General features: G+C 44.4%; 1 protein-coding gene across 1 annotated transcript; it reads right to left on the reverse strand.

Annotated features, from left to right (window-relative positions):
• Positions 1–17,129: 17,129 nt before the first annotated feature.
• On the reverse strand, positions 17,130–83,507 carry GASK1A (golgi associated kinase 1A). The gene is made up of 5 exons (XM_077268995.1): positions 83,001–83,507; positions 59,257–60,660; positions 24,079–24,201; positions 20,875–20,978; positions 17,130–17,986 (listed from the first exon to the last, which is right to left on the reverse strand). The coding sequence occupies exons 1-5, from the start codon at positions 83,001–83,003 to the stop codon at positions 17,782–17,784; spliced, it is 1,839 nt and encodes a 612-aa protein (XP_077125110.1). The 5' UTR covers positions 83,004–83,507; the 3' UTR covers positions 17,130–17,781.
• Between the last annotated feature and the right edge of the window lie 60,672 nt (positions 83,508–144,179).

Here is a 144,179-nt window from a genome sequence, read left to right on the forward strand (position 1 = left end):
TTTTGTGAGAGTTCGGAGCCCCTGCACTTCTATTGCTGCGATGCTGTGGCCTTTGGGAAAATGGCCTCTGGAGGTGGCGCATGCGCAGATTGAGATATCGACATCGAGATCTCGGGAGACTACAAAGAAAGACCTATTTACAATAGTGATTATGTATTGATGCATCTGTAGTTAAGCACTCTCCATAGACTTCAATGGGTATCTGTAAAACAGCCATACGAATAGTCCTATTGAGTTAAATTATCACTGTATATCAGTTCCTAAAAATACAGATAAAATAGCTTGCAATCACTCCTGTCTGAAAGAAGCCTCAAGCAAACAAAGCAAATCAGATTGATAACAAGACATGTGATATGTTGAGAGTAGTGATAGGTGAACACGAATGGTAAAGTTCTGGGTCAAAGCTTTTTGAAAGGCGTAACAAGCTTCTCCGGTGTGGGCACTTCCGGCCACATCACAGCCATGCCAGGTATTGGCATGGCTGTTATTAGCCGGCACAACATGTTTAAAAAAAATACAAAAAAAGATGTGGGGTCAACTCTATTTGTGATAACAAGCGCAAGGCATCTGAGAGACGCCTCTCCATTACTAACCCATGGGCTTGATGTCAGCGGACATTACACAACTGACATCAACCCCACAATCCTATTACCCCAATTGCCACTGTACCAGGGCAATCAGGAAGAGCCAAGTCTAAGCACCAGAATTGGCGCGTTTAATGGATGCGCCATTTCTGGGGCGGCTGAGGATCGGACTTATTAGGCTGGGAAGGGGCCAATATCCATGGCCCTTCCCAGCCTATTAATATCAGCCACCAGATGTCTGCTTTGTGTTAGCTGGTTATTAAAAATAGGGGGGACCCCCACATCATTTTTTTTAGGGTTCCCCCATTGTTAATAAGCAATGGCAAAGCACACAGCTGTGAGCTGATCACTCTCGCTACGATCAAGGTTACTGCAGCTCACAGCTGCTGGCTCACACACTGTCCTCTGTGTGGCAGCGTGGGAACTGTGATACCCTGCGGTTGTTACTGATGGTGACTTCAGAAAGGTTACCCCTGGTCAGAGCTGCTGTTTCCCATGCTGTCACACAGAGGACCACTTGTGATCCGCCGGCTGTTCCGGCCCCACATTCATTTGTATGGGGCTCGGGATTAAGTCCTGGGACTCGAACAGAACTTTTTTTCTAAAGTTCAGCCTAACCCGATGGACCCGAACATCCATGGTTCTCCCCATTCCTAGTTGAGAACATAGATGCCTTGTTAGCAACAAGTGAAGCCGTATGTAACAGTTCTGGGTCCACTTAGACTGAAATCTGAAAATAGTCCTTGTGTAGTCTGCTGGCCGAAACCACATGAACCAGGGATCATCCCACCGAATGCCAATTCTCCCTTTGACGTGGGCATAATGCTAATCAGACAACATAGGGTGAGGGTTTAACAGTGTGGCAATGCTTTCTTGAACCACAAAACAAGCAGATAACACATAGAACAGTCACAGCAAAATACCCCAATATGGTGCACATTAGAGTCTCACCCTTCCGCTCACTTACTGGGATAAGAGCAGCTGTTACTTCAGAGCTTCTAGGGTCAACTACACCACCTGTGGCATGCACACACAGAAGAGATAATGACAAGCTTAGGTAGATGACAGTCCATTCAGTTACAAGGGCAGTTGACCGAAGGGTTACAACCTGGCTTCATCTTCCAGGACCGACTACCCCACCTGTGGCACGCACTGAGAGAAGGTAACTACAAGCTTAGGAAGATGATAGTCCATTCAGGTACAAGGTTTAATATCTGGCTTCTCCAAACATTTCCATGGAGCCAGACGACCGGCGGGATCTAATTTTGGCTTTCTCCAAACGTATCCATGGATTTGCGATGGTCGATGGACAAACTGGCATCCTGTAGAATGATAAATCTGTGTCCCTCGTGATGGAGCCATGATGTATTGGCTGCTGTCCTGTAGAGACTCTCTGGATGTCTTGGTTCAATCTCTGGCTCTCTCTGCTCCCTCTCTTTTACTGAGAAATATAACCTCTTTTTATGGTTAACAAGTGTCCTTCATTCAGTATTTACAGGTAATGCTGATAACACCAACTCACATTGTTTGATTATGTAATGTATTTGCCTAGATTTTCCTCCTATGTCTTGAATTCCAAGAAACTGGCTGGCATGGACAATGTATTATTAACACATCAGCAAACATCACTAGTCATCCAGGATAAGAGCACTGTATGTTACATCAAATGTCTACTTACAAAACAATATTGCAAGCTTACACAAGCAAAAGTCTGTTTTCTTGCTCAACTAGGAATAAACGCATAAATTCAAAATTCAACATATAGATACCACTCTATTCTTCCTGGCTTGCTAGAAATATATGTCTGGTTAATTAAGATACAATGCTGTGTCCTTACAGTCCTTCATCTTGGAGCTGAGTAATATTCTTGAAGCTGAGTGTAAGGCACTCGAGTAACTTCTGTTATACTTCACTTTTAATGATAATCTTATTTACAACATCAATCTTCTCACTTATCATTTTCTCATAAATTTTCCATGCCTGTTTCAATAGAGGTGATGACCATTAACATCGGTGACAAGCCAGTTTTACACATCATTTTTTTTATCATATGTGTAGAACAGATCATGTTTTTTTTCAGGGTGCCGGATCTATTTTTGGTCCGTTTTTTTCCATATGGAAAAGGTTTCTAATTATCTGTTACTCATTACACAGTAAAGTACTGACATCCCAGGTCTGACATCTGTTTGATTCACAACATGGATCAAAGCAGGATGTGTGTCCACTTTTTTTTCATGTACAATCGGTGCACAAAAAAACGACATGTGAAAATGCACATTTATTGTTTACGTAGCACTAGCCGAAGACACAAGATGGCCGTCTCGTGCCCTCCAGCTCCTTTGTGCTTTCAGCAGCATCAGATCCTGTCTTTCCGTTTTCATGCTGAAAGTAACTACAAAGCCTCAGGACATGATTTATGTGCTAAGATCGGGTTGGTTCTTAAAGGGAACCTGTCACCCCCAAAATCAATGATGAGGTAAGCCCACCGTCATCAGGGGCTTATCTACAGCATTCTGTAATGCTGTAGATAAGCCGCCGATGTTACCTGAAAGAGGAGAAAAAGGTTAGATTATACTCAGCCAGGGGCGTTCCCGCTGCGGTCCGGGTCTGATGGGTGTCTCAGGTCTGCTCCGGGGCCTCCTATCTTCATTCCATGACTGTTATGATCTGGTGGCCTAAGAGCAGCATGAGACGTACTCTGGAGAAGGTGGTACCTGTACTGACCGCAGACCCTGAACTTAACACCGCAACTAGAAGTAGCCGTGGAATGTACCTATCACTCCCTAGACATCTCGACACAGCCGGAGGACTAATTACCCCTAGAGATAGAAAAGGGAACACTATCTTGCCTCAGAGAAAATCCCCAAAGGATAGACAGCCCCCCACAAATATTGACTGTGAGAGGAGGAGAGGGAAAAAACATACACAGACTGAAATCAGAATTTAGCAAAGGAGGCCACTTCTAGCTAAATAGAAAGGATAGGACAGAGTACTATGTGGTCAGTATTAAAACACTAGAAAATATCCACCACAGAAAATACAAAATCTCCACAGCTAACTAAAGATATGGAGGGTATATCTGCATCTCCATAGATATCAGCTTGGCTAAACAAATCCTTATACAGACCAAGCTGGACAAGAAAAAAACATGGAAAAGAACTGAACAATAAGGCCACAGCATGTGGACAGCAAAAAATCAAGGCCAGAACTTATCTTTGTTGAAATGAACAGCAAAGCAGGAGAGACCAGGCAGGGATGTGAAACCTCCAGGAACAATGGACAACTGGCACTGACTAAAGGGTCAGGCAAGGCTAAATAGCCCAGTCAGAATTGCAAAAAGTGAACACACCTGATAAATGCTGAGATTCAGAGACAGCAGCGCTACCACTTACAACCACCGGAGGGAGCCCAAGAGCAGAATTCACAACAGTACCCCCCCCCTTGAGGAGTGGTCACCGAACCCTCACCAGAGCCCCCAGGCCGATCCGGATGAGCCAAATGAAAGGCACGAACCAAATCCTCAGCATGAACATCGGAGGCAACAACCCAAGAATTATCCTCCTGGCCATAACCCTTCCATTTGACAAGATACTGAAGCTTCCGCCTCGAAAAACGAGAATCCAAAATCTTCTCAACCACATACTCCAACTCCCCATCAATCAACAGGAGGATCAACAGGGGCAGGAGTGTTGTGAATTCCGTTCTCGAACTCCCTCCTGTGGTCATGAATGGTACTTCGGTGAGTTCTGTCCGTGGACTCCCTCTGGTGGCTGTGAGTGGAACTACTGGTTCTGAGGTTCCTTCCTCAGCTGCCTTCGTTTGCGGCTAGGCTGGTTTCTCTATTTAACTCCACTCAGATCGTTACTTCATGCCAGCTGTCAATGTATCTGCACTGGTTCAGATCTCTCTCGGATCTTTCTGATGACCTGTCTACTCCAGCAGAAGCTAAGTCACTGCTAGTTCTTTTGTTGTTCATTGTGTACTGAATATATATTTCTTAGTACTTGCTAAGTTCTAGTCCAGCTTGCTAACATGATATTGCCTTGCTAGCTGGTAGCTCTGGGTTGCAGAGTGGCACCTCCGCACCGTGAGTCGGTGCGGGGGTCTTTTTGTACACTCTGCGTGGCTTTTTGTAGATTTTTGTGCTGACCGCATAGATCCCTTTCCTATCCTCAGTCTATTTAGTAAGTCTGGCCTCCTTTGCTGAAACCTGTTTCATCCCTGTGTTTGTGACTTTCCTCTTAACTCACAGTTAATATATGTGGGGGGGCTTCCTTTACCTTTGGGGAATTTTCTCTGAGGCAAGGAAAGGCTTATTTTCCTATCTTTAGGGGTAGTTAGCTCTTAGGCTGTGAAGAGGCGTCTAGGGAGAATTAGGTACGCTCCACAGCTATTTCTAGTGTGTGTGTTATAGGATTAGGATTGCGGTCAGCAGAGTTCCCACTTCCCAGAGCTTGTCCTGTTTTTTTAGTTTAACCATCAGGTCATTCCAGGTGCACCTAACCACCAGGTCCATAACACAGGAGGATCAACAGAGGGAACAACGGGCACCACATATTTCCGCAACAAAGATCTATAAAAAACATTATGGATGGAAAAAGAGGCTGGAAGGGCCAAACGAAAAGACACTGGATTGATAATCTCAGAAATCCTATAAGGGCCAATAAACCGAGGCTTAAACTTAGGGGAAGAAACCTTCATAGGAACATGACGGGAAGACAACCAGACCAAATCCCCAACCCGAAGCCGGGAACCAACACACCGACGACGGTTAGCAAAACGCTGAGCCCCCTCCTGAGACAACACCAAATTGTCAACAACATGAGCCCAAATTTGCTGCAACCTGTCAACCACAGAGTCCACCCCAGGACAATCAGAAGGCTCAACCTGCCCCGAAGAAAAACGATGAAAACCAGAGTTACAAAAGAAGGGTGAAACCAAGGTAGCAGAACTAGCCTGATTATTAAGGGCAAACTCAGCCAATGGCAAGAAAACCACCCAATCATCCTGATCAGCAGACACAAAGCATCTCAAATAAGTTTCCAAAGTCTGATTAGTTCGCTCGGTTTGGCCATTTGTCTGAGGATGAAATGCGGAAGAAAAAGACAAATCAATGCCCAGCCTAGCACAAAAGGCCCGCCAAAACCTAGAAACAAACTGGGAACCTCTATCGGACACCATATTCTCCGGAATGCCATGCAAACGAACCAAATGCTGAAAAAACAACGGAACCAAATCAGAAGAGGATGGCAACTTAGGCAAAGGTACCAAATGAACCATCTTAGAAAACCGGTCACAAACCACCCAGATAACTGACATCCTCTGGGAAATCGGAAGATACGAAATAAAATCCATAGAAATATGCGTCCAAGGCCTCTCAGGGACCGGCAAAGGCAAAAGCAACCCACTAGCACGGGAACAGCAAGGCTTGGCCCGCGCACAAGTCCCACAGGACTGCACAAAAGAATGCACATCCCGTGACAAAGAAGGCCACCAAAAGGACCTACCAACCAAATCTCTGGTACCAAAAATCCCAGGATGACCAGCCAACACAGAACAATGAACCTCCGAAATCACTTTACTAGTCCATCTGTCAGGAACAAACAGTTTCCCCACTGGACAGCGGTGAGGTTTATCAGCCTGAAATTCCCGAAGAACCCGTCGTAAATCAGCGGAGATGGCAGAAAGAATCACCCCTTCCTTCAGAATGCCGACCGGCTCAAGGACCCCAGGAGAATCAGGCAAAAAGCTCCTAGAGAGGGCATCAGCCTTAACATTCTTAGAACCCGGAAGATACGAGACCACAAAATCAAAACGGGAGAAAAACAGGGACCATCGGGCCTGTCTAGGATTCAGCCGTTTGGCAGACTCGAGGTAAATCAAATTCTTATGATCGGTCAAGACCACAATACGGTGCTTGGCCCCCTCAAGCCAATGTCACCACTCCTCAAATGCCCACTTCATAGCCAACAACTCACGATTGCCGACATCATAATTGCGTTCCGCAGGCGAAAACTTTCGAGAAAAGAAGGCACACGGTTTCATCAAGGAACCATCAGAATTCCTCTGAGACAAAACGGCCCCTGCCCCAATCTCAGAAGCGTCAACCTCAACCTGAAAAGGAAGAGAAACATCCGGCTGACGCAACACAGGGGCAGAAGTAAATCGGCGTTTAAGCTCCTGAAAGGCAGAAACAGCCGCAGAGGACCAATTCGTCACATCAGCGCCTTTCTTCGTCAAATCGGTCAGGGGTTTAACCACACTGGAGAAGTTGGCAATGAAACGGCGATAAAAATTAGCAAAGCCCAAAAATTTCTGAAGTCTCTTCACGGATGTGGGCTGGATCCAATCATGAATGGCCTGAACCTTAACCGGATCCATTTCTCTAGATGAGGGAGAAAAAATGAAGCCCAAAAAAGAAATCTTCTGTACTCCAAAGAGGAACTTAGACCCCTTCACAAACAAGGCATTATCACGAAGGATCTGAAATACCATCCTGACTTGTTTCACATGAGACTCCCAATCATCTGAAAAAATCAAAATATCATCCAAATATACAATCATGAATTTATCAAGATAATTCCGAAATAAATCATGCATGAAGGACTGAAACACAGTTGGAGCATTAGAGAGTCCGAATGGCATCACAAGGTATTCAAAATGGCCTTTGAGCGTATTAAACGCAGTTTTCCATTCGTCACCCTGCTTAATACGAACAAGATTATATGCCCCTCGAAGGTCAATCTTAGTAAACCAACTAGCCCCCTTAATCCTAGCAAACAGATCAGAAAGCAAAGGCAAAGGGTATTGGAATTTGACCGTGATCTTATTCAAGAGGCGATAATCAATACAGGGTCTCAAGGAGCCATCTTTTTTGGCAACAAAAAAAAAACCTGCTCCCAATGGTGAAGAAGATGGCCGAATATGCCCCTTTTCCAAGGACTCCTTAACATAGCTCCGCATGGCGGTATGTTCTGGCACAGACAGGTTGAAAAGTCGGCCCTTAGGGAACTTACAGCCTGGAATCAAGTCAATAGCACAATCACAGTCCCTATGCGGTGGAAGGGAACTGGACTTGGGCTCATTGAATACATCCTGGAAATCTGACAAAAACTCAGGAATTTCAGAAGAGGGGGAGGAGGCAATTGACATCAAAGGAACGTCCCCATGAACCCCCTGACAACCCCAACTAGTCAGACATAGATTTCCAATCTAATACCGGATTATGCACCTGTAACCATGGGAAACCCAGCACAATAGCATCATGCAAATTATGCAACACCAGAAAACGACAATCTTCCTGATGGGCTGGCGCCATGCACATGGTCAGCTGTGTCCAAAACTGAGGTTTATTTTTAGCCAACGGTGTAGCATCAATGCCCCTCAAAGGAATAGGACTCTGCAAAGGCTGCAAGGGGAAACCACAACGTCTGGCAAATTCTAAGTCCATTAAGTTTAGAGCGGCGCCTGAATCCACAAATGCCATGACAGAAAATGACGATAATGAGCAGATCAGGGTCACAGATAACAGAAATTTAGGTTGTACAGTACTGATGGTAACAGAACTAGCGATTCTCTTGGTACGCTTAGGGCAATCAGAAATAACATGAGCAGAATCGCCGCAGTAAAAGCACAACCTATTCTGACATCTGAATCCTTGTCGTTCAGCTCTAGACACAATCCTATCACACTGCATAGGCTCAGGACTCCGCTCGGAAGACAATGCCATAGTGTGCACAACTCTGCGCTCGCGCAAGCGCCGATCAATCTGAATGGCCAGTGACATAGAATCACTCAGACCAGCAGGCGTGGGGAACGCCACCATAACATCTTTAACGGATTCAGAAAGACCCTGAAAATTGCCGCTAAAGCATCCTCATTCCATTTAGTCAGTACAGACCATTTTCTAAATTTCTGGCAATATGATTCTGCCGCTTCTTGACCCTGACACAGGGCCAGCAAGGTCTTCTCAGCATGATCCACTGAATTAGGTTCATCATACAATAACCCAAGCGCCTGAAAAAAGGTGTCTACATTAAGCAACGCCGGATTCCCAGGTTCCTGGGCAAATGCCCAATCCTGGGGGTCACCACGCAGCAGAGATATAACAATTTTAACCTGCTGGATGGGATCACCAGAGGAACGGGGTTTCAGAGCAAAAAACAGTTTACAGTTATTTTTAAAGCTAAAAAATTTGGACCTGTCCCCAAAAAACAAATCAGGAGTTGGAATTCTAGGCTCTAAAACCGGAGTCTGAACGATATAATCGGAAATACCCTGTGCTCTAGCAGCAAGTTGATCCACACGAGAAGCCAATCCCTGAACATCCATACCAGCGCCGAACTCCAGAGGTAAAGAGGGAAGAAAAAAAAAAAACACAACAGACTACAGAAAAAAAAATGGCTCAGCACTTTCCTTCCCTTCTTCTGAGATGCGGTTAACTCATTGTTGGCCAGTTGTACTGGTATGATCTGGTGGCCTAAGAGCAGCATGAGACGTACTCTGGAGAAAGTGGTACCTGTACTGACCGCAGACCCTGAACTACACCGCAACTAGAAGTAGCCGTGGAATGTACCTATCACTCCCTAGACATCTCGACACAGCCGGAGGACTAATTACCCCTAGAGATAGAAAAGGGAAAACTATCTTGCCTCAGAGAAAATCCCCAAAGGATAGACAGCCCCCCACAAATATTGACTGTGAGAGGAGAGGGAAAAAACGTACACAGACTGAAATCAGAATTTAGCAAAGGAGGCCACTTCTAGCTAAATAGAAAGGATAGGACAGAGTACTATGCGGTCAGTATTAAAACACTAGAAAATATCCACCACAGAAAATACAAAATCTCCACAGCTAACTAAAGATATGGAGGGTATATCTGCATCTCCAGAGATATCAGCTTGGCTAAACAAATCCTTATACAGACCAAGCTGGACAAGACAAAAACATGGAAAAGAACTGAACAATAAGGCCACAGCATGTGGACAGCAAAAAATCAAGGCCAGAACTTATCTTTGTTTAAATGAACAGCAAAGCAGGAGAGACCAGGCAGGGATGTGAATCCTCCAGGAACAATGGACAACTGGCACTGACTAAAGGGTCAGGCAAGACTAAATAGCCCAGTCAGAATTGCAAAAAGTGAACACACCTGATAAATGCTGAGATTCAGAGACATCAGCGCTACCACTTACAACCACCAGAGGGAGCCCAAGAGCAGAATTCACAACACATGACGTCCTCTTCTGGTCTTCATGCTCCGGCGCAGGCGTACTTTGCCCTGTTGAGGGCAGAGCAAAGTACTGCAGTGCGCAAGTGCCGGGCCTCTCTGTCCTTTCCGGTGCCTGCGCACTGCAGTACTTTGCTCTGCCCTCAACAGGGAAGACAAAGTACACCTGTGCCGGAGCCACTGCAAGAAGACCAGAAGAGGACGTCATGGAATGAAGATGGGAGGCGCTGTACCGGACCTGAGACGCCCATCGGAGCGGGACCGCCCCTGGGTGAGTATAATCTAATGTCTTTTTCTCATCTTTCAGGATACATCGGGGGCTTATCTACAGCATTACAAAATGCTGTAGATAAGCCCCTGATGCTGGTGAGCTTACCTCACCATCGATTTTGGGGGTGACAGGTTCCCTTTGAAGTCACACATGCTAGAAATATTTGTCTAATGTGTAATGGCCAATGGTCGCACGTTCGGTATTTGGTCAGTATTTTACATCAGTACTTTTAAGCCAAAACCAGGAGTGGATGATAAATCCAGAAGTGGTGATGTGTTTGTACTATATTGTTCCTCTCCTGGTTTTGGCTTACAAATACTGATGTAATACAGACTACATACTGAACGTGTGAAGGTGGGATTAGGAATGACGATGACGATACGTCCTTGAAACTGCTCTGCCTGTCAGTCTTGTACAGTGTTCTATAGTACCTATAGCGACATAAAGGGAGTAAAAATTATCAAAATTATAAAATATCAATTTTTTTTTGAAAAATATACATTAATATTATACAAAAATATTAAATATATAAAACATAATAAAGTAAATTATATGAAATAAAAAACCTGAGTGAATGATGCATGAAACAGACTGGAAAGCACAACATACAAAAAGTAGCATTAAGCCCCAAATAGTATGAACACCATGTAGTCAAAATCTCTGCACATTCTTTAGATGAGCTATAAAATACAGTCTCTTGGAATTCTGTGATCCAAGCATGGACAACATAGATCACCGCAGGCGTCGAGGTGTTCTCCTGCCCCTCTTTACACTATGGGCATAGGTAGGTAGTTCTTATTAGATATATAGTTATTGTACTATTTCTATGCTGGTTTCATATATACCATAACTGTATTTCTATGAATGTGACTGCAGCATGTGCATCATCTACCAAATATACACATTAATTGTTTATATTTTATAAATGGACCATATATGTGTGGCTATTATCACACTATAGACGGTATCTTCCTTTTTGATCTATGCTGCCCGTGCATGGGTCACAGAATTCCAAGAAACTGTTTTTTATTCTAGTCTGTTTCATTAGGATTGTTACTTCCAATAGGTGGCACTAGAGTTTTACTCCTCTTCCTCTCTGAAGAGACTATTAGCATGCATCATTGATTCAGGTTTTTGTATACATATTAGTTTTTTCATTATTTTTTTCTATATTTAATTAATATTTTTTCTATAATGTATATTTTTCAATAAATGTTTGATATTTTATGATTGTGCTCCTTTTTGCTTCCTCTATGTTGCTGTAGGTACCATGTAATGTGTAGGAGGGGATCTGTTTAACTTTGTGAGAAGTCCTTTTCTTGTTCTGATCACGAGTTATAGGATCTGCAGGGGTGATAGCAGGATTGACGATTGTGAAGGGGTGATAATATTAAATAAAAAGGAATCCATTTAATTACAGCTTTATGTTTCCTATTTGTCTCTGGCTGAAATTTCTGTTGCATTAACATATTTGGACCACAAGATGGTGCAGAATAATCACTGCTCTGGATTTACCTATGAAATAATCTTTTCTTTAAAAGAGCAGAAGCAACGATGAAAGAAACTCGCATCTTTCTAGGCTAAGTAACGTTAGTTGATGTAAGGGGCTCCCAGATACATTATGTTGGCAAAAGTACTAGATGGACTAGGAGTGAGAAACAGCACACATAGGGCATTAACCTGATAGCATGGAGTGTAAGCGCGCTTAGGCTACGTTCACATTTGCGTTGTGCGCCGCAGCGTCGGCGCCGCAGCGCACAACGCAAACAAAAACGCGGCAAAACGCACGCTAAAACGCTGCGTTTTGCGCCGCATGCGTCGTTTTTGCCCGCAAGTTGGACGCAAAAAAAATGCAACTTGAAGCGTTTCTTGCGTCCAACGCTTGCGGCCATGCGGCGCAAAACGCAGCACAACGCATGTCCATGCGCCCCCATGTTAAGTATAGGGGCGCATGACGCATGCGGCGCCGCTGCGGCGCCCGACGCTGCGGCGCTGACCGCAAATGTGAACGTAGCCTTATTTACCTCATGATTCTGGGCGACCATGTCACATAAATGGCCTTAGATAACAATACCCCAGCTGCTGGTTGGATAAACCAACATTGATACACACTAGTGATGAGTGAACGTGCTCGGATAAGGTGTTATTAGAGCATGCTCGGTTGCTATCCGAGTGTCTTCAGTGTGCTCGAAAAATGTTTTCGAGTCCCCGCGCCTGCATGTCTCGCGGCTGTTAGACACGAACCATGCAGGGATTGCCTGTTTGTTATGCAATCTCTGTTTTTTGAGCACACCGAAGACACTCGGATGGCAACCAAGCATGCTTGGATAACTCGATATCTGAGCATGGTCGCTCATCACTAATATACCCAGGAAAAGGTGCGGGTGTGCTACACTGCTGGTGAAGATCTTTATTGTGGTTTCCCTGAGGAAGAGGTCCATTCGACCTAGAAACACATTGGCAATAATCAATAAGTAATTCACTCTTCCTCCATGGCCTGTATGCACGCTCACCACACAAGACTCCATTGCTGAGCAAAAAGCATGTTCAAATGCGTTTAACGTTTCCTCAGCAACATTTAGACAAGATTGTGAAATACTGGGAGAATATAGTCTGATTAAGCAACTGATGACTGCTAACAATATTGTAGGGACTGCATAAATGCAAATGGATTTAAAGGGAACTTGTCACCCCCCCCCAGGGCCTACTAAGGTAAAAGAGCCGCCTTCTGCAGCACTAAGGCTGCATTCTGTGAAGGTGGCTCTTATGTTTTTTATCCCTAATAACGCTGAAATATTCACTTTTATAAATTGCGTGACATACCTGTATTGAGTCCGGGGGGTACATTTTCTCCCCCTGACTCAGCCGCCCCGTACTCAATACAGGTATGGCGCGCAATTTATAAAAGTGAATATTTCAGCGTTATTAAGGAGCAAAAACATAAGAGCCACCTTCACAGAATGCAGCCTTAGTGCTGAAGAAGGTGGCTCTTTTACCTTAATAGGCCCTGGGGGGTGACAGGTTCCCGTGAAAATGAAGGATTCAGTAGAGAAGAGATCCATAGTATTAAAATATTGAATTTTTATTCACTCATAAATACAGAAATGATTAGATATAAAAATTTGAAAAGCAGAGATGCCAAGCATAGGGACGCTAAAAGTAGATGACAGAGTAAGATCAGGATAATACAATGTATTTCAGGAATACTGTGACTTTAAATGCTCCTGTATCATTGTTACAAAATGGATAATAAATGTACAACATGGCACACTGGGTAGTGTGGGGTAAAAAAATTCACTATATTGAACCTTCTATAGTCAAGAGAGGCTTATGCATAAATCATGGCACAGGAGCTTGATACAACAGATAGTGCAGAAACTCAGACGCCCCCCCAAGTGACTTCCGACGCCCTGAGAATAAGCTGGCGGCGAATCGCGCGTCGGGGTGAGGGGATGCTGAGGTGATCACTCCACAGGACTTACACCGCCACTGTCCCTTCAGGTAAAATGGCACTGAGCACTTTATTAATTTTCTATACCACTACTTGTCGTTTCTTGGCATGATCATAGGTCAACAGTTTGGTTTTTGGATATATTTAGAGAGGATGCACTGATTCAGATTCCTTATTTCATTTGCACATTATAGCATTACAAGTTATTATTCTGAAACTCTGCACTATTTCTTGTATCCAACCCCTGTGCCATGATATTACATATCATCTTGACTATAGAAAGTTCAATATATGAATAGAGAGAGAGAGAGACTTTTCCCCGGGTTGGAATATGCTTCCTGGCATGCTCAGAAGTAAAAACTGCATCCGTCACTTGATTCCTGCTTTTCACAGTGTGCACAGGATCCAGTGTCCATAGGCTCCCATTCTGTGGAACGACGTATGCCGCAGGAGGCGTCAGGGAAAGTTTTTCTACTGCAGACATAAAACGTTTCATGGAACGTTTTTTGGAAAAGACAGGCTGTCAAATTTCACAGGATCCAGTGCATGACGGACGAAACGTGTAGCCATCCGATGCGATACGTCCTAATACAAGTCTATGAGAAAATGCAGGATCCTGTTTTCTCAAAAAACGACGTATCTCGACAGGACTACAAAGACGGAAGTGTGAAAGAGGCCTTAGGCTTCCTTCATACTTCTGTCAGTAGTGTCCCATCCTAATGCGTCGAGAGAGAGATTTTTTTTTCTCTTTTCCCCCTGCCTTGAAAATCCTTCCGGGCATGCTCAGAGGGAAAAAAACGTGATACGTCGCTGGATTCCTGTGTGTGACGGTCAGTGACGGATCCTGCGTCCATAGGCTTCCATTTTAGCCAGTGACGGGCATCACTGACCGATTTTCCGACGTGCAGAAAAAATGTTCCTCTGAACATTTTCTCTGCCCGACGGACCGTTTTTTACACAGGATCCAGTGCATGACGGATGAAACAGATGGCCATCTGTCACAATCCGTCGCTAATACAAGTCTATGAGAAAATGCAGGATCCTGCATTCTCAAAAATCGACGTATCTCGACGGGAGCTGAAAGACGGAAGTGTGAAAGAGGCCTTATTGAAATACATTGTATTATCCCGATCTTACTCTGTCACCTACTTTTAGTGTCCTTGTTCTTTGCATCTCTGCTTTTCACATTTTTATAGCTAATCATTTTTATATTTATGATTGAATAAAAATTAAATATTTTAATGCTATGGATATCTTCTCTACTTGATCCTTCATTTTGATTGTTCGAACTTACCGAGAACACAATCTGGTCAGAGGAGACCAAAATTGAACTCTTTGGATGCCATAACATCTACTGCCATCTACAAAGATGATGAGGATGAAAGGAGGGTGGATATTTCAACAATACAGTGATCCCAAATACACAGCCAAGGAAACTCTCAATTGGCTTTTGTACGAAGTATTAATTAATTTTCAGTAAGCGTGTTCAATACTTTTTCCCTGTGTTATTTTTCGTTATTACACATAACTTAATTTATGGACATCTACTATTTGATTTCTTTGCCTGTATGGATTGGATGGGTTTTTACCGAAATCTGGGGAGAATTTCATGTCAGTAGCACCTTTAGAAATATATTTTCTTAGAAAATTGGTGACACGTTGAATACTTATTTCACCTACTGTATGTCTTTTTAGTCAGGTCTTTTTTCTCCCACCATTTATGAATGTATGTCATTGTGAGATACAGATATATATACATATATATATATATATATATATATATATATATAATTTCCATGACTATGAAAATTGTACATTCACACTGAAGGCATCGAAACTATGAATTAACACATGTGGAATTATATAAAAAAGTGTGAAACAACTGAAATTATGTCTTATATTCTAGGTTCTTCAAAGTAGCCACTTTTTGCTTTGATGACTGCTTTGCACACTCTTGGCATTCTCTTGAGGAGCTTCAAGAGGTAGTCACCGGGAATGGTCTTCACTTCACAGGTGTGCCCTGTCAGGTTTAATAAGTGGGATTTCTTGCCTTATAAATGGGGTTGGGACCATCAGTTATGTTGAGCAGAAGTCTGGTGGATACACAGCTGATAGTCCTACTGAATAGACTGTTAGAATTTGTATTATGGCAAGAAAAAAGCAGCTAAGTAAAAAAAAACGAGTGGCCATCATTACTTTAAGAAAAGAAGGTCAGTCAGTCTGAAAAATTGGGAAAACTTTGAAAGTGTCCCCAAGTGCTGTGGCAAAAACCATCAAGCACTACAAAGAGACTGGCTCACATGAGGACCGCCCCAGGAAAGGAAGACCAAGAGTCACCTCTGCTTCTGAGGATAAGTTTATCCGAGTCACCAGCCTCAGAAATCACAGGTTAACAGCAGCTCAAATTAGAGACCAGGTCAATGCCACACAGAGTCCTAGCAGCAGACACATCTCTACAACAACTGTTAAGAGGAGACTGTGCAACAGGCCTTCATGGTAAAATAGCTGCTAGGAAACCAATGCTAAGGACAGGCAACAAGCAGAAGACATGTTTGGGCTAAATAACACAAGGAATGGACATTAGACCAGTGGAAATCTGTGCTTTGGTCTGATGAGTCCAAATTTGAGATCTTTGGTTCCAACCACCGTGTCTTTGTGCGATGCAGAAAAGGTGAACGGATGAACTCTACATGCCTGGTTCCCAACGTGAAGCATGGAGGAGGAGGTGTGATGGTGTGGGGGTGCTTTGCTGGTGACACTGTTGGGGATTTATTCAAAATTGAAGGCATACTGAACCAACATGGCTACCACAGCATCTTGCAGCGGCATGCTGTTCCATCCGGTTTGCGTTTAGTTGGACCACCATTTATTTTTCAACAGGACAATGACTCCAAACACACCTCCAGGCTGTGTAAGGGCTATTTTACCAAGAAGGAGAGTGATGGGGTGCAACGCCAGATGACCTGGCCTCCACCGTCACCAGACCTGAACCCAATCGAGATGGTTTTTATTGTGAGCTGGGCCGCAGAGTGAAGGCAAAAGGGCCAACAGGTGCTAAGCATCTCTGGGAACTCCTTCAAGATTGTTGAAAGACCATTCCCGGTAACGACCTCTTGAAGCTCATCAAGAGAATGCCAAGAGTGTGCAAAGCAGTCATCAAAGCAAAAGGTGGCTACTTTGAAGAACCTAGACTATAAGACATAATTTCAGTTGTTTCACACTTTTTTGTTAAGTATATAATTCCACATGTGTTAATTCATAGTTTTGATGCCTTCAGTGTGAATGTACAATTTTCATAGTCATGGAAATACAGAAAAATCTTTAAATGAGAAGGTGTGTCCAAACCCTTGGTCTGTACTGTATGTGTGTGTGTATATATATATATATATATATATATATATATATATATATATATATATATATATAGAGCACATATTATCCTTACAATTTTGCCCTTTTTTGTGAAGTGTATTATCTATACACTTTGGGCCTTGTTCAGTTACAAGACCACATACAGTTTCTTATGTTAATCACGGCAATAGCAAATTGAATGTTATACGGTTAATCTGTTTAGGATCAGACTTTCTTTTTTTTCAAGCAGCCATTTGGTCCATGAAAAAAAATGCGGTGATCTGAACAGCCCTATTGAATAACATTGATCTGATTGCTGTCCATGTGATATCAGATTATTTTACAGGAGCGTGTTTAGTGCATTTCTGCATCGGCTACATAATGAAAATGCATTTTGTCCTCACATAAATCTATCAACAAAGTTTTATCAAAACGTGGTAGCTTAATAAACACAAATTCTCCAAAACAAAAGTTTATTTAAAACATGACAAACCAAAAAGACACAAACTGTACCAGAAAAAAAAAACATGGTGTAGTAGAACGTACTCAAATGAGATGAAAAAACACAAGTAACCTAATTTAGCTAATTGGTGTGGAAAATCTGCATCATCAAACAATGCACCAAGATAATCATGGTGGGAGCTTGGCGTATGCATTTTGGTTCAAAACAAATTTTTGTAAATTTACAATGACACTGGCCTCTTTTTCAGCAGAAGATAAAGCAGCGTATATGATATCCATCAGAAAATCGGAGACAATGTCGCTTGACTTTGAAGAGAAGAAATAAACTACAAATTCTGTGCACCATTCTCTTCTATTTCTGGCAGCCCATATTTTTATTTAATGTTGGTTCTCATGATGATTTCACATTTTCCAGTTGTTGGTGTTCAGAAGATAGTTATAAATGAGAGGTAAGTGGTATAGAGTGTTTTTCCATGTACTTCAATAGTATGTGTCCTCTATGCTCAATGGTTTCAACCAATTTCTTTACTCCCTGAAAGCCTCCGTGGCTGCTCCAGAAAATATGGTCCATTTCCAATGACCTTAATAGCATGGTCTGTAAACATCCCGACCTTAGCACCTGCACTGCTGACTCAGGGAACCTAAAAGGGTGGCAAAAAATTGTAATTTAGTACATAAGAGCGCACATAGTGTTTGACAGACCATATGATGTGCATGGTGCCATATTAGAGAGCTGCACAGTCTCCATGCAGTACCAGAAAGGCTCCATGGACATGACTCGGCTGTGCGGATGAGCCATAGCTATGTACTTCCATATTGTACTGCTTACCACTGAATGGTAATAAGATTAATACCACAGCACCTCTTAGATCACGGCAAGTAAAGAATGCATATGTTTGTGGATCTGACCACAAAAATGGTGCAGGTGTTGAAGATCATGTTTTTGAATAATTTTAGTCAATGGCAAGACAATGCAAATGGATATGCATCTTGTATCTGATTTTACACTCTTCACACCCTGTGGCTTACTATTAAGGTTTTCCCTTACAATGAAAAAAAAAGAAAAATTAATTGAAATTGCCTCATCCATAATGACCGGACCGTTAAAAATGCCAAAATTGCTGTTTTCATTCATGACACCTCCCATACAAAATAGAAGGTAACATAATAACAAAATCATTCAAGATCAAGACTCAAAATGGTAAACATGCCCTGTGAAAACAAGCCCTATACAGATATAAAAATAAAAAGGTTATTCGTGTTTAAAATCAATAACAGAAATAAATGTGTTTTTATTGTGCAAAATCAGAAAATAAAAATTGATAGTGCCGTAATCATAATGATCAGAAACTATGTATTATGTCATTTATACTGCACTGGTGGACACTATAAAAAAATAAAAATCCTTTTGTTTTCTAAGCCCAGATTCAAAAATAAACCAAAGTTGAAGAAGATCGTTCACCAAATTTTTCATATTAGCACGTAATGAGTTTTGTTTTTTTTTTTAAGTCCAAGTAGGTGTTATCGGAGTGTTCATTGGGTGTGTACTTTTTCTCCCTGTATGATGCTAACCAATCATAAGCAAGCAGCAACACTCAAAAGAAAGAAGAACTCGCCTCCACAGTAGCATGAGCAGATTTCTCAGTATGTGAGATGTAATGATACAGCCTGATCTTCTGGACTGACCTCCTGAACGAGTCTGTGTTGGGGGAGGTGCATTACAGCTGAGTTTGGCTGTGTACCGATAATTATGAAAGATAAGAAGGTGGTAACTACCATCTGGTAAGCCTGACATCAGTAGTGTGCAAAGTTTTTGAGGGCATATTTTTGAGAAATACATTGTAGATAATATAATAACTTACAACCAGCACGGATTCATGAAGAAAAAGTATCTTATTCAACAATTTTAACTCCGACCTCCGCTCACCACTACACCCCATACCCCCCCCCCCCCCGACTTCCCTAATCTCTGCCGAGGACTTTGCCATGCACTTCAAAAATAAAATAGACCAAACAAGGCAAGTCTTTATTGTTCGACAACCACAACCCCTTTGTAGACCAGTCCAATGTCCTAACCCCATAACTTTCCTCTCCAAACTCACTGAAGGGGAGCTTACTCATCTCCTCTCCAAATAACACCTTACCACTTGTGCACTTGACCCCATCCCACCTCCTCCCTAACCTCACCACCACACTTATCCCATCCCTAACCCATATCTCCAGCCTGTCACTAACTTCTGGTACCTTCTCTGCTTTCAAACATGCCACAATCACATCTATCCTCAAAAAGCCATCCCTTGACTCGAGTGCTATGTCCAGCTATCACTCCATATCTTTGCTCTCATTTCCTTCCAAACTCCTTGAGCAGCACATCCATGCGGAACTTTGCTCTCACTTTGCATCTAACTCAATCTTTGACAACCTACAATCTGGCTTCTGTCCCCATCATTCCTCTGAAACTGCCTTGACCAAAATTACTAACGACTTATTTACAGCCAAAGCTAACAGACAATTCTCTATACTCCTCCTAGACCTGTCCACTGCTTTCGACACAGTTGACCACTGCCTCCTACTACAGATCCTCCCTTCCTTTGGCGTCAAAGGCCTTTCCCTATCCTGGATCTCCCCTTACCTTACCAACTGTACATTTAGCGTTTCCTACTCCCACACTACCTTCTCATCTTGCCCTCTCTGTTGGTGCCCCTCAAGGTTCTGTCCTAGGACCCTTACTCTTCTCCATCTATACCTGGGCCTGGGAAAACTCATAAAGTCCTATGGCTTCCAGTACCATCTACATGCTGATGAAACTCAGATCTACCTCTCTGGCCCAGATGTCACCTCTCTACTGTCCAGAATCCCAGAGAGCCTATTAGCCATATCCCCCTTCTTCTCTCGTTTCCTCAAGCTCAATGTGGAGCAATCTGAACTAATACACTTTTCTCCATCTCGCATATCTTCCCTACCTGATCTATCTATCACAATAAATGACATCCCACGTTCCCCAGTACAGGAAATTCGCTGTCTCGGCATAATCCAGACTTCCTACACGGAAGATGTATGATCCCACCAGTCTCGATATCCCATTCAGTCTGAGCTCCAGCGCCAAACAGAAGTGTTCAAGTCCGGGCATAGTTCACACTGAACAGGCTGCAGCTATTAAATGGTTCTCTGCAGCTCTCACAAACAGACTCCTAGCTCAGTCTTCATTCAGATAGAGACCCCGGCATGTATTTCTCAACTACAGCTCACATTTTGACCGGCCACTCACCAGTAGCACACTCAACTCTGCTTCATCAAGGAGACTGACACTCTCTCATGAGAATGCCACTCCATAAAGCTACTTCCTACTTTTTAACAAAAACAGGTGTAGCTAATCAAGAACCTGCAGAGCTGGGATTTAACCCTGTTTTTCCCTGCTGTGCTACACCATGCTGACATGAGTTGCTTGTAAAATACAGGACTGAAAAAAATGTATCTCAAAAGATATAAAATGACAAAATTAATAAAAAAAAACAAACTGGTATCTTACCCATCAATTCCTTGTAAAAGCCTAAAATTCAGATTGTCATCAGGATGATTGGGCCTCCCAGCATTGTCAATGTAAACTAAATGAGAAGGGTTACTATGACGCACCTGAAAAGAAAGCCAAAGTAAGATATGAGTGTTAATGAAATAGCATATTTAGATATATTTCAGAATTCTGCATGACAAAGTCTCCGGCACACCAAACATATGGGTGTGTGGCCGCTTGTGTTTAAAGGAGCATCCCAAACACCGGAGGCTTGTGACCACCAGGAAGCTAAAACGGTTAAAGTCAGCAGTGATCATCCAATGGAAACCTGAGAATGGGGATATCAAAAGTTGTGAAAAAAGTTTAATATAATCTCTATAGCAGTACTTGCTAGATACTGTAGAGCAATGTTAGTGGACTAGTGAACAGAGCCTTAATTTGTCATGGAATGTTGGTTTTATATGAACACTAGAAGTGCCGCTTATAGAGCAACAGTGTATGGTAGTGATGGCAGTATATAGCTTTTACTGTGCGACCACTGTATGGAAGGATTACTTGTCCAACGTACAGCACTGATATTTGGCTACATACAGTGGCAGGTAAAAGTTTTGGCCACCCCTGGTCAAAATTACTGTTATTGTGAACTGTTAAGCACGTTAAAGATGAAATGATCTCTAAAAGGCCTAAAGTTATAGATGACACATTTCCTTTGTATTTTAGGAAAAAAATATTGTCACCTTTTACATTTAAGCCTTTTAGAGAGAATTGCATCTTTAATTTGTTTAACTTCTCACAATAACAGTAATTTTGACCAAACGTTTACATGCCACTGTAAATGAAATATTTTTTGTGTGTTTTTTTACATTTTATTATAATAAATGATATGGATGGGAGATGCCAGCAGGGGGTACTTCACACAGCACCTGTAATGAAGCAGTATCAGTGGAAGGCTGGCAGCTCTTAAAAGGGCTTCCAGAGACAGACTCTGCATAAGCCACTCTATCTAGAAGGTCCAGAGGAAACCCTGACCTTCACCCTGTAACCCCTATTCAAGGATCTGAACTTATGCATGGCACACCGGGTTGCGTTCATGGAGTGGCTGCTAGCCAGTGAAGCAGGCTGGCAGATGATAGAACGCTGGATCGGAATCAAGAGGTCAAGGTCAGGCACAAGATCAAGAGGTAGTCAAAACACAAGTCAAAGACAGGAACCCTGAGCAGGATCAAAGTAGCAGGGTAAGTAGAACTAATATTTGGCAGCTGTATGTAGATGCTCGTGATTTAAATAGAAAGTGACTCTTCTCAGAACTCACAGCAGGGAGATGATTTCAACAGATAACCAACACCCTTCAGTAGGGACGCGTGGACCAGTGGATGTTTTGGTGCGCTGGGTTCAGCTGACCTTTATGAAAAAGTTTGGCACATTTGGTACCTAAATCTAATCCCGAGCCTGAACCCCATTCAAGTGAATGGGAGGGCCTGAACTGTGACAGCGTGGGAAACATCGGTTCTGACCGGCGATAACCTTACTGAAGTCACTGCTGGTAACAGCTGTTGGGTATCGCGGACCGCTGCAGGTTCCCACGCTGTCACACAGAGGACAGCGTGTGAACCACTGACTGTGACCGGCAGTAACATAGTTACCTCCAGTCAGGCGCTAGCTAATAACTACTACTGTCATCAGTGTCGCAGCCTTTTGAGAGTATTCATCAGACGATGCCTGTGCATAGCGGTAGCTTTACTGCTATTCATAGGCGATGGAGACCAAGAATATAAACATGGATTACTTCATGGGATCATTTTATTAATAAATTGGTGATCACGGGGTCTTTATTCAAATAAAGTTTTTTTTTCTGTGCGTGTGTTTATTTTTATTACTGGGTTAGTAATGGGGGTGTCTGACTGACACCTCTCCATTTCTAACCCCCAAAACAATTACCCAAATTGCCACCGCACCAGGGCAAATGGGAAGAGCTGAGGCTAAGCGCCAGAATTGGTGCATCAAATATGATGCACCACTTCTGAGATGGCTGGGCTGCAGGCTTATAATTGTAGATTGGGCATGGCCCATCAACCATGGGCATTTCCAGCCTATTAATATCAGCCTGCAGCTGTCTGCTTTCGCTTAGCTTTTTTTTTTTTTTTTTTCAATTAATGTATTTATTTATTACTAATAAATACATGAAAAATACTAAGAAATAAATGAAAACAAAATGTTTGGGCCCCCTATTTTTATTAACTAGCCAAGGGAAAGCAGACAGCTGTGAGCTGGTGTTATTATTCTGAGAAGGGGCCAATATCCATGGAGCTTCCGATCCTATTAATATCAGCCTCCAGCTGTCTGCACAGCTTTTCCTGGTTAGGCTACTCTCACACTAGCGTCGTGCACTGCACGTCGCTATGCGTAGTTTTGTAGAAAAAACGCATCCTGCAAAAGTGCTTGCAGGATGCGTTTTTTCTACATAGACTTGCATTAGCGACGCATTGCAACCGTCGTGCGACAGTTGCGTCGGACCCTCGCCACCAAAAAACGTTGCATGTAACGTTTTTTGGTGCATCGTGCCCGTCTTTTCCGACCGTGCATGCGCGGCCGGAACTCCGCCCCCGCCTCCCCGCACCTCACAATGGGACAGCGGATGCGTTGAAAAACAGCATCCGCTGCCCCCGTTGTGCGGCGCTTTCACTGCTTGGGTCGGTACGTCGCAATGACGCAATTCGTCGTGCGTCGTATGACGCTAGTGTGAAAGTAGCCTTATTAAACTTTTTTTAATAAATGGGGGAAAGTAGGAAATTGTTGGGAGTCTTTTTTTTTTCCAGATAAATAATTTTTCCTGTTATTTTTTTTTTTTTTAAATAAAGATTTTGTTTCAGTGTTTTCTTTTTTTACTTATTACTGGGTTAGTAATGGGGATGTCTGATAGATGCCTCTCTATTACTAACCATGGGCTTGATGTCAGCGGACACTACACTAGGTGTCTGGTACGGACCCCAAACTTTAGCCGATCACTACTCTGCAACACACCCTGTTTAGGCGGTATCCCTATCCCAGCAAGACTAATGTAACAGAGGACGACGCTTACATCGCCCAATGCCACTGTCAGTGCAAACATAGTACTGCCTAGTGCCAAAGGTCATAGATAAGTGTCAGACACGCCATAACAAATGCAGTGTATTGATAGAGATCATCAGAGCAGCTATAGTCTTACATAATGTGAACACCTACCAAGATATGTACTAAAACTAGTTCATTCTGGTTGCGACATTTGTCATGCAGCAACTCCTCCACACAGGACTCTGTTGGCTCAGGGTTAAATCCGCAGCAGTATCTGTCTAGTCGATCCTGAACCTGATAAATTAAGACATTGAAATTAACTGGTTAGTAGAGATTCTCATTTAAGTAATTCTTCACATTATCTTGATATGGTATGTTAGCCAGAATGTCATAGTAAAGGTACCTTCACACGAAACGACGCTGCAGCGATAGCGACAACGATGCCGATCACTGCAGTGTCGCTGTTTGATCGCTGGAGAGCTGTCACACAGACCGCTCTCCAGCGACCAACGATGCCGAGGTCCCCGGGTAACCAGGGTAAACATCGGGTTACTAAGCGCAGGGCCGCGCTTAGTAACCCGATGTTTACCCTGGTTACCATCGTAAAAGTAAAAAAAAACAAACAGTACATACTCACCATCTGATGTCCGTCAGGTCCCTTGCCGTCTGCTTCCTGCTCTGACTGAGTGCCGCCGTACAGTGAGAGCAGAGCACAGCGGTGATGTCACCACTGTGCTGTACTTTCACTTTCACTTTGCGGCGCTCAGTCAGTGTGGGAAGCAGACGGCAAGGGACCTGACGGACATCAGATGGTGAGTATGTACTGTTTGGTTTTTTTTACGTTTACGCTGGTAACCAGGGTAAACATTGGGTTACTAAGCGCGGCCCTGCGCTTAGTAACCCGATGTTTACCCTGGTTACCAGTGTAAAATATCGCTGGTATCGTTGCTTTTGCTGTCAAACACAACGATACACGGCGATCGGACGACCAAATAAAGTTCTGAACTTTATTCAGCGACCAGCGACATCACAGCAGGATCCTGATCGCTGCTGCGTGTCAAACTAAACGATATCGCTAGCGAGGACGCTGCAACGTCACGGATCGCTAGCGATATCGTTACAAAGTCGTTTCCTGTGAAGGTACCTTAATTGGATGAAGTATTTAGTACATCTGATTAGCAGATTCACCATGAACAAATGCAAACAAATACTTATGTACCCAACACCTCAAGAAAGTCATACAACAATCCTATCTACTCCAGCCCTAAAGCAATTGTGCATCTTCTGGTATGGTTACACTGTACATAGAATTTTATACATATCTTAACATAGAGTGCTTTGACATTGGGTGCAGGCCAACATCATAATAGGAGCAGGGAAGGGGATCAGCGGTGCCTCACCGGAATCCAGATGAACACAGGTGCCAGGAACAAGTGGCTGGATACCACTCATTAGCAATAGCAAAGAAAGGAAAAAAGTTCCAGCACCAGGCGTCTCTTCATAAAAATCTTCAATATTTTATTTTCATGTGAAGAATAAAAAATCATGCGGGGACACAGCCCCTAAACACCTGACGCGTTTCGAACAAATTTCTTAATCATAGACATATGAACGATACATATAAAACATCCTTATATACCTATTCCATTAAGTGAAGCCATGAACACCTGTTATTTGACATGCTTAATTTACATTCATTACAAATTCAAATGCGAGCCAGCCTACCAGAAATCATGACGTATACGTAGATTGTCGCCTCTTTGTCCACACAAAATAAGTTTGTAAAAGACATTTCTACTTTCAACTTTATGTATTTTTTCTAAATGGTAAAAGTATAAGATAATATAAAGCAAAAAGGGAATAAAATTATTTTGCAACTTAGTTCTCTGCTAGTCTCTATATTAATTTATATTATCTAAATGTTTGCAATGCAAAACTTTCAACCATTTGAAACCGCGGGAAAACATATATGCGGTTTTCATGGTGAAAAAAACAAAACAAATCACTAATACACATGTAAACTTAAACCGCCATCTGCTATTAATAAAAATAGCTAATGTCGCTGCGATAATTTAGCCCTATAGGGAATCTAGCTCCCAACTCTAATATCCAGTAAGCCTCGCGACACCTCAAAGTACGCAAAGGGAACTTACATCTCCATTATGATTCTCCCGAAAATGTTTGGAAAGTCCCAACAATCCCCGTCGATTAACAGTGCTGTCAGGCTTGGGCAGCCGTAATATGCTTCCCAATTCTTTTCTCAAGGGGTCTCACAGTGCGCCCTATATAGTACTTATTGCACACCACACACGTCGCCATATAAATAACATGTCTGGTGTCACAATTGACACATGCTTTAATCAAATATTTCTTGTTGGTCATACCATTACAAAATTAATTTGTTCTCTCCATGTGCCTACACAGGGTGCACTTCTTTCCCCCCACACTTGTAACACCCTTTTTATGTCAACCATGTAGGTCTCCTTTTCGCACTGACAAAAAGACTTGGGCATAAAATGTTTCCTAGTGTTCTGCAGCCATCATGTACCTTTTTTATATTTTTTAATTTTCTTCTGTAGTTTTGATTTTCCTACAATTCATTATTTGGCAGGCTCAGGCACAGCAGCTGTTGCAGAATTACAAATTCTATCAATTTCTTAATAACACAGTGAAGCTGTGACTAACCCTCATCTTCATATTGCATGTTCCAAATATGAAGCAGACCTTTGTAAATTCTAATGTGACCGCTATTATAATGCATGCCTTAAAGGGTATCTGTCAGCAGGTTTTTGCTACGAAACCTCAGGATAGCATGATGTAGGGATTAAAACACAGATTTCAGCGATGTGTCACTTATCAGGCTGTGTGCTCCTGGTTCCATACAATGAATGTTTTATCATCAAGAGATTATCACTGTCTGGACCACATTGCACGTGAGTCCTGGTCCGACCAAGTCCCCTCCTCTGATCAGCAGCTCACTGTCAATAGACAATTTATACAGAAAGCTGTTGTGTGGGCAGGGTTAGCTTTCTCAGCTCTGCTACATCTAAAAACTTTGATTAAAGAACACAGCGAGCACCTCTAAAAACCACAATTCAGACCAAAAATAGGAATAAAAAATCGTAATATATCCCAAGGGGTTAGGGTGCACTGTGAAAAACTTCAGTGAATAGACTGAGAGAAAGGACCAAACCACCCAGCCACCACAGAAATAGGAAATCACTAGGAAGTATCACACCATTAGGATCAATAATAAGCCTTTATTAAATCTATTGGCAATTCATACATAAAAAGTTTTATAAAAATTATACATGTGAATAAAAAATAACTGATATAATAACCAAAATGCAGGAGATTTTATCTGGTACCCCAGAACCCCTAAATAATGAAGGTAGCAGCCCACCAAGGATAAAATTATCTTTACTCGCTGTGTATATAAAAAACTAGTATAACAGTAAAATAAGCTGGTCAAACCAGATAGAGTGAGGCTAAATATCCACTAAAATATTTAAATTAATATATGAAAATCAGTGCAAAACCTCATAAAAATTTACATGTATTATTGTCCATGAACAGCAAAAGTGCTAAAGAATAAAAATACACAAAAATTGTATAAAAATTCATATAGTGACCAAGTGTAAAAATTTATATCAGCATATTTCAAACAAACAACTAAAGTGCATAAAATAATTTAAGTGCAACAAAATGAAATGGGAATATTGCAGTGGTATAAGTAAAGGTTATATTCACTTGTTACATATAAAGTGACTAAGTGCAAGAAAGTGATTATATCACAGCGAGGTGGATGGGAATGATGTTAGTTTCACCGCATACATATGTGTCCAAGTGCACTGGAAATCCGTGGGTTAATACCCCTACAATCTATTGAATCACTATATAAGTAGATATCCACATGTAGTGGTTAATAGCTAGTGGGTAATTCGGCGGTCATGGTATTGCCGCATGCAAGCTTTCCGTATATATGTAGGCTAGTAATCAAATGGACAAATCATTACCGCAGATGATCTACCTTCAGGGGGGCCGAGTCCAGAACCTGCGTGCGCCCGACGCGCGTTTCGAATATGTTTCTTCGTCAGGGAAATAAAAAGGCCCATATCTCTGGAAACGCATGGGGATTTTCAAAAAAACAACTGGCAGGTTCAAGGGAGAAGAGTGAGTAAAATAAGAGCAATATCTGGCCTTGTTTGACCTGGTGACAGCTCCTCGTTAAGCTGAAAGGGAACCTGTCAGGTCCGCCATGCCCCCCAACCAAGCTGCCTTCACCTATGCATGACTGAACTCCCAGTGCAGTATAACGTTAAATAAATGCTTTAAAAAAGCATTTAGAATGTCCCCGTTTCCTATGCTAATGAGGGCTTTGACTGGTCGATGGGGCAGTAGTTTCCCCAGACTAGTCAGCCCTCTTTCTAAACTCAGCTGTGCTTCCCCACTCACAACAATGACGAATGGAAGAGTTTAGACCAGGAGATCAGGGCTGTCTCTCATACATCTGAAAAACCTCCTAGAAACTATGAAGGGGCGTGTTCTTCTTGTCTCTGAGTTTTCCTGCCTGCTTATGATTGGTCAACATCATACAGAGAGAAGAAGTACACACCCCCTGTGTAAACTCTCATAACACCCACTTGGACTTTAAAAAGTTAACTTATTAGGTGCCTAATACTTTGATTGCTAATATCTCTGCAATAGAGAGGCAAAATAAAAAAAAAGTTTATTCCACTCTGTAGTACCTATTCCATCACAAGTCCAGTTCAACATGAAAAAAATAGTGAAAGTTCTTCTTTAAGGATATGTGCACTAGATGTCTTTTTCAGGTTTGTATATGTGAAATTTAATAACATGAGAATACCCTTTTAAAAAGAGCTAAAACAAAGTAATACATGCAGTGCAATCTCAAAATGTCTTTCCCTGCACATGTTTAGTCAATTTAAGCTTCTAACCATTCTTCAGGCATTTTGTGATTGGAAGCTGATGACAAGTTTATATACAGGTCCTTCTCAAAAAATTAGCATATAGTGTTAAATTTCATTATTTACCATAATGTAATGATTACAATTAAACTTTCATATATTATAGATTCATTATCCACCAACTGAAATTTGTCAGGTCTTTTATTGTTTTAATACTGATGATTTTGGCATACAACTCCAGATAACCCAAAAAACCTGGTTAAGGGCTCATACTCACCTGCAAGAAACTCGGATGAGTCTTGCACGGCAATACCCGGCACTGCTGCCGACACTCAGATCGGAGCGTGCGGCCGCATAGGAATACATGGAGCCGCCTGCTCCGCTCCTGAGTGCCGGGTGCAGTGCCGGGTATTAACATGCGAGACTCATCCTAGTTTCTCGCAGGTGAGTATGAGCCCTTAAAAGAACATTGCTGACACAAAAAGTGATCCAAGTGATCAGCTGCAGCGCTGTTGGCGTGATGTCACCACCGTCACCTGATAAGAGGAGGAAGAAGGCCCTTTTAATTTTAATCCATAATTGTAGTAAGGCCAATGGATGGCGCTGTTCAAATGTACTGTAAAAATATGCTAATTTTAGGAATGTGTTGCAGATTTTTTTTTAGTAAATCTTGTCACTAGATCCACTTATTTGTTGCAGATTAGATATATTTCTTTGTGGCTGTTAATTCTCATCACTGCCTTCTAAAATATTCTTCTTACAGCTGTAATGTTTGGAAGTCTACAGAATGAACATGCCGATAGAAATACATCACACTTTCCTGAATCATGACCAAGGCTCACAATGACAGAACGGAGGATTGAGGGGAAAATGGAAATGATGAGAATTCATTCCCAGCTATAATGATAAAAACTAGGGAAACTGGAACTCTTTCATCTGTACAAGTAATTATCCGAGTGCCTGATTGGCATATTTGGGGTTTCCTAACCATTAACATTTAGCAGACCTGGGCAAAGTGCGGCCCGTGGGACACATTGACCCTCTGGCTGTCCCAGTCTGGCACGTGGGCCGAGAAAGCCAATAGTGGAACGTATGGGCCACATCGTACCCTCCCCCGTCCACAGTCCATCCATTGCCCGGAGTCACCGCTATCTGCATCCTCAGGTGAATTCATTGGTGGAGTATGAGGCAGGGGGCCCCTTCTTCCACCAATCAGCTTGTGAATCAACTGACACAATGATGTAATTTCATCGTGTGAGCTGTGCACTGCGGAGAGTCGCTGCACTGGAGACAGGAGCAGAGGCACAGCGCTGGGGGAACAGCAGAGGGGTGAGTATGTGTAGTGGTTTTTTCATGTGTATGGGATATTTGGGTGTATATTGGGTGTCTATGGGGGTCTCATGCTGGACATGAGGAGGCTATAGGGGTCTCATGCTGGACATGTGGAGGCTATAGGGGTCTCATGCTGGACATGAGGAGGCTATAGGGGCCTCATGCTGGACATGAGGAGGCTATAGGGGCCTCATGCTTTGTATGGGGAGGCTATAGGGGTCTCATGCTGGACATGGGGATACCCCTATAGCCTCCCCATTTCCAGCATGAAACTCCCATAGTCTTCCCATGTCCAGCATGAGACCCCTATAGCCTCCCCATGTAAAGCATTAGGCTCCTATAGGGGGACTTGGGGAACCTATTGGGGTCTCATCCTGACATGGGGAGGCTATTGGGGTCTCATGCTGGTAATGGAAAGGCTATTGTGCTCTAATGTTAGACATGGGGAGGCTATAGCGATATTGTGCTGACATGGGGAGGCTATACGGATCTCATGCTAGACTTGGGGAGGCTATGGAGATCTCATGCTAGACATGGGGAATCTACGAGGGTCTCATACTGGACATGGGGAGGCTATGGGGCTATCACGCTGATCATGGGAAGGTTATAGGGGTCTCTATATGGGAGGCTGTGTGAGGCTCATGCTGTATATAGGAGGCTGTGTGGGGGCTCTTACAGTATATAGGAGCTGTGTATCTGCTCATACGATATCTAGAAGGGGCTGCATGCGAACTCAAATGGTATATAGGTTTATGTCAGCATACTTAATTCTAAGTGATACGATTAATATTAATCTTAAATAATTACAATTAATATGTTAATATTTAGCAGAATTAATTTCAGCCTATTGGTTCGGTCCTCCACAACAGTCACAGTCTCTCAGGTGGCCCCTCCGAAAAATTAATTCCCCACCCGATTTTAGAGAATAATGATATGCAAGGTGTTTGTTTAGAAAGGGGTCAAATGCTGCAACCAAAAAGCTGAATTTGAAATCTGTGCTTTATGTCTCTGTCTTAGACCATCTCACATGTCAGTATTTGTAAGCCAAAACCAGGAGTGAAACCTACAGAGAGAAAGTCTAGTGGAAAAATGTGCAGCTCTTGTGTGTTTTGGACCGATTCCTGGCAATAGTTCAGAAATACTCATGCTAAATAGCGGCCATAATACTGCTGCATGGAAGTACACTCGCTATACAGTTAGAATTGGCTATAAAGCATAGAGCCTGCAAGCAGCAGTCTGAACTGCAGGGTGGCCAGTAACATATGAAACACACTGTACACTATAAAATTAAAAATACCTCCATCCTTGTGACTGGAGAGGATTTTTAATACAAGGTAGATTGCAAAGCTGCTTGTTTTTGCAAGTACTTTGTCAATTGTACCTATTTAAAGGGAATCTGTCACCTCAAATTGGAGGGATATATAAATGACTTTTTTCCTGTCCGATGGGCAGTGTTTCGTCTTCATTTCTCCACCCCGTCCGTCCCTGTTGTCCGCAATATGTTCGAGAATTAGACTACTTGTCCTCCATAGTTCGCGCGTGCGCAATGTAATCTTCGCTCGCGCACTATGCAAACTGCGGGCAAAGCCAAAAAGCATTACTGCGCATGCGCCCGCGCACTATGCCCCGGAAGTATTTTGCTGTGTTCTGGGACATAGTGCTGATGTATTTCTGTCACGGGGGCAGGGGCTGACTGGCATTTTTCAGCCTGGGGGGCAATCACAAAGCAGTGGCCCTTCAGTTGCGGTGGCCCTACTTTTCCCTAATAATCTCTGGCCACTGCATAAAAGTAGCAGAGATAACAGGCTTTAAAAACAGACTGGTTCATAGATATGGGAACAGAACGGAGCTTGCTGCATAGATATGGTAGCAGAACCAAGCTTGCTCCAGAGATATGGGAGCAGAACCGAGCTTACTCCAGAGATATGGGAGCAGAACCGAGCTTACTCCAGAGATATAGGAGCAGAACCGAGCTTACTACAGAGATATGGGAGCAGAACCGAGCTTATTCCGGAGATATAGGAGCAGAACCGAGCTTACTACAGAGATATGGGTGCAAAACAGAGCTTACTACAGAAATATGGGAGCAGAACGGAGCTTACTACAGCAGTATGGGAGCAGAACCGAGCTTACTACAGAGATATGGGAGCAGAACGGAGCTTTCTACAGAGATATGGGAGCAGAGCAGAGCTTACTGCAGAGATATGGGAGCAGAGCAGAGCTTACTACAGAGATATGGGAGCAGAGTGGAGCTTACTGCAGAGATATGGGAGCAGAACTGAGCTTACTACAGAGATAATGGAGCAGAACCGAGCTTACTGCAGAGATATGGGAGCAGAACGGAGCTTTCTACAGAGATATGGGAGCAGAGCAGAGCTTACTGCAGAGATATGGGAGCAGAGCAGAGCTTACTACAGAGATATGGGAGCAGAGTGGAGCTTACTGCAGAGATATGGGAGCAGAACTGAGCTTACTACAGAGATAATGGAGCAGAACCGAGCTTACTGCAGAGATATGGGAGCAGAACGGAGCTTACTACAGAGATATGGGAGCAGAACTGAGCTTACTACAGAAATAAGGGAGCAGAACCGAGTTTAATAAGTCTACTACATGGAACCAAGCCTGCTACATAGAAACTGGAGCAGAACCGAGATTATGGCATACATACGGTACCATAATCTAGATTACTACATTGATACAGTTCTAGAACCAAGCTTACTGCTTAGATATGGTGCCATAACGGAGCTTACTTACAAACATACATACAATAATACGGCTACACAGTGCCTACTACTATCACCACTACACAGCGAATACATAATATTATAATATCACCATTACCTCTATATGAAACTACATTCTATACAAAGACCAATGACACCACCATACACTCTTTACTATGACTGAATCACATTTAGCTGCTACTAAATAAAAAAAAAAAGGTACCTAAAAAGAGCAATATTACAACCTAACAGTAACCGTATATTGGTAGATACCAGTTCCGCAGAACAAGTGATTACAGTACAGTTATATATAGTAACTTACACACGACGTTCTTTCTGATTCAGATCGTTCACTTTTCTATCTGGCCCAGACCGACATGACAACTTCTCCAGCCAGGACTCATCTGCACAGATTACAACAAAGGCACATTTGACTTCTCACATTTCTACCGCCGTCCCCATCTATTCCCAACCTACAAAAACTCCCCACTCTGTGTGCACCTGCAGTGTGGACCACTGACCCCAATATTTAATCAATTGTGTCATTGCTAGGATTACTCCCACCCCCCAAAATTAAAATATCTCACAGAAAGTAGTAATGCCCCTACTGTGCAACGACATGTATGGGCCTTTGAAGGATATAAATATATAAATACAATTGTAAATGCATTAATTAAAAAAAAACCCACAATACTAAGTGCTATTAACATGAACTCTGTATTTACTGTCAGTGTACAGGTAATACAGGGATCACCAGTGACATTATACACAGGAGCTCTGTAAAAAGTGCCAGTGTACAGGTAATACAGTGATCACCACTGCCAGTGACATTATATACAGGAGCTCTGTATACAGTGTATGGTGTCAGTGCACAGGTAATACACTGACTCACCAGTGACGTCTCTAGCTGAAGTCCTTCATCTTTGCTTTTCTCATTCATGCAGCACAGACCGCCATCGCTTCTTCCAGCCAGGACTCGCCTCTGCATAAAAAAAACACAGTTATCTAGAGCACATTCCCCACTTTTTCCCTTTCTTCTACACTACACATCTGAATACAGAGGTCCACCCACAATCAATATATAATTGGTTATTATGCAACCTCATAGATTGCAAGCTTACGAGTCCCCCATCATGTGCAGTCCCCCTTACCTCCCACTTCATGTGCAGCCTCCTTTAACCCCCAAAATTCCATCATGTGCAGCCTCCTTTAATCCCCCCAAATTCCACCATGTGCATCCTCCTTTAACCCCCAAAATTCCATCATGTGCAGCCTCCTTTAACCCCCCAAATTCCGTCATGTGCAGCCTCCTTTAACCCCCCAAATTCCAACATGTGCAGCCTCCTTGAACCCCCCAAATTCCATCATGTGCAGCCTCCTTTACCCCCCAAATTCCATCATGTGCAGCCTCCTTTAACCCCCAAATTCCATAATGTGCAGCCTCCTTTAACCCCCCCAAATTCCATCATGTGCAGCCTCCTTTATCCCCCCAAATTCCATCATGTGCAGCCTCCTTTAACTCCCCGAATTCCATCATGTGCAGCCTCCTTTAACCCCCCCAAATTCCATCATGTGAAGCCTCCTTTAACCCCCCAAATTCCGTCATGTGAAGCCTCCTTTAACCCCCCCAAGTTCCATCATGTGCTGCCTCCTTTAATCCCCCCAAACTCCATCATGTGCAGCCTCCTTTATCCCCCCAAATTCCATCATGTGCAGCCTTCTTTAACCCCCCAAATTCCGTCATGTACAGCCTCCTTTAACCCCCCAAATTCCATCATGTGCAGCCTTCTTTAACCCCCCAAATTCCGTCATGTACAGCCTCCTTTAACCCCCCAAATTCCATCATGTGCAGCCTCCTTAACCCCCCCAAATTCCATCATGTGCAGCCTCCTTTAACCCCCCAAATTCCGTCATGTACAGCCTCCTTTAACCCCCCAAATTCCATCATGTGCAGCCTCCTTAACCCCCCCAAATTCCATCATGTGCAGCCTCCTTAACCCCCCCAAATTCCATCATGTGCAGCCTCCTTTAATCCCCCCAAATTCCACCATGTGCATCCTCCTTTAACCCCCAAAATTCCATCATGTGCAGCCTCCTTTAATCCCCCCAAATTCCACCATGTGCATCCTCCTTTAATCCCCAAAATTCCATCATGTGCAGCCTCCTTTAACCCCCCAAATTCCGTCATGTGCAGCCTCCTTTAACCCCCCAAATTCCAACATGTGCAGCCTCCTTGAACCCCCCAAATTCCATCATGTGCAGCCTCCTTTACCCCCCAAATTCCATCATGTGCAGCCTCCTTTAACCCCCAAATTCCATCATGTGCAGCCTCCTTTAACCCCCCCAAATTCCATCATGTGCAGCCTCCTTTATCCCCCCAAATTCCATCATGTGCAGCCTCCTTTAACTCCCCAAATTCCATCATGTGCAGCCTCCTTTAACCCCCCCAAATTCCATCATGTGCAGCCTCCTTTAACCCCCCAAATTCCGTCAGGTGCAGCCTCCTTTAACCCCCCAAATTCCATCATGTGCAGCCTCCTTTATCCCCCCAAATTCCATCATGTGCAGCCTCCTTTAACCCCCCAAATTCCGTCATGTGCAGCCTCCTTTAACCCCCCCAAATTCCATCATGTGCAGCCTCCTTTAACCCCCCCAAATTCCATCATGTGCAGCCTCCTTTATACCCCCAAATTCCATCATGTGCAGCCTCCTTTAACTCCCCAAATTCCATCATGTGCAGCCTCCTTTAACCCCCCCAAATTCCATCATGTGCAGCCTCCTTTAACCCCCCAAATTCCATCATGTGCAGCCTCCTTTATCCCCCCAAATTCCATCATGTGCAGCCTCCTTTAACCCCCCAAATTCCGTCATGTGCAGCCTCCTTTAACCCCCCCAAATTCCATCATGTGCAGCCTCCTTTAACCCCCCCAAATTCCATCATGTGCAGCCTCCTTTATACCCCCAAATTCCATCATGTGCAGCCTCCTTTAACTCCCCAAATTCCGTCATGTGCAGCCTCCTTTAACCCCCCAAATTCCATCATGTGCAGCCTCCTTTAACCCCCCAAATTCCATCATGTGCAGCCCCTTTTAACCCCCCCAAATTCCATCATGTGAAGCCTCCTTTAACCCCCCAAAATTCCGTCATGTGCAGCCTCCTTTAACCCCCCAAATTCCATCATGTACAGCCTCCTTTAACCCCTCCAAATTCCATCATGTGAAGCCTCCTTTAACCCCCCAAATTCCGTCATGTGCAGCCTCCTTTAACACCCCAAATTCCATCATGTGAAGCCTCCTTTAACCCCCCAAATTCCGTCATGTGCAGCCTCCTTTAATCCCCCCAAATTCCACCATGTGCATCCTCCTTTAACCCCCAAAATTCCATCATGTGCAGCCTCCTTTCACCCCTCCCCACTTCTTCATTTGCAGTTACCCACCATTTAATTTACAAAAAAAAAAAAAAAAAAAAGGTTTTTTTATACTTACATCACCACTCGCTCCCTTGCAGCGCCTCTCTGCTAGCGTCCTGGCCGGGACATGTCGGCACGTGCGCGATGACGTCATCGCGCACGCCCGACACCTGACCCGGAACGCATAGAGAGATATCATGGAGGGAGCAGGAGCTGTGCAGCCGTCAAGCTGACAGCCGCGCACAAAGCTCCCGGACCCGGCGCGGACGTGTGCGCCGACTGTGACTGCTGCCGGCCGCTTCACAGTGCAGCGGCCGCGTCACAGTGCAGCGCACACGGCCGCGCACAATTTGATGCAGCTTTGCACACAATTTGCAGCTTTACAGCCACCACCAGGCGGCCGGCCCTGATCAGCTGCAGGGGGAGCGGCCCGGGGGGCATTTGCATCTTTGCAACCCGGCCCAGTCCGCCCCTGCACGGGGGAACTGGGTAGACTAAGGTGGGAACTTTTCCAAGGCTGCAGTTCATGAGGACATCCAGCAGAGGGCGCATCACCACGAATGAAGGCAACTACAGGTCATTGACCTATATTACCTTCATTCCTGGGGTTTTACAGGCACGAGCACAGCTGCATTATAGCAGAGCTCCTGCCTGTAAAATATTTTAACTCCTTCAGATGGATTTACATCGTGGGACGTTACAGATCTACGGATGGTATGTATATTGTTGGTTTATTATTTTTCCTTTGTTACAGAACGATGGTCTTCAGGTGGATTACCAGTATAATAAAATATTACAACAACCTGTGTCTTTATTTCATTAAAATACTTTGCAATATTGTGTGTGTTTTTTTAACAATTTCATACAATTGGTTTAATAATGGATAGGTGTCATAATTGACGCCTCTCCATTATTAATCTGGCTTAATGTCACCTTACAATAGCAAGGTGACATTAACCCTTCATTACCCCATATCCCACCGCTACAGGGAGTGGGAAGAGAGTGGCCAAGTGCCAGAATAGGCGCATCTTCCAGATGTGCCTTTTCTGGGGTGGCTGGGGGCAGATGTTTGTAGCCAGGGGGGGCCAATAACCATGGACCCCCTCTAGGCTATTAATATCTGCCCTCAGTCACTGGCTTTACCACTCTGGCGGAGAAAATTGCTCGGGAGCCCACGCCAATTTTTTCCGCGATTTAACCATTTAATTTAATAGCTACAGCGCCGAAATTTTGCACATACACACTACTAACATTAGTAGTGTGGAATATGCAAAAAAAAAAGGGGGATATGACATGGTTTACTGTATGTAAACCATGTCTCATATCATGTCGGGTTTAGGCAGGAGAAATGAAAAGCCGGCAATTGAATTACCGGCTTTTCACATATATCGCGCTGAAGTAAATATAAATATATATATATATATATATATATATATATATATATATATATATATATATATATGTGTGTGTGTCTCAATGATATATATATATATATATATATATATATATATATATATATATATAAAACGAAACCCGACTTTGGAGCGAAGATCCAAAAGTCCAGCGCGACTAGTTAAAGGCCGTGGGCGTGACCCAGCCTCCAACCTGATTACCAGCTAGATTAACCCCGAGCAAGCTGGATAAAATCTAGCCGACGTCACTGAGCGTGTAGTGGACGTAAGTGGCATTACTGCTGTCTATCGGACGCCCTAGTGTGAACAGCATCCGACATGACAATTTCTGGGGCAGCTGATGTTGTTTGCCTGGGAGGAGGGGGGGCAATATCCGTAGCTCCTTCCCAGGCTATTATTATCAGTCCACAGATGTTTAGCCTTTGCTGGTTAGAATTTATAGGGGGACACAATGTCATTTTTTTTACTGGGGTCCCCCGTAAACTAACCAGTAAAGACGAAGCAAACAGTTGTGAGCTGTTATTAATAGCCTGGAAACCTTTTGGGATATTGTCCCCTTTCCCATATTAGTAATATCAGCCCCCAGCTGTGGGCTTTCCTGAAGCTGGATATTAAAATAATGCGGGAGCCCATGTTATTTTTTTTTATATTATTTATTTTACAAATGATGTACACAGCAGGTGCTGAATACAACTCTCATCATTGACGCCTTGCCACGGTGAGCTCAGGGAGGCCAGGTGACAATGATTTCAGCTGTTTTCAGCATTTGGCGCCTAGGAGCAGCGCTAACTGTACCACTTTTTCCCACACTGATGCGGCACACGGATGGCACATTGATGCCACACGTATGTAACATGCTGACATGGATAGCTCTGGTACTGGTTTTTCCAGTATCGGAAATATCAGGAAGTGTGAAAGAGCCCTTTGAGGCCAATTTTGTCTCACAAATGATTTTGGCACAGCAAAGTGATCCGGTTTAATGAATGTGAACACTGGTTTTGCAAGGCTGAAGACAACAATTTTCCAATGTGTATGTAACACTTGGTATTCATTTTCACTGTAGTTTATTTTAGTTTGGCCACTTGATGGCGCTGTTCTATAGCAATTTTAAAGAAAAGCAACTGTAATTAATTGCACACAGAATTTACAGTAAAATATTTACATTTTATAGATGTTCTTCAGATTTTTTTCTGTAGGTTTGTGAATAAATTTATTACAATATACTGTTCTTTGTGGCATTTCTATTTGTAGATCTGATTGCCTGACGCAGTACAATTACTAGTACATTCCTTTGTATGCAGCAGATCTGCTATTAGACCTTTTTCTTGCAGCTACATAGCTGAATCTATGTATATTTCCATTAAGTGCAGGCAGCATTTGTATTAGTATAGCCAACATCAACAAATGGCTGAGTGTGGCTAATTAGTTATCAAGGCTGTGATCAAAATGATCTTCTAAAATATTATGCTTGCAGCTGTGATTTCTGGAAGACTACAGAACAAATGTGCTGACATCAATATATCACACTGTCCTGAAACATAACCAAGGCTCACACTGACAGAATGGAGGATTGAGGAAAGAAGGAAAGAAGAATGGATTTCAAGTTTTAAAGGGCTGTTCCCAAAATCACAATGTGGTCTTATAATTATGTTTATATTATATATATATATATATATATATATATATATATATATATATATATATATATATATTTATTAATCTATATATAAATATATATATATATATATATATATATATTAAATTAATAAATAAATATATATATATATAATATATATATATATATAAATATATTTATATTTATTAATTTGTGTCAATATAAATCATTTTTTAAATCTGTCCAGTTTTGCACATATCACCCCTAAGGATAACTCTCTAGGCTCTAATTGCCTTTTAGTTGCCATTGGAACTGCCTTTTATTACTTTCAGGTCATACATAATCATGTGCAGCTGGCAGACTGTCAGCATAGATGTGCTGTGTCTAGAATTGAGCTTCTACTGTGAGTAATGAGGTCATGGAAAGCTGTGGAGCATTCTTCATTACACTGTGGGAGCTCAAACTGGGAAGCAGTGGTGCCTGTGTGCTAGTGACTAAAATGAGTGATATACTGCAGGATAGGGCTGTGTACAGGGGGCTGAAAGGAATTATTCTACAGGAGAAGGCTCTGTGTACAGGGGATGAGAAGAGAGATGTACTGCAGAAAGGGGGCTGAAATAGCGATATATTGCAGGAAAGGGCACTATGTCCATAGGCTGAGATTAGCTGAGCTGTGTTCGTTACCTGTTGTTGAGAGACTAATGATGTGAAACTGCAAATGTTACTTTAAATAATCATGGAGAAAATCAAGTCTACACAGCCAATAAAATTATAATAATAATTATTTTATTGGCTATGTAGACTCGATTTTCTCCGTGATTATTTATAGTATAGCGAGTGGCCTTGTATATGGGTGTACGGCATTATACTACTGGTATTTCATTTGTGGATGCAAATGTTACTTTGTTGATACATATGACAGATGATTTTCTTCTGCTATATACATCAATATAGCAGCACTTACAATTTAGCAAAACTGATCTGTCTGCAGAAGGCAACAAACACAGCTCTGCATTGTCGTTGCGGAGCAGTACAAATGAGTTGAATTATGCTATAACCAGCTAAGGATGTAAAACAACACAGGCAGCTATTCTGATGTAAATGGAAGAAGATAAAAGTGATAGGGCAGGGTACTGTACAGCAACAGAGAGCGCACAGTCAGGAGGTGACCTCTACACTCAGATCGGTTTAATGACAACTTGGAGAGGTAGGGATAATTAGGAGCCTTCAGAAGGTGGAAGGGTCTATAGCACTAAGGAGAAGCATGTACTGCTGGGAAATATAGTTTTAGCAGATAAGGGCTAAGGGTACTGTCACACAGTGGCACTTTTGTCGCTACGACGGTACGATCCGTGACGTTCCAGCGATATCCATACGATATCGCTGTGTCTGACACGCAGCAGCGATCAGGGATCCTGCTGAGAATCGTACGTCGTAGCAGATCGTTTGGAACTTTCTTTCGTCGCTGGATCTCCCGCTGTCATCGTTGGATCGGTGTGTGTGACACCGATCCAACGATGCGTTCGCTTGTAACCAGGGTAAACATCGGGTTACTAAGCGCAGGGCCACGCTTAGTAACCCGATGTTTACCGTGGTTACCAGCGTAAAAGTAAAAAAAAACAAACCGTACATACTCACATTCCGGTGTCCGTCAGGTCCCTTGCAGTCTGCTTCCCGCTCTGACTGACTGCCGGCCGGAATGTAAGAGCAGAGCGCAGCGGTGATGTCACCGCTGTGCTGTGCTTTCACTTTACGGCGGCAAGTGTGAAAGCTCTCCAGCGACCACACAACGACTTTCCAACGATCACGGCCAGGTCGTATCGCTGGTCGTGATCGTTGGAAAGTTGCAGAGTGTGACAGTGAAGACAGATGCACAGAAGGGCAGATAAAGATGAAAAAAGACACAGAGCGTAATCTATATGCTAACAATACAGTGACGTGTAAACGTTTGGGCAGCCCTGGTCAAAATTACTGTTATTGTGAGCAAGGTGAAGATGAAATGACCTCTAATAGGCATAAAGTTAAAGATGACACACTTCCTGTGTATTTCAGGCAAAACAAATATATTTTCATCTTTTACATTTTAAAAGTTCCAAAAAGGAGAAAGGGCCAATGCAAAAGTTTGGGCACCCTTGGAGATTTGTGTGGTCAGATAACTTTGACCAAGGTTTCAGACCTTAATTAGCCTGTTAAGGTTATGGCTTGTTCACTATCATCGTTAGGACAGGCCAAGTCAGACACACCTGTACAAATATGGCCTTCATGGAAGAGTTCTCAGAAAAAAACCTTTCCTGAGTTCTCACCATAAAATTCAGCGTTAGAAGTATGCAAAATAACATCTATACAAGCCCGAAGCATTTGGCCACAATCAGCAAAGGTATATGTAGAGGAAAAGGGCACAGGACTTCAGGAAAAGAACATCTCGCCAGCCATTAAAGGGAACCTGTCACCCCCAAAATCGAAGGTGAGCTAAGCCCACCAGCATCAGGGGCTTATCTACAGCATTCTGGAATGCTGTAGATAAGCCCCCGATGTATCCTGAAAGATGAGAAAAAGACGTTAGATTATACTCACCCAGGGGCGGTCGATCTGATGGGCCCCGCGGTCCGGGGCCTCCCATCTACTTACGATGACGTCCTCTTCTTGTCTTCACGTTGCCGCTCCGGCGCAGGCGTACTTTGTCTGTCCTGTTGAGGGCAGAGCAAAGTACTGCAGTGCGCAGGTGCTGGGCCTCTCTGACCTTTCCCGGCACCTGCACACTGCAGTACTTTGCTCTGCCCTCAACAGGACAGACAAAGTACCAGAGCCGCAGCATGAAGACAAGAAGAGGACGTCATCGTAAGAAGATAGGATGCCCCGCACCAGCCCGCGAACCCATCGGATCGGACCGCCCCTGGGTGAATATAATCTAACCTTTATTTCTCATCTTTCAGGATACATTGGGGGCTTATCTACAGCATTACAGAATGCTGTAGATAAGCCCCTGATGCTAGTGGGCTTAGCTCATCTTCGATTTTGGGGGTGACAGGTTCCCTTTAAGCATGAGGGTGGATCAATCATGCTTTGGGGTTGTGTTCCAGCCAATAGCACAGGGAATATTTCATAGATAGAGGGAAGAATGGATTCAATGAAATTTCAACAAATTCTTGATGCAAACATAACACCATCTGTAAAAAGCTGAAGTTGAAAAGAGGATGGCTTCTACAAATGGATAATGATCCAAAAACAAATGTCAGAATCCACAATAGATTAGCTATGTGGTACTTTCAAAAGGGGGTGCTAACCACGCAGGGTGCCCAAACTTTTGTATCGGTCCATTTTCCTTTTTGTAATTTTTAAAATGTAAAAGATGAACATAAATATATTTTCCTAAAACACAAAGGAAACGTGTCATCTTTAACTTTAGCCATTTCAGAGATCATTTCATCTTTAACTTGCGCTTAACTGTTCACAATAACAGTAATTTTGACAAGGGGTGCACAAACTTTTACACGTCACTGTATGCACGCACGTACTGTGCTTCGTGAACAATAATGCAATTCTGGGAATAGCTGTTTATTGATACTGCCCCCCCCAAAAAAAAAACCCAACAAACAAACAAACAAAAAAAAAACCCTGATGTCTTTATGTTGTTAAGGTGGAGATACACTTTTATTAACAAGAGTTATTAATCCTGATACTTTTTCGAGATGCATGCTTCTTTTGGCCAGGCCTGTCTGTCTTCTGAATGGGAAGAGGGCAATACAAATCTGTCAGATAGCCCTGGGAGCAGCTTATCTCTTAAGAACAAAGATATGGGTAAGTTGAAACTAAACATGCCCACTCTTTTTCCCCATGGCAATGCTCAAACAAATGATAAAAAATATACACATTTTAAAATACCAACATTTTCAAAGGTGACCCCCAACCCCATAATAAGGACACTGAAGTTTACCTCCTTTTATGTATCACCCCTTTTACCCCTTCTCTAGGTCTAACATGTTTGTCTGGCATATTTCTGTAAAGTGACTATACATAAATCCCTAATACTGATCTCTTTTTCCACTTTCACTGGCCATGTAATTATTTCCATGCCGATCTTGGCACGACCTTGACTCTCGCGGTGACCGATACAGCCGGTCAGAGCAGTCACAGGAGATGAAACAACACCACAGAGATTGGGATGTGCAGAAACTTGCATGGAAAGAGTCTTATGAGTGACAGAATCGAGTATACCTTTTCAAAGTACCAAGATTAAGGTCCGGTTCACAAGAGCATCTTCACGTTTTTTCTACAAATGCAATATCCTATATTGACCACCGGACTTCTGACCTGAACTTGCAGACCCATAGACACATATTAGGCTGTTAGTTCGGGTCAGGAGACCTGCCACTAGATTTGGCATTGCAGTCTATATACGGACTGTATACGCTAGTGGTCTGAGTGCGATCTTTTTTTTTTTTACGGATAAATCTCAGATTGAAAATACAGTTGTGTGAACTTGGAGCTTACAGCAAGCAATACTTGTACAGTACAATTCAAGTGAATGGGGCTTTGTAATTTGCAGCACGTTACATATTTCTTCCATGGATTTTAGCAGAAACTTTATTTTATTGTGGTATACAATCAGCAGAAGGTCGGAAAGACCCAATCATACTCAAGGCAAGCAAAGATCTTAAAAAAGAAGAAATGAAAATTAAAATATGTTATAAAGTTGTAAGACTTTTTGTAATATTATGAATAAACTGTAGCTCCCTCACCTAGATGACACTTAATGTAAAAGTGAATGAATGGTGCGCTTGTGTTAATTATATTTACTATCGGATCTCATATTCATATACTTTTCTGTTACAGGGTACATAGTAATTGCCCTTGGTAACACATGGTAATTGCCCTTAATTGAATGCAGAAAATTAGCCTCTGTGCCTTTCTAGGAAGTCTGACCTGCGATTATCTTCGGTGTTGGCTGCGGAGCTGTAAGAATGGATCTTTGACAGCGTTGGCTGCAATATACACACCAGGAAATAAATGTGGCTTAGTGGGACAGGTCCAGACAAAAAGATACTTGCTTCTCTGCGCGGTTTCTTGTTTAAAGAGTGGTTGAGAAGCAAATACAGTGTGCTGGTTTAGGATGGCTGCCACGGTTTAGACCAGCAGGCACACATAGACTGTGTGTTCAGCAACAGAATCTCCGATAGCATTTACATTGCTAAATTTTACAGCTTCGTGGTAAAGGATCATGTAGACACTCCGTGGGGGGAAGGATTTGGGGTTGAAAATGACTGATGCAGACTGGAGGTAAATGTGACTTTGTGATAATGTGTGCTTATAATAAGGTAATCCTTTACTAAAAAAAATAAAAAAATGTTGTATTTTAAGTAGACTTATCTATTTTACTGTGTATGTAAAAAGATGGCTGAATAACACTGGTACGGTAACGCTCAGTCAAATGTTTAAAGGGACACTGTCAATAGGTTCTGGCTGTGCGATTACACTGTGGCATTTCAGGGAAAACAAAGTTTGAAACGCCGAGGACTATAGTGAGAGAGCCGACTAGTCCAGCTTCTCTCCGCCCCATTCTAGGTGATTGCATAAAATGTGTGCAATATTTATTCCAAAAATGCCAGGTCAGATCCTATACATTCTTATAGGGTGTCACGACTCTGTTATTGGGTGTCCTGGGGCCAGGGGCTCCTTGCCTGTCCTTGCCTCAGGAGCTCTCAATTGAGCACTGCTAAAATAACCTGCACTGTTTAATATGAAGGTGACGTGCTTCTGAACAGTGCAGCAGTAGGAGAAATCAGACACTGCGGTCTTCTGGCTCCTCTCTGTCACAGTAAACACGTGACATAGTGTTTTCCTAAATAGTTAAAGAGATAATCCAGGACCTTCATTATTTTTGTTGGTGCGGTACAGTGGGGGAAATAAGTATTTGATCCCTTGCTGATTTTGTAAGTTTGCCCACTGACAGGCGTAATGTGTTACCAATGGTTTTCTTGGTGACTGTGGTCCCAGCTGCTTTGAGCTCATTAACAAGTTCCCCCTGTGTAGTTTTAGCCTGATCTCTCACCTTCCCCATGATCAAGGATACCCCATGAGGTGAGATTTTGCATGGTGCCCCAGATCAATGTCCATTGACAGTCATTTTGCATTTCTTCCATTTTCCTACTATTGCACCAACAGTTGTCTCCTTCTCACCCAGCATCTTACTTATGGTTTTGTAGCCCATTCCAGCTTTGTGCAGGTCTATGATCTTGTCCCTAACATCCTTATAAAGCTCTTTGATGTAGCCCATGTTGTAGAGGTTAGAGTCTGACTGATTAATTCAGTCTGTGGACAGGAGTCTTTTATAAAGGTGACTATGTAACAGCTGTCTTTAATGCAGGTAACGAGTTGATTAGGAGCATCTAACTGGTCTGTAGGAGCCAGAACTCTTAATGTTTTGTAGAGGATCAAATACTTATTTCTCAATGCAAAATGCAAATAAATTGATATCATTTATTCAATGTGATTGTTCTGGATTTTATTTTTGATATTCTATCTCTCAATGTTAAAATTAACCTACCCTTAAAATTATAGACTGTTCATGTCTTTGTCAGTGGGCAAAATCAGCAAGGGATCAAATACTTATTTCCCCCACTGTAAGAACTAACCGGCGGACAGTAGCTAAGTACCTGCCTGTTCTGCACAGGGTTGATCTATTCCAGCTCAGATGGCAATTTCCCTTCTTCATTTCATTTCACCTCTCATCAATAGTCCAGCTCTTCCTTCTCCGCTCTGCTTTGTCGACGGGGTGTTACTATCGACGTCATGCTAATTGGCAGTCGGCTGTCATTCAGCATTGCACCAGCAGAGATGCCTAGTCAAAAGAGCAGAGGGGAAGAGAAGGAGCTGCTCTGTCGTGACGTGGAAGCCCCACTGCAGAATCGCCGGCTGGAGCGGTCCACGCACAATAGGCAGGTAGTTAGCAACCACCTGCGAGTAAAGTTGTTAGCCTCACAAGAAAAAATAATAAAAATCCTGAATAACCCCTTAAAATTTCACAGACATGGTGTTAGGATTGGCGGAAAGCACCGAGTATAAATATATGTATTAATAGGTGCGTTCGCAACCCGGGGTCCACCGTGCAGGAGAGGAACCTGCTGCTGGCAAATGGCGGCGCTATATAGCGGTATAAGCGAACTCTGTTAACTCCACAGATTCGCTAGAAACAAGATGCTGTGCCCTGTTAACCTCACAGAGGTACACAGCTACCAAACAGAGCAAAACTGTTGTCATGCAGTCAGAGAAACAGGCAAACAACTCCTCACTGGAGGTGCCGGTATTCTAGCGGCTTATTTCAGCCAAGGACCTGAATACACACAAACAAACTCCTCACCAGAGGTGTTGGTATTCTAGGGGCTTATATCAGCCAAACCCTAACCACATCCAGACATGACCACACTGGTGCTGAGCTCATAGACTTTGGTTTGATACTAGCACATAGCCGTGCGGCCATGCAAACCTTTTATAGCTGCAGCAACTTCAGGACCTTCCTAGAGGACCAATGGGAGTTGCTACAGTACCTGAGCATGTGACCCCTGACCTCCAATGAGAGGTCTTACCTTGGGCATGCTCAGAAGGGGAAAAGCAGGACTTAGTCCCAGAGACGTCTGCTCGCCGCTGACCAGTACTGGCTACAATGGCTGAGCCTGGAAAGGCAGCAGTAACCCTTTGCACAGTATCAGGCTGAGCGAGACGCTGGGACCGACGTCTCCGCTGAGCAGGCTCCACTGCGGCTGTAGCAAAATGGGAGACCGCAACAGACATGGCTTGAGATTCCCCCTGTGCAGCGGCGGGAACTCGACTCCTAACACATGGTAATTCAATAATTAGAAATACCTGCTACTTGATAAAACATTTAGTTATTAGTTTTATGTGAAAAAAAACCCTCAATCCAAAATCATACATGATGGTGCACAATTATATGAAAATGGCACACATATCATAAAATCAGTTCCATCATTATGTTAAAGGTCTTAATATATCCACTGGACATGTTTCTAAAAGCCTGATAGATGTGGATCACACCTTTATCGAGAATGGAAGTCCCTTGATTCACCGTTTTGCCTGGAGCCTGCAAGTGTTTTAGGACCTCCCAAAATGAGAATATAGAAAGCAGTGCCTGCCCTGCTACCTCTCCATATAGTGATTGCAAATCGGAAGGATTAGGGGGGTCAGGAGACACCATTCTGGACACAGATGCTTGCCCCAGAGATGGGGTCCGTATGTATCAAACATTTATGGCATAAATGCCATCCTGGGGATATGCTATAACTGTTGAAGATGAGAATATGTTTTTATGTCAAGTTGACCATACATTGTAGATTTCAAAATTTGCAAATCTCTTCCATACATGCAAATTTGTTTAATGGCTAGAAGAGAATATGCTGCTGTGAGACATCTCTGACATTGAATTATCTCCTAGGGAAACAATGAATTTGCTATTTTGAATTCCAACATGTCGCATCCTTTTTTCCCCCAGAATCTCCTGTGGGTGGACAGTTTGACACCCCATACATCTTACATAGTTGCTCTGTCCTGCCGAAATGTAACTTTTAATGGCTGACTCTTATCTAATCTATATGGCAAACTAGCATGCTATATAAATGTACCCCAGAGTGCCCATAAACTGTGTAATCATCAAATGGCTGCAATGTCCAGACGTACTAATCACCTTAAAAGTAAATGTTCAGAAAATGCTAACCCAAAAAAAATTATAATTTGTTATAAGCTCTATAGTAAAGACTGTCAGAAAAATATCACATGAAATCCTTTGTGAGCTAAACTCTAGACTGATTTACTTTACCGACACTATTCATTGTAGCTTAATCTTATCCTCTGCATCAGTCATCAGTACCAGAACCTGGGGGTCCAGTGCCCGGCATCTGTTCAGTGCAGGCCTTTTCAATATTTACACACAGCTGCCGCTGAAGCCAATAGCACCTGATTGATGTAGGCCAGATGTAAGGCCTACACCAAGCTGACACTGAAGATCTCCCCTAAGGATAGACCATCAAAATCATATGCCTGAAGAACCCCTTTAAACTCTTAACAAAAGAGATTTGTGTCACTGACATAGCAGTTCAGACCCATTTCGATCAAGTTGTAATACTGGATAAAGCCTATGGACAAGGATGGCACTGTTTCGTACAACAAAAAACTGTACTATACTAACCCCTTAAAGGGAGTCTGCCAGCACAGAATGACTGTTCAAACCAAGAACAAACCAAGTACAGGCGCTCGGTGCTTCATGACGTAGCCAATCATATAACTGCATCTTCCCACCTGCTTGGTTTCCATCCATCTCCACCATTCTCTGGCTCTATGAAGCCAGACCTGTCAAAGAAGAAGGTGGGTGGAGATAGAGGAACAACAAGCAAATGGGAAGGAGTACTTAAATGATTGGCCATGCCAAGTGTGCACTAAGCGCCTGGACTTGGTTTGAGCAGACATTCTGAGCTGACAGAGTCCCTTTAAAAGCAGCCTCTAAGGTAACTTAGGGCAGCACGGTGGCTCAGTGGTTAACACAACTAGGTTTCAGTGTTCACATGCCACCAAGAACAACATCTGCATCTTCTAAGTTCTCCCCATGTTTGCATGGTTTTCCTCCAGGGTGGTCATGTTTCCTCCTAAACCAAAAATACCCTCTCGGCCAACAGAGGGCATACCTCTAAGCCAAAACATATAAACCTATAAAAAACCCGCTGGGTTGCAGAGTGAAAAAGCAAATGTATGCAGAAATTCGCAACCAAGCAGAAGAGGTAACAAAGAACAAATAGTTTTATTAGAATATCAAATACACAGTAATACAGTGATTACATATAGACAAAAATGGTGAAAGGGAAGGCGTGCCATAAGCAACACCAGCACAGGTGTTAATTAGTTGCTGGGAAAAGACACAGCAAATGCAGGCTTCCTGATAACACAACCACGCTGGGAAATGCCCAAAAATAAGAATGATAGACAGTGGTATTACACAGTCAATCAAAACTCCAAACGGATAAGATAAAAGTTACAATAACCGGTACATCCATGGAGTAAATACATCAAAACTAACATGCACCACCAAGTACTAGGAGAAATGTGTGCATGCTAACGATGTTACAAAGACATTACCTTGGGACATGGTGGAAACCGGGCACCAGCGTGGTGTGTACAGGAGGGAGCCTCGACGTACGTTTCGCCGTTGCGGGCTTCGTCAGGAGGCGTCATGGCACGCCTTCCCTTTCACCGTTTTTGTCTATATGTAATCACTGTATTACTGTGTATTTGATATTCTAATAAAACTATTTGTTCTATGTTTCCTCCTACACTACAAAGACATACTGATAGGGAAAATAGATTGAGAGCCCCAATGGGGACAGCCCCGATAATGACTGTAAAGCGCTGTGGAATTAATGGAGCTATATAAGTGAGCTAAATAAATACATAAATAAAGTGTTACATACAATAATGAAATTGAGAACCAAAAGAAAGGAGGAAGATATTGATTGAACAAATACCATGATAATCCTCACTACACCATTTCTTGACCACAATACTGCGATGGTGTTGGTGGAGTAGAGCCCCTTGCCAGCCTTGCTTTGGTACCCTGTGTGTTATGATTTTCCCAATGGCAGGGAAATCAAAAATAACAAACGGACTAGCTCTCGGGTGATGGAAACTAAAGTGACCGTGACCTGAACCTGACACAACACTGGAAGTAGCCGGGGAGTGTTTCCTACGATGCCCTAGACACCACGCGCCAGCCGGAGATCTAACTACCCCTATCAGAGGAATATACAGGCCTGCCTTACCTCCAGAGATGAACCCCAAAAGGAGATAGCAGGCCCCCACAAATATTGACGGTGAGTCAAGAGGAAAAGACATACGTAGGATGAACAGCAGATTTAGCACAGTGAGGTCCGCTTACTAGATAGCAGAAGTACAGGAAAGAGTTACTTCACGGTCAACTTCAAAACACTACTCAAAAACACCATCCTGAAATTACTTTAAAACTCCAGTGACAACTCATGCCACTGGAGTGGCAATTTCAGTCCACGAGAGCTTCCAGCTGCAGAGAGTCACATTGCAGATAGCTGGACAAAAAATAACATTAACTAGGAACAAAATTCAACTTAGCTGAACTGGAACTTGAGGCAGGAGAATGCAACAAAATGCTACTGATACATTGATGGCCGGCATCGGACCAGCAGCCAAGCAGCCTTAAATAGGAAACTCCCCTAATGGGTGTCAACAGGTGATCAAGGATAGAAGAAGGCAAATAAGTGGCAATACCATAAAACACCACCGGGGGAGCCCACAAACAGAATTCACAACAGTACCCCCCCCTTAAGGAGGGGGCACCGAACCCTCACCAGAACCACCAGGGCGATCTGGATGAGCACTATGGAATGCACGAACCAAATCAGGAGCATGAACATCAGATGCTGTCACCCAAGAATTATCCTCCTGACCATAGCCTTTCCACTTAACCAGATACTGAAGTTTCCGTCTGGAAACACGGGAGTCCAAGATCTTTTCTACCACATACTCCAACTCACCCTCAACCAGCACAGGAGCAGGAGGATCAGCAGACGGAACAACCGGCACCTCATACCTCCGCAATAATGACCGATGAAAAACATTATGAATAGTAAAAGATGCTGGGAGGTCCAAACGAAAGGACACAGGATTGAGAACCTCCAGAATCCTATAAGGGCCGATAAACCGAGGCTTAAACTTAGGAGACGAGACCTTCATAGGAACAAATCGAGAAGACAACCAAACCAGGTCCCCAACACAAAGACGAGGACCGACACGCCGATGACGATTAGTGAACTGTTGAGTCTTCTCCTGGGACAACTTCAGACTGTCCACAACCTGTCCCCAAATCTGATGCATTCTATCAACCACAGCATCTACTCCAGGACAATCCGAAGATTCCAATTGACCGGACGAAAAGCGAGGGTGAAACCCTGAATTACAAAAAAATGGAGAAACCAAAGTGGCAGAACTGGCCCGATTGTTAAGGGCAAACTCTGCCAATGGCAAAAAATCAAGCCAATCGTCCTGATCAGCGGACACAAAACACCTCAAGTAAGTCTCCAAGGTCTGATTAGTACGCTCAGTCTGGCCATTAGTCTGAGGATGGAATGCAGACGAAAACGACAAGTCGATGCCCATCCTGGCACAGAACGCCCGCCAAAATCTAGACACAAACTGAGTACCCCTGTCAGAAACTATATTCTCAGGAATACCATGCAAACGCACAACATTCTGAAAAAATAGAGGGACCAGCTCAGAGGAGGAGGGCAATTTGGGCAAAGGTACCAAGTGAACCATCTTGGAAAAACGGTCACACACCACCCAGATGACGGACATCCTACGAGAAACAGGAAGGTCAGAAATAAAGTCCATAGAGATGTGCGTCCAAGGCCTCTTAGGAATAGGCAAGGGCAACAACAACCCGCTGGCCCGGGAACAGCAGGGCTTAGCCCGAGCACAAACATCACAAGACTGCACAAAAATACGTACATCTCGAGACAAGGAAGGCCACCAGAAGGACCTAGACACCAGATCCCTGGTGCCAAAAATTCCAGGATGACCTGCCAACGCGGAAGAGTGAACCTCCGAAATAACTCTACTGGTCCAGTCATCAGGGACAAACAGTCTACCAGGCGGACAGCGATCAGGCCTATCCACCTGAAACTCCTGCAAAGAGCGCCGCAGGTCTGGGGAGACAGCTGACAATATCACCCCATCCTTCAGGATGCCAGTAGGTTCGGAATCACCAGGCGAGTCAGGCTCAAAACTCCTAGAGAGGGCATCCGCCCTCACATTCTTAGACCCAGGCAGATATGAGACCACAAAGTTAAATCGAGAGAAAAACAACGACCAGCGCGCCTGTCTAGGATTCAGACGCCTGGCTGACTCAAGATAAATTAGATTTTTGTGGTCAGTCAAGACCACCACCTGGTGTCTAGCACCCTCAAGCCAATGACGCCACTCCTCAAATGCCCACTTCATGGCCAAGAGCTCCCGATTTCCAACATCATAATTTCGCTCAGCGGGCGAAAACTTTCGAGAGAAAAACGCACATGGTCTCATCACTGAGCAGTCAGGACCTCTCTGCGACAAAACTGCACCTGCTCCGATCTCGGAAGCATCTACTTCAACCTGGAACGGGAGCGAAACATCAGGCTGGCGCAACACAGGAGCAGAAGAAAAGCGGCGCTTAAACTCCCGAAAGGCCTCCACAGCCGCAGAGGACCAATTAGCAACATCAGCACCCTTCTTGGTCAAATCAGTCAAAGGTTTAGCAATGGCAGAAAAACCCGCTATGAATCGGCGATAGAAATTAGCAAATCCCAAGAATTTCTGAAGACTCTTTAGAGAAGTAGGCTGTATCCAATCACAAATAGCCTGAACCTTAACAGGGTCCATCTCCATAGATGAAGGGGAAAAAATATATCCCAGAAAGGAAATTCTCTGAACCCCAAAAATACACTTTGAGCCCTTCACAAATAGAGAATTAGCTCGTAAAACCTGAAAAACTCTCCTGACCTGTTGAACATGAGATTCCCAGTCCTCCGAAAAAACCAAAATATCATCCAAATACACAATCATAAATTTATCCAGATATTCACGGAAAATATCGTGCATAAAGGACTGAAAAACGGAAGGGGCATTCGCGAGACCGAAAGGCATTACCAAATACTCAAAATGGCCTTCAGGCGTATTAAATGCGGTCTTCCACTCATCCCCCTGCTTAATCCGCACCAAATTATACGCACCACGTAGATCGATCTTAGTGAACCACTTCGCCCCCTTTATGCGAGCAAAAAGATCAGTCAGTAAAGGTAACGGGTACTGGTATTTAACAGTAATCTTATTCAGAAGTCGATAGTCGATACAAGGTCTCAATGAACCATCCTTTTTACCCACAAAGAAAAACCCTGCCCCCAATGGAGACAAAGAGGGGCGAATATGACCCTTTTCTAAAGATTCTCTGATATACTCCCGCATAGCAGTATGTTCAGGTACAGACAAATTAAACAAGCGACCCTTAGGAAATTTACTACCGGGAATCAACTCAATAGCGCAGTCACACTCTCTGTGAGGGGGGAGAGAATCAGTTTTAGGCTCCTGAAAGACATCATAAAAATCTGACAGAAATGCTGGGATCTCAGAGGGAGTAGATGAAGAAATGGGAACCAAAGGTGCATCCCCATGAATCCCCCGACATCCCCAGCTCAGCACAGACATTGATCTCCAGTCCAAGACTGGATTATGAATTTGTAACCATGGTAATCCAAGTACTAATACGTCATGTAGATTATATAACACAAGGAAACGAATAATCTCCTGATGGTCTGGGGAAAGATGCATAGTCACTTGTGTCCAATATTGTGGTTTATTGCTAGCCAAAGGTGTAGAATCAATACCCTTCAAGGGAATAGAAACCTCCAGAGGCTCTAAATCAAACCCACAACGCTTGGCAAAGGACCAATCCATGAGACTCAGAGCGGCGCCAGAATCCACATAAGCATCCACAGTAACAGATGATAAAGTACAAATCAATGTCACGGACAAAAGAAATTTAGACTGCAAGGTACCCATAGAAAAAGATTTATCAACCTTTTTATCAACCTTCTTTATGCGTTTAGAGCATGCTGATATAACATGAGCTGGATCTCCACAATAGAAGCACAACCCATTTTTGCGCCTGTAATTCTGTCGTTCGCCTCTAGACAATACACTATCGCATTGCATATGCTCTGGTGCCTTTTCAGAGGTCACCGCCAAATGATGCACAGGTTTTTGCTCAGAAGATACCGCCATATGGTGCACAGGTTTTTGCTCAGAAGATACCGCCATATGGTGCACAGGTTTTTGCTCAAAAGATACCGCCATATGGTGCACAGATTTTTGCTCAGAAGATACCGCCATATGGTGCACAGATTTGCGCTCCCGTAAACGCCGATCAATCTGGATAGCCAATTTCATGGCATCATTCAGACCTGTAGGCACAGGGAACCCCACCATGACATCCTTCACGGCATCAGAGAGACCTTCTCTGAAATTAGCTGCTAGAGCGCACTCATTCCATTTAGTAAGTACCGACCATTTACGAAATTTCTGGCAGTATATCTCAGCTTCATCTTGCCCTTGGGAAAGAGCTATCAAGGCTTTCTCAGCCAAAATCTCTAAATTAGGTTCTTCATAAAGCAACCCCAAAGCCAGAAAAAACGCATCTACATTTAATAACGCAGGATCCCCTGGCGACAATGCAAATGCCCAACTTTGTGGGTCACCCCGCAACAGAGAAATAACAATTTTAACCTGTTGCGCAGGATCACCAGCAGAGTGAGATTTCAGAGACAAAAACAATTTACAATTCTCTCTGAAATTCAAAAAACGGGATCTGTCTCCGGTAAAAAATTCAGGCATAGGGATCTCAGGTTCAGACATTGGAGCACGTATAACAAAATCTTGTAAGTTCTGGACCTTTGAAGCCAGGTTATTCAGACCTGCAACCAAACTCTGTGGATCCATGATTCAAACAGGTGTAACCAAAGCCATTCAAAGATTAAGAGGAGAGGAAAAAAAAAAAAAGGCTGAAGACTGCAGTTTAAGCAAGGAGTACAAATAAGCACTAAGGTGCACTTTCCAAACACAGAAGGAAAAAAAAAAACCTTTTCATATCCTTTCCTGCTTTAGTGCATAGTTTTAACACACGGGCCGGCCAAACTGTTATGATTTTCCCAATGGCAGGGAAATCAAAAATAACAAACGGACTAGCTCTCGGGTGATGGAAACTAAAGTGACCGTGACCTGAACCTGACACAACACTGGAAGTAGCCGGGGAGTGTTTCCTACGATGCCCTAGACACCACGCGCCAGCCGGAGATCTAACTACCCCTATCAGAGGAATATACAGGCCTGCCTTACCTCCAGAGATGAACCCCAAAAGGAGATAGCAGGCCCCCACAAATATTGACGGTGAGTAAAGAGGAAAAGACATACGTAGGATGAACAGCAGATTTAGCACAGTGAGGTCCGCTTACTAGATAGCAGAAGTACAGGAAAGAGTTACTTCACGGTCAACTTCAAAACACTACTCAAAAACACCATCCTGAAATTACTTTAAAACTCCAGTGACAACTCATGCCACTGGAGTGGCAATTTCAGTCCACGAGAGCTTCCAGCTGCAGAGAGTCACATTGCAGATAGCTGGACAAAAAATAACATTAACTAGGAACAAAATTCAACTTAGCTGAACTGGAACTTGAGGCAGGAGAATGCAACAGAATGCTACTGATACATTGATGGCCGGCATCGGACCAGCAGCCAAGCAGCCTTAAATAGGAAACTCCCCTAATGGGTGTCAACAGGTGATCAAGGATAGAAGAAGGCAAATAAGTGGCAATACCATAAAACACCACCGGGGGAGCCCACAAACAGAATTCACAACACCTGTGGTTACTAGTCAAACCCCTGTTATTTACTTACAGAAAATCTCTCCACCTAAATTGCCTATTAAAAAGAAGCAGAAGTTGTTGAAATATTTATGCTGGAATCAAAGCTACTTGGCCATTTACTAATCTCCTAGGAAATCTCTTAAAATTAGAAAGTAGCACTGAGTCAGGATAAATATTATTTGGGGTAAAGCTTTGAACTTTGAAGAGCAAAAACTTTAGGCCATTAAGTATTAAAATTGGCCAAAACAGTAATCTGGTCATACTCTGGGGATGGCAACTTCAAAAGCAACATAATCTGTACCTCAGCTCTGAAGATATTCATGAGAATCATCCAGAGGGAAACGTTCAGATAAATGATTACCATGTGCTGGCCGTCTGTATGTCAGACGTACTTAGCAGAATACATATCCAGCACTTTCCAGAACAGTTTCATGAATGAAACATTTGGGAACCATATAACAAAAATAGTTTACAAATGTCTGGGAGATACGAGGTATGACATAATACACGGATACGTCTGGTTCATTATAGAGAAATCAGCCCAATATTTATGAACAGTTGTGCGGTCTCTGCAGCTTTTGTGTATATGATACTTTAGAATTGAGACTTTATGTTTATGCTCCAGGGCAGAACTGTAGGGTGCAATGATAGTCATACCTAGGTTCTCATTGAGGGGCCAGAAGGCTCCTCTGCAACAGAAGAAAACGGCAGTATTATAAATGGCATTTGTTAAAAAAGGAGCTCTGTTATAGGTTTTATATTGAGGTCTCGGCACTTCAAGTAACACTTCTGGTCTATAAGTATAATACATAACTACACCAGGATCCCTTCCCTGAATTATATAGGTGTCAGAACAAGTGCAGATTGATAAATGTGGCGGTCAAGAGAATTCCCTAATTGTCAGCATCATTTTTTCTGGCCTAACAGTTTCCCAGTCTCTTGAAAGTGATGGCTTATCTTTCAGAGCCACCATCAGGACACTACTGCCCTTACTGGCATATGGGGCCTAGTGAGCAGGGAGGCCTGGTCCTCACCTATCCTGGCACCCTCATCATCGGTCCCCAAAGGCAGGATTTGGCAGTTCATTAATAACTGAACTTGCATCCTCAGATGCACATTCAGTTACAACCTATTGCCGTGCAGGACTGCTTCCTGCACAGCAATAGGAGCTGCCAGCCAATCAAAGGCTGACAGCTGACCTCAACGCACATGTCCCTCACATATGATATCACTGTCATGCGCCAGTGCGTTCATGCCTCAAATGGTTGAGGAAGAGGACGCCGCTGGACCTCAGTCAGGTACGGAAAACTTTTTTAAAAACTGAAATCTGCAATATGGGGCGATATATTGGGGTGCAGGATGGAGACATATGGGGGCCAGGATGGAGACATATGGGTAGCAGGATAGACACATGGGGGCCAGGATGAGGGACTTTATTACAGGAAGGTGCTAGGATGTATAACATTATTGCTGTAGGAGCTAATTACGGGACATTATTAATGCTTTGATATATTTTATTTTTGATGACACTGTTTTCAGTGTGGGGGAGGAGATGTTCTGTTACTGTCGCTTTTTTTATTCATCTGGTGTAGTGTAGAAGTTGGGAAAAAATTGGGGAATGTGCTCTAGATAACTGTATTATTTTCTGAAGACAAGTCCTGGCTGGAAGAAGTGATGGCAATCTCGTCTGGATGAAGAAGAAAAGTGAAGATAAATATCTTCAATTAGAGACATCACTGTATTACCTGTACACTGACACTATACACTATATACTATGTACAGAGCTCCTGTGTACAAAATCACTTATGGTAATATTGTTCCTTGTATGTGGTATTATTCGGTCACTATGTGGTGGTAATATGTGATCTGGTCATGGTGTGGTGGTATTTGTCCCTCTATATGGTAATATTTGTCATTTGTCATGTGACACATTCCCTTAAAGAAAAATAAAGAAAAATATAAGTAAAAAGAGTATTGGATATTTTAAGAAATGTTTAATAGGTTCGGGTAGGGGCCGGTCAAAAAAGTCTAACTTGTCATGGTGGCGGTGTAAAAAATCTATTGGCCAAAAAAAGCTGCTGGCAGTGTATGTTATCTGGTGTTCGATGGGAACTGTTAATGTGAGATTGGTGAAGACGTGGTGCAGAAGTGTAGTTTCCAAGAGTGGGCTGTGGGACTCTGGATGGTTTGAGGGGAGAAAGCGGAGATGGGTGGAGGCGAAGCTTGGGTGGAGCGTGGGCGGAGTCTGAAGAGGGCCCCAAAATTTTGCCAGAATGGGTCACTTAAATTCCTAGTGACATCCCTGTTTATCCTTAAAGGTAGTGTGCACTCGTAGGACAACCCCTTGTAAAATATAGCAAATAAGCCAAATGACAAGAGTATTCTTTGTCGTGCAGCAGGGTGGGTGCAGTGCGACAGGCAGTGACCACAGGGAAAGTTCACAGCAAAACCTTTTTAATGTTAAAAACTCACACAAGCGTACAGCACTTGGTATCCGGATCACAGCAAGAAAACGAGACAGTCCATAAATGCGTCCAGTTGCCGAGGGCGACTGCACCACCGTATCACACTGTAGGGTGCCAGGAGTTCACTCTGCTGGGCTCTGTTACTCTCACATAGACAGAGCTTTTGCAGAGCCGACTGCTCAGCTCGCTGCTAAACTCCCCTCTCACTGACACACCAAACTCTCTGCTGCAAAGGTTTCTACAATAACCTGTGCCCATAGGCCACATGGAAAACCCAACCCGGGGGAAGAAACGGACCATCCCAGCTACCTTCCTGTAGTCAGTTTAAAAAATAAAAGCCCATGACAGGTTTTCCTAAATCTGCCTTGAACAAATAGCTTGCCCAAAGCCAACACTCACTTTTATTCTGCATTGCAACCACAGCTATACCTGTGACTGCAATGCACTCCCACAGCCTTCATATGCTTTTTTTCACATCCTGGGCGACATAGTGACCCTCGCATATAACATCGGTCACTGCCTCACACTTTCTACCATGTAGAAGAAGAAAGTCAAGTGTTGCCTGATAGTTTGAATCTAACATTTGTCAAGGTTGGGTGGTCAAGATTGGGTTTAAGACCTGTGTGATGATAAAGTAGACCTGTGTTTCTGGGCAAGCATACTGAGAGACTCACAACGACACTGGAGAAAGCTGGCAGCAACTATGTGAGCAACTAAACTCAAGGAACACTGTTCAGTCCTCCAGATCCTGGAGACGACCTATCATTTACAGGTAAAGTTAACCTTTGCAACCACGAGGTATGTACTAGACTAATGACATTATATCATTATACATGCAGTAATGTCCTAATGCCCAACCAAACTAACATCAGAATAATGTCAATATGCACTCAAGTTTTCAACACACCTTGTTAGAAAAAACACCAACTTACAGTAACAACCTATCTGTGCACTTATAAATATGGAAAAAAATAACCATACCTGCAGGAGAAAATCAAACAAGGCCAATTTAGACCATTCAGTATGCTTAATGCCAACACATGGTGCTGTATCAACGGAAGTAAGAGAGTTCGCCATGCCACACCTATGCTTCAACATATTCTGATATTCTAGCCAGCCCAGAGCATGAGAATTCTGGTCATTGTTGGAGTCATTTAAATGTTTGATGTCCGATGCCCACCACACAATAGGTCTTGGCACACTATTGGTATACTTGTATGGTAATAAGCTGTCAGTAAATAATCGGGTCACTGCTGGAAGGCTTCGATTCAACCCAAGGACCCTATCAAGATGGAAAGCTAGAACTTCATATAAATCACTGGGTCTTTTAATTAATCCACATAAGCCTTGTTTGCAGTGGTGCTTGTCATGACATTGTCCTTCCATATAGCTGGGGCAAAGAGCAACTTTAAGAACCTGCCCATGAGCAGGGATTCTTGATTTTGCTACAATTTCTCCTTCTGAAAGTAACTTCATTTTCAGCAAATCATCTGATGTAAACCATGGAGGAGAGTTAGTGAATCTGTCTCCTTTAAGATGATGACCAGCCCTAGGCTTTTCAGACTGGAATGGTATGCAGCGTGAGATTAAATCGTTTTTAGAGTTTCTTGAAGAATCCTGGAAAAAAGCCGTTTTATTACTCAAGTTCTCCCTGGCTCTCTCCCCATTTCTTACAGAGCCCACTCCTGGTGAGCCTGAAAACCTGCCTAGTGGAAACACATGTTCATCTGTTTTTTGGTGGTGAAATTCTGGTGCTACTTTTGAATAATTCTTTATTAGGCTTTGCATTTTAGTTTTGGATTTTTCCAAATTATTGTTTTTTGCTAAAATTGGTTTCAGAACAGAAATACCACTTTCCTTCAGATTATGAGGATCCCTGCCTGCAAGGATTCCTACTGGTCCTGAATAATTAGGTATCATTTTGTTTATATGGGTTACCAGTATAAGGCTGTTTGATTTATGCCCTGTGGCATTGCTTGCAGTCAGTAAATGTTTTTTGGCCACAGACCTCTTCTGTTTGGTGTGATAATGATTATTTTTCCATCCTTCTTGCTTGCTAAACTGACCTAAATCACTTTTTTCCTTACAGTTGCGGCTGGAGTTCAGAAATGATTGCATGTCCGCCCTGTAACTCTCCAAGCCAGAATCCCAACTTTTGTGGTCATCATTTTGGATTAGGCCAAGACTAGAGTCTGTGGTGTGAGCCCATAGTTGCTTATGTCGGACTACTTTTCTGTGTTGGAAACGTCGATGTTCAGAAACTCCATTTGTGTTTGTGGGTAATGCAGGAAAACTGTTCATAAGCAACAGAGAGAAGATGAACAGAAAGCAGACACCAACAAAAGGTCTTCTCTTCAAGCGCATCCTCAACCATAACATCAGGGCCTAAAGGAAGAAATAAAGATGAGTGTTAATAAATGATTCTATTTAGATTGCAATCTAATAACAGACTATTTAGCAACTGATAATTAAATAATGACATTTACTGCATAATTTCTTTGCTTATCAATAATCATAATCGTTTATCAACTTAATACAGCATTGGTGCTTTAAAGCATATATAGTAGGAACAACCTAAATCCTTACATTATGGAGAGCCATAGACAGATTCACTGCCTTGAAAAAGTATTCATGACCTGTGAACTTTCCCAAATTTTTTCTTGTTCCAAGCTTAAGTTGTTTTTTTTTTAAATGTGTTACCCTCATAAGTCACATGTTTCATGAACGGAAGTCTTCCTGTGTGCAATCTAAGTGTCCCATGGTCTGTCAGTATGTATATACCTTTACTGAAAGGCCACAGAGGCTGTACCACCATTAGGCAAGAGGGACCACCAGCCAAACACCACCATGAAGACCAAGGAGATCTCCAAACAAGACAGGGACAAAGTTGTTGAGAAGAACAAGCCAGGGTTGGGTTATAAAAAAATATCCCAATCTCTGATGATCTTCCCCCCCTCCCCCCAGAGCACCATCAAATCCATTATCATCAAATGGAAAGAACATGATACCACAACAAACCTGTCAAGAGAGGGCCGCCCACCAAAACTCTCATCTGGTCAAGGAGGGCATTAATCAGAGAGGCAGCACAGAGACCAAAGATAACCCTGAAGGAGCTACAGAGACTGGAGTATCTGTCCATATGGCCACAATAAGCCATACACTCCATAGAGGTGGCCTTTATGGAACAGTGGGCAGAAAAAAGCCTTTACTTATACACAAAAATGTTAAGGCTCATTTTCAGTTTGCCAAAAGACATGTTGGAAACTCCTCAAATATATGGACGAAGATGCTGTGGTCAGATGAGACCAAAATTTAATTTTTTGGACACCAAGGTAAACGCTATGTCTGGCGCCAAACCAACACATCACATCACACCAAGAACACCATCCCCACAGTGAAATTTGGTGGTGACAGCATCATGCTGTGGGGATGTTTTTCAGGCAGCAGGGACAGAGAAAACAGTCTGAGTCAAGGGAAAGATGGATGGTGCAAAAAACAGGGATATTCTTGAGCAAAATCTGTTTCAGTCTGTCAGAGCTACAATGGAATGGTGGGACAAAGTACCGACCAAGAAGGAAATCATTATCAACAGCAACTGATTTGAACAAAATGGAGGGAACCAATAAAAGAAAAGGGATCAGCCCTGTACGTACCAAAAATTGCAAAAAAACAAGGGATCACTTTTAAAAATCAAATATATAAATATTTATTAACACATAGGCCAAAAAACACACAAAAACAAATTAAAAAGCCAAAAGGCTAAAGTAAATATAAATTGGACAGAAAGCAATGATAAACCTTCAGTCCACACTATCTGCCAAATTACACAGAAAGCCAAAAAACAGCAACAGCCGACTGAATGTAATAAGATGCTGGTGTATTGCACTTTGGATTTATAATACATGCACAACAAGAAAATACATCAAATAAAATGCCAAATTGAAAGTCAGCAAAACAAAAAGACAAAAGCACAATAAATATTCCACATCAATAATAAATGTTCTTGCAACATGTAAAATTGTGTGGTCAGACATAACACTGCCCATGCAAAACTGTATTTAAATATCTAATGCAGCATAACATGTGTACAAGGACAATGGTTTTAGAAAATTCATAAACAACATAACATAGTTGTAGCACAGCACTTATGCTCCTGATGAAGCCACACATTTAGTGGCGAAACGTATGGGGATTTTACACCCCTATCTGCTTAACTTATTACTCTGTATAGGTTGCCTCAACATGCTTATTCTTTGTTCCCTCCAATGATCCTTTCTTTGCTGTGCTGGCAGTATGTTAAGATTGTTCATTGATTTTCTAAAACTATTTTATGCAGTATATTGAAATATATTATTATTCGTGTACTTTTGAAAATGATACAATAAAAACTAATGGTAAAAAAATACAACATACCTCCATTCCACTTTAGCATTATGAGTATAGTATATGTATGAAATTATTTCCACTAAGGGGGCAAATAAACATTTCAGTGCTTCTTATGTCGGGGGGAACAAAGAATCAGACAACCTATCTGATACCTTATTTCTCTGTGTATTACCAAGTTTCCATAACTCCAATAGAGGTGAATAGAGGCAGCCACCGCTACCTGAATTTCCTTCCTATTTTCAGCCTCTGCAGACTGTATTAAAGGGGTTTTCCACTTTTAAGACAGTGGACCCCAATGCTCTAAAATACCTAAAATAACAAACAGATCAGATATTCACTCTCCCCAAGTGCAGCGCCAGCTCCCTGCCACTGCTTCACACCACATCAACAGTGTGCATAACTGCTGCAACCAAAACACAAGACTCGAGCAGAATCAGGGAATTCTAGGTATTTTAGAACATTTTGGGGTCAACTTTTCCGAAAGTGGAAAACCACTTTTGAGTTGCTGAAAGTGAACTGTGGCAATCAATGTGTAGTTGATGCAGATCTTTGCATTTGGCTTCTCAATTGTCCGATTATTCTTACAGCTTGTGTGCAAATAACCTCACTTTACCACGGATGAGCCGAATAGGAGAAATTACTTCTACTTTAATTTATTAGTTCTGGATTTAGTCCCAAATCAATCTTGCAGTAAATACAGGATGGGAGAGTTAGACCTTTAAACCAGGGATTCCTAATCTATTCAAGCCAATACATCATCCACACTAGTGACACTCTTGTGATATGACCCTCTACACCAGACCTCCTATATAATGCTTTAGAGTCAAGCACTGTATAAAGAAACAGTGGGAAAATCCAGCAATCGCAAAATAATATTTTTTATATATATAAAACATCACATTTATTTGGAAATGGCTAAAAACAAAGAAAAAAAGGCTCTTTGTCTTACAGGCTCGAAACGTGTAGACCCGGTGTCCACCATGCTATTTTATACTATCTTCATTTTTTTCTTTGTTTTTAGCCATATCCAAATAAATGTGATGTTTTTTTTTATATATATAAAAATATATTTTTTTTGCAGTTGCTGGATTTTCCCACTATTTCTTTCATGGTTTCAGCTCAAGAACCAGCATGATCCCTCCATGCCCTGCTTCAATATATGTTATACACCGGTGAGCTGATGACCTGATTATTTTTTTCATCACTGTATAAAGACCCCATGCCAAAACCCCTCAGATTTAAAGGGAATCTGTCAGCAGGTTTTTGCAGCCTCATCTGAGAGCTGCCTGATGTAGGAAAAGAGACCCTGAATCTCACAATATATCACTTAGTTTACAGGGTGCTGCAGTTGTTATACAGTCAGAGTTTTTGATGTAGCATGTAGCAGAGCTCAGAAAGCTGCCCCTACGCACACCGTTGAGTCACAGCTTTCTATATACATCATCCATTGACAGCTTATCAGAAGAGGGGGCATAGCTGGACAAGGAAACACACTGGAGCAAGTCACTGCAGTGATAATCTCCTGTTAATAAAACATTAATTGTATTGAACCGACAGTACACAGCCTAATAAGTAACACATTGCTGAAATCTGTGTCTCAGCCCCTACCTCATGCTGCACTTGGATTACATAGTAAAAACCAGCTGGCATGTTCCCTTTAAGTGCTTGGTCTTGTAGCATCTGGTTTGGAAGTATACTGCCTGTAACCTTGAGGACCTAAAATGCAAAATCCTCCACTGCTTTGGGTCCTGTCTTTACTACTTTGCTTGCAGTGCCTTCTCCAGCTCCGATCCAACATCTTCTACAGCATGTCACACTTCTCTCTTTAAAACCCTATAGACATAAGATAACTTTTTGCTTGACAGCTATCTTTCCCATGTCCCCTATACGGAGGAGCACTCCTGTCTCTATTAAAGGCTACTACAAGACTCTTGAGGTTTATCTCAGGGAGAACAAAAGCATCGACCGACAGTCATAGTTCTGTCCTTGACATTACCGGTCAGGGAAGAGTTAGGAGGCCTCAGCGCACATTCAAACTGTTGGTCCAACCCGCTGAATTTATCAGTTTGGTGGCTGGTAGTTTAATGTATAAAAGGCCCTTAAAGGGGTTTTCTGGTTTCAGGAAAAACTTACCCTTTTGCTGCACTTTATTTAAAAAGATAAACAAACTGTTCTTTACTCCCCGTACCTGCACCAAGGGCAGTGTCTCCGCTGCACGTGGTGTATATTACTGTCTGCAGTGCTGACATCACATCGTCAGCACAACAACTAATCCGTGAGCCACTGCGCTCAGTTATTGGCTGGTACTCAGTTATGAGTACTACTCATGGCGGAGAGTCAGAGCTGGACCCGGGGAGGTCTCCTTTGCTTTACCACTAGTCTTTGATAGGTTGCCTCCCAAAAACTATGAATAAACATTTAAGAATATGGTCTAATATTGCATGCTAGATCTCTATAAATGTATGGCTATAATAATATGGAAAAAAAAGAACACATCACTGAATGGATTTAGCGGTGTTTATTAACTGCACATTTTGTCCAAACACTAGAGAAATCCACTGAATATTTTAGCTATAGGGTCTTTGATGTCCTGGAACTTGGCAGAAAGATTTTACATGACTGTATAATTGAAACCTCCAGCTAGAACATTCTGCTCGGTACATTCTCCACTATTGTGCTCTTAATAACTCACATTTTCTAAGTGATTCTTTATTTTTTCTGAAGTAAATTAAATTTCACACCAGTAAAATAGATAGAAGTAGTAATACATTAAACATCTCATGCAGGATTTCTATTCCCCAAAACTCATGGTTGCTGCGAAGAAGCATAAGCAATACTGAGGTGTAAGTTAGCATGTTGCATCCTGAGTAGATCCCAGTCTTCTAGATCTCTTTATATTGTAGGATTCCTAAAGATGTAAAAAAAATAACAACAAAAGTGATCTTCTAAAAGATTAGACAAACGTATATAGAACACAATGGTGGAGTCTGTGAACTTTGCAGATTTCTACAATGATAGACTAGGACCGAATTTACTGAGCCCTGTGTCACAGTCTGAGTACGGACACTGTTGCACAGCCTGACAGTGGGTCTGAATTTAACAGCTTCATATATGCCTATGAGGCTGTTGAGTTCAGGTCAGGAGATCCGCAGCTAGTCGATGAATAATGGACCGTGACACACTGGTGGGTGAGTGTGGTCTAGCTGAAATCCAGGGGCTAAGTTCAGAATTAAAGAGAACCTGTCATGAGAAAAAACGCTATTAACCTGCAGATATGGGGTTAGTTTGCAGGTTAATTGCGTTTTGAATCCCTGCAACCGCTGCACTGAGGGCCCCGCTGCCACGGGAGGAAATTAACTTTATTCCTCATGGTAGCCTCAGGCTTTCAGTCATAGAAGTGTGACTGGCGTGTGTTCAGTCACAGCTCACTATATGGTGAGAGGTGGCTGTAACATGTCCCAGCACCGACTGACAGCCCACTCTATACTGATGCACTGTAGAATACAGTCATGGCCGATAGTTTTGGCACCCTTGAAATTGTTCCAGAAAATGAAGTATTTCTCACAGAAAATTACTGCAATTACACATGCTTTGATATGCACATGTTTATTTCCATTGTGTGTATTAGAACAACACACAAAAAAAAATTTGAGAAAAAAAAGAAAAATTGTACATAATTTTCAAAATTGTGGATAAACAACTTTGTTTCAAGAATGTGATGCTCGTTTAAACTCACCTGTGGCAAGTAACAGGTGTGGGCTGTATGAAAATCACACCAGAAACCAGATACAAAGGAGAGAATTTGGTTCAATCTTTGCATTGTGTGTGCCACACTAAGCATAGAGAACAGAAAGAGGAGAACTGTCTTGAGGACTCGAGAACCAAAATTGTTGAAAAATATCCACAATCTCAAGGTTACAAGTCCATCTCCAGAGATGTTGATGTTCCTTTGCCCACGGTGTGCAACATAATCAAGAAATTTACAACCCATGGCACTGTAGCTAATCTCCCTGGATGTGGACGGCAGAGATAAATTGATGAACGGTTGCAACATAGGATAGTCCGGATGGTGGATAAGCAATCCCAATCAAGTTCCAAAGAAAATCAAGTTGTCCTGCAGGCTCTGGTGCATCAATATCAGTGAGAACTATCCATTGACATATGAATGAAATTAAATGCTATGGCAGGACACCCAGGAGAACCCCACTGCTGACACAGAGAAATAATAAAGTAGACTGCAGTTTGCCAAAATATATGTCAGCCAAAATCCTTCTGGGAAAGTGTTTTGTGGACAGTTAATACCAAGATAGACCTCTTTGGTAAAGAACATCATTCTATTGTTTACCGAAAATGGAATGGAGCCTACAAAGAAAAGAGCACAGAACCTACAGTCAAATATGGTGGAGATTCAAAGATGTTTTGGGGTTGTTTAGCTGTCTCTGACACTGGATGCCTTGACTGTTTGCAAAGCATCATGAAATCTGAAGATTACTAAAGGATTTTGGGTCGCAATGTAATGCCCAGTGTCAGAAAGCTGGGTTTGAGTCCTAGGTCATGGGTCTCCTAGCAGGAAAATGACCCCAAACATACTTCAAGAATGGATGGAAACAAAGTGCTAGAGAGTTCTGAAGTCGAGAGCAATTGCTGTTGGGAGAAGCATTCTTCAAATATAAGAGTCCTGGAGCAGTTTTCAAAAGAAGAGTGGTCCAAAATTCCAGTTGAGAGGTGTAAGAAGCTTTTTGATGGTTATAGGAAGTGATTGGTTGCAGTTATTTATTCCAAAGTGTGTGCAAGAAAATATTAAGTTGAGAGTGCCAACAATTTTGTCCAGCCCATTTTGGGGGGTTTGTGTGAAATTGACTTTTTTTTCCTCTGTTTTTTTTCTGTTGTTCCAATACACACAAAGGAAATAAACATGTGCATAACAAAACATGTGAAATTGCAATAATTTTCTGGAACAATTTCAAGGGTGCCAACACTTTCATCCATAACTGTATCTACCATTTAAAGCAGGTGATGGTTCAATCGCACCTCCCCCACCTCCAACACAATTCCAAAAAAGTCAGTGAGTATCTCCCAACTATAGATTATTTTGATCAGTATGGCTACTGTAAATTTAGACATGCTGGCAGCCCCATAGCCATGGACAAAAAATAGAATAAAATGATTATCAGAAAAGAAAAACAGATTAGAAAGATTATTTTGGTATCTGTTTTTAAAAAGCAAAAGAAAAATGTGGATAGATTCCATTTTAAATTGGTTCCAGGGAAGTTTCACTATTTTATAAAGGAAGTTTATCCTGGTCCTGGGTCAATGGTCAGAGAAAGTTACCCTACTACTATGTCTCACGTCAGCATAATAACATTTGTGAATGTTCGACATTTCTGCCTAAGACATCTACAAACCGACGCCACATTTAGGTCAGATCCAATACGTATGTTTACATATAAAACATGTTTGTTTCACTGGCAGCTCTCCAGGATGAGAAATCGGTCTGTCTGAATCCATCCACTTCTTAGATACTTTTCCAATAACATGACTGCTGAAGTTACTACTGTGTGTATTAAGACATAAAAAGGCTTCTGAAAATAAACCAATAAACCAGGTTAAACGAGAGCCAGTCTAAACCTCAGCTTCCACCAGGGAGAGAGCAGCACGCTATGACACTTCAAGAGGCAAGTCTAAGATGTCTTAAGATAAACTGACCACTTACTTTCATGCCCACAGGACAAGATATCAAGTTTTTACACAAACCTGTATTTTTATTTCCCAAAGAAGATTGAGGCACATAGTGCTATCCAAAAGTTTTAGGCAGGTGTGGAAAGAACGCTTTAAAAGGTATTAGTTTATTTTTAGCAATTAACAAAATGCAAAGTGAATGAACAAAAGAGAAATCTAAAGGCCCCGTCACACATAGCGAGATCGCTAGCGAGATCCCTGCTGAGTCACAAGTCTTGCGACGCAACAGCGACCTCAGTAGCGATCTCGCTATGTTTGACACGTACCAGCGACCCGGCCCCTGCTGTGAGATCGCTGGTCATGTCGGAATGGCCTGGACCGTTTTTTGATCGTTGAGGTCCCGCTGACATCGCTGAATCAGTGTGTGTGACACGGATTCAGCGATGTCTTCACTGGTAACCAGGGTAAACATCGGGTTACTAAGCGCAGGGCCGCGCTTAGTAACCCGATGTTTACCCTGGTTACCATCGTAAATGTAAAAAAAAAAAAAACAGTACATACTCACATTCCGGTGTCCGTCAGGTCCCTTGCCGTCCGCTTCCCGCACTGACTGACTGCCGGCTGTAAAGTGAAAGTACAGCACAGCGGTGACGTCACCGCTCTGCTGTTAGGGCCGGCGCTCAGTCAGTGCAGGAAGCGGACGCCGGGGGACGCGAAGGTGAGTATGTACTGTTTGTTATTTTACATTTTACACTGGTAACCAGGGTAAACATCGGGTTACTAAGCGCGGCCCTGCGCTTAGCAACCCGATGTTTACCCTGGTTACCCGGGGACCTCGGCATCGTTGGTCGCTGGAGAGCGGTCTGTGTGACAGCTCTCCAGTGACCACACAGCAACTAAACAGCGACGCTGCAGCGATCGGCATCGTTGTCTGTATCGCTGCAGCGTCGCTATGTGTGACGGGGCCTTAAGTCTAATATGGTGTGCCCACCCTTTGTACCTAGAATATTTGAAGCTGTTTTGAAGGCAAAGGCCACATTCACATGTTCAGTATTTTACCTCAGTTTCTGTAAGCCAAAACTAGGAGAGGAACAATCAGAGGATAAGTATAATAGAAACACGTCAACACTTCTATATTTATCACCCACTTCTGGTTTTGTCTTACAAATACTGAGGTAAAAAACTCACCAAATACTCAATGTGTGCATGTGGCCTTTATTACACATAGTTTTTTAACCCCTTTACCCCCAAGGGTGGTTTGCACGTTAATGACCAGGCCAATTTTTACAATTCTGACCACTGTCCCTTTATGAGGTTATAACTCTGGAACGCTTCAACGGATCCCAGTGATTCTGACATTGTTTTCTCGTGACATATTGTACTTCATGACAGTGGTAACATTTCTTTGATATTACCTGCGTTTATTTGTGAAAAAAATGGAAATTTGGCGAAAATTTTGAAAATTTCGCAATTTTCCAACTTTGAATTTTTATGCAATTAAATCACAGAGATATGTCACACAAAACACTTAATAAGTAACATTTCCCACATGTCTACTTTACATCAGCACAATTTGGAACCAAAATTTGTTTTTGTTAGGGAGTTATAAGGGTTAAAAGTCGACCAGCAATTTCTCATTTTTACAACACCATTTTTTTTTACGGACCACATCTCATTTGAAGTCATTTTGAGGGGTCTATATGATAGAAAATACCCAAGTGTGACACCATTCTAAAAACTGCACCCCTCAAGGTGCTCAAAACCACATTCAAGAAGTTTATTAACCCTTCAGGTGTTTCACAGGAATTTTTGGAATGTTTAAATAAAAATTAACATTTAACTTTTTTTCACAAAAAATTTACTTCAGCTCCAATTTGTTTTATTTTACTAAGGGTAACAGGAGAAAATGGACCCCAAACGTTGTTGTACAATTTGTCCTGAGTACGCTGATCCCCAAATGTGGGGGTAAACCACTGTTTGGGCGCATGGGAGAGCTCGGAAGGGAAGGAGCGCCGTTTGACTTTTCAATGCAAAATTGACAGGAATTGAGATGGGACGCCATGTTGCGTTTGGAGAGCCACTGATGTGCCTAAACATTGAACCCCCCAAAAGTGACACAATTTTGGAAAGTAGACCCCCAAAGGAACTTATCTAGAAGTGTGGTGAGCACTTTGACCCACCAAGGGCTTCACAGAAGTTTATAATGCAGAGCCGTAAAAATAAAACAAAAATTTTTTCCCCAAAAAATGATTTTTTAGCCCCCAGTTTTGTATTTTTCCGAGGGTAACAGGAGAAGTTGGATCCCCAAAGTTGTTGTCCAATTTGTCCTGAGTGCGCTGATACCCCATATGTGGGGGGAACCACCGTTTGGGCGCATGGGAGGGCTCGGAAGGGAAGGAGCGCCATTTGGAATGCAGACTTAGATGGAATGGTCTGCAGGCGTCACATTGCGTTTGCAGAGCCCCTAATGTACCTAAACAGTAGAAACCCCCCACAAGTGACACCATTTTGGAAAGTAGACCCCCTTAGGAACTCAACTAGATGTGTTGTGAGCGCTTTGAACCCCCAAGTGTTTCACTACAGTTTATAACGCAGAGCCGTGCAAATAAAAAAAAAAAAATTTTTCCACAAAAATTATATTTTAGCCCCCAGTTTTGTATTTTTCCAAGGGTAACAGGAGAAATTTGACCCTAAATATTGTTGTCCAATTTGTCCTGAGTACGCTGATACCTGATATGTGGGGGGGAACCACCGTTTGAGCGCATGGCAGAGCTCGGAAGGGAAGGAGCATCATTTGGATTGCAGACTTAGATGGATTGGTCTGCAGGTGTCACATTGCGTTTGCAGGGCCCCTAATGTACCTAAACAGTAGAAACCCCCCACAAGTGACCCCATATTGGAAAATAGACCCCCAAGGAACTCATCTAGATGTGTTGTGAGAGCTTTGAACCCCCAAGTGTTTCACTACAGTTTATAACGCAGAGCCGTGAAAATAAAAAATCTTTTTTTTCCCACAAAAATCATTTTTTAGCCCCCAGTTTTGTACTTTCCCAAGGGTAACAGGAGAACTTGGACCCCAAAAGTTGTTTTCCAATTTGTCCTGAGTACGCTGATACCCCATATGTTGGGGTAAACCCCTGTGTGGGCACATGGGAGAGCTCGGAAGGGAAGGAGCACTGTTTTACTTTTTCAACGCAGAATTGGCTGGAATTGAGATCGGACGCCATGTCGCGTTTGGAGAGCCCCTGATGTGCCTAAACAGTGGAAACCCCCCAATTATAACTGAAACCCTAATCCAAACACATCCCTAACCCTAATCCCAACGGTAACCCTAACCACACCTCTAACCCAGACACACCCCTAACCCTAATCCCAACCCTATTCCCAACCGTAAATGTAATCCAAACCCTAACCCTAACTTTAGCCCCAACCCTAACTTTATCCCCAACCCTAACTGTAGCCTTAACCCTAGCCCCAACCCTAACCCTAGCCCTAACCCTAGCCCTAACCCTAACCCTAATCCTAACCCTAGCCCTAACCCTAACCCTAGCCCTAACCCTAGCCCTAACCCTAACCCTAGCCCTAATCCTAACCCTAGCCCTAATGGGAAAATGGAAATAAATACGTTTTTTTAATTTTTTAATTTTTCCCTAACTAAGGGGGTGATGAAGGGGGGTTTGATTTACTTTTATAGCGGGTTTTTTAGCGGATTTTTATGATTGGCAGCCGTCACACACTGAAAGACGCTTTTTATTGCAAAAAATATTTTTTGCGTTACCACATTTTGAGAGCTATAATTTTTCCATATTTGAGACCACAGAGTCATGTGAGGTCTTGTTTTTTGCGGGACGAGTTGACGTTTTTATTGGTAACATTTTCGGGCACGTGACATTTTTTGATCGCTTTTTATTCCGATTTTTGTGAGGCAGAATGACCAAAAACCAGCTATTCATGACTTTCTTTTGGGGGAGGTGTTTATACCGTTCCGCGTTTGGTAAAATTGATAAAGCAGTTTTATTCGTTGGGTCAGTACGATTACAGCAATATCTCATTTATATCAATTTTTTATGTTTTGGCGCTTTTATACGATAAAAACTATTTTATAGAAAAAATAATTATTTTGGCATCGCTTTATTCTGAGGACTATAACTTTTTTATTTTTTTGCTGATGATGCTGTATGGTGGCTCTTTTTTTGCGGGACAAAATGATGCTTTCAGCGGTACCATGGTTATTTATATCTGTCTTTTTGATCGCGTTTTATTCCACTTTTTATTCGGCGGTATGATAATAAAGCGTTGTTTTTTGCCTCATTTTTTTCTTTTCTTACGGTGTTTACTGAAGGGGTTAACTAGTGGGACAGTTTTATAGGTTGGGTCGTTATGGACGCAGCGATACTAAATATGTGTACTTTTATTGTTTGATTTTTTTATTTAGATAAAGAAATGTATTTATGGGAATAATTTTTTTTTTTTTCTTTAATTAGGTATTTTTTTTTTATTTATTTTTTTTACACATGTGGAATTTTTTTTTTAAACTTTTTTACTTTGTCCCAGGGGGGGACATCACAGATCGGAGATCTGACAGTTTGCAGAGCACTCTGTCAGATCACCGATCTGACTTAGAGCACTGTAGGCTTACCAGCGCTTGCTCTGAGCAGGCACTCGGTAAGCCACCTCCCTCCCTGCAGGACCCGGATGCCACGGCCATCTTGGATTCGGGACCTGCAGCAAGGAAGGAGGTAGGAGACCCTCGGAGCAACGCGATCACATCGCGTTGCTGCGGGGGTCTCAGGGAAGCCCGCAGGGAGCCCCCTCCCTGCGCGATGCTTCCCTATACCGCCGGCACACCGCAATCTTGTTTGATCGCAGTGTGCCGGGGGTTAATGTGCCGGGGCAGTCCGTGACCGCTCCTGGCACATAGAGCCGGATGTCAGCTGCGATAGGCAGCTGACACCCGGCCGCGATCGGCTGCGCTCCCCCCGTGAGCGCGGCCGATCGCGCTGGACGTACTATTCCATCCTTGGGAAGTAGGGCCCACCCCACATGGACGGAATAGTACGTCCAATGACAGAAAGGGGTTAAGGAATCTGCAGATGTAGGCTTGTTCAAATCTGTCTCTTTATGTAATCCTGCTGCAGAATAAATTTTGAGTCAGACGCCTAGCTGATGGTATAGCATTACGGATATCTGCCTACTTTGATGACACCATGCTTCACTGTTGCCTGCAGACACTCATTATTGTACCGCTCTCCAGCCCTTCAATGAACAAACTATCTTCTGTTACAAATAAATATTTCAGATTTTATATCATTAGTCCAGAGTACCCTGCTGCCATTTTTCTGCTCCATATTTCCCATGTGTTTGTGCATAGTTGAGTCACTTGGTCTTGTTTCCATGTTGAAGGTATGGTTTTCGGCCACAATTTTTCCACTTCTGACTTTTCCAGATGGATATAGCATTTTCGCACCTGTTGCTACCAGTTTTGAGCTGATTTCACTGCTGGACAACTTCCGATAGCCAAAAGAAGTCAGCATGATGTATCCTTCATCTGCTGCACTAAGTTTATTTGGACAACTGTTAGGAATAACTGCCGTGGACACAATTTTCCTCCTCGAGTTTCCAGACTGCTCCGCCGGTCTGTCTACACTGAGGGCGACTATCGTGGTGCAACTACACACGGTGGGCCCCCTGTATGGAATTGGTGAGTGATATGGGAACACGGGATGCCATGCTTCCCACTTGTTTACAGCCCGGGCGACATGGGACACTTTGTCTCCTGGTTGCCAGGCAAAACAGGATGGTAACTTGCTTGGTGTTAGCCAATGGTGGGAATGTGTGCACCCTGCTGTACAGGTGAGTAGAGAGTGGCTCTCTGGACATGACTGGAAGCAATGCAACACCTGATTGTTATCCTTAGATTGGGCTGGCTATGTAAGGTCTGCTTCTAATTTAGTTCAGTGCTGTTTATTCAGTTCCTTTGTGTAGTGACATGGTGAGTGCTTCATGGTTGGGTTCTGGTGGCTTCTCAGTAGTTGCTAATGGCCGCTTTTGGTTCTTCTTTATTAGCTATTGTCCCGGGGTTTCCCTTTGGTTTTCATTTGGGTTTTATACTTCTGGCTTTGGATTTACTCATGTACCTGACTCTACATAGTCCGCATCACCACATGCCAGCTATCCTGCGACAGCAGACTGGGAAGGGCTCTGTAAAGCCCCCCTCCCCTTTGGGAGTGGGTGAAGAATATTCTTAAGGACTTGACTAGCAGTGGTGGTTTGCGCAAAGTGTATGTGACTACATTTGATGGTCCGATGTGAGTAGCTACAGAGTAGTTATTCTTGCGCATAACACCAACCACTGCATCTACGGTCCTCTATGCTGAAAAATACAGCATCCATTGTCTATCATATTACGCCATCATAGACATCTGATTCACTCCAGAATAATTCTACAGCAGGACAATGAACCCAATCTTACAACCAATGTCCTTAACAGATTTCTTCAGAGTAAAGAAGAACAAAGAGTTTTGGACCTGATCTCGACATCATTGAGTATGTCTGAGACTTCATGAGACAAGGATTTGCACAAGCCTATTACATCCACAGAAGATCCGTGGTTAGTTCTCCAAGATGATTGTAACAACTTTTCTGCCAAATTGATTCAAAAACTGTGTGCAAGTATTGGTTAAAGAATTGATGCTTTGTTGAAAACAAAGGGTAGTCATCAAACTAAATATTGAACTGATTTAGGTTTCTCTTTTGACCACTCATTTTACATTTTGTTAATTCATAAAAATGAACTGTTAACACTTCTATTTTTCAAAGTATTCTTACTTTGTGGCATTTCTTGCACACCTGCCTAGAACTTTTGCACAGTATTATATCTCTACATTGATTCAGATTTTTTGCTATGTAAAAAAAAATCATAATAAGAAGAATGAGGCCTAAGTGTGAACACCCTCTTATAACTGGGGATTCAGTTGTGTTCAGAATTAGCAAATCACATCTAAACTCATGTAAAATACTAGTCAGTATACAGCTGGTATCATATACCATGATTCTAAACACCTCCATATAAAGTTTAGCTGATATTTTTTACTTTAGTAGATGACATTAAAATTGGAAAAATCTCTGAAATAATTTTTCTTGGAATGATTTTTGTAGTTGACAAAAACCTGGCATTTAAATAGGGGTGTTTAGACTTTTATAACCACTGTACCTATTAGGGATGTTGGACGCTGAAGTCCGCATATCCGGTTGCCGGCTTCAACACTGTGAGCTCTGCCTCCATAATGCTATCAGTATGGGTAAGTCCTGGTATATAAAGGATCACTATTACCTACAAAGAAAAACCCAAGAAGAAGCTAAATGCGAAACGTGCGTTGGGGTCTTATGCTTCTGCCATTCACATTTTACACATTCTTTTGATTCTCTTATAGATTTGTTTGGATATGCCTGTTATTTCTATATGCTTTTCATGTACTGAATGCAACCTGGTCCTACATACTTAGACTGACATGATGAGCTAGTATATGCACTGTAACTTATGTTCTAATTTATTTTTACTTGTATGCACTTTGTTATCCCTTATTTGTACAGCTTTAAATACAAGTATTGTATTGTGCTTTTATTCACTTTACTAGTATTATTGAAATCCACCGCACTCCCTGTGTGGAATATCTTAGAAACAAAAGGATTTTTTTAAATTTGCTAATTTATTCAAGTGAAAAACAGAAAATCAAATGTGACAGATCAAATAGTAGGCAGTATAAGCGACTGAGTGATTTGACGTTTCGACCCTCCCGGGTCTTACTCTAAAGTCGCACTTAATCCAGGATTTATGAGTGGCTCTTATGGTAGTGAGGATGTTATCCCTGTAGTGTCAAGGGGCAGGTACAGTCTTTTTGATACCAAGTATGGCCTGATAGTTGATTTCTCTCTGAGTATGACCTTGCTGAGGAATAGCAGCGGTGCATCAGCGTCTTGCTGCTGTTTGCATATGCGATTCAAATAGAAAGTTGGTATGTCACTGGAGACAACCTTTCTTGCAGGTGCCAATGTATCAGCCTTAAATTGCTGGTAAGTTGTATGTGGTTTAATGGATTTGCCAGTTCTGGATAAAGCCTTGTAGTGGGGTAACAGCGGCGCAACTGCGTCTTGCTGGTGGACATGTAGGCTTAGTACCCTTAGTGGATGGGGGATAGCGCTCCTGCGTCCTGTGTCCTATCCCCCATCCACTAAGGGTACTAAGCCTACATGTCCACCAGCAAGACGCAGTTGCGCCGCTGTTACCCCACTACAAGGCTTTATCCAGAACTGGCAAATCCATTAAACCACATACAACTTACCAGCAATTTAAGGCTGATACATTGGCACCTGCAAGAAAGGTTGTCTCCAGTGACATACCAACTTTCTATTTGAATCGCATATGCAAACAGCAGCAAGACGCTGATGCACCGCTGCTATTCCTCAGCAAGGTCATACTCAGAGAGAAATCAACTATCAGGCCATACTTGGTATCAAAAAGATTGTACCTGCCCCTTGACACTACAGGGATAACATCCTCACTACCATAAGAGCCACTCATAAATCCTGGATTAAGTGCGACTTTAGAGTTAAGGCCCCGTCTCACATAGCGAGATCGCTAGCGAGATCGCTGCTGAGTCACTAGTTTTGTGACGCAACAGCGACCTCCATAGCGATCTCGCTATGTGTGACACGTACCAGCGATCAGGCCCCTGCTGCGAGATCGCTGGTCGTGTCGGAATGGCCTGGACCTTTTTTTGGTCGTTGAGGCCCCGCTGACATCGCTGAATCGGTGTGTGTGACACCGATCCAGCGATGTCTTCACTGGTAACCAGGGTAAACATCGGGTTACTAAGCGCAGGGCCGCGCTTAGTAACCCGATGTTTACCCTGGTTACCAGCGTAAATGTAAAAAAAAACAAACAGTACATACTCGCCTTTCGGTGTCCAGGTCCCTTGCCGTCTGCTTCCTGCTCTGACTGAGCAGCCGTACAGCGAGAGCGCAGCGGTGACGTCACCGCTGCGCTCTGCTCTCACTGTACGGCGGCTCAGTCAGAGCAGGAAGCAGACGGCAAGGGACCTGGACACCGAAAGGCGAGTATGTACTGTTTGTTTTTTTTGGTAACCAGGGTAAACATCGGGTTACTAAGCGCGGCCCTGCGCTTAGTAACCCGATGTTTACCCTGGTTACCCGGGTGCTGCAGGGGGACTTCGGCATCGTTGAAGACAGTTTCAACGATGCCGAAGTCGTTCCCCTGATCGTTGGTCGCTGGGGAGAGCGGTCTGTGTGACAGCTCCCCAGCGACCACACAACGACTTACCAACGATCACGGCCAGGTCATATCGCTGGTCGTGATCGTTGGTAAATCGCTATGTGAGACGGGGCCTTAAGACCCGGGAGGGTCGAAACGTCAAATCACTCAGTCGCTTATACTGCCTACTATTTGATCTGTCACATTTAATTTTCTGTTTTTCACTTGAATAAATTAGCAAATTTAAAAAAATCCTTTTGTTTCTAAGATATTCCACACAGGGAGTGCGGTGGATTTCAATAATACTGATACTAGACCTTACGGTCTGTCTCACCAGCACCCCGATCTAAATTTAGAGTGCAGGCCAAATTATATTTACATTTATTCACTTTACTTCCATACCTCATTTATTGAACACTTGGTACTATGAATTTAATATGGTATGTGAAGGAATACTAGGCGCAGCACTTTATCTAGTTATGATTATTTGGTCCTTTAATTAACCTGTCCACTGTTTGCACTTGCACTTTCCCATTACGACTATTAGAGTTCCACTTCTTCAGTTTGGTTTATATATTGATACCAGTTTAATCATTCCTTACAGTGGATTTTTTGTACTTGTTATTAAGGTACTTTATGGGCAATTTTTTCAGAAGTATATTTTGTATATGTCTGAATGACTTGGCAACTCTGCATTTTTTCTCCTTTTATCGTGTATGTCTATTTGCTTGTTTTTGTGAATTAATAAAGATTTAAATTCATTTATATTGGGCATTTGCTTCCTTTCTTTGTAGGTATTGTTTGTATTTTTGTGGAAGTGCCTATATTTACTGATAATTTGGGTTTCTATTAGGGATGTTTCAGTTGTATCCAATCCCTGGTTTCTAAGGTGGCCCGGAGGTTTCTCCACCATATAACAAGACTAAAATGGTAGGCTACAAATCCTCAGTGTGAGTAGACTTAGGTGTGCAGATACTGAGCCTGCAAAGAATAATTTAGTTCTGGCTTGGGTAGAATTGTGAATGCAGCTCTGGGCTATATACATGTTGAAACTGAGAACCAGTAGGTACTGATGTTTTGTATTGTTTTTTTAACATATTTCTTTTTATTTGAAAACTATGAAACAAACCGATTCGACGGGGGGGGGGGAAATGTGCGTATTGCTTTTACTGTAATGTCCGAGCAGAGAATGGAAAAAGGCAATTCTGATAGCTTAAACATTTGCTAAGGAAAAGACGGTATCAGATTTCTACAAAGGCATTCAGGAGCTCAGCTGTGAAGTCTGTTAGTTCACGTCTCCAAGCTAAGTGACCTGGAAAGCACGTTCATGAAATTCCACACTTCTCCTGTGCGGGAAGATAAAAAATTCACAATAATTTACTTTGGTTTTGCTTTTCTACCTTTTTTTATTTTTATAGCGAACATTCTTATAAACATGGCTGCCCAGCTTACTGACATAAATGATTTCCTGGCAAAGATTATGTCTCCTTTCCACACCATTAACAAGAATTGGACGAACGCCAAGAGCATTCCAGTTTCTACTCAATTGTTTTGATGTCTTGCAAATAGCACTTTATTACAAATGTATTTCATTAGTAACAACATCATAAGTATTAAAGGCAATCGCATCACCCTAAATGATTACTAATCAGCGCATATAACTAATACATAGCAAAACAAAAGTAGCAAAACACTATGATGTCAAGCAGATTTTGGCAACAAACTATGTCCTTATAGCTCCATCTGGGGATTGCAGATACTTAATTTGAGACTAGTATCAATGGATCAATATATTCTCGATCACTGGGTGTTAGGTTTAAAGTATGTTATCAATTTATATGGCTTATCACTGCACATTAATTGTATTAGATTGCTGAACTGATTATAGGGTACCAATTTTTGAAAACTTGTTATAGAGGCATTAGTGGTGGTCCAGTGCCTGACCCCTACAAGGGCGCTGAAACTCTTCAAGCAGAATTTTGTACTCCTGGAAATAAGCAAAAGGACAGAGCAGTTAACGTATGTTTGCAACTGACCCCATTATATTTCATGGGGGTTATGGATACAAATTTAGCAGCTCCAGTAGACGTTAAAAGAGGGCAACACTAAGCTGGTCTTTGAGAGCATGACAAGCTTGGTGGTGCTTTTTATTAAAATTTTGGGGGCTTCAGGAATTTGTGTCCCTAACTTGTAATAGAGACTTAAGGGGTAACGTTTCTCATTGTGGCAGCTCTGGAATGTCAAAGTAAGGCGGCTTATTCGCCGTGTAAAGCTCCTCTGGGAAATTTAATATGCAAATTGCCTCTCCAGAGAGAAAGAGGACTTGAACTCTACAGCGCCACCTATTGGGTAGTAGCGATCCTACAAGTCAATATCAACCCTTTAACGAGTCTTGCTCTGGCATGTCACAGCGAAAGTATAATGCACCCCATAGTCATCCATAAAGTATAATGCACAGGCCATTGTCATCCTTGTACTAGTATGACCACTGATTTAAAGATTAAATTTATAAATACTCACCTTCTCTGCTCTCTCGCGCCACACGCGTCCTCTTCGGAAGCCGACAGCGTATGTTGTCACTGCCGTGCACGCCAACATCAGTTGTTGGCCCCTGATTGTGCAACAGCATATATTGTAGAGCACAGATCCAATGTGTCTGTGTGCTGCAATACATTTCAACAGGATGTGCATCCAAGGATGCACATCCAGATGAAGTTTCTGCTTGCATTGGCAGGCCCCTGACCTGCCAGGATCAGTCGCAGCGGCAACCACTGTGACTGTTACGCCCTTGGCCTCATAGAATAACATTTGTCCGAGTGTGATCCGAAGTTTTGGTGGATCTCACTCGGACTCAAATACAGTCATGTCCATGATCCTTAAAGAGGATCTATTACAGTACTCATGATTAGTGTGGATGTCAGTACACTTAAAACCCAGTCTTTACAATTAGAAAGTCTGATGTTTCTGCAAGAAAACTTCAGCTAGACTTAAAGACTATTTTTATGTAGCAGAGCATAAACAGTTTTGCCAAGCAGAAGAATGGTAAAAATTTGCAGCGTCCACATGTGAAAACCTGATATAGACTTATTCATACAGATTCAAGGCTGTAAGATGAGACTGAGTATGCAAGACAATTTTCCATCCATAAAAAAATGGTACATTTTTCATCCGTATTGTTGTCTGGTTTTTGCAGCAACATTTTAGTAAATAACAAATTACAAAATAGTTTCTTATGTTAATAATTGCAGTTTATCTGTACCTAACTAATACTATAGATATTGTAACCTGTATGTGATCCGCTTTTTGCTCACCCATTGACTTATTTTGATGGATAAAAATAGTTTGTGCTGCGAGTTCAGGTGAACTACACCAATGAATCGCATTTATCTGTGTACTGTCCGTATGTGGCCCGGCCCATATTTCACAAGGACCAATCATACACTCGTCTGAATGAGCCCTTACGGCTATGTTCTCACCATGAGATTTTGGTGAGATTTGGATGTTGCAGATTTTCTGTGCCCATTAAGAATAATAATTGGTTACTTGCCTTTATTCGAAAATACACAGCATAAAAAAAACCTCACCAAAAACACATCGTGGGAACATAGCCTAAGGGTTTCTTCACATGCTGCAGATTTGTTGAAGAAATTTCTACAACCGAAAATCAGTTTCAGGTCTTTTCTGCAGCATGCGCATGGATTCCTGTATGCGCCATTCAAGTAAATGGCACAAGCCACAGAAATGTTTGCAACCTGTGAACTTTTATTGTTGAGTTTTTTCACCCAAAGTTATTCTTTTTGTGATTACAGTCTAAGGGCTTGTTCACACTTTCCTTTTTTTGCTGCGGATTTTTCAGCTGCGGATTTGGAAAAACCGCAGTGCAAAACCGCGGTGGTTTTCACTGCGGTTTTTTGTGCGGTTTCTACTGCGGATTCCACTGCGGGTTTCCAACTGCACTTTCCTATTGGTGCAGGTGGAAAACCGCTGTGGAATCCGCAGAAAGAATTGACATGCTACTTCTTTTTTTCCGCAGAAAATCTGCTCGGATTTTCAAGCGGAAAAACGCAAAGTGGGCACAGCGGTTTTTGTTTTCCACAGGGTAACATTGTACTGTACCCTGCATGGAAAACGGCTGCGGATCCGCAGCTGCAAATCCGCTGCGGATCCGCAGCAAAAACCGCAAAGTGTGAACATAGCCTAAGGCTGCCGTCACACTAGCAGTATTTGTTCAGTATTTTACATCAGTATTTGTAAGCCAAAACCAGGAGTGGGTGATAAATGCAGAAGTGGTGCATATGTGTCTATTATACTTTTCCTCTGATTGTTCCACTCCTGGTTCTGGCTTACAAATACTGATGGAAAATACTGACCAAATACTGATAGTGTGACGGAAGCCTAACACTTCATCGATATATCGACTTTCTAAGGACACTAAGGCTATGATTACATATTGCGTTTGAGGCGTTTTTTTTTTCCAGTTTTTTTTGCAGACTAAAATCTTATTTGTACATTACCAGCAAAAGCTATGTGATTTCAGAAAGCTCATGCACACAATGTTTTTTTTTTCCTGACTGAAATGACTGAAATGGAAAACTGCTGCATTTTTGTAAACTGTATCAGGTCACTTCTTTCAGCATTTTTGCAGCATTTTTTCTCAATAGAAAGCAATGAAAAAATTCAAAAAACTCTGCATTTTTGCTGCTTATTTACTGAATAAAACTAAACTTTATTAGGCTGCTGTCACACTAGCAGTATTTGGTCAGTATTTTACATCAGTATTTGTAAGCCAAAACCAGGAGTGGAACAAATAGAGGAAAAGTATAATAGAAACATATGCACCACTTCTGTATTATCACCCAATCCTGGTTTTGGCTTACAAATACTGATGTAAAATACTGACCAAATACTGCTAGTGTGACGGCAGCCTTAAACGTACTACAGACAAATGACACTTCTAATCTGCAGCAAAAAAAGCGCAAAAATGCCTCAAAAACTAGTTTTTTTGTAAGCAGCTTCTTTACTGCCAAGAAAGCAGGTTTTGCCTGCAGGAAAAAAAATGCTGCAAAAAGGCAACGTGTGAACGGAGTCTAAACATTCAGACATTTCTTTTGGGAAGTAACGGCATAAAAGTGTCTTTTATGAAATGACAAAAGATGGTAAAAAATGTTTTCAAAATGCAACTACATTAAAATTAAAGGCTTATTGCTTGTCTTTACCATTTTACTACATAATAATGCATAGTATCTAAAACAAAGGGACCGGCTTGTCCTCCCCAGGCAGTGAAAGGGTTATCTGACAAGTGGGTGACAAATGTTACAAGCTGATTCCTGAAGAATAAGATGTGTGCCTTCACACTCCCACCCTGATGGTCACCCACAGCCACCCATACCATGTCTTGGAGAGAAGCACTGTGCAGCCACCCACAGCAGTCCTGTCCTTTGTGTCCTCCTTTCCATAGGCAGCCAGTGCTGCAGCCTCTTATTCCTTAGGATCCCAGCACTTCACAGCTCAGAGGTATCAGGTTTACATGGTTCCTGCTCAGCCCCACTGTCTGCAGTCTCTCTTGGAATGCTCTCCAGATGTTTTGTATCCACAGTTGTATCTGTTTAAAAAGTTATTTCTTCTGCTTAGTTTGCATTAAAATGTGCAGCCCATATACTACACTCCCCTAAAAGCTACTGCGCTATAAATCAAGCATCAGCCTCATGGTCCCCTCCTTCCATGATGAGGTTCCCCTTGGCTAAGTGAGTGTCTATGTGTGCAGTATCTGAGGAAGTTCAGCCAACTTTTGGGTCACTCACAGAGGAGCCAGCTCAGACCAGACTGCTAACAGGAGGAGAGAGGGTGGGATTAAGGTGAGGCAGAGGAGGGGGCTGCTGATGTCTCAAAGGGGTCTGGCAGGGTGAAAGAGGAAAGGCTCATTTATTTGATGTTCTGTCTTCACAATAAAAGTCTTACCATTGAATATTACAAAGTTTTCTGGGAAACACAGCAAAAAAAGTCTAATTTGTAATGCAAAACAAATAATTTCTAAATTGCAAATTTAATTAAATTTTGCAAAGATTTTCCCCAGGAAATATTTGATGCATTGCAATTAATATGAAATAAAGCTATGCCATTTATTCATTTGCATAGAGAAATTTTGGACAAGGAGGTTTCACTGGACCATACTGATGAACAGCGGTGTCTCATACTTCTCACACATGTTATCTCTGACCACAGATAAGTCTTACTGAAATATCTTTACAATCATGGACTCTCAGATTAAGGCCCCGTCTCACTAAGCGATTTACCAACGATCACGACCAGCGATATGACCTGGCCGTGATCGTTGGTAAGTCGTTGTGTGGTCGCTGGGGAGCTGTCACACAGACCGCTCTCCAGCGACCAACGATCAGGGGAACGACTTTGGCATCGTTGAAACTGTCTTCAACGATGCCGAAGTCCCCCTGCAGCACCCGGGTAACCAGGGTAAACATCGGGTTACTAAGCGCAGGGCCGCGCTTAGTAACCCGATGTTTACCCTGGTTACCAAAAAAAACAAACAGTACATACTCGCCTTTCGGTGTCCGTCAGGTCCCTTGCCGTCTGCTTCCTGCTCTGACTGAGCCGCCGTACAGTGAGAGCAGAGCGCAGCGGTGACGTCACTGCTGTGCTCTCACTTCTCACTGTACGGCCGGCAGTCAGTGAGAGCAGGAAGCAGACGGCGAGGGACCTGACGGACATCAGAAGGCGAGTATGTACTGTTTTTTTTTTTTTTACATTTACGCTGGTAACCAGGGTAAACATCGGGTTACTAAGCGCGGCCCTGCGCTTAGTAACCCGATGTTTACCCTGGTTACCAGTGAAGACATCGCTGGATCGGTGTCACACACACCGATTCAGCGATGTCAGCGGGGCCTCAACGACCAAAAAAAGGTCCAGGCCATTCCGACACGACCAGCGATCTCGCAGCAGGGGCCTGATCGCTGGTACGTGTCACACATAGCGAGATCGCTATGGAGGTCGCTGTTGCATCACAAAACTTGTGACTCAGCAGCGATCTCGCTAGCGATCTCGCTATGTGAGACGGTGCCTTAACTCCATGAACTCACTTATGTCCAGGGCTGGACTGGCCATCTGGCAATTCTGGCAAATGCCAGAAGGGCCTGTCTGGTCATGGGCCGCCTTGTCTGCTACATTGTTAACAGAATCGGTGTTCTCAAGACACTCATACTGTTAAGAGTTGTGAAGGAGCACAAAGTCGCTGACTCCATCACTTACCCCAGCAGGCCATGGGTATCATTTGAAATATTGGTCTTATAGCAAATCTTCCTTTCCTCCATCCAGGGTAACATTAGTAATATATTCCCATCTGGTTCATGGGGACGGGGACAACATAGGCCTGTGTGATTTCAAATGCCAAGGCTGAATTTCAGCCCCAGTCCGTACCTGCTTATGTCTATGCGAACCAGGGTGAGAACGGGAAACAATGGCCAGGGCTTGAAGAATAACTCAACCATCAGTTTGGAAAAAAAAACAAAAAAAAAAAACATCTCCAGTAGTAGGCTGCCTTCATATGCATTGATATCAGAAGGTTCTCATTTGGAGTATAGATGATGGCAGTGAAAGGATCGGCACCCGTGTCCTCCTCATACTGTGCTGCTGATCAGACCGAGCTCCTGCAGCTGGCATGGTAGAGCCTCACTGCCCCCTGTACAGTATCCTGTAACAGAGGCTCTAGATTTACTTCCACACACGCCCTGTTCTCATTGTGCCCACCTTCACCCCAGGGTCTTGTAAAAGCAAATCCAATGCTTCCACTACTGTATATAGGGGGCACTGATGGTCTGTTTAATGGCAGATAATTCATAACTTTCCATGCTTGACAAAACTATTAAAAAAAAAAAGTTTAGTTATCTTTAATCAATCAGAAGCTTCCGATGGTCCCCATAGATAAAGCTTCTAGTGTGATAATATTGATGACATTATCTGCATCATCCAAATACGTCTTGACTTCCTTAAATATAAAATGCATTTTGTCTCTTACTTTAAGGGTATGTTCCTGCAGCGCCCCAGAGTTCTGGTCGTTGCAGTACTGTGGCTCCGCCGCTAAGGGGGCTATGGTACGTCCGATGGCACTGAAGGAGTTCATCTGACCAGGTATCACATACACCAATACATTTCACAGTCGGGCCTCCAGGGGGAGCTAAGGGTGCTATTTCTTAGGCCACTCCTCACCACTGTGGGTAAACTGGGGGTCAGGCAGGAAGTTAGTCAGAAAGCTGACTGGGTTGGAACCAGGCAACACCTTGTGGCAGGGGGTGTTGTGGGGGAAGATTCGGTAGGGTCCCTGTCAGGTTTGGGACCCTGACAGAGGCCTGGCAACAAGGAAGAACGTCACGGGACCGTGCCTGCTCAGCATAGCGGCGGTGCCCTAAGAAAGGAACAGAAGCGAGATATATTGTGCTGAGTGAGAAACGAGATCAAAGCAAGAAGGAGAATACCAGTAGGAGTCGTGCTGTAAGACCTAGGCAACATCCTACTGAGGCGCACGACCGGCGGCCGGAACGCCGAGGAAGTATTACTATATTCAGCTTCAGGCAATACTTCAAACCAACGGCAGGACAGTCAGTCATAGGCGGGCTGTCTCACATATATCACCTATGAAGACATGGGGGGCACACTAGGAGAGGGGCGACTCTAGAGTCCCGGAAGAGCTCCGAGCCTACTCGTCATACGGGTGCCGTCCCAACCATAACACTGGGAGGGACGGAGGAGAAGAACATCATCCGAACGAGTTGTGAGGGAACACGAGAAACAGACACAACAGTTGTGGGGACTATCCCGTAAGCACAGCAGGGGAGGACCACAACACATAGCGCTAGCAGGAAGGCACAGATTTCCACCTGCAAAGAGAACTCTGGAGGTGCCATTGGACCGGCCGGACTTGCGCAGCCTGGTGAACCGTATTCCGGACTGAGGACCCAGAGACCTTCAGTAAAGAGGTAAAGAGACTGCAACCTGGTGTCCTCGTTAATTACTGCGACCGGCACTACACCGCACAACTACCACCATCTACATCTATTATTTACTGTACGCCCCACAGCAGGGTCACCGACCGGGCCTAGCCACCGTGACAACCCCAGAGCAGAGACTCAGAGGCCCGGTACCGGGTACCCCTCGGCCCTGCGGCAGTGGGGGCGCTACAACTTGGCGTCACGAACAGGATCTACTTAAGCCTGAAGAATCGGGTCATGTGTGCCTTGGAACTGTGAGTTATCGTGCTTGGACTGTGCTTTATTACAAAGACTGTGTGTTGCCACTTGCCGCCAGAAGTTCCCGCCAAAACCGCCGCCATTACAGTGCTAAGGAGAGCGCAGGAGAAGAAGAGGGGCGTGGAGTGGGCGTAGATAAGCTGGAGAGCGCGAACGACAATGGCCGCCCAGTCTAAATATTTCTGCACCGTGAGGACGTGTCCGTCAGCAGCAGAAATCCGCCTCCTAATCCTCAATGGAGGGCGGAGACAGAGAAAACGAAACCGCCCACGAAGGAGAGAGCGGGAAAAGGACCAGGAAGAAGGAGCGAGCGACATGGAGGACGCCATGGCCAGCCGCCCGGAGCCGGAGCGTGGGGTCGGAGCCGAGGACTCCCCCAGCTACCCGGAGAGGCACCGCAGCCAGACCTCCACAGTTGACGCTGACATCCTGCAGACTGGAGCGGACGAGCTGATCCACCAACCCCGGCGGACGCAGCTGAGCACTGAGGCCGGGTGGAAGAAGACCATCATCGGGAGCCTCGCCAGGAGTCTGTCGGCAACCCCATCTGGTCCGGAGCAAGAAAGAAGTTCCAGCGCTCCGAAGCCAGAAAGCAAGGCCCTGCCGGAAAGCGAGGTGCTGCAAACAGAGATGACAACGTCGCAGCACAAGGCTCCGCAGCCAGCGTTCCAGACCCCAGTGGAGACGGAGCAGACCGGCACCGGAGGGACCGCATCTGAAGCAGGTATGAAGGACGACCCTGCCCTGACGACCGACACCACTCCAGTGACTGCTAGTGCCACAGCTGCTGACTCCGTTCCAGTGACTGATCTTGCAGCAGCCGCTACCTCTGCTGCAGCAAGTGCCCATACTCAAGTTGCGCAGACCTCCATCGCTGTGCATGATTTAACTGTACATGAAAGACGGATTAACGGCGTTTGTCCAGCACTGGGTGTAACCCTGGACCTCACCTTTCCCAGGCCAAGAAGGGTTAAGTGCCAGGTGCAGCCCTGGAAGCCGTTCAACTAAACCTCGGAAACCTGAAACTGTACATAGTTAACTGTTTGTTTCCCTGCTTTTTGCTGCTTTAAACCCGACTAGGGTTAACTCTTAAAGGGATCCCTTTGTTTACCCGGGATCCCTTCCTCTGCTTTTGCTTTTGTTTCCTGTTTCCTCATTGTTGAAAAGAACTGCTGAATCATGAACAGTGCATAATACAAACTGCTTGTAAATAGTTTGCACCTTCTTAAAGGTGCTTCCTACTGGTTTTACTTAAAGAAGGACTCTTTGCGATGATACCGCACCGGAGCCTTTGCTGAGTATGGACTGGTAGCTTGAGAAGATGCGCTACCTCATAAAGACTTGGTCCCCTCTTAAAGTGGATGTTCACCTGTGTACTTACGAGTAATACTGCTTTAAAACAGTAAAGTGATAATGATGCCTTGAAATAAAGTAATAATGTTGACATGTAAACGTTAAATGTAACCAACTAGTTAAATGTGAAAAGTGTTTGATAATGTTGATGGAAGAATGAGGACAGAAAGTGAACCCGGGCGGGGTTAGTTGGTGAGTCCTCCTAGGAGCCATATAGAGATGGCCTGTTGATCCTAAACAGAAGGAAAAATTATATGTTCTATACTGTGTATAGTGGTGGAAGGGCAGTAGGCCCGGGCTGAACGGGGCGGTCCTGTAAAGAAAGGAGAGGCAGTAGGTCTGGAGCCGTTAGGACAGGCGGTCCTGCAGATTTAAAGAAGGAGAATTAAGTTAATTGCCTTATAATGTGTTATAAGAAGGTCTTTAGTGGATTTAGAGTGTACATCCTTAAAGGCAACGTTGAATTCATGTCTAAAAATTTTGCACTTAGTAGAATACCCGGTTGGGTAAAGAGAGTTATTTATGGAAAAGTTATTTAAAGGTATTTAACCATGTTTGTAACGTTCAAGTGTCCTCACCTCCCATAAAGGGAAGCTCTGTTCAAATATGCTTATTGTTATTGCACTCACAAAAATTGTATGTCTTTTTGCTGACATGTATTGTTGTTTTCTTCCCAGTCCCGGAGTACTGGATTTAACCGGGGGGGAGTGCAGCGCCCCAGAGTTCTGGTCGTTGCAGTACTGTGGCTCCGCCGCTAAGGGGGGCTATGGTACGTCCGATGGCACTGAAGGAGTTCATCTGACCAGGTATCACATACACCAATACATTTCACAGTCGGGCCTCCAGGGGGAGCTAAGGGTGCTATTTATTAGGCAACTCCTCACCACTGTGGGTAAACTGGGGGTCAGGCAGGAAGTTAGTCAGAAAGCTGACTGGGTTGGAACCAGGCAACACCTTGTGGCAGGGGGTGTTGTGGGGGAAGATTCGGTAGGGTCCCTGTCAGGTTTGGGACCCTGACAGAGGCCTGGCAACAAGGAAGAACGTCACGGGACCGTGCCTGCTCAGCATAGCGGCGGTGCCCTAAGAAAGGAACAGAAGCGAGATATATTGTGCTGAGTGAGAAACGAGATCAAAGCAAGAAGGAGAATACCAGTAGGAGTCGTGCTGTAAGACCTAGGCAACATCCTACTGAGGCGCACGACCGGCGGCCGGAACGCCGAGGAAGTATTACTATATTCAGCTTCAGGCAATACTTCAAACCAACGGCAGGACAGTCAGTCATAGGCGGGCTGTCTCACATATATCACCTATGAAGACATGGGGGGCACACTAGGAGAGGGGCGACTCTAGAGTCCCGGAAGAGCTCCGAGCCTACTCGTCATACGGGTGCCGTCCCAACCATAACACCGGGAGGGACAGAGGAGAAGAACATCATCCGAACGAGTTGTGAGGGAACACGAGAAACAGACACAACAGTTGTGGGGACTATCCCGTAAGCACAGCAGGGGAGGACCACAACACATAGCGCTAGCAGGAAGGCACAGATTTCCACCTGCAAAGAGAACTCTGGAGGTGCCATTGGACCGGCCGGACTTGTGCAGCCTGGTGAACCGTATTCCGGACTGAGGACCCAGAGACCTTCAGTAAAGAGGTAAAGAGACTGCAACCTGGTGTCCTCGTTATTTACTGCGACCGGCACTACACCGCACCACTACCACCATCTACATCTATTATTTACTGTACGCCCCACAGCAGGGTCACGGACCGGGCCTAGCCACCGTGACAACCCCAGAGCAGAGACTCAGAGGCCCGGTACCGGGTACCCCTCGGCCCTGCGGCAGTGGGGGCGCTACATTCCCACGGTCAGTAATCGGCAGCGCTTTGGACGCAGCACACCCGTAGAAGCGCAATGTAGCGCGAAACGATCGTCGTCCTGTTCGTGTACCACTTTTTTTGCCTACCTGTCTTGTTTGAATTTGACTCCATAATAAAGGACAAGTTTTATTGGGACGGTGAGTGCCAGTCCGTTTTTTTTTTATATGGTGATGTTGAATATTGGACTGTGTGCTTTCACTTGGACTTGGCACCAGTAACCCTTGGAGTGTACAGTATCTTGCCTCATTATCCCGGAGTGGAGCAGCTGTGCCGATCTCTTGGCTTCTTTCCATGGTATTGCTATATGAATAAACACTAAGGCCGGAGTCACACTAGAGTGTAATACGGACGAGTGCTATGCGATAAAAAAAAATCGCATAGCACTCGGAACAATGTTAATCTATGGGGCAGCTCCCATCATTTGTTTTTTTCTTGCCCGTATTATACGGGCGAGAGAAATCGCAGCATGCTGCGATTTGCAACATATTATGCCCGAGACTCGCCAATGCAAGTCTATGGGTGCAAGAAAAAAACGGATTACACACGGACCATGCGTGTGACTTGTGAGAAATACGCACCGGAGTCCTTTAGAAAAGCCGGAAATTCAGCGCGCTGTAATGTGAGAGCTTACAATCTACAATGAGGTGGGGAGATACAAAGTACAGGTGTGTATTTACAATGATGTATTTACAATGATGGTCCAGCCATCTTCAGGGGGTGGGGGTAGATGGAGATAGTGAATGGGCTACACACACACAAACATAAAATGACTTTGATTAGGGAACATGATAGGCCGCTCTGAACAAATGTGTTTTGAGCGAGCGCCTAAAACTATGCAAATTGTGGCTGGTCCTAATATCTTGGGGTAGAGCATTCCAGAGGATTGGTGCAGCACGGGAGAAGTCTTGGAGTCGGGAGTGGGAGGTACGGATTAGTGCAGAGGTTAGTCGAAAGTCGTTTGCAGAGCGCAGTGGTCGGCTAGGCCGATAGACAGAAATGAGGGAGGAGATGTAAGGGGGTGCCGCACTGTGGAGAGCTTTGTGGGTGAGAACAAGTGCTTTGAATTGTATCCTGTAATGAATGGGCAGCCAGTGTAACGACTGGCGAAGAGCGGACACGTCTGAGTAACGATTAGCCATATGGACGACCCTAGCTGCCGCATTAAGGATAGACTGGAGAGGGGAAAGTCGCTTGAGGAGGAGGCCAATTAATAGAGCATTGCAGTAGTCCAGGCGGGAGTGGATTAGGGCAACAGTGAGGGTACCGTCACACATTGAAATTTCCATCGCTACGACGTTACGATTCGTGACGTTCTAGCGATATCGTTACGATATCGCTGTGTCTGACACGCTACTGCGATCAGACACCCTGCTGAGAATCGTACGTCGTAGCAGATCGTTTGGAACTTTCTTTCGTCGCTTGATCACCCGCTGACATCGCTGGATCGTTGTGTGTGACAGCGATCCAGCGATGTCTTCGCTTGTAACCAGGGTAAACATCGGGTAACTAAGCGCAGGGCCGCGCTTAGTAACCCGATGTTTACCCTGGTTACAAGCGTAAACGTAAAAAAACAAACAGTACATACTCACCCGTCGGTGTCCTTCAGGTCCCTTGCCGTCTGCTTCCTGCTCTGAGTGCCGGCCGGAAAGTGAGAGCAGATCACAGCGGTGCTGCGATCTGCTCTCACTGTACGGCTGCACTCAGAGCAGGAAGCAGACGGCAAGGGACCTGAAGGACACCGACGGGTGAGTATGTACTGTTTGTTTTTTTACGTTTACGCTTGTAACCAGGGTAAACATCGGGTTACTAAGCGCGGCCCTGTGCTTAGTTACCCGATGTTTACCCTGGTTACCCGGGGACTTCGGCATCGCTCAAGCGCCGTGATTGCAACGTGTGACCGCAGTCTACGACGCTGGAGCGATGATTATACGACGCTGCGACGTCACGAATCGTGCCGTCGCAGCGATGAAAATTTCAATGTGTGACGGTACCCTGAGAGTTTTTGTTGTCTCCATGGTGAGAAAAGGGCGGATTCTAGAGATGTTCTTTAGGTGTAAGCGGCACGAGCGGGCAAGAGATTGTATGTGGGAGGTGAAGGAGAGATCGGAGTCAAACATAACACCCAGACAGCGCGCCTGCTGCCGGGGTGTTATTATGGTGCCACCCACGGAGAGGGAAATGTCAGATTTAGGGAGGTAAGTAGAAGGCGGGAGCAGAAGAAGTTCAGTTTTGGAGAGGTTGAGTTTCAGATAGAGAGCGGACATGATGTTGGAGACTGCGGACAGACAGTCAGTGGCGTTCTGTAGTACAGTGGGGGTAAGGTCAGGGGATGACGTGTATAGTTGTGTGTCATCAGCGTAAAGATGGTACTGAAAGCCAAATCTGCCGATGGTCTGTCCAATTGGGGCTGTGTAGAGGGAGAAGAGAAGGGGGCCAAGGACTGAGCCCTGAGGTACCCCAACAGTGAGAGGAAGAGGAGATGAAGTGGAGCCAGAGAACAGTACACTGAAGGAGCATTCAGAAAGGTAGGAGGAGAACCAGGAGAGAGCAGTGTCCTTAATGCCTAGTGACTGGAGCCTAGAGAGTAGGAGAGGGTGGTATATTTCATACAGAGCTGGATAGCAGAATAGCCAATAATTCAATTGTTGGCATCTGTAAAATCTTTACAGAACCTGGCAGGATATGAGACATGGTTTACATACAGCAGCAAAGCTGCCTACAGAAAGGGCTATTGTCCCTAATTTTCTCTGCCAGCCTGGATTTAGTAACTGTTACGGGATATTATTGTTTGTTCAAAATGTCAATGAGATTCTGTAATTCCATGAACTGCATATTAACATTTCTCTGCTTCTGGGTAATATACATTGTTCTTACATCTTTAATGCCTTATCTATATGGAAAGAATGGATAGTTTGCCAAAAAAAACCTGTAAGATAAGAGTTATGATGGTTAAAAACTTTTTAAGAGGCTCGATCATAGGGATACATTTGGTATTCATTCATGTGTCTCCTATTAACATAAACATTTAGTATGGACAAGTACACTTTTTTTTTTTTAACTAGGAGAAAAGTGTCATAATCCCCTTCCTATCACCACAATTCTTCACTTTTGTAATTTTCTTTTTTTCCTCCCCCTCTTCCAAGAGCCACGACTTTCATTTTTTCATCAAGATAGCCGTGGGGACTATGTTTTTTGGGGGTCAAGTTGTAGTTGCAGATTTTTATCAGTGCTCCATCAGTCAGTTTTGTACCATCCGCATGGCATCTGTATTGCGAGATTTTCTAGCCGGCTTGAAAAATGGACATATAATGGATCCATGGCCTCAAACATTCGTGAAAACATATATACATATAATTAATTACGATAATTTGTTGGCTTCTGTAAAATCATTACAGAACCCGATAGGTTATGAGACATGGTGTACATACAGTAAACCATTGCATATCAGTTAGATTTTTTATATGTCCCTCACTAATAATGTTAGTACTATATGTGTGTAAAGTTTTGGAGCTGTAGGTGTTTAATTAAAGGATTAATTCATAGAAAAAAATGGCTTGGGCTCCCATGCAATTTTCTCCGCCAGATAGGGAAAGCCAGTGAATGAGGGCAGATATTAGTAGCCTAGAGAGGGACCATGGTTATTGACCCCCCCTGTGGCTAAAAACATCTGCCCCAGCCACCCCAGAAAAGGCACAGATGCAACTATTCTGGCACTTAGCCTCTCTCTTCCCCTTGCCCTGTAGGGGTGGCATATGGGTAATAAGAGGTTAATGTCACCTTGCTATTGTAAGGTGACATTAAGCCTGGTTAATAATGGAGGTGTCAATAAGACACCTATCCATTATTAATCCAAAAGTATGAAAGGGTTAAAAAAAAACACACATTAAGAATAGTCTTTTAACTAAATAATTAAACACACAGGTTTTCCATCTTTATTATACTCTCAATATGTAAACCACTGTGTAATGAATGAAAAGCTGCCTGCACAGCATCCCCGCCTGACCGAACATGAACTCTGTAGCATGGCAATGTTTCTGAACTTTTTTCCATGCTGACGAGTTCACTTCAGGTCAGGCGAGGCTGACTACCGCTGACGTCACTGAGGCTGCGCAGACTCCCCGCCTGACCCGTGGTGAACTTGACAGCGTGGGAAAAAGTTCCGAAACTTTCCCACGATACAGAGTTCATGCCCAGTCAGGCGGGGCGGCTGCGCAGGAAGTTTTACATTCATTCCTCCGTGGTTTACAGCCGGGGCATTAGCATCGCTACCGGTTGTAAACTATTTAACCCCTTCAGATGGATTGCAGCATGGGACATGACTGTACGGCAGATAGGTATGGGATATTGTTGCTTTTTATTTTGGATTTTTTACAGGAGAACAGGGCTTCGATTGGATTGGGATTGTAATAAAGATGGTAAAAATGTGTCTTTATTTCATTAAAAGACTTTATTCTTAATGTGTGTGTGTGTTTGTTTTTTTTTAAACCTTTTATACTATTGGATTAATAATGGGTAGGTGTCTTATTGACACCTCTCCATTATTAACCAGGCTTAATGTCACCTTTCAATAGCAAGGTGACATTAACCTCTTATTACCCCATATGGCACCGCTACAGGGCAATAGGAAGAGAAAGGCTAAGTACTGGAATAGGCGCACCTTACGGATACGCCTTTTCCGGGGTGGCTGGGGGCAGATGTTTTTAGCTGGGGGGGGGGGCAAAAACCATTGTTCCTCTCTAGGGCATTAATATCTGCCCTAAGTCACTGGCTTTCCCTCTCTGGCAGAGAAAACGCCAGTTTTTTCCATGAATTAATCCTTTAATTTAACACCTACAGCTCCAAAAGTTTACACACACATACTACTACCATTATTAGTGAGGGACATATAAAAATCTAACTGATATGCAATGGTTTACTGTATGTAAACCATGTCTCATATCCTATCGGGTTCTGTAATGATTTTACAGAAGCCGACAAATTAATTATCGTAATTAATTATATGTATATATGTTTTCACGAATATTTGAGGCCATGGATCCATTATATGTTCATTTTGCAAGCCGGCTAGAAAATCTCACCATACAGATGTCACACGGATGCTTAGATGCGAGAAAATCGCATCCTCGCATTGCACACGGATGACATACTGATCACTGTTCGGGAATATTTCTGCGAATCTCGGCTGTGAAAAACGGACTGATTTTTTACACGTTATGTGTGACGTCGGCCTAAGGGTATGTGCACACTTTGCGGTTTTTACTGCGGATCCGCAGCGTTTTTGACGCTGCGGATCCGCAGCAGTTTTCCATGCGGTGTACAGTACCATGTTAACCTATGGAAAATAAAACTGCTGTGCACATGCTGCGGATAAAACCGCGCGGAAACGCTGCTGTTTATTTTCTGCAGCATGTCAATTCTTTGTGCGAAATCCGCAGCGTTTTGACACCTGCTCCATATTAAAAAACCGCAGGTGTAAGACCACAGTAGAATCCACACAAAAACTGCAGTAAATCCGCAGTAAAACCGCGATAAATCCGCAGGAAAAACGCAGTGTTTTTGCCATGCGGTTTTATCAAAATCAGTGCGGAAAAATCAGCACACCAGTCTGCGTGTGCACATAGCCTCATGGTACAAAATTGACTCTGATGGAACACTGATAAAAATCTGCAACTACAACTTGACCCCCAAAAAACATAGTCCCCACGGCTATCTTGACGAAAAAATGAAAAAGTTGTGGCTCTTGGAAGAGGGGGAGAAAAAAAAGAAAATTACAAAAATGAAGAATTGTGGTGATAGGAAGGGGATTATGACACTTTTCTCCTAGTTAAAAAAAAAAAAGTGTACTTGTCCATACTAAATGTTTATGTTAATAGGAGACACATGAATGAATACCAAATGTATCCCTATGATCGAGCCTCTTAAAAAGTTTTTCACCATCATAACTCTTATCTTACAGGTTTTTTTTGGCAAACTATTCATTCTTTCCATATAGATAAGGCATTAAAGATGTAAGAACAATGTATATTACCCAGAAGCAGAGAAATGTTAATATGCAGTTCATGGAATTACAGAATCTCATTGACATTTTGAACAAACAATAATATCCCGTAACAGTTACTAAATCCAGGGCTGGCAGAGAAAATTAGGGTCAATAGCCCTTTCTGTAGGCAGCTATAGATCTACACCTGATTTCCAGGCTATGCCGTAACAACCACATACATACTAGCATTGCAGAATTTTATTAGTTCCATTAAATGAAAGTCTGTGGCACACAAGACTTTATGATCGTTTTATTGCATTAGAGTAAATGAAGAAATGTGTTTCCAAGGCAACAGAAATGATTGGTTCATCTGTAAAGGATGGTTCCCACCCTACATGGTAAAGCCTTAGGAGAATTCACATACAGTATAGGGAAGGAAAACATGATATGACATGATCCTACTGTAGCGCCCCCACTGCCGCAGGGCCGAGGGGTACCCGGTACCGGGCCTCTGAGTCTCTGCTCTGGGGTTGTCACGGTGGCTAGACCCGGTCCGTGACCCTGCTGAGGGGCGTACAATAATAGATGTGGATGGTGGTGGTGGTGAGGTGTAGTGCCGGTCGCAGTTAATAACGGGGACACCAGGTTGCAGTCTCTTTACCTCTTTACTGAAGGCTTCAGGTGTCCGATCCAGGGCACTGTTAACCGGGCTGTCTGAGACCGGCCGGTCCGAAGGCACATCAGGAGTCCCCTTCACAGGTGGGAATCAGCGTCTACCTTCTAGCGCCTGTGTGTTGTAGTCCTTCCCTGCTGAGCACCCCGGGATAGTCCTCACAACTGCTTCTGTCTGTCTCTGATGCTCGTCCTCTCCGTCCCTCAGATGATATGGCAGGACGCACCCGTATGACAGGGTAGGCCTGGAGTTATTCTGGGACTCTAGAGTCGCCTGTCTCCCGCAGCTGCCTCCGTTGTCTGCTTAGGTGATATGTGTGAGACAGCCAACCTATAATTGGCTGTCCTGCCGTTGTTTGAAGTATTGCTTAAAGTCTCTTACGTTCTCGGCGTTCCGGCCACCGACTGTTTGCACCTCAAAAAGATGTTGCCTCTATCTTACAGCACGACTCCTTCTGGTATTCTATTGCCTCTTTGCTGTATTCCTGCTTTTCTCACTCGGCACCATAAACTTCGCTTCTTGTCCTTTCTTAGGAATCTGTCAGGATCCCATCCCTGACATGTCCTCTCTCTAGCTCTTCCCAGTTACTTCTCTCTGTCTTCCTGTCCAACCCCCAGTTTTACCAGAGCGTGAGGAGTGGCCTACTAGATAGAACCACCCCCCCTGGTGGCCGGAGTGTGAAGTGTAATGTGAGTGTTACCTGATCAGGTGAACTCCTTTAGTGCAGTCAGACGTAACATCACTCCCCTTAGCGGCAGAGCGACATTACTGCAACGACCAGGACTCTGGGGCGCTGCACTCCCCCTCGGTTAAATCCAGTACTCCCGGACTGGGAAAACAAGAACAACAATACATGTTAACAGGAAACACACAACAATTTGAAAGATTATAAACAATTAAACATAACAGTGCTTCCCCTTATGGGAGGTGAGGACTTCTTGAACGTTGCAAAAGTTAGGTCATGCACAGTTTATGACTCTCAGTTCAGTGGTTAAAACAGCAGGGACCCCGGGTAAACAAAGGGGTCCCCTTTTAGAAGTTTTTGGAGCAATTCACTGTCCATTACTCCGTTGTCCATTTTTAAAACCTGTAACAGAAAATATGCACACAAACATTTTCAACTAAATAGCAGCCCTCATTAATACCTCCACGTTTTGTAGCGGAGGGGAGTTTGATTCTGAGTGCTGCGTGTGGACCTTCGCAGCGCAGTGGTCGCTATTGACCTAGCAGGGCCCGCTATGCTTGCTACCGCTGGTGTAGTGCACTGTCTTCTGGCTACACTTCTAGTAAGTCTGGGTAGCACTGGCAGGCTAGAGCTCTCGGGGCTGCTGCTACCAACAGTGGGTACGACAGATTCTCCGATAGCAGAGGGAGGACTTGCTGGTTCAACGGTTGGCATGGCATCTTCAGGTCGGATCTGCTGAGCTTGCTGAGGCTGCGGGGCCAGATGATCTGGTACCACCATTGTTTCTGGTGGGTCCGGCTGGTGGAATGTTAGAACAGGTACCACGATGGCCTGATTTATCTGAGTCCAGGACTGGGGAAAGTCACCAAGGACAGTGTGGATCATCTTCTCCTTTTCTACAGGTGGGGAGGTTCCTAGATCCATTTCCCTCTCTCTCAATTTGTCAGGGCAGATCTTAAGGTGATCCCTGGATGTCGCTGTCGAGGTCTCCCCTCCGTCCTTGCTGATGAGGCAGACCTTCATGTTGTCGAAATCAGATGGCAGGATGGTATACGGTTCCGCTTCCCATTGGTCATCGAGCTTGTGTAGTCTCCTCTTTCGTTTGAGTACTTGCTCACCAGGTGACAGGGGAATCGCAGGAGCGTGCTGGTTGTAGTCCCTTTCTTGTTTTTGCCTAGCCTGGGCGAGACTCCTTTCTATGCACTCCTGTACTTTGCGGTACCTTTGCTGCCTCTCTACATCCCAATCTGCATCCGGTGAGGTATCTTCGGGGACTAGGACCCCCATGTCCAGATCAACGGGTAACTGGCTAGACCTTCCTCGCATCAGGTACGCTGGAGTGCAGTTGGTAGAATTTACTGGGATGTGATTGTATATATCCACCAAGTCAGGCAACTTTGTCGGCCACAGGTTCCGTTCCTCTACGGGCAAGGTCTTCAATAAGTCAATCACCACTTGGTTCATCTTTTCGCACATCCCATTGGTTTGAGGATGGTACGGTGTGGTTCTGATCTTCTTACACCCGTATATTTGGCAGAACTCTTGGAACACTTCTGCTTCGAAGGCTGGTCCCTTATCAGTCAGTACCTTCTCTGGGTAGCCATGGGGCCTACAAAAGTACTGCTGGAAGGCCTTGGCGGCAGTCCTGGCCGTTAGATCCTTGACAGGTACAACCACCAAAAATCTGGAGTAGTGATCTACGATGGTAAGAGCGTAGATATAGCCTGACCGGCTAGGTGTCAGCTTCACATGATCCAGCGCGACCAGTTTGAGCGGCCGTTTGGTGATGATAGGCCGCAGGGGAGCCCGTTGGCTGTCACGGTCCTTCCTGCGTAGGCTACATGGACCGCACTCCCGACACCACTTCTCAATGGCTCTCTTCATGCCAATCCAATAGAACCTCCCTCGGAGCAGCCTCTCTAGCTTCCTCCATCCGAAGTGTCCGGCTCCATCGTGGTAGGCTCCCAGAACCATGGGCACATCCTGCCTCGGTACCACTATCTGCCACACCAATTCATGAGTACGTGGGTCGATGCTCCTCCGGCACAGCTTGCCATCATGGATAAACAGTTTGCTTCTCCCACGCCACAGCTGTTGGGTCTCCTGTGGATCATCTGGGCCGGGATGCAACCCTGCCTGTGTCAAGAGCTCTTTCACCCGACGGACCGCGGGGTCACCATCCTGGGTTTCCGCCCACCCGTGGTGGGGAAGGGGGTTTAGCGTGGCACCCGGTTGGTTTTTGTGCCCGTTCCTCACATGATGGCAGTTCTGAGTGGCTTTAGGGCGATGGAATGCAGGTAGCTCCACCTCTTCAAGCGCCTCCGGGTCTTCCTCTGCTTCCGGCAAATTGGGCATTCGAGACAAGGCATCAGCATTTGCATTCTTGTGTCCCGCCCGGTACTTGATGGTGAAGTTGTAGTTGGACAGCCGGGCCATCCACCGCTGTTCCAAGGCCCAGAGCTTGGCGGTGTCCAGATGTGTCAATGGATTGTTATCCGTGAAAACAGTGAATTTCGCTGAGGCCAGGTAGTGTTTGAACCTCTCTGTCACGGCCCAGATGATGGCAAGGAATTCCAGCTTAAAGGAACTGTAGTTGTCAGGGTTCCTTTCCGTGGGACGAAGTTTCCTGCTGGCGTAAGTGATGACCCTCTCCTTGCCCTTCTGGACCTGGGACAGCACGGCTCCCAATCCTACATTGCTGGCGTCCGTGTACAGCACAAATGGTTGGTCGTATTCGGGGTAGGCCAGTACCTCTTCTCCCGTCAGTGCCGACTTCAAGCAAGTGAAGGATCCTTCCAGCCCCTCGTTCCAATCAAATGGGGTGTTCTTCCCCTTGGTCTTCTTTGATTGGCCCACCAACAGGTCTTGCAAGGGCGCGGCCTTCTTGGTGAAGTCCTTAATGAACCTCCGGTAATAGCCTACCAGCCCGAGGAATTGCCGGACTTCGTGGAGGTTGCTGGGCTTCGGCCAATCCTGGATCACCGTGACCTTGTCGGGGTCTGGGGCCACTCCTTCAGTGCTCACCACATGGCCCAGGTACTGCACTTTAGGTTTCAGCAGATGACATTTGGACGGTTTCACCTTTAAGCCAAAGTTGGACAGGGCTTCAAACACCTCAGCCAGGTGCTTCAAATGGTCTTCATAGGTCTTAGAGAAGCCAATGACATCATCCAAATACAGCAGTACGATTTCAAAGTTCTTGTGCCCCAGACAGCACTCCATCATCCTCTGGAACGTCCCCGGGGCATTGCACAATCCAAAGGGCATGTAGTTGAATTCGCAGAGACCCATCGGTGTCGTGAAGGCCGTCTTCTCTTTGTCCGCCTCCGCCACGGGAACCTGCCAGTACCCACTGGTGAGATCTAAGGTAGAGAAGTAGTTAGCAGATTTTAAGGCAGCCAGTGACTCCTCTATCCTGGGCAGTGGGTATGCGTCCTTATGTGTAATACGATTCAACTGCCTGTAATCAACACACATCCTCATTGTACCATCCTTCTTTTTAACCAGGACTAATGGAGCTGCCCAGGGGCTACAACTGTCTCTCACCACCCCAGCCTCCTTCATTTCTCGCAACATGTCCTTGGCACACTGGTAATGGGCTGGGGTACAGGGCGGTATCTCTCTTTTATGGGTCGGTGATCTCCTGTGGGGATGTGGTGTTGGATCCCTTTCACCTGCCCAAAATCTAAGGGGTGTTTGCTGAATACCTGGTCATACTCGTGAACCACCCTGTAAGCCCCTTGTTTTTGATGGGATGGGGTAGAGTCAGTGCCCACATGCAATTCCCGACACCAATCTTTCGAGTGCCCTGCAGAACCGTTGTCCTCTGCCACGTTTGACGGGACCAAGGGTTCAGGTGTCTGTATCACATTATTATTGACAGCGAACAGTTTGGCGAACGTGGCATACTTGGTGAGGTGAACCTCTTCCTCCCCACAATTGAGGACACGTACGGGCACCCTCCCCTGGCGGACGTCGACCACCCCCCGAGCTGTCAAGATAGTAGGCCTATTATCCGAATACACGGGTTCTACCAAGGCCTGGTAGTCTTTACCCCTGAGGCCTATGGCTGCCCGACACCATATTAACATCTCGCTCCTGGGGGGTACCGCGATGGGGTTTGAATCACTCACAGTGACACGACCAATCTCACCACCAGTCAGCTCTACCTGCTGTCTCTGCATCAGAGCTCTGATTTCTTTTTGCAGGGCACGTTGTTCACTGTGACCAGCGGTTTCTGCTACCTGTTGCAACAAAACAATAACTTCTGCAAGACAATTTTCTATAACATTAGTACCGATAGTCATCATGGGGTTACATTCTCGGCGGTCAATATCAAGAATTACAATTCCTTGGGCTTTCAATTCCACCTGCCCCACTTTGATGGTGGCCTCTTTATACCCCACTTGTGGCAATGGCTGACCATTACTGGCTATGATGGTGAAATCGTCATCGGGGCCACGAGTAATATCGGTGTCCTCCCAATACCGTTTATAGAGTACGTAAGGCATAGTCATCACCTGAGAACCGGTGTCCAGCAAAGCATTCAGGGGGATGCCGTCAACCACTACAGGAAGAACTGGTTGCCCTCCAATGTATTTGGCTCTCCAATGCTGTGGGCCTGACCGTCCTACTCCTGGGGGTTGGCCCTTTGCCCCAGGGGTTGCTCATTTAAAGGACAGTACCTTGCAAGGTGGCCCACCTGATGACAGCGGCGGCAGATGGGTCGTCCATCCTGATGGAAGCGATCGTCGGCTCGGCCTCTGGTCGGCGGAGTCCTCCTCTGTCGCATCCAAGGAACATCCTCCGGTCGGGAGGCCAGCTGGATCTTCTCCTTGGGGGCCTCCTGTAGGGACTGCACCGTCCGGGCCAGGGCAGCAACGCTCTTGGTCAGCTCCTGGAGGCGGAGTCCTGCAGGGGAGTCGTCTTCTAGGCTCTGGGCATCGTCCTCGGCGGCGAATGGGACATCCGACGCCACCTCCTGGTGGTATGTGAGAGCGGGACGCCTGGGAGGTGCTGCACGGCTAGGCTGTCGCTCCTGCAATGCCTGGATAGCTTTATCCTTGAATTGCGCAAAAGTCAAGTCTGGATTTTGCATGGCCAGGAAGTGCAATTGGTGAGTTGGTGACTGCACAGGAGGCCCTCAATGAACCGCTCCTTCAGGAGTTTATCCTCATCCTGCATGCTGTCGGGGTCACTCTGCTTAATGGCCCGCATCGCCTCCTGGAGATTAAGGGCATAGTCCCGTAAGCTATCCTGCGGTCTCTGTTTGCATCCATAGAAGGTCAATTTAATTTCTGTAGCTGTACGGGTATCGAAGGTGGCTTTAAGCTTTGCAAAAACCTGCTGTGCTGTTCCCTTATCCGCGGCGGGCCAGGACTTCATTTCTCTCAGAGCCGCTCCAAAGAGTTGGCCGGTTATCATATGAACCTTCTGAGGCTCTGTCAGGGGATAGAACTCGAGCAGGCTGCAGATCCCTTCTTTAAAGTCAGCGAAGGTATGCGACTCCCCGGAGTATCGTGGGAGCCAGGCCGCTCCGGGCAGGTATGGCATAGAGAAGGGCATTATGGCCTTTGTGGCAGCGGCAGTGTCCAACTGGCTGATGGGGGCAGCGGGCTCCGGGGCTGCCAGTGGTGGTATTAGGGCCGCGACTTCACCCGCTGCGGGGACCGGAGCTGCCCCTGCGTCCACGGCTGCGGCCGCCACCTCCTCTCCTCCCGACTCGGACATGGCTGTCCCTTCCTCCCACTAACCTGCTGGAGGTCGGGGTTCCTCTTCCGGGGTTGGCGCTTTGCCGCGTTTTCTCGTTCCGCGCTTCTTTTGACCAGTTCCACCCACGAAACTAAGGCTCCTCCCTCCGTGCGCGGCGATGGCGAATTGTGGCGGGAACTCTGGGCGGCAATAGTAATGCACAGTCTTTGCAATAAGTCACAGTCCAAGTATAATAAATCACAGTTCCAAGGCACACATGACCCGATTCTTCAGGCTTAAGTAGATCCTGTTCGTGACGCCAAGTTGTAGCACCCCCACTGCCGCAGGGCCGAGGGGTACCCGGTACCGGGCCTCTGAGTCTCTGCTCTGGGGTTGTCACGGTGGCTAGACCCGGTCCGTGACCCTGCTGAGGGGCGTACAATAATAGATGTGGATGGTGGTGGTGGTGAGGTGTAGTGCCGGTCGCAGTTAATAACGGGGACACCAGGTTGCAGTCTCTTTACCTCTTTACTGAAGGCTTCAGGTGTCCGATCCAGGGCACTGTTAACCGGGCTGTCTGAGACCGGCCGGTCCGAAGGCACATCAGGAGTCCCCTTCACAGGTGGGAATCAGCGTCTACCTTCTAGCGCCTGTGTGTTGTAGTCCTTCCCTGCTGAGCACCCCGGGATAGTCCTCACAACTGCTTCTGTCTGTCTCTGATGCTCGTCCTCTCCGTCCCTCAGATGATATGGCAGGACGCACCCGTATGACGGGGTAGGCCTGGAGTTATTCTGGGACTCTAGAGTCGCCTGTCTCCCGCAGCTGCCTCCGTTGTCTGCTTAGGTGATATGTGTGAGACAGCCAACCTATAATTGGCTGTCCTGCCGTGGTTTGAAGTATTGCATAAAGTCTCTTACGTTCTCGGCATTCCGGCCACCGACTGTTTGCGCCTCAAAAAGATGTTGCCTCTATCTTACAGCACGACTCCTTCTGGTATTCTATTGCCTCTTTGCTGTATTCCTGCTTTTCTCACTCGGCACCATAAACTTCGCTTCTTGTCCTTTCTTAGGAATCTGTCAGGATCCCATCCCTGACATGTCCTCTCTCTAGCTCTTCCCAGTTACTTCTCTCTGTCTTCCTGTCCAACCCCCAGTTTTACCAGAGCGTGAGGAGTGGCCTACTAGATAGAACCACCCCCCCTGGTGGCCGGAGTGTGAAGTGTAATGTGAGTGTTACCTGATCAGGTGAACTCCTTTAGTGCAGTCAGACGTAACATCACTCCCCTTAGCGGCAGAGCGACATTACTGCAACGACCAGGACTCTGGGGCGCTGCACTACCACATCTTTATGGTCTGGAGATACATCACAGTTAATGGTGCATATTGAGCAATTTCACATTTATTTAGCCTCAAACCGTAACCAATTAGTATGTTGTCAAAACATGAGCAACATCATTACAAGATATGTGCGATGTCGTCATTTTATGTAGATTTTACGGAAACTGTAATATTATGTCAAAATACATGGTCAATACAATAAATAGCCTAAAGCCAGCCTATGCTACTATGGGGGCCTCTAAGTACAGGAGACTGAGCCCTGGCTGGACTAGTCCCCTTTCCTTTGAGCTGAGTGAACCCCCAAAGATGTTTTTCTACCTAAATTTAATGCAATGTTAGCAAACACTGAAGAGAAAGAAAGCAAAATACAAGTGTGTGGTAACAGTGCCACAATTTCTTTATTAGATTGTCAAATTGTCATCACCGAACGCCGTTTTCCTGAGGAATATGAGGACCCAAAGGTGAACAGGGTATACAGAACCCACAGAAATAGTGACCAGGGGACTGCTCTCAGTTTGGCTTCTTGCATTGGCAGAACATTTCCACTTTCCCTAGCAAAATAAAATGTCTATCCAGCTGTTCCAGTAGTGTCATCCTGCTACTCAAGGTGTCCAACATTCAACGGCTATGCCACGTGTCCAAATAATTATACAGGGAGATTCACTTGAAACCCTGAAAATTCTTTAATAACTCTTGCTAGGACAAAACATGCAATGTGCTCCTTAGTGTATGGAGCTTTGAACAAGCCAGGATGCCCCCTAGTTGGATCGATGATCTAGTAATCGTACAGCATTGCAAAACACCCATATGTGGGGGCTGAAAATCTGTTTGACACTCACCAAAAACCACTCCATGATCATAACGTTTCTGTATGGTGCGTGATTTCTCGGTTGGCCCTATTTTCTTTGATACCACAGTGATCACGATGTGTGCCTGGACATTTTTGAACAATCTGTCAATCAACTGGATGATCGTGAACGCTAATTCCAGCAAAATGGAGTATAGTGTCACACATCAGCAGGAGCATGGCAGAAATTGAGTCCTTTTTCAGTATCAAGGTAATTGCAATGGGGCTTTGGCCACCATGGTGGCCGGACCTGACATCACCAGACTTGTTCCTTTGGGGTATACGCAAAGGAAACGCTTATGAGAACAAGCCTTGCACTATAGAAGATTTGAATGAAAACGTCCAACGTAAAATTGCTGCCATTCCACCTGCATGCTTGCCGATACATTGACAGAAAATGGAGTGCAACATCGAAATCAGTCTTGCAGAAAACGGAGATCACTTGCACGTAATACAATCAATTGAAAACCGGACTTACAACAGAATATTCTTGACTTGTTTTGAGTGAATTTCCCTGCTTAATGACCCCCCAAAAATATAGTGCCTGAATAGTAGTATCATATTTTGTGGATGATCGATTCCCAAGGTGGACGAGACCCCAGTGCACGTTTTACCTGTGCCCAACCTATGATCCAGCTCTAATTGTACTGAAACTACTTAATATGAAAGAAGTCTGTGCCATTTGAACATTTTGGAACAGAACTCCAAATGATTCCTCTATTCTGAGCTTTACAACAGCTGCAAATGGGAGAGTTTATCCTCAGCTATACTATGTCATTTTGGACACTTCTTATCGCAGTATGTTAGCACTCGAGAGGTCATGTCAGAGGTGGGGTGTATGGAAAGCTGTCGTTCCTGGCAGTGTTATAATTACATTCTTTCAAGTTATTACTGGAAGAAGAATGCATTTTGTGATCTATACATGAGATAACATGTTTACAAGTTTCATCACATAGTAATCATTTATCGCAGGATATGTACACATTTCAGGACAGAGAAATCCCACCTGCGCTAGGAATACATCATTCATGAAGGTGTCACTCATCTCCTTCATTGCTGTGCCGTGTAGGGCATTTTACTTGTGGTAGGGTCCTGTACACAGACCACACAGAGTATGTTGCTTAAGATCTTCTACGGTGTGGATCCACAGACACTTCATGTACTATCCTCTCCAGGGATAATACAACATAGATAGAACATTACACAATGACCCCACTTCTCTGCCTACCTGGCAATATCGGTAGGTTCAGGCGACGTTAGTTTAATGTGTATGAGGGTCTTAGGGTACTGTCACACTCTGCAACTTTCCAACGATCACGACCAGCGATACGACCTGGCCGTGATGGTTGGAAAGTTGTTGTGTGGTCGCTGGGGAGCTGTCACAAAGACCGCTCTCCAGCGACCAACGATGCCGAGGTCCCGGGTAACCAGGGTAAACATCGGGTTACTAAGCGCAGGGCCGCGCTTAGTAACCCGATGTTTACCGTGGTTACCAGCGTAAAAGTAAAAAAAAAAAAACCGTACATACTCACATTCCGGTGTCCTTCAGGTCCCTTGCCGTCTGCTTCCCGCTTTGACTGAGTGCCGCCGTAAAGTGAAAGCAGATCACAGCGGTGACGTCACCGCTGTGATCTGCTCTTACTTTCCGGCCGGCAGTCAGTCAGAGCGGGAAGCAGACGGCAAGGGACCTGAAGGACACCGGAATGTGAGTATGTACGGGTTTTTTTTTTTACTTTTACGCTGGTAACCACGGTAAACATCGGGTTACTAAGCGCGGCCCTGCGCTTAGTAACCCGATGTTTACCCTGGTTACAAGCGAACGCATCACTGGATCGCTGTCACACACAACGATCCAGCGATGACAGCGGGAGATCCAGCGACGAAATAAAGTTTCAAACGATCTGCTACGACGTACGATTCTCAGCGGGGTCCATGATCGCAGTAGCGTGTCAGACACTGCGATATCGTATGGATATCGCTGGAATGTCACGGATCGTACCGTCATAGCGATCAAAGTGCCACTGTGTGACAGTACCCTTAGTGTAAGGCAAGCATCACAGCAGTTAACCCTGGTGTGATAAGATAGTTGGGCCAGAAAGTCATTCTGTAGTATGGTGTAGTCTAGTGTTGTAGGGCCTCCTTCACACATCTGTGTTTAAACAGAACCTGTCACCCAAAAATATTCTATTAACCTACAGACATGGGGTTAATCTGCAGGTTAATTGCGTTACTAACCTGCCTGGCGCCTGCCTAGCAGAACGGGAGAGAATGAACTTTATTATCAAACACTAAGGTTATGTTCACACTTGCGTTTGGACATTCCATTTGTTTGTTCCATTTTTAACAAGAGAGAAACAGAATTGATGTCAAAACCTGATCTGTTGCAAAACTAACACATGGAAACAGAGGGATCCTATTGAATATTAAAGGGTTTGTCTGGGTTTCGTTATGTACCCATTTTTAGAAGTGAGGATAAACTTTTGCATGGTGCTCTTTATCTTCCATTCCACAAACCGACACATAACGAAACCCAGAGTGACCCCCGCAATAATCAGTGTCCCTCTGCTTCCATTTGCATCAGTTGTATACGAGATGTGTCTTTCTTGCATTAATTACATTTGGCTGGTGTTAAAAACAGAACATAAAACCAGTATATCAAAACACAGGTGTGAACTAAGCCTAAGGGCTCATTTCCACATGCGAGTCACACGTCCGTATCTCGCATGTGGAAACCAAGCCCTGGCGCCGGCACTCAGGAGCGGAGCTGTGCAGCTCCATGTGTTCCTATGCGGCCGCACGCTCCGCTCCTCAGTGCCGGCTCCACAGCTTGGTTTCCACATGCGAGATACGGACATGTGACTCGCATGTGGAAATGAGCCCTTAGGGTGATGTCTACAACCACTTTTTGCCAGTAAAGTACTGTGTTGAGTTAATGAACTGGACAAAGAACCCACTTGTACATGAATTTCCTAATCACCAGAAGTCTCCTTATTCTACTTGTTTCCATGTCAGAGCCATTAGCAGCCTTTTAAGGTCAGAAATTGACTCTATTATAAAAATAAGAGCTACATTTGCATTGGATAGTAAAGCAATTCAAGTAGTACATCATTAATAAGATATATATATATATATATATATATATATATATATATATATATATATATACACACACATGTGTATGTTTTCCATCAGTGGACCAGATTCCCATAATTGAAAAACCATTTTACAGTGTGAAACTAAACTCGTAACCATTGTAAGATTGTGCTTACCGCATGTGTTGGGGGAAACTCGCTTGGCACGGGATTCAAGCACACGTGCACGTTTTTTTCGTTTACACACAGTCTATGCGGTTTATTATGGCATTATAAACCGGGTATGCACAGTTCATTATTTACATTTCATAGAACACAATAGGCAACTGGTGATATTAACTTGCAGCTTTATCTTAGACACTTCATATTCGGCTTTGTCTCACAGACACTAAACATGCTGGACCTCTCACTTCATCCAGTTACCATGTGTGTCCGTACGCCGAACAGTTCACCAATGTCCCTAGTCATATAGCGCACATGACATTGGGTCGCGGACTCTAAACACGCTGAACCTCACCCTGTTCAGTTACCGTGGGAGACCACACAGTTCATACACAAGCACCAACAGTCAATGGTACCTTATGGGAGCTCCTGCTCCACCTGCTGACTCCTCGTCAGTCCTTTCTCCTGGGGAAACTGTCTTATGGGGTTCACCAATTTGCCTGGCCGGCACACATCAGTCAGTCCAGAGCCACCGAAGGATGGTAGCTTCCCCAACACAGACCATCCAGGTCCACAGTCTCTCAGGTGCTCCAGGAAGACTCCACTCACAGGAGCTTCCAACACAGACCGTCCAGGACCCCAGTTTCACTGTGCTCTATTCAAGACGTCCATCCCACATGGGACCATCCAACACACTGGCATGTGCTCTTCAGGATTCCTACTCCCAGGACATCCAACACAGGTTGTGCTCTTCAGGAAGCCTACTCCCAAGACTTCCAACACAGGTTGCTCAGTGTGCTATTCAGGACGTCCATCCCACATGGGGCTGTCCAACACACTGACATGTGACCTGTCCGGGTGCTATTCAGGACATCTGTCCAACACCCCAGGCCACCAGGTCCAAAGCCCCACCATGTGCTCTTCAGGGAGACGACACTCCCAACACATAGGCTTTCCAGGACCTTCCAGCATAGACCATTCAGGTCCACATTCAGCGACCATGTGACCCACACCTTGGTCACATTATGAAGCTGTAACCACTCCCACAGGTGGGAGTGTGTGTGTGTGGCTAATTCGACCCGCCCATCTCTCATAAAAAGCCTAGTAAGTTTCCCTTCACAACTATATGAACACTTGTGGGACTACAGGTCCCAGAACAACAACATTACATCAGACTTACCACGCAGACTCCCTCTGCGACACATATCGGCCACTTACAATTCTGCCAGTCACTGTTTCACCACCATTATAACAACAGATACGCCTCCATGCATATCCCGAGGAGCACACACAGCGCTCCCTAGCTGCCACAGGGGTCACTGCATAACACCATCCATCATAAAACATTTTGGGCCGTTCAACAATATTTTCTTTAAAAAAAAAACTGACCGTCACATCCAAACATAGACTAGGTGTGAACAGGTGCTAACCTAGAGTCACCAACTCATATACAATCAAATAAATAAGGCAGCCCCCTGTAGTGCCAAAACTTGCAAACATGAAATATGAAGAATGAATTGCATTACTGCCTCTTAGCTACAGGCATTTTTAATCAAGGCAGGACCCTACCCCTCCACAGAGATATAGATTTTAGTCTAAGAGAGGACTCACAGGTTCCCATACAGATGAAGACTAGAGTTGAGCGACTTTAATTTTTTTAAGATCGAGTCGGGTTTTGTGAAACCCGATTTTGTCCAGAGTCGAGTCGAGTGCAGTCGGCCGATTATCGCTAAAAGTCGGGGATCGACCGAAACACGAAACCCAATGCAAGTCAATGGGGAAGCATAGTCGGCAGTGAGTGGAGGCCAGGAAAACACCTACAGTGCCCATTTTAATGCCAAAAACATCCATTCTTGTTTCTGAAGCTTGTCAATCTTAATTAACTTTATAATAATAGTTGGGCATAGGGAATTGGGGTCATTTGGCAAAAGTTGTGGGGGGAGTAGGGCTGGCTCAAGTTTTTCGTGGGCCCAGGAAATGCGGACTACGTCACGGCGGTGTTGCAGGGAAAGGTAAGTATTTCAACGTTGCAAGTGCTGTGATCCTGAGCAAGCAGGGGGGGCCCACTCGTTCGCATTGGCACTGGCACAGGGCCCCTCAAAGTACAGCGGTGTGTTTGCATGGCGGGGGCGCCTCCCACCAGCAGCGACACTTTTGCGTACTCTGAGGGGCCCTGTGCCAGTGACGTCGCCAACGAGTATGCCCCCCCACCTGATGAAGGAACCTGCACTTTCATCTGCACCTTCCTCTCTGTCCCTGTGTAAGGTGGTATAACATGCGGGAAGGGGAACCTTACTTTCAGCAGGGTCAGATTCTGGCTGTGTAGAGTATAAGGGGAATGTAGTGGTCTAGGTCAATGTACCAGCAGACTCATCTAGCAGTGGCTGGGCAATGGGCAGGATGAGGAGGAAACAGATATAGGGCCAAAGAATAAAGTAGGCTAAATGCAGTTCAAAATTGGTAACAGGACTAAACAGGCGGCATTGCTTTGTTCAGTGGAGTAGCAAACCCAAGAGCAGCAGACACTGTTTCAAGGGCCTAACCACACTAGTAGGCCAAATGCAGTTTAATATCTGATAGTATAGGGCGAAAGCCAGAATGTGGAAGCTCAGCTTTGTTCAGTTGAGGACAACACCAGGCAGGGGCAGACAGACACCTTTAGTAGGCCGGAACAGCCAATTTTTTTAAAAAACAGCAGTTAGTAAGAGGCAGAAGGTAGAAGCTCAGCTTTATTCAGTTGAGGACAACACCAGGCAGGGGCAGACCCCTTTAGTAGGCCGGAACAGCCAATTGCATTTTTAAAAATGGTAATTTGGAACTGAAGGTTGAAGCTCAGCTTTATTCAGTTGAGGACAACACCAGGCAGGGGCAGACAGACACCTTTAGTAGGCCGGAACAGCCAATTGCATTTTTAAAAATGGTAATTTGGAACTGAAGGTTGAAGCTCAGCTTTATTCAGTTGAGGACAACACCAGGCAGGGGCAGACAGACACCTTTAGTAGGCCGGAACAGCCAATTGCATTTTTAAAAATGGTAATTTGGAACTGAAGGTTGAAGCTCAGCTTTATTCAGTTGAGGACAACACCAGGCAGGGGCAGACAGACACCTTTAGTAGGCCGGAACAGCCAATTGCATTTTTAAAAATGGTAATTTGGAACTGAAGGTTGAAGCTCAGCTTTATTCAGTTGAGGACAACACCAGGCAGGGGCAGACAGACACCTTTAGTAGGCCGGAACAGCCAATGGCATTTTTAAAAATGGTAATTTGGAACAGAAGGTTGAAGCACAGCTTTGTTCAGTTGAGGACAACACCAGGCAGGGGCAGACAGACACCTTTAGTAGGCCGGAACAGCCAATTTTTTTTAAAAAACAGCAGTTAGTAAGAGGCAGAAGGTAGAAGCTCAGCTTTATTCAGTTGAGGACAACACCAGGCAGGGGCAGACCCCTTTAGTAGGCCGGAACAGCCAATTGCATTTTTAAAAATGGTAATTTGGAACTGAAGGTTGAAGCTCAGCTTTATTCAGTTGAGGACAACACCAGGCAGGGGCAGACAGACACCTTTAGTAGGCCGGAACAGCCAATTGCATTTTTAAAAATGGTAATTTGGAACTGAAGGTTGAAGCTCAGCTTTATTCAGTTGAGGACAACACCAGGCAGGGGCAGACAGACACCTTTAGTAGGCCGGAACAGCCAATTGCATTTTTAAAAATGGTAATTTGGAACAGAAGGTAGAAGCTCAGCTTTATTCAGTTGAGGACAACACCAGGCAGGGGCAGACATTCACCTTTAGTAGGCCGGAACAGCCAATTGCATTTTTAAAAATGGTAATTTGGAACTGAAGGTTGAAGCTCAGCTTTATTCAGTTGAGGACAACACCAGGCAGGGGCAGACAGACACCTTTAGTAGGCCGGAACAGCCAATTGCATTTTTAAAAATGGTAATTTGGAACTGAAGGTTGAAGCTCAGCTTTATTCAGTTGAGGACAACACCAGGCAGGGGCAGACATTCACCTTTAGTAGGCCGGAACAGCCAATTGCATTTTTAAAAATGGTAATTTGGAACTGAAGGTTGAAGCTCAGCTTTATTCAGTTGAGGACAACACCAGGCAGGGGCAGACAGACACCTTTAGTAGGCCGGAACAGCCAATGGCATTTTTAAAAATGGTAATTTGGAACAGAAGGTAGAAGCTCAGCTTTATTCAGTTGAGGACAACACCAGGCAGGGGCAGACATTCACCTTTAGTAGGCCGGAACAGACAATTGCATTTTTAAAAATGGTAATTTGGAACTGAAGGTTGAAGCTCAGCTTTATTCAGTTGAGGACAACACCAGGCAGGGGCAGACAGACACCTTTAGTAGGCCGGAACAGCCAATTGCATTTTTAAAAATGGTAATTTGGAACTGAAGGTTGAAGCACAGCTTTATTCAGTTGCAGCTTCTTGGCAATAATATAAAGAAGACGAGACAGGACAACACTCGTTGGATGCCATATCTGTGTTTTCACTGGAAAAAAAACTGTCATTTAACTACTTGTAGGAGAAAGTTTTTGCAGCTGGAGGCCACTTTTTGTATTGTACCAGTTTTTGGTTGTATGTTTGGAACTGAAGGTTGAAGCTCAGCTTTATTCAGTTGAGGACAACACCAGGCAGGGGCAGACAGACCCCTTTAGTAGGCCGGAACAGCCAATTGCATTTTTAAAAATGGTAATTTGGAACTGAAGGTTGAAGCTCAGCTTTATTCAGTTGAGGACAACACCAGGCAGGGGCAGACAGACACCTTTAGTAGGCCGGAACAGCCAATTGCATTTTTAAAAATGGTAATTTGGAACTGAAGGTTGAAGCTCAGCTTTATTCAGTTGAGGACAACACCAGGCAGGGGCAGACAGACACCTTTAGTAGGCCGGAACAGCCAATGGCATTTTTAAAAATGGTAATTTGGAACAGAAGGTTGAAGCACAGCTTTGTTCAGTTGAGGACAACACCAGGCAGGGGCAGACAGACACCTTTAGTAGGCCGGAACAGCCAATTTTTTTTAAAAAACAGCAGTTAGTAAGAGGCAGAAGGTAGAAGCTCAGCTTTATTCAGTTGAGGACAACACCAGGCAGGGGCAGACCCCTTTAGTAGGCCGGAACAGCCAATTGCATTTTAAAAAATGGTAATTTGGAACTGAAGGTTGAAGCTCAGCTTTATTCAGTTGAGGACAACACCAGGCAGGGGCAGACAGACACCTTTAGTAGGCCGGAACAGCCAATTGCATTTTTAAAAATGGTAATTTGGAACAGAAGGTAGAAGCTCAGCTTTATTCAGTTGAGGACAACACCAGGCAGGGGCAGACAGACACCTTTAGTAGGCCGGAACAGCCAATTGCATTTTTAAAAATGGTAATTTGGAACTGAAGGTTGAAGCTCAGCTTTATTCAGTTGAGGACAACACCAGGCAGGGGCAGACAGACACCTTTAGTAGGCCGGAACAGCCAATTGCATTTTTAAAAATGGTAATTTGGAACTGAAGGTTGAAGCTCAGCTTTATTCAGTTGAGGACAACACCAGGCAGGGGCAGACAGACACCTTTAGTAGGCTGGAACAGCCAATTTTTTTTAAAAAACAGCAGTTAGTAAGAGGCAGAAGGTAGAAGCTCAGCTTTATTCAGTTGAGGACAACACCAGGCAGGGGCAGACAGACACCTTTAGTAGGCCGGAACAGCCAATTGCATTTTTAAAAATGGTAATTTGGAACTGAAGGTTGAAGCTCAGCTTTATTCAGTTGAGGACAACACCAGGCAGGGGCAGACAGACACCTTTAGTAGGCCGGAACAGCCAATTGCATTTTTAAAAATGGTAATTTGGAACTGAAGGTTGAAGCACAGCTTTATTCAGTTGCAGCTTCTTGGCAATAATATAAAGAACGATGACCAGTATAAAGAAAAAAGATGGTTGGCACTGAACGTACTATAATAGTCCATATGCAGCTGCTACGTCTGTGGAGTGGTAATGCTTAGGGGATAATGCTTCCGTTGGAAGTTCCGGTGGTGCTCAGCCTTAGAAGATGATACATATAAAATGCAACGCCATAGAAGAAAAGGAAAAGGCAGCACTCACCTATGGAGACTTCTGTTGATTGAGTAGCTTTTAATCCATAAAGTTCAAAATTTTACAGACAGATGCGGTATAGGCTGAGGCATGGGTGTGAAGAGGGAGTGGTGGAGACAAAACAGACGACGGCCGTTTCGCTCTTACGAGCTTCTACGGGTCCATGTGTGCTGTGCCGGTAACGTCATTTCCTTTATCAGGTAAGGGACGTACCACATGTGAAGTAAATACATACATAATTAAAATCAACAACACATTATTTACAATTTAATTCGGATTTAAATAAAGATGGCCATATCTAATTTGTCGTTTAACCCCCAAGGTCCTTGGGCATTGGTATTAAGGATCCACCTTGCTTCGCGCTGGAGGAGTAATTTATTGTGGTCTCCTCCATGCTGTGGGAAGTTAACTACTTCCAGCCCCGCAAACATTAATTGGTTAGGATCTCCTCCATGCATTTCTTGGATATGTTTAATTAAACGGACACGTCCCTTCCCTGTGAGCACTGAGTTATAGTGCTCACGGAAGCGGACCATTAGTGGCCTGATAGTTTTCCCTATATAGAACTTATAGCAAGGGCAGAAAATCACATAAACGACAAATTTCGTTTTGCATGTGATAAAATCTTTGACCAAATGACTTATAGTACCTATTTTTAGAGGATTTTTTGTATTATGCAGATGGCACATGCTACAATTTCCGCATTTGAAATTTCCCTGTGGACGTGATTTTTGTATCCAATTGGTATTTTTGACCGTGATTTTGTTATGCACTATTATGTCGCCTATATTTTTTGTGCGTTTATAGGCGAATCGCGGGCGGCAATCAGGCAAGCCTCTGAAATCAGAATCGTTTTGTATGATATGCCAGTTTTTGCGTATTGTTGAATATATTTCGTTGTCTAGCGGGCTGTGTTTGAAAATAAAAGTGAATATTCCATCTTTCTTTCCATTATTATTTCCCCTTTTATTTTTTCCTTTTTTACCTTTTTTTAAAAGATCTATTTGGGACAAATTTGCTGCCCGTAGTTCAGCTTTTTGTAGAATATGTTTAGAATAACCTCTATCAATGAATCGGGATTTTAATGCCTGTACTTGATTAACGTAGCTTTCATCATTGCTATTCAGTTTTCGTAAGCGTACCATTTGACTGTATGGGATGCTACTTTTTGTGTGATGGGGATGTGCACTTTGGTAATGTAGCACATTATTTGTAGCTGTTTCTTTTCTGTGGGCTTTGGTAGTAATTGTGCCATCCTGTACTTCAATTTTTACATCTAAGAATTCTAGCGAATTGCCTCCATAAACGGCTGTAAATAGCATATTATCATCATTAGTATTGTTTAGGAACATCACAAATTCGTGGAAGCTCGATTCAGTGCCATCCCACACCATAAATACATCGTCTGCAAATCGCAGGAACATACGTATATGGGACAAATATGGATTCTGGGGACCGGTGATGTGCCTCTCCTCGAACACTGCAAGGAACAGATTCACGAAGACGCACGCCACCGGCGTACCCATAGCGGTACCAACCCGCTGAGCGTACCATTTATTTAAGAATTTGAAAGTGTTGTGGGTTAGCACGAAATCGAGCCCCTCCACAATGAATGAGATAAAATTTTCGTCCTTTTCTGTATTCATCAAGATGCATTTTATGGCATCTAAACCCTTTTGGTGTGGTATTCGGGTGTATAGGTTTACAATATCTATTGAAACTAATGCAAAGGTAGGTTGCCAGATTAATTCTTTAAGCGTCAGTAAAAAGTCCCCTGAATCTTTTATAAAGGAGGGAATCTCCATAAGCAGTGGCTTTAAAAGCCAATCTAGGAACTGAGAGAGTGGTTCAGTGATGGAATTTTTGCCGGATACTATTGGGCGGCCTGGGGGCTTTTTCGCGTTTTTGTGAATTTTAGGGATGCTATACCAGTTAGCATAGTGAGGAAATTCCGGGATCAATTTTTCTGCCTTTGCTTTTGTTAGTGTGCCCTTTTCTACATATCTGCGCAAGAACGTTCTCAGCTTTATTTTGATGTCGTTAGTAGGATTATGTTCCAACACTGTGTATGTGTTGGAATCATTAAGCTGGGATAAGGCTTCTTCTATATAATATTTTTTATCTAGAATCACGACGTTGCCACCTTTGTCCGCTCTGCGGATGACGACGTCGTCCCATTTTTGTATGTTTTTTAAAGCTATAAGTTCCTGCGGAGATATATTTTGGTGGGCTTGCACATATATTAAGGCTTCTATGTCTTTTATGACCATATCATAGAATAGGTCTATATTATTCCCTGGGGATATTGGGGGCATCCAATTAGATTTTACTCCCCCTGTAAAAGGACCCGAAATGTAATGGGACTTAACATTCGTGCCTTTATCTGCTTCCTCCTGATTGGATTTATCTAGACTGGCTAACAAGTTAGTAACATCTATATCTCTTTGGTCCCATTCCGGGTTTACCATAAATCCAAGGGGTCCCACTTCTGTTGGGACATCAGTAGCGGCAGATGTAACATTACGCTCTTTGCCTTTAGAAAAAAATTTATGGAGGTGCAATTTTCTGACGCCTCTAAATAAATCAATTTTAAATTCACTTAAATCAAAATTCTCAGGTAAACAAAAATTGATCCCCCGTGATAGTAGTCTGATCTCATTTTCCATCAGAGTCCTGCTAGACAAGTTCAATATTTGTGATGAGTTATCTTCTTGAGTTTCATTCATTGAAGCAGTTAACGCCTCCAGGATACCTGCTTGCGTTTTCTTTGCATGCTTCCTTCTCCCTCCCCGCCTTGTTTTCTTCCCCCTAAAGGGATCTGTGAATCTATAGGTACAGTTGTTCCTGTGTTATTATGGGGAGTTTTTGAGTGATCTTCACTGGTATCTTCTGTGGCACTGGAATCAGAGTCCGTGATCCACCCATCGCGATAATTTTTTTGATATTTGGAAGGTTTGCGTGAACGGTTTTTCATGAAGGTTTTTCTCATGTTGGTATTTTTATTCCATGTGAAAATTTGACCCAGATCAAAGTCTCGTTTGTCTCTAAGGAATTTTTCTTTCTTTTTTTCCTTAGTATCCATTTGCACTATAATTAATTTTTTTTCAAGTTTTTTCTCAAAGTTTTTATATGCTTCACCATTAATCCGTGAGGATAATTCACATTTAGATTTTTCCAGTTGCTCGCATAATTGTGCATAATCTTTTTCATTTTGGGAAATAACTAATTTAAGCAGCTCTTGGGAACATTGCAGATGTATTTGTTCCCAGGCTTTTTGAAAAGCCGCGTAAATCCGAATTAAATTGTAAATAATGTGTTGTTGATTTTAATTATGTATGTATTTACTTCACATGTGGTACGTCCCTTACCTGATAAAGGAAATGACGTTACCGGCACAGCACACATGGACCCGTAGAAGCTCGTAAGAGCGAAACGGCCGTCGTCTGTTTTGTCTCCACCACTCCCTCTTCACACCCATGCCTCAGCCTATACCGCATCTGTCTGTAAAATTTTGAACTTTATGGATTAAAAGCTACTCAATCAACAGAAGTCTCCATAGGTGAGTGCTGCCTTTTCCTTTTCTTCTATGGCATTGAATAATATAAAGAAGACGCGACAGGACAACACTCGGTGGATGCCATATCTGTGTTTTCAATGGAAAAAAACCTTTCAGTTAACTACTTGCAGGAGAAAGTTTTTGTAGCTGGTGGACAATTTTTTTAAAAAAAAGCAGTTAATAAGAGGCAGAAGGTAGAAGCTCAGCTTTATTCAGTTGCAGCTTCTTGGCAATAATATAAAGAAGACGCGACAGGACAACACTCGGTGGATGCCATATCTGTGTTTTCAATGGAAAAAAAACTTTCAGTTAACTACTTGCAGGAGAAAGTTTTTGTAGCTGGTGGCCAATTTTTGTACTGTACCAGTTTTTTGTTGTATGTGTTTTTGTTTTTAATGTTAAAATGTCTGCATTTGATATCTCTCCAGTATTTTCTTTTTTATAAGCAAAATACTGCAGTTTTACATCGGTTACATGGATACACGGGCAGGCAGCTTGGTGGTCAGTGGAGGAGTATTTAAAGTAGGGACCGCAGACAGGCTATCAAAGGCCTAAAATAACAAACAATAGGCTCATGGCTGTTTTACATCGGTTACATGGATACACGGGCAGGCAGCTTGGTGGTCAGTGGAGGAGTATTTAAAGTAGGGACCGCAGACAGGCTATCAAAGGCCTAAAATAACAAACAATAGGCTCATGGCAGCTTTACATCGGTTACATGGATACACAGGCAGCTTGGTGGTCAGTGGAGGAGTATTTAAAGTAGGGACCGCAGACAGGCTATCAAAGGCCTAAAATAACAAACAATAGGCTCATGGCTGTTTTACATCGGTTACATGGATACACGGGCAGGCAGCTTGGTGGTCAGTGGAGGAGTATTTAAAGTAGGGACCGCAGACAGGCTATCAAAGGCCTAAAATAACAAACAATAGGCTCATGGCAGTTTTACATCGGTTACATGGATACACAGGCAGCTTGGTGGTCAGTGGAGGAGTATTTAAAGTAGGGACCGCAGACAGGCTATCAAAGGCCTAAAATAACAAACAATAGGCTCATGGCTGTTTTACATCGGTTACATGGATACACGGGCAGGCAGCTTGGTGGTCAGTGGAGGAGTATTTAAAGTAGGGACCGCAGACAGGCTATCAAAGGCCTAAAATAACAAACAATAGGCTTATGGCAGTTTTACATCGGTTACATGGATACACGGGCAGGCAGCTTGGTGGTCAGTGGAGGAGTATTTAAAGTAGGGACCGCAGACAGGCTATCAAAGGCCTAAAATAACAAACAATAGGCTCATGGCTGTTTTACATTGGTTACATGGATACACGGGCAGGCAGCTTGGTGGTCAGTGGAGGAGTATTTAAAGTAGGGACCGCAGACAGGCTATCAAAGGCCTAAAATAACAAACAATAGGCTCATGGCAGCTTTACATCGGTTACATGGATACACAGGCAGCTTGGTGGTCAGTGGAGGAGTATTTAAAGTAGGGACCGCAGACAGGCTATCAAAGGCCTAAAATAACAAACAATAGGCTCATGGCTGTTTTACATCGGTTACATGGATATACGGGCAGGCAGCTTGGTGGTCAGTGGAGGAGTATTTAAAGTAGGGACCGCAGACAGGCTATCAAAGGCCTAAAATAACAAACAATAGGCTCATGGCAGTTTTACATCGGTTACATGGATACACAGGCAGCTTGGTGGTAAGTGGAGGAGTATTTAAAGTAGGGACCGCAGACAGGCTATCAAAGGCCTAAAATAACAAACAATAGGCTCATGGCTGTTTTACATCGGTTACATGGATACACGGGCAGGCAGCTTGGTGGTCAGTGGAGGAGTATTGCAAGGAGTGTCTGTCCCAGTACTCCCAAAATATAAATAGATGTTAATGTCTCGCAAAACAACCCAAAAAAAAAAAAAGGTGGCATACTTAGGTACAGGGGTGGGCTCATCTGCTGAGTTTCTGACATAGTAATTTGGCAGTAACTATTTAATGGTGCCAATATAGGACACAGACACAGACTACTTTAAGTTGCATCATAGATGTCTACAAATTTGTATTGTCAGTGCCAGACATTGAATGATGTCAGCGAATAGACTAAAGATTGGTGGAGCTGTGCGACATAATTTTGCACGTGGTAGAGCACAGTTTGAGCTGGGGGAGGGGGGAACTCTCTTGAGGCCGGCGGGACCGCCCCAGGGCCCCTCATGTTACAACGGTGTGTCTGACGTTGGGTGCGCACCACCACCGCCAGAGACACTACATTGTACTATGAGGGACCCAGTAGCAATGCCGTCAACCAAAAGCGAGCACACCCACCTCTTCAGACAAACAGCAGTCTCACGGGTGCTTGCGCCAAGTCGCGATACCACGGCCCCGTGTGGGGAGTTTGGCCATTTAGGGAGGTGTAAACATGTCGTATGCTGTACAATCAGCTGCAGCAAATTAGGCATTAGAAAAGTAATTCACAGGCAAGAGCTTTTCATAGGAAAGCTAGGTGTCGGCCGGGCAAGGTGGGGCAAAAGATTTCGAAATCCAGTTGTGGTTCATTTTAATGAATGTTAGATCGTCAACATTTTGGGTAGCCAGACGAGTCCTTTTTTCGGTTAATATTGAACCTGCAGCACTGAATACTCTTTCTGATAGGACACTTGCTGCCGGGCAAGCAAGCTCCTGCAATGCATATTCTGCCAATTCTGGCCAGGTGTCTAATTTTGATGCCCAGTAATCAAATGGGAATGACGGTTGAGGGAGAACATCGATAAGGGATGAAAAATAGTTAGTAACCATACTGGACAAATGTTGTCTCCTGTCACTTTCAATTGATGCAGCAGTACCTGTCCTGTCTGCGGTCATAGCAAAATCACTCCACAACCTGGTCAGAAAACCCCTCTGTCCAACGCCACTTCTGATGTGTGCACCCCTAACACTCCTAGTCTGTTGCCCCCTTGAGCTCGTGTGAGAACGATCACGTGCGCTGTGTGCTGGGAATGCCTGAAGCAAACGGTCAACAAGAGTTGATTGTTTGGTTGCTAATATTAGTTCCAAGTTCTCATGTGGCATAATATTTTGCAATTTGCCTTTATAGCGTGGATCAAGGAGGCAGGCCAACCAGTAATCGTCATCGTTCATCATTTTCGTTATGCGTGTGTCCCTTTTTAGGATACGTAAGGCATAATCCGCCATGTGGGCCAAAGTTCCAGTTGTCAAATCTCCGGTTGTGATTGGGTGAGGGGCAGTTGCAGGCAAATCTACGTCACTTGTGTCCCTCAAAAAACCAGAACCCGGCCTTGACACGCAACCAATTTCCAGTGCCCCCGGGAAAGGTTCCGCATTAAAAATATACTCATCCCCATCATCCTCCTCGTCCTCCACCTCCTCTTCGCCCGCTACCTCGTCCTGTACACTGCCCTGACCAGACAATGGCTGACTGTCATCAAGGCTTTCCTCTTCCTCTGGTGCAGACGCCTGCTCCTTTATGTGCGTCAAACTTTGCATCAGCAGACGCATTAGGGGGATGCTCATGCTTATTACGGCGTTGTCTGCACTAACCAGCCGTGTGCATTCCTCAAAACACTGAAGGACTTGACACATGTCTTGTATCTTCGACCACTGCACACCTGACAACTCCATGTCTGCCATCCTACTGCCTGCCCAGGTATGTGTATCCTCCCACAAAAACATAACAGCCCGCCTCTGTTGGCACAGTCTCTGAAGCATGTGCAGTGTTGAGTTCCACCTTGTTGCAACGTCTATGATTAGGCGATGCTGGGGAAGGTTCAAAGACCGCTGATAGGTCTGCATATGGCTGGCGTGTACAGGCGAACGTCGGATATGTGAGCAAAGTCCACGCACTTTGAGGAGCAGGTCGGAGAACCCAGGATAAGTTTTCAATAAGCACTGCACCACCAGGTTTAAGGTGTGAGCCAGGCAAGGAATGTGTTTCAGTTGGGAAAGGGAGATGGCAGCCATGAAATTCCTTCCGTTATCACTAACTACTTTGCCTGCCTCAAGATCTACTGTGCCCAGCCACGACTGCGTTTCTTGTTGCAAGAACTCGGACAGAACTTCCGCGGTGTGTCTGTTGTCGCCCAAACACTTCATAGCCAATACAGCCTGCTGACACTTGCCAGTAGCTGGCCCATAATGGGACAACTGGTGTGCAACAGTGTCATCTGCCGATGGAGTGGTTGGCCGACTGTGGTCTGTGGAAGAGCTGTAGCTTCTGCAGGAGGACGAGGAGGAGGAGGAGGAGGGGGTGCGAACGCCTACAGCCAACTGTTTCCTAGACCGTGGGCTAGGCACAACTGTCCCGAAATTGATGTCCCCTGTGGACCCTGCATCCACCACATTCACCCAGTGTGCCGTGATGGACACATAACGTCCCTGGCCATGCCTACTGGTCCATGCATCTGTAGTCAGGTGCACCTTTGTACTCACAGATTGCCTGAGTGCATGGACGATGCGCTGTTTAACATGCTGGTGCAGGGCTGGGATGGCTTTTCTGGAAAAAAAGTGTCGACTGGGTAGCTCGTATCGTGGTTCAGCGTACTCCATCAGGGCTTTGAAAGCTTCGCTTTCAACTAACCGGTAGGGCATCATCTCTAACGAGATTAGTCTAGCTATGTGGGCGTTAAAACCCTGTGTACGCGGATGCGAGGATAAGTACTTCCTTTTTCTAACCAGAGTCTCATGTAGTGTGAGCTGAACTGGAGAGATGGAGATCGTGGAACTTGCGGGTGTGCCGGTGGACATGGCAGACTGAGAGACGGTTGGAGACGGTATTGTTTCCGCCGGTGCCCTAGATGCAATATTTCCGCCTACAAAACTGGTGATTCCCTGACCCTGACTGCTTTTGGCTGGCAAAGAAACCTGCACAGATACTGCCGGTGGTGCGGAAAATGGTGGCCTTACAGTGACGGAAGGGATGTTGCGTTGATGACTAGCTTCATTGGCCGAGGGTGCTACAACCTTAAGGGACGTTTGGTAGTTAGTCCAGGCTTGAAAATGCATGGTGGTTAAGTGTCTATGCATGCAACTAGTATTGAGACTTTTCAGATTCTGACCTCTGCTTAAGCTAGTAGAACATTTTTGACAGATGACTTTGCGCTGATCAATTGGATGTTGTTTAAAAAAATGCCAGACTGCACTCTTCCTAGCATCGGATCCCTTTTCAGGGATTGCAGACTGAGCTTTAACCGGATGGCAACGCTGTGCTCCAACAGGTTTTGGCTTTGACACGCGTTTTGGGCCAGATAGGGGCCCGGCAGATGGAACCTGTTGCGATGTTGATGCCTGCTGCGGCCCCTCCTCCACCTCCGCTTCTGAACTACTGCTGCCTGCACCCTGTTCCCCCAATGGCTGCCAATCGGGGTCAACAACCGGGTCATCTATTACCTCCTCTTCGAGCTCGTGTGCAACTTCGTCTGTGTCACTGTGTCGGTCTGTGGTATAGCGTTCGTGGCGGGGCAACATAGTCTCATCAGGGTCTGATTGTGGATCTGTACCCTGAGAGGGCAATGTGGTGGTCTGAGTCAAAGGAGCAGCATAGTACTCTGGCTGTGGCTGTGCATCAGTGCACTCCATGTCAGAATCTACTTGTAATGGGCATGGCCTGTTAAGTGTTTCACTTTCTAAGCCAGGGACGGTATGTGTAAAGAGCTCCATGGAGTGACCCGTTGTGTCGCCTGCTGCATCCTTCTCTCTTGTTGTAGTTTTTGCTGAGGAGGACAAGGAAGCGACTTGTCCCTGACCGTGAACATCCACAAGCGACGCGCTGCTTTTACATTTACCAGTTTCAGAAGAGGAGGCAAAAGAGCTAGAGGCTGAGTCTGCAATGTAAGCCAAAACTTGCTGTTGCTGCTCCGGCTTTAAAAGCGTTTTTCCTACTCCCAGAAAAGAGAGCGTTCGAGGCCTTTTGTAGCCAGACGACGAAACTGGCTCCACAGCTCCAGACTTAGGTGGAATATTTTTATCCCTACGACCACCTGATGCTCCACTACCACTACCATCATTACCAGCTGACAATGAACGCCCACGGCCACGACCTCTTGCACCAGACTTCCTCATTGTTTTAAAAAATTAACCAAAGTAACTTTATTTGTTGCTGTCAAACAACTTACACGGTGAGCTATAACTTCAGTATGATTTCTATATCCCTTAACAGGTTGGTGAGACCACAAGGAAAATCAGGCACAATGTTACACACTCTTTTTTCTGTGGCACAAAATCACAGAGATGACACACACGCAGGACTGTCACTCAAGCACTAATGTCAATATTATTCTCCCACCTAATTTTTTTTTTTTTTTCTCAGGGAGACTTTAGAAACCAAATAAGATAAAATGTTTTTTTCAGGGACAATTTAGAAACCAAATACTAATAAAAAAAAAAAAAAAATAGCCTTTCTATGGCCCACAATTAGAGAGAGAGAGGTGGCACACCCAGGAGTCAAGACTGGCACACAAGCTGAAAGGGCAATATTACTCTCCCACTGTTTTTTTATGTATTTTTTTTTTTCAGGGAGACTTTAGAAACCAAATAATATTAAACAAAGCAAAAAAATAAATAGGCTTTCTATGGCCCACAATTAGAGAGAGAGAGGTGGCACACCCAGGAGTCAAGACTGGCACACAAGCTGAAAGGGCAATATTACTCTCCCACTGTTTTTTTATGTACTTTTTTTTTTTTTCAGGGAGACTTTAGAAACCAAATAATATTAAAAAAAGCAAAAAAATAAATAGGCTTTCTATGGCCCACAATTAGAGAGAGAGAGGTGGCACACCCAGGAGTCAAGACTGGCACACAAGCTGAAAGGGCAATATTACTCTCCCACTGTTTTTTTATGTATTTTTTTTTTTTCAGGGAGACTTTAGAAACCAAATAATATTAAAAAAAGCAAAAAAATAAATAGGCTTTCTATGGCCCACAATTAGAGAGAGAGAGGTGGCACACCCAGGAGTCAAGACTGGCACACAAGCTGAAAGGGCAATATTACTCTCCCACTGTTTTTTTATGTATTTTTTTTTTTCAGGGAGACTTTAGAAACCAAATAATATTAAAAAAAGCAAAAAAATAAATAGGCTTTCTATGGCCCACAATTAGAGAGAGAGAGGTGGCACACCCAGGAGTCAAGACTGGCACACAAGCTGAAAGGGCAATATTACTCTCCCACAGTTTTTTATGTATTTTTTTTTTTTTCAGGGAGACTTTAGAAACCAAATAATATTAAACAAAGCAAAAAAATAAATAGGCTTTCTATGGCCCACAATTAGAGAGAGAGAGGTGGCACACCCAGGAGTCAAGACTGGCACACAAGCTGAAAGGGCAATATTACTCTCCCACTGTTTTTTTATGGTTTTTTTTTTTTTTCACGGAGACTTTAGAAACCCAATAATATTAAAAAAAACAAAAAAATAAATAGGCTTTGTATGGCCCACTGAATGAGAGATGGCACACACAGGAGTGGCACACAAGCCCTGACTGAGGCCAATATTTTTCTCCCACTGATTGATGTAGTGTTTTTGTGTTGAGGTAGATTTTAGAACACAAATCAAGGAAAAAAATAAATAGGCTTTCTATGGCCCACTCAGTGAGAGATGGCACACACAGGGATGGCACTGTAGCAGAAATGCCAATCTTAATCTTCCACAAAAAAAAAAAAAAAAACAGGGACTGTCCTACAATTACTATCTCCCTGCAGTAATGTAAGCCAGGTATGGCAGGCAGCAATAGGAGTGGACTGATGCACAAATTAAATAAAAAGTGTGGACAAACAAAAAAGATAGCTGTGCAGAAAGGAAGGAACAAGAGGATATGTGCTTTGAAAAAAGCAGTTGGTTTGCACAGTGGCGTACACACAGCAATACAGCTATCACGGAGCCTTCTAGGGCAGCCCAATGAGCTACAGCGCTGAGGGAAAAAAAAAAATGTAGCTTCCAGTGTCCCTGCACACCGAAGGTGGTGTTGGACAGTGGAAATCGCTACAGCACAAGCGGTTTGGTGGTTAGTGGACCCTGCCTAACGATATCCCTGCTTCTGACGAAGCGGCAGCAACCTCTCCCTAAGCTCAGATCAGCAGCAGTAAGATGGCGGTCGGCGGGAACGCCCCTTTATAGCCCCTGTGACGCCGCAGACAGCAAGCCAATCACTGCAATGCCCTTCTCTAAGATGGTGGGGACCAGGACCTATGTCATCACGCTGCCCACACTCTGCGTTCACCTTCATTGGCTGAGAAATGGCGCTTTTCGCGTCATTGAAACGCGACTTTGGCGCGAAAGTCGCGTACCGCATGGCCGACAAGCACAGGGGTCGGATCGGGTTTCATGAGACGCCGACTTAGCCAAAAGTCGGCGACTTTTGAAAATGAACGACCCGTTTCGCTCAACCCTAATGAAGACTTTATTCTAAGCGAGGATTGACATTGCTAGGTTCTGGTAAACGAGAAATGCCTTATCGTGGCTACCAGGTACACATGAATTGGCCAATTTATGCGCTAAACTTTCTCAATTTTTCATATTTCTAGTGCAGTAGTGCAGTTCAATTTTCATATTTCATGTTTGCAAGTTTTGGCGCTACAGAGTGCTGCCTTATTTATTTGATTCAACAATATTTTCTGACATCAGGTTTAGGCTAGGGATCCTCAGGTCCAGTTCTTATGATACCCCTCTAGCTAGCAAGTTTAAGCCCCTATAGTAATTACTGCTGCATTAACTGTATATTATATCATCAGTAATGTTAAAGGTAGGGTCAGGCACACCATTGGTGCAACCAGTGCATCCACACAGAGGCCCTATAGGGAAAGGGGCCCTTACCACCTCCAAAATAGCAATTTACTTCTGACAGATTATTGGCCTATAAAGGACCCATATGCTATTTATGCACAGGGGCCCTCTTCTGTCTGTGTCCATCAGAGGTCCCATATACTATTTATGCACAGGGGTCCTCTTCTGCCTGTGTCCACCAGAGGTCCCATATACTACTTATGCACAGGAGCCCTCTTCTGTCTGTGTCCACCAGAGGTCCCATATACTATTTATGCACAGGAGCCCTCTTCTGTCTGTGTCCACCAGAGGTCCCATATACTATGTATGCACGGGGCCCTCTTCTGTCTGTGTCCACCAGAGGTCCCATATACTATGTATGCACGGGGCCCTCTTCTGTCTGTGTCCACCAGAGGTCCCATATACTATGTATGCACGGGGCCCTCTTCTATCTGTGTCCACCAGAGGTCCCATATACTATTTATGCACAGGGGCCTCTTCTGTCTGTGTCTACCAGAAGTCCCATATACTTATTATGCACAGGAGCCCTCTTCTGTCAGTGTCCACCAGAGTATCCATGTACTATTTTTGCACAGGGGCCCTCTTCTGTCTGTGCCCACCAGAGGTTTCATATACTATGTATGAACAAGGGCCCTCTTCTGTCTGTGTCCACCATAGGCCCTATATACTATTTATGCCCAGGGGCCTCTTCTGTCTGTGTCCACCAGAGGTCCCATATACTATTTATGCACAGTGGCCCACTTCTGTCTTTGTTCGTCCCTGGAAAATGGGGTTCTCCAGTAAAATGCATTGTATGGAGAACTATGATGTTTAAATGCATTTTTCTGTAATGTTTCTAGTACCTTAAGAGTAAAAAAAAGATGTTATAATAAAAGTAAGTCAAACATTATAATGAGTCATGATTGTGAATAGCGTACACCTTGCAGCTGCTATAAGTGTTAGACAGCTTTTGTCAGTGACAGATGTCTTTGCCTTGACTCATATAACTTGATGCTAGTAAGATTTGCCTTCTTATGTCCCAGGGCTAGCCACATCATTACAAAATGAAGGCATGTGAAGAAGGGAGTGTACATATCACTGTTAGAGGCTCAACAGAGGGGCATCACATACCATTTATTTATTTAAAGAGGATATGTCACCAGATTTCATAATACAAACAGTATACAATACTAAAGGGGTAATTTCAAGTTAATGAATTGCTTTAGTGATTTTAGACAGCATGAATATAAGCAAGTTTGCAATTGAATTGCTTTTTCTATCTAGTGTTATTCTACTGCTGTAAGAACTTTTATCTTACATAGTGTACAGTTTGTTACTAAAAGAGTAGGACCATGACACCTTGGGCAAGTGTGCACCTTAGCACATTCCAGGAGAGGAGTTAACTCCTAACATACTAATCATCGCTCTCCAGCCCATTGATATCTATAAAGCAGTTAGCTGCTTACCACCCCAAATCTCCCTCTCAGCTCATGATGAGCTGCTCTCATTTGTCCTGTAGAATCACATTCCCTGGCAGCCAGCATCATGACTCTCACTGTCCTGAGCCCAGCTTCTGAGGCGCAATGTGCATGACCAGAAGTGTCTGCTTTGTTCCATGTTTTATTGATTATGGTCTGATACTGAGTGTGTCAGCCATTGTACTGTGACCATGTACTAGTGGATAAAATGTCTCGATCCTCCAATGACCCCAATACTGGCAAAGAGGAAATGACCTTACATTTGTATATTAGGTCATATACAATGTTTTATTTTTAGCCAGTTTCTGCTGCAACATGACACACTCTTTGGTGGGTAGTTAGAAAAGTCTTGTAGCGGCTTATTCCCCTTATAGATGAATAGGTTTATTAGGGAGTTAGGGATTATCGCTGCTCTGCATGCCCTAGTGATGGCAATCCGATGAAGCAGATGGCACTGGATTATTACAATTGTCAGTCATAGGTTCAGTGGCCCAATTCACCATTCCCGTTTTTTAGTTCACTTTTCTTTTTTTCTCGTGGTATTTGAAGGATTTGATGTAAATAACAGCAGCAAATCAGCAAAGTGGAGCATGGGGTTCAAAAATGTTGTGCATTGTAAAAAATGGTTTGTATTTTTGTTTCTAACTTTTTAATCTTTTTATGCAACTTTTTAGAGCAAAAAGTTTCCCTGTTTACAAAATAACTATCATACTTAAAAACACTCCAGGGCTAACTGGAGTACATTTCTAACAAATTTAGAAACTTTTTAAAAAATATGCAAATGATGTATCAAGGTAAAACAGGAACTTTTAACCCCTTTCCAACATTGGACTTGTCAGACTCCTCGTTTGGTGCTCGCTCTGGCGCTCAGTCAGCACGTTTCCACGCATATGACAGCTAAGGCTACTTTCACATTAGCGTCGAGCACTGCACGCCGCAATGCGACGTTGCGGCGCACCGACGCATACTGTGCAAGCGCCGCACAACGGGGGCAGCGGTTGCTGTTTTTCAACCCATCCGCTGCCCCATTGTGAGGTGCGAGGAGGAGGGGGCGGAGTTCCGGCCACGCATGCTCGGTCGGAAATGCTGGATACGACGCACCAAAAACCGTTACATGCAACGTTTTTTGGTGGCGACGGTCCAACGCAACACGACGCACGACGGTTGCGACGTGTGGCAATGCGTCGCACTGCGTCGCTAATGCAAGTCAATGGAGAAAAACGCATCCTGCAAGCACTTTTGCAGGATGCGTTTTTTCTACAAAACGACGCATAGCGACGTGCAGTGCACGACGCTAGTGTGAAAGTAGCCTAAGGCTACTTTCACACTTGCATTTTTCAGCTTCCGTCACAATCCGTCGATTTTTGAGAATGCATGATCCTGCAAAAAAATTTGCAGGATCCTGCATTTTCCCATAGACTTGTATTATCGACGGATTGTGATGGATGGCCATCCGTTTCATCCGTCGTGCACTGGATCCATCGGAAAATAGTGGTCCGTCGTTCAGAGAAAACATTCATAGGAATGTTTTTTCTGCACATCGGAAAATCAGTCAGCGGTCGGTCTCTCTCTCTCTCTCCTCCCCGAACATTTAATTCCCGGAATTTGTGGACGACGCATCCATCATTACACTGGATGCATCACACACGGTTTTCCCTATTTTCATGACGTCCGTCGATAATTTTGCTGCACCACGACGTACAGCACAAAACGCAAGTGTGAAAGTAGCCTAAGGCCTCTTTCACACTTCCATCTTTGAGCTCGAAATCCGTTGATTTTTTAAAAAACAGGATCCAGCAAATTTTTCTGCTGGATCCTGTTTTTTCCCATAGACTTGTATTAGCGACGGATTGCGACGGATGGCCATCCATTTCATCCATCGTGCACTGGATCCGTCAGAAAATTGCTGTCCGTCGGGCGGGGACAACGCACAGAAGAACGTTTTTTCTGCACTTCGGAAAATCGCTCAGCAACGGATCCTGCGCTGCCGGTCGTTGGCTATAATGGAAGCCTATGGACGCAGGATCCATCGCTGACTGTCAAAAGCAGGAATCCAGCGACTTTTGAAACTGAGCATGCGTGGAAGAATTTCCAGTCAGGGAAATTCTCTCGCTCGTTCTCTCTCTCTCTCTTTTTACTATTGATGCTGCCCAGTGCACACGTTTTTTACGATCTGCACAGGATCCGTCTTTTCAACATTTTGACGGATCCTGTGCAGATTGTAAAAATGGAAGTGTGAAAGAGGCCTAATCTATACTGCTGATATGTGCCCGCAACAGCCGCGAGTGGAATCGCACCTGCATATTGCACAAACAGCTTTGCTGGCCATTGTTTTTGGTTTTACTTCATTTTCTTGTACTCAGTACAATTGGTGGAGTGATTTCCTCCTTTGCACCTTTATATACTCCGCTGGTCTCACTCTGCCCCTGTCTAGTTTGAGGCCTGGATGGCATGTACCAAGGTGAGTTACCAGAGTTAGTGAGCATCTGGATTGGCTACACCTTGTCGCAGTGGGATGGCTGTGTTTTCCCCCTCAAAAAACTAAAATGCTGCTAGAAAGAATAGGCGCTGAAATATATTAGATAAAATAAGCTGCTAACTACGATTTTGTTGAGGGAACCTATTGCATACAGCCACATTAGTCCTAAATAACTGAATACACCAAAAGTATACGAAAACTTTCTCTGTTTCTAATTTCGTTCACTATTGAAATAGTTCTCCAACACACTGACAATGCTTGCATTGTAATAACAGAGACCACCCAAAATGATAACATCTTTTTTTAAGCAATGCACTGTTAACACATAGCGTAATACTTGGATCAGAACCACCAGCACACCCACACACACAAACTACTTGTACAAAAGTGATAAATGTGGTTTTATGCTGTATAATGACTCTGCTGACATTATAGTACAATGGGTCGCACAGCTACTCAGCTGGTGCCATTGGATGCTTCTTTTTTATATTTTTTTCCAATACCTGTTTTAGATTGTTATAAATATATTTTGCATTATGTGAGGCACAAAGATAGACATACGCTGATGTAACCATTATATTAACACCACTTTAAGATAAAATTAACATTATTAATTATTTATGGCACTTGTCAAAGAGTGGGATATATTAGGCAACAATTGAACATACAGTTCTAGGAGGAACGGATGCATACCGTCATGGCCAAAAGTTTTGAGACGGACACTAATATTAGTTTTCACAGTTTGCTGATTCATTGTTTTCAGAGCTTTTAGTCAGAGGTTTGTATGGTTACTGGAGTACAATTATAAGAATTTTTAAACTTTTATTAACAAATTGATCAAGGTTATAATAATATTTATTTTTTTATATAGCGCTAACATATTCCGCAGCGCTTTACAGTTTGCACACATTATCATCGCTGTCCCCAATGGGGCTCACAATCTAAATTCCATATCAGTATGTCTTTGAAATGTGGGTGGAAACTAGAGAACCCGGAGGAAACCCATGCAAACACGGGAAGAACATACAAACTCCTTGTAGATGTTGTCCTTGGTGGGATTTGAACCCAGGGCTCCAGCGCTGCAGTGCTAACCACTGAGCCACCGTGCAGAAAGACTCAATATTTAGTGTAAGTTCACACAGGACTTTTTTGCTGCGTATTTTTGCTGCGTTTTTTATGCTAATTTAGGTGCGTTTTTTGGGTGCGTATTTGGTGCGTTTTTTGGGTAAGTTCACACAGGACTTTTTTGCTGCGTATTTTTGCTGCGTATTTTTGCTGCGTTTTTTATGCCAATTTTCAGCTGCTTATAGATGCGTTTTTTTGTGCGGTTTTGGTGAGTTTTTTTGTCTATTTGTGCATGATAATAAAGTTGAGTGACCCCAGTGGAGCTTAGTATCGCCTTCATCCCAGCGGGGGAACAATTTACGGCGAATTACATGCCATGCATCGGCCTTTTTTTGACGATCACTGTAGTTTGGGCAAGCTACATCCCAAATTACAGGCATTGCTTCCACCTTGGAAAAATAAATGAAAAAGTAATTACCAAATGCAAGATGAAATGAAGCCAACATTCATGACAAGGAAGATACAAACATACACATGCAGAACACATGAAAATGTACATAACAGCACATGAGCATCGCAAAGTGTACCATTGCAAACAATCGGATAGATAGATATATCACAAATTAAAAAAAATATTACCTCCATGATTAGTTGGGAAACATTAATGCTCATCCTCCTATACCAAGACATGGCTAACACCTCACTACCAGAAACTCCCTCACAATAGATCACAATCAGGACACCTCACAATTAGTGTTGAGCGATACCGTCCGATACTTGAAAGTATCGGTATCGGAAAGTATCGGCCGATACCGGCAAAGTATCGGATCTAATCCGATACCGATACCCGATACCAATACAAGTCAATGGGACACCAAGTATCGGACGGTATCCTGTATGGTTCCCAGGGTCTGAAGGAGAGGAAACTCTCCTTCAGGCCCTGGGATCCATATCAATGTGTAAAAGAAAGAATTAAAATAAAAAATAGGGGTATACTCACCCTCTGACGCGCCCTGGACTTTACCGCCGTAACCGGGAGCCGTTGTACCTAAGAATGCGCGCTTGAAGGGCCTTAGATGAGGTCACTGCGCTCTGATTGGTCCGTAGCGGTCGCGTGACCGCTACGCGACCAATCACAAAGCTGTGACGTCACCTAAGGTCTTTCAAGCGCTTGAAATACCTTAGAAGACGTTCGCAGCTTCTGATTGGTCGTGTAGCGGTCGCGTGACCGCTACGCGACCAATCACAAAGCCGTGACGTCACCTAAGGTCTTTCAAGCGCTTGAAAGACTTTAGGTGACGTCACGGCTTTGTGATTGGTCGCGTAGCGGTCACGCGACCGCTACGGACCAATCAGAGCGCAGTGACCTCATCTAAGGCCCTTCAAGCGCGCATTCTTAGGTACAACGGCTCCCGGTTACGGCGGTAAAGTCCAGGAGCCGCCGGAGAGGTGAGTATATCCCTATTTTTTATTTTAATTCTTTATTTTACACATTGATATTAATCCCGATACCGATTCCCGATACCACAAAAGTATCGGATCTCGGTATCGGAATTCCGATAAGGCAAGTATCGGCCGATACCCGATACTTGCGGTATCGGAATGCTCAACACTACTCACAATGGCTTTTCACACCTCACTATCAGGAACTCCCTCACAATAGATCACAATCAGGACACCTAACAATGGCTCTTCACACCTCACAATGGCTCACAATGGCTCTTCACACCTCACTAACCACACCCCTAAGCTCTTGACTGTGAGATCACTTCCTGCTGGCCATGATTTTTCTACACAAAAAATGCAGCAAATAATGCTACATGCGTTTTTGCAGCGTTTTTCCATCACCCATTCAAGTCAATGGGTGAAAAAACGCTGCAAAAACGCTGAAAGAAGTGACATGCCCTATGTCCAAAAAACGCAGCAAAGCAGAAAATACTGATCAAACAAAAACCCAATGTGTGTGCATGAGATTTCTGAAATCTCATAGGCTTTGCTGGTACTGTAAGGCCACATTCACACGCTGCGGGTTCCTCTGTGGGTTAATCCCGCAGCGGAATTGAAAATCTGCAGGGCAAAACCGCTGCGGTTATCCCTGCAGATTTATCGCGGTTTGTTCCGCGGTTTCCGCTGCGGGATTACTGCTGTACTATTGATGCTGCATATGCAGCAATATGCAGCATCAATAGTAATGTAAAAAATAATAAAAATTGGCTATACTCACCCTCTGACGTCGCGATCTCCCCGGCGCTGCAAGCGGCTGTGCCGACAAGGACCTTCGTGACGTCACGGTCATGTGACCGCGGCGTCACCACAGGTCCTGTTCGGCACAGCAACTGAGACCGGATGCCGCGGGCAGCGCTGAGAGGTGAGTATAGCATGATTTTTTTATTTTAATTCTTTTTTTTACCCCAAATATGGTTCCCAGGGCCTGGAGGAGAGTCTCCTCTCCTCCACCCCGGGTACCACCCGCCCATTAACCGCTTACTTCCCGCAACGTGGGCACAGCCCCATGCGGGAAGTAAGCGGTTCAATGCATTCCTATGGGTGCAGAATCGCAGCGATTCTGCACAAAGAAGTGACATGCTGCGGGTTGTAAACCGCTGCGTTTCTGCGCGGTTTTTCCCGCAGCATGTGCACAGCGGTTTGCGGTTTCCATAGGGTTTACATGTTAATGTAAACGCTATGGAAACTGCTGCGGACCCGCAGCATCAAAATCGCCGCGGTTCCGCGGTAAAAACCGCAAAGTGTGAACATGGCCTAAAAAGCAGCTGAAAATTAGCATAAAAAAACGCAGCAAAAATACGCAGCAAAAAAGTCCTGTGTGAACGTACAGTGTTAACTCTTATTTTTCAAGACTTCTCCAATTCACCTGACTGAGGACCACACATTCTTGCCTAATCATTGCTCGGAGTTTATCACATGTTCTGTGTTGTCGTTTGTCCATCTGCTTTTTGAGGATTGACCAAGGGTTCTCAATGGGATTGAGATCTGGGGAGCACTTTTTTAGACGCATCTCATTAGGTTAATCAGGTCACTTTACAAAGAAAAAGAAGCTACAGCGCGAACCAGGAAACAGATACTGAATGGTTCAAGATTAAAAAACGGGGACAAAAGAAAGATGCATCTCTCCTTTTCTTTTCAAAATGTATGGGGAAGTTTACACGGGGAAGCTGGACTTTGAGTGCTGATCCGTTTACAAGGACCAACCAGTGGCACAATACTTTTACAGATTGTCGGTCGTTTGACTACCCTTTTACAAAGGCAGATTAAGGCTACTTTCACATATCAGGTTTTTGCCGTCAGGCACAATCCGGCGATCCGTTGATCCGTTTTTTTCTCATAGAGTTGTATTAGCGCTGGATTGCGCCTGATGGCCACACGTTTCATCCGTTTTTTGCCGGATCCGTCAAACATTCTTTTTCCGGCGGACGGAGAAAACGTACGGAGGAATGTTTTTTCTGTCCGGCGAAAAAACGCACAGCGACGGTTCCAGCGATAAACAGATGAAATGTGAGGTGAAATGACTGGATCCGGCTACCGATTCCGGTATTTTTACACTCAGCATGACCCGTAGCTTCGTTTTCCATTCTGGAGTCTCTCTCTCTTTCTCTCTCTGTAAACAAAAACGGATCCAGCAAAAAAAACAAACGGATCCAGCGCATCAGTTTTTCACAATTTGCACCGCCAGGTTATGCCTGAAGGAAAAAAAACTGATGTGTGAAAGTAGCCTAAAGTAATGGATACACACTGAGCGATCAATTGTAGATCACTCAGTGAACATAGGCTGCCATGGTTCTGAGCAGTGAGAATCCTGTTTACACCTGATGACGCACCTCAGAGAATGATGATTTTTTTTTGTGCTGCACAAAAGACCATTTCACCCAATGAACGAGTGCTTTGCTCATGTATCAGGTGATCGTCAGCCTGTTTACATGGCAAGATAATTGTGAAATGAGTGGTTTTAACAACGCTAATTCACGATTATCTTGCAGTGTAAATGCTAAAGCAATGCCACACAAATTAATTTCTGTTCTTCCTGCACTGCACAGATGAAGTTAGGTTTTTCTCTCTCAATATTGCCATTTTTTGGTGGATGAAAGATGATATTTTTAGACTGATTTTGAGCTGGTTGGGGTTAATCATAATCACAGACACAGATTCTTTAATGTAAGAGCAGTGAGACTATGGAACTCTCTGCCGTATGATGTTGTAATGGTTGATTCACTACTAAACTTCAAGAAAGTCCTGGATGCCTTTATATGGATACACCTAAATAAAATGGGAATGGTTGGTGATATCAACTTCCTATTTGTGGCACATTAGTATATGGGAGGGAGAAAACGTTTCAAGATGGGTGGTGACCATGGCGGCCATTTTGAAGTCGACTATTTTGGATCCAACTTTATTTTTTCCAATGGGAAGAGGGTCATGTGACACATCAAACCTATTGAGAATTTCACAAGAAAACAATGGTGTGCTTGGTTTTAACTTAACTTTATTCCTTCATGAGTTATTTACAAGTTTATGACCACTTATAAAATGTGTTCAAAGTGCTGCCCATTGTGTTGGATTGTCAATGCAACTGCAGCACCCCCAGGTAACCGGTTGCTGCAGTGATGTTGCCTTCCCCTCGGGGAGGGTGATGTCACGCTTGGAGGCAAAGGGGATCTTATCTATCAGGTAAGGCACTCGCATTCAACACAATCTGAATCTAGGCCAGGAGGGGGAGCTCAGGACCCGAATTCAGGGGAGCTCCCTTACACTTTATGTATCCTGCTCTGGAGGAGGAGCCATTCAGTCTCAGGGAGTCTGAGAGAGAGCTTGGAGGGAGACAGTTGGCCTCCTGTAGCTGAAGGACTTCTGGAGCAGACGTGGGGGCCGAGCATCCATGAGGGAGCTGCTACCCCTGGAAAGAGAAGCAGAAGGAGAGTTGAATTGTGGAGGAGCTTAGAGGAAAGAAGCAAAGAGGTGGAAAGGGCTCAGCAGGGGAACAGCGGAAGGACACCCTCAGAGTCAGAGCGCAGAAGCCGGCTACCGGGAGCCCGAGTTCGTGTTGTTCTCCAGGACGCGCGACAGAACCGGAGGGCAAAGCACTATGTCAATTGCCCGTAACAAGTCTGAGGTGAAGCAGTGACCGTGAGAGCCGGGTCATCTAAGAGATCCTATAAACAGGCTCAAACTGCCTATCGTACACACATCTGTCTTAGGACAGGAGAGAGGGGACTTGCAATGAGCATCAAGCAGCAGGGACCTAATTAACTAAACGGAGCTAGCAGGAAAGGCTTACGGACCTCACCTGGTAAAGGGATCTCTTATTGCCTCCAAGCCGGCCGGACCACAGCTACCCTGTACTTGGTACCCTGGACTGAGGACTACTACTACTATCAGTAAACCAGGTAAAGACTTTCAAACCTGTGTCCTCGTTCTTTGTGCATTTATCGGCTTACACCATCTTGCCATACACCTGATAAGTCCTGGGGACCCCACTTCACCTGTGGGAAGCGTTACCATCTTGCTGCAAAAATATCACCCCAGGGGACCCCTTTAAGCAGCGTCGGTCCCTACTGACCGAACACCACAGGTGGCGTCACGAACATAGACATTACAAATCCCCTTAAAGACCTTTCCCTTTAATTGGATGCCCAGGGCCACGGACCAGGTCGCAGCCACCGAGACATCCCCTTTAAGACCGGACCTGGTACCGAGGACCCCGCTGCCCTGTTAGGGCGCTCCACAACCCTCTTCTCCCACTCTTGACACACTGATAGCAACACCGCAGAAGAAATTCTAGCACAGGCTTCCAGTGTCCATTGTTTCAGATGCTGCAGATTTCGTATCTTCACAGCATAGACAATGAGCATTGCCTCTATGTAGCAGAGCCGATCGAGTTGTGCCAGCTTCTAGCCTCCCATGGAGGCCATTGAAACATGGCAAAAGTAAAAAAAAAAAGTTTTTAAAAATATGAAAAAAATAAAAAATATATAAAAGTTCAAATCACCCCCCTTTTGCCCCATTCAAAATAAAACAATAAAAAAAAAAATCAAACCTACACATATTTGGTATCGCCGAGTTCAGAATCGCCCGACCTATCTATTTGTTTTCTGCTTTCTAGTACATGACATGGTAAAACCAATGGTGTCGTTCAAAAGTATAACTTTTATCGCAAAAAATAAGCCCTCACATGGCCATATTAACAGAAAAATAAAAAAGTTATGGTTCTGGGAAGGAGAGGAGCGAAAAACGAAAACGCAAAACCCAAAAAAGCTCCAGGGGTTAAGGGGTTAAAATCCGTGATGTTGGCCTACTGAAATGTATATTCAGTAAATGCAATCAATACTCGGTCGGGGCTCCTTTTGCATCAATTACTGCATCAATACGGCATGGCATGGAGGCGATCAGCCTGTGGCACTGCTGAGGTGTTATGGAAGCCCAGGTTGCTTTGATAGCAACCTTCAGCTCATCTACATTGTTGGGTCTGGTGTCTCATCTTCCTCTTGACATTACCCCATAGATTCTCTATGGGATTAAGGTCAGATGAGTTTGCTGGCCAATCAAGCACAGTGGTACTGTTACCAGGTATTGGTACTTTTGGCAGTGTGGACAGGTGCCAAGTCCTGCTGGAGAATGAAATTTTCATCTCCAGAAAGCTTGTCGGCAGAGGGAAGCATGACGTTTTCTAAAATTTCTTGGTAGACGGCTGCACTTGGAGCGCCCCCAGACGCAGGGCCGCGGGGTACTCTGTACCGGGCCTCTCAATCTCAGTCCTGGGGTTGTCACGGTGGCTAGAACCGGTCCGTGACCCTGCTAAGGGGCGTTCAATGAAAGGTGTGATGATGGTGCGTGGTGCAGGTCGCGATGAATAACGAGGACACAGGGTTGCAGTCTCTTTACCTCTTTACTGAAGGCTTCGGGATCCGCAATCCAGAGTACTGCTATCAGGGCTGGCTGAGACCGGCCGGTCCGAAGGCACATCCAGAGTTTCCTTTGCAGGTGGAAATCAGTGCCTACCTTCTAGCGCCTGTGTGTTGTAGTACCTCCCTGCTGAGCACCACAGGATAGTCCTCACAACTGTTGTGTCTGTTTCTGATGTTCTTTCTCACAACTCGTATCTGTTCTGATGTTCTTTCTCCGTCCCCCAGATGATATGGCTAGGACGCACCCATATGACGGGTAGGCCTGGAGTTCTTCCGGGACCCTAGCGTCGCCCCTCTCCCACAATTGCCTCCTATGTCTGCTTAGGTGTTTTAGGTGAGACAGCCAACCTATAATCAACTGTCCTGCCACTGTTTGAAGTACTGCTTGGAGCCCAATACTTCCTCGGCATTCCGGCCACCGGCTACGCGCCTCAGTAGGATGTTGCCGATCTCGGGGCACGACTCCTACTGGTTTATCTCCTTTTTGCTGCGATCTCGTTTCTCACTTCTCCACAATAAACTTCGCTTTGTTTCCTTTCTTAAGATGCCGCAGCATTCAAGTGCAGGCGCGGCTCTGTAACAATCTGTCCTGTTCGCTAGGTCACTGTCAGGATCCCACCCCTGACAGAGACCCCCCTGAATCTTCCCCCACAACACCCTCTGCCACAGGATGTTGCCTGGATCCATCCCATTCAGCTTCTAACTAACTTCCTATCCAGCCCCCAGTTTTACCCAAGTGTGAGGAGTGGCCTAATGCATAGAACCCTTTGCTCCCCCTGGTGGCTGAAGTGTGAAATGTACTGTGTGACTGTGATACCTGGTCAGGTGAACTCCTTTTGTGCAATCAGATGTAACATCACTCCCCTGAGTGGCAGAGCGACATTACTGCAACGACCAGGTCTCTGGGGCGCTGCACTCCCCCCCCGGTTAAATCCAGTACTCCCGGACTGGGAAGAAGAACAACAATACATGTCAGCAAAAGACATACATAATTTTGAAATGCAATAAACAAGTAAATATAACAATGCTTCCCTTTATGGGAGGTGAGGACTCTTGAACGTTACAAACAGAAACATGTTTAAATATTTTAAATAACATACTATAAATAATTTCTATTACCCAGCCGGGTATTCTATCTTTCAAGTGCAAAATTCTGAACAATAATTTAACTTTTCCTTTAAGGGCGTATAGGCTGAACCCACTAAAGGCTTACTATAAAACTCTAAAATATAAATTAACTTTTTCTTTATTTCTCTTTTCTAAGTGCAACATTTTTCTTTTTACTCTCTGATTTCTCATATGCAGGACCGCCTGTCTATTTGCCCAGGCCTACTGCCTCTTTTCTTAGTACAGGATCAATTAAACATCTCTCTATGGCTCTCAGGAGGACTCACTAACCAACCCCCACGGGTTCACTTTATTGAAATTCGGCTTTCTACTCTTTCCCGTCCTCAATCTCTAGTAACATCATTAAACATTCTCTATAACTGTCTAGCTAACTACATACTACTTCTATGTAAAACATTGTTACCATTCAACGTTCTTAAGGCAACATTATACTCAAGTGCAACAAGTGAACATTCCCTTTAAAAGGGAACCAAGTCTCTTCGAGGTAGTGCAGACTCTCTATCTGCAAGTCCATTTAAGGCAAGAGCTTCTGTGCTGTATTCAGGAACAGTCTCTTCAAAAAGCTCTCCTTTTTGTAAAACCAGTAAAGGGCACCTTTAAGAAGGTGCGAACTATTTACAATACAGTTTGTGAACCATTCACCGTCCATGATTCAGCAGTCTTTGTAAACAATGATTAACAAAAGCAAAAAAAAATAAAACCAAAAGCAAAACAAAAATAATAGTGATCCCGGGTAAACGAAGGGATCCCTTTAAGAAATAACCCTAGACGGGTTTTAGCAGCAAAAAAAACTGGAAAACAAACAGTTAACTATTTACATACTCGTGGTTCCGAGGTTTATTCTCATGGTAGGTTGCAAGGCATCAGTTGGTAGCGAACACTTCCTGGCCTGGGAAGATCCGTGCTCGACTCCTCATCCGATGCGGTATCAATGTCACTAATCGGTTTTCCAGGTATAGTCAAGTCATCAGGACTCTGGGTTCGGTTGTCAGTCTTGGTAGTTGGTTCAGCAGTAAGAATGATGCACACAGTGATAGTAGTACTGGGACTCGTCAGTTCAGAGGTAGTCTTAGTCATGGCAGTAGGTGGCGCTGCGACGGGGCCTATCAACAGTTCCTCAGTCACCGGGGCTGGGTCGTTCTTCATACCTGCTTCAGATGCGGTCCCTCCGGTGCCGGTCTGCTCCATCTCCGCTGGGGTCTGGAATGCTGGCTGCGGGGCCTTGCGCTGCGGCTTTGTCATCTCCGTTTGCAGCATCTCGCTTTCCGGCAGGGCCTTGCTTTATGGCTTCGGAGCGCTGAAACATCTTTCTTGCTCCGGACCAGACGAGGCTGCCGACAGACGTCTGGTGAGGCCCACGATGATGGTGTTCTTCCACCCGGCCTCAGTGCTCAGCTGCGTCCGCCGGAGTTGATCGTTGAGCTCGTCCACTCCGGCCTGCAGGAAGTCAGGGCCAACAGGTGATGCCTGGCTGCGGTATCTCTCTGGGTAGAGTCCTCTGCTCTGACCCCACGCTCCGATCCCGGGCGGCTGGCCATGGCGTCTCCCACGTGGCTCACTTCTTCTTCCTCGTCCTTTTCCCGCTCTCTCCTTCATGGGCGGTTTCGTTTTCTTTGTCTCCGCCCTCCATTAAGGATTAGGAGGCGGATCTCGGCTGCTGACGGACACGTCCTCACAGCACAGAAATATTTAGACTGGGCTGCCATTGTCTTTCGCGCTCTTCAGCTTGTTTACGCCCACTTCCACGCCCTTCTTCTCCTCCTGCGCTCCTCTTAGCGCTGTAATGGCGGCAGTTTTGGCGGGAATCGGCAATACACAGTCTTTGCAATAAATCACAATTCAAGCACAATCCAACACAGTTCCAAGGCACACATGACCTGATCTTCAGGCTTAAGTAGATCCTGTTCGTGACGCCAAGTTGGAGCGCCCCCAGATGCAGGGCCGCGGGGTACTCGGTACCGGGCCTCTCAATCTCAGTCCTGGGGTTGTCACGGTGGCTAGACCCGGTCCGTGACCCTGCTAAGGGGCGTCCAATGAAAGGTGTGATGATGGTGCGTGGTGCAGGTCGCGATGAATAACGAGGACACAGGGTTGCAGTCTCTTTACCTATTTACTGAAGGCTTCGGGATCCGCAATCCAGAGTACTGCTAACAGGGCTGGCTGAGACCGGCCGGTCCGAAGGCACATCCAGAGTTTCCTTTGCAGGTGGAAAGCAGTGCCTACCTTCTAGCGCCTGTGTGTTGTAGTACCTCCCTGCTGAGCACCATGGGATAGTCCTCACAACTGTTGTGTCTGTTTCTGATGTTCTTTCTCACAACTCGTATCTGTTCTGATGTTCTTTCTCCGTCCCCCAGATGATATGATACGATATGATACGTATGACGGGTAGGCCTGGAGTTCTTCTGGGACCCTAGTGTGGCCCCTCTATCAGATGATATGATACGATATGATACGTATGACGGGTAGGCCTGGAGTTCTTCTGGGACCCTAGTGTGGCCCCTCTCCCACAATTGCCTCCTATGTCTGCTTAGGTGTTTTAGGGGAGACAGCCAACCTATAATCAACTGTCCTGCCGCTGTTTGAAGTACTGCTTGGAGCCCAATACTTCCTTGGCGTTCCGGCCACCGGCTATGCGCCTCAGTAGGATGTTGCCGATCTCGGGGCACGACTCCTACTGGTTTATCTCCTTTTTGCTGCGATTTCGTTTCTCACTTCTCCACAATAAACTTCGCTTCGAGTCCTTTCTTAAGATGCCGCAGCATTCAAGTGCAGGCGCGGCTCCGTAACAATCTGTCCTGTTCGCTAGGTCACTTTCAGGATCCCACCCCTGACAGAGACCCCCCTGAATCTTCCCCCGCAACACCCTCTGCCACAGGATGTTGCCTGGATCCAACCCAGTCAGCTTCTAACTAACTTCCTATCCAGCCCCCAGTTTTACCCAAGTGTGAGGAGTAGCCTAATGCATAGAACCCTTTGCTCCCCCTGGTGGCTGAAGTGTGAAATGTAGTGTGTGACTGTGATACCTGGTCAGGTGAACTCCTTTTGTGCAATCAGACGTAACATCACTCCCCTGAGTGGCAGAGCGACATTACTGCAACGACCAGGTCTCTGGGGCGCTGCACACTGACTTTGGTTTTGATAAAACACAGTGGATCTACACCAGCAGATGACATGGCTCCCCAAACCATCACTGATTGTGGAAACTTCACACTAGACCTCAAGCAGCTTGGATTGTGTGCCTCTCCACTCTTCCTCCAGACTCTGGGACCTTGATTTCCAAATTAAATGCAAAATTTACTTTCATCTAAAAACATTGGTGTTACCTCTCCTTCTTCTGCAGCCGGGTCCATGTCTGCTGCCGCCCACGTCGCTTCTTCCGCTGCCGCCCACGCTGCTTCTTCTTCTCCTCCTCGCTCTTCTGTCGGCGTTCCCCGTCAGGTGCCGGCGCGGCTGTCTCAGTGCGCTCCTTCCTTCCCCACGGCCACGCACTCCTATGGTTTGCGCCTTTCTTGTTTTTTCGTCCTCCCATCTCTGCCTATTTCTGTTTTTCTCCACCCCGTACCTCGTATCCCTCCCTCTTCCTCTGGATTCCCTTTGCCTCTTCCATCCTGGTTCCTTCCCTGCCTACTCCTTCTCCTTACTTCTCCTTGGTATCCCTGGTCCTGGCTTCCGTGGTTCTAGAGGATCCCGAGCTTGCTTCCTAACAATCCCTGTATAGAGGTTGGTCCATCTGGTGCGCTCGTTTGGGGTTCGCTCGGTTCCACGGTCCAGTGGGTCTACTCTCGGTACTCGTCGCCTTTGGCGTGACAGAACAATCAGGACATGGACCCCGCCAGGACCTTTGCCCAAAAGGAGTTAGTTTTGTTGCGAGAGAACCAAACTCGTATCATGTCCTTTATGAAGTCCATGGATACCCGGCTGTCTGCCTTACAAGCCGCAGATCCCGAGAATGCCCCTCAGTTGGCCAGTCTCCAGCAGGAGCTGGTTCAGCAGCGAGATACTCAGGCTCATATCTTGTCTTATATGGCCTCTGTGGATGATCGCCTGCTTGCCTTGCAGTCGGGTTCTTCGCAGGCATCTTCCCGTCCTCCTGACTCCGCAGCTGCATCCTCGCCTCGTCTTGGTAAACTGCCTCGTTATGGC

This window comes from Ranitomeya variabilis, chromosome 6, assembly GCF_051348905.1.
Source record: "Ranitomeya variabilis isolate aRanVar5 chromosome 6, aRanVar5.hap1, whole genome shotgun sequence".
Lineage (NCBI taxonomy): Eukaryota > Metazoa > Chordata > Amphibia > Anura > Dendrobatidae > Ranitomeya > Ranitomeya variabilis.

Bases quoted from the DNA above. Each gene is read 5' to 3' on its own strand.
- GASK1A (XM_077268995.1), bottom strand. The intron at 24,202-59,256 runs GTATGGTTATTT...TTAATTTATCAG, and splicing joins TGTTTGATTTTCTCCTGCAG to GTTCAGGATCGACTAGACAG. The intron at 17,987-20,874 runs GTAAGATACCAG...CCACCCTTTTAG, and splicing joins CTTTTACAAGGAATTGATGG to GTTCCCTGAGTCAGCAGTGC.